The 112,967-nt window shown below is 40.5% G+C and overlaps 8 protein-coding genes across 12 annotated transcripts; 4 read left to right on the top strand and 4 right to left on the bottom strand.

Moving 5' to 3' along the window:
* Positions 1-6,998: 6,998 nt before the first annotated feature.
* Positions 6,999-20,183, top strand: xirp1 (xin actin binding repeat containing 1). The gene is made up of 7 exons (XM_029525579.1): positions 6,999-7,123; positions 7,225-7,279; positions 7,414-7,695; positions 8,169-8,247; positions 11,403-11,554; positions 11,762-11,803; positions 12,944-20,183. The coding sequence occupies exons 1-7, from the start codon at positions 6,999-7,001 to the stop codon at positions 19,913-19,915; spliced, it is 7,707 nt and encodes a 2,568-aa protein (XP_029381439.1). The 3' UTR covers positions 19,916-20,183.
* A 5,204-nt stretch (positions 20,184-25,387) lies between these two features.
* LOC115057541 (uncharacterized) lies at positions 25,388-35,461 on the bottom strand. Its single transcript, XM_029524693.1, has 20 exons — positions 35,087-35,461; positions 34,902-35,005; positions 34,668-34,822; positions 34,229-34,397; positions 33,966-34,086; positions 33,475-33,566; positions 33,183-33,397; positions 32,993-33,101; positions 32,716-32,922; positions 31,763-31,809; positions 29,240-29,697; positions 29,034-29,137; positions 28,770-28,924; positions 27,745-27,913; positions 27,547-27,667; positions 27,044-27,138; positions 26,755-26,969; positions 26,114-26,222; positions 25,747-25,953; positions 25,388-25,457 (listed from the first exon to the last, which is right to left on the bottom strand). Exons 1-20 carry the CDS (start codon positions 35,459-35,461, stop codon positions 25,388-25,390), a joined length of 3,297 nt encoding a protein of 1,098 aa, XP_029380553.1.
* A 204-nt stretch (positions 35,462-35,665) lies between these two features.
* On the bottom strand, positions 35,666-47,036 carry LOC115057818 (serine/threonine-protein kinase OSR1-like). The gene is made up of 17 exons (XM_029525033.1): positions 46,813-47,036; positions 46,082-46,194; positions 44,644-44,752; positions 43,509-43,650; positions 42,798-42,853; positions 42,482-42,591; positions 42,281-42,382; positions 41,988-42,121; positions 41,821-41,869; positions 41,669-41,734; positions 41,356-41,478; positions 40,782-40,817; positions 40,453-40,614; positions 40,255-40,360; positions 39,472-39,540; positions 39,124-39,188; positions 35,666-38,983 (listed from the first exon to the last, which is right to left on the bottom strand). Exons 1-17 carry the CDS (start codon positions 46,880-46,882, stop codon positions 38,909-38,911), a joined length of 1,587 nt encoding a protein of 528 aa, XP_029380893.1. The 5' UTR covers positions 46,883-47,036; the 3' UTR covers positions 35,666-38,908.
* Positions 47,037-49,244: 2,208 nt separating this feature from the next.
* On the top strand, positions 49,245-58,127 carry LOC115057172 (1-phosphatidylinositol 4,5-bisphosphate phosphodiesterase delta-1-like). 3 transcript variants are annotated; one of them, XM_029524071.1, is made up of 15 exons: positions 49,245-49,518; positions 50,873-51,031; positions 51,703-51,931; positions 52,083-52,212; positions 52,698-52,926; positions 53,895-54,096; positions 54,281-54,425; positions 55,000-55,152; positions 55,257-55,406; positions 55,509-55,668; positions 55,917-56,033; positions 56,143-56,321; positions 56,461-56,593; positions 57,061-57,210; positions 57,435-58,127. In XM_029524071.1, exons 1-15 carry the CDS (start codon positions 49,485-49,487, stop codon positions 57,521-57,523), a joined length of 2,259 nt encoding a protein of 752 aa, XP_029379931.1. In that variant the 5' UTR covers positions 49,245-49,484; the 3' UTR covers positions 57,524-58,127. The 3 variants fall into 3 exon arrangements, with proteins under 3 accessions (XP_029379931.1, XP_029379930.1, XP_029379929.1); XM_029524070.1 differs by lacking the exon at positions 49,245-49,518 and adding an exon at positions 50,238-50,579 and having other exon boundaries at positions 55,512-55,668; XM_029524069.1 differs by lacking the exon at positions 49,245-49,518 and adding an exon at positions 50,374-50,579.
* A 3,448-nt stretch (positions 58,128-61,575) lies between these two features.
* Positions 61,576-75,413, bottom strand: LOC115057170 (CTD small phosphatase-like protein). 2 transcript variants are annotated; one of them, XM_029524067.1, is made up of 8 exons: positions 74,679-75,413; positions 67,542-67,699; positions 67,272-67,304; positions 66,186-66,287; positions 65,535-65,591; positions 64,992-65,084; positions 62,981-63,166; positions 61,576-62,145 (listed from the first exon to the last, which is right to left on the bottom strand). In XM_029524067.1, the coding sequence occupies exons 1-8, from the start codon at positions 74,752-74,754 to the stop codon at positions 62,020-62,022; spliced, it is 831 nt and encodes a 276-aa protein (XP_029379927.1). In that variant the 5' UTR covers positions 74,755-75,413; the 3' UTR covers positions 61,576-62,019. The 2 variants fall into 2 exon arrangements, with proteins under 2 accessions (XP_029379927.1, XP_029379928.1); XM_029524068.1 differs by lacking the exon at positions 67,272-67,304.
* A 951-nt stretch (positions 75,414-76,364) lies between these two features.
* hhatla (hedgehog acyltransferase like, a) lies at positions 76,365-84,355 on the top strand. Of its 2 annotated transcripts, XM_029525140.1 has the most exons (13): positions 76,365-76,555; positions 77,611-77,747; positions 79,090-79,157; positions 79,281-79,394; positions 79,935-79,955; positions 80,186-80,380; positions 80,523-80,732; positions 81,205-81,376; positions 81,810-81,954; positions 82,077-82,112; positions 82,210-82,411; positions 82,526-82,667; positions 82,987-84,355. In XM_029525140.1, exons 2-13 carry the CDS (start codon positions 77,642-77,644, stop codon positions 83,124-83,126), a joined length of 1,551 nt encoding a protein of 516 aa, XP_029381000.1. In that variant the 5' UTR covers positions 76,365-76,555; positions 77,611-77,641; the 3' UTR covers positions 83,127-84,355. The 2 variants fall into 2 exon arrangements, with proteins under 2 accessions (XP_029381000.1, XP_029381001.1); XM_029525141.1 differs by lacking the exon at positions 79,935-79,955.
* A 3,290-nt stretch (positions 84,356-87,645) lies between these two features.
* Positions 87,646-91,250, top strand: LOC115057987 (kelch-like protein 40a). Its single transcript, XM_029525266.1, has 6 exons — positions 87,646-88,884; positions 89,010-89,170; positions 89,311-89,418; positions 89,732-89,917; positions 90,135-90,284; positions 90,943-91,250. Exons 1-6 carry the CDS (start codon positions 87,751-87,753, stop codon positions 91,052-91,054), a joined length of 1,851 nt encoding a protein of 616 aa, XP_029381126.1. The 5' UTR covers positions 87,646-87,750; the 3' UTR covers positions 91,055-91,250.
* A 299-nt stretch (positions 91,251-91,549) lies between these two features.
* Positions 91,550-108,415, bottom strand: LOC115057383 (vasoactive intestinal polypeptide receptor-like). The gene is made up of 13 exons (XM_029524469.1): positions 108,334-108,415; positions 106,622-106,715; positions 105,145-105,258; positions 101,182-101,288; positions 100,981-101,078; positions 99,693-99,822; positions 97,518-97,671; positions 96,517-96,577; positions 94,584-94,650; positions 94,408-94,499; positions 94,076-94,205; positions 93,436-93,477; positions 91,550-93,295 (listed from the first exon to the last, which is right to left on the bottom strand). Exons 1-13 carry the CDS (start codon positions 108,391-108,393, stop codon positions 93,104-93,106), a joined length of 1,341 nt encoding a protein of 446 aa, XP_029380329.1. The 5' UTR covers positions 108,394-108,415; the 3' UTR covers positions 91,550-93,103.
* Positions 108,416-112,967: the final 4,552 nt, after the last annotated feature.

Genomic DNA, 112,967 nt, shown 5'->3' with positions numbered 1-112,967 from the left:
AATAGATCACACGTAAACCTCCAGCCGGTGTTTATCGTCAGGAGGTAATCGGGCCATCTACAGCTCATGTGGCTACAGAGTTGGGAATGTTTGTTTGTTTTGTTGTTTCAGTAACATGCAGGGGTCATATCCTTTTTTAAAATCCTATTATTTCGACCAAATCATATAAAATATAGGAATATCCTTCAGTAAAATAAGATGGTATATCTCATTGGTATCTTGTGGAAATTGTCTACAAAGTTCATAAAATGGTGATCAAGCCTCCATTTCAGGTGGCACACCTTAGTATTTATCTTGCATTACTGTGAAGTGAGTAATTGGTGTTCCTCAGTAATTATAATTTTATTTTGACACTCCAGTAACTCCCTGAGGTGCAGATGAGCTGTCACTGGCCAGGAAAAATCCTCCCCCCTTGCTTCCACACCTTACTCCATTTCTTAAAAACAGATGTTGGCATGAATTGGAGTTTATTCACATCCGCATTCAATCTGAAATCTAGTTTTTACAGGGCAGGTACAGGGTGAGAAAAAGCAAAGTGACTGCATTAACATTCCAGTGTCTCCAGTGTCTGCTTTTAAAGATAACCAGAAGCCACTCTGTGTCCCCAACTGGGAGGAAAAATGAAGCTCTGAGAGCAGAGAGGCAGACAAACAGAGCATCAGATTAACAGATGGACAGACAGATGAACGGGAAGACAGACAAGTCCAAAATACTCTGGAGCTTAAGCTTTGACCTCTGCGGTGATACACATCAGTGTATCAGTGAGGAGTTAAACAAAAACAGCACTAACACCAAAATACCTGTCTGGACAAATGCTGTGGCCAGAGGTAGCGCTCCTTGTACTAAACCCAGCACTCAGTGGAAGTGTGTTGTGAAGACTGTGACCCACTTTGGCAGGGATCACTAAAGTGCATGTGTATTTTCTATTCTACTGACCTGGGTGGGCTGTACATACAAGGGAAAGTGTAACAGCAGGAAAGGAAACAATGACTACAGACCAAACAGTATAAATAACTATTTCTTTTTCCTTGAAGGTAAAACTGCTGACTTATTGTAAAAAGGTTTAACTAATCTGGGTTAAAAGGTTGAATTAATCTTTATTAACGTATTTAATAGAGGGCAGATTTTGCAGTTTAAGGGTGTATTGAATGTGTGTATCATCTGAAGTCTGAAAGAGACTTACTCATACCACATGATCCAAGTGCTACGTGAGGCTACTGGCTATTTATAGCTCTATCACACTGCATAGACAAAAATACAATTGTGCAATGCAGTTGGAGTTTCCTGTTCCTTTTGCTGACTGTTTCCACGCACAGGGTGATTTGTTGCGTATGTCCGGAGGTTGGTCCAGGCTGCCAGTTCACACTAACACAGTAGGAAATGAGTCCTTACATTTCAGCAGTACAATAGCCATTTATAGTTGAGCACACACCGCAAATACACACAAATTCTGTTTCAATTTGCTTCAATTTTTTTCTTTATCAGAGCCTGACTAACTCCTAACTTCACCAACTAAATTCTTCTCCATTTTTACACATTGAATTCTATTCACATGGAGAAATGATATACTGGACTAAAGAACTGGCTGATTACTGTGGAGCTGCTTTCCCCGACATTGTCACCCAGTGATATTTAGTGTCTGACAGATGATCCTGTTTCACATCTGCACGTACTGTCAGAGAACAGTGAGAGTAAACTATTGCTGAGCTTTCAGTCCAGAGTCCATGTTACACAACTTATGGTTAACCTACATTCTGGCAGCCTCTCAGGTTGCTGCCACTGGCTCTCGTTGCCCCGTTTTCTCAGTCAAGCTTTGCCAGCAATGGCCCACATACAGCAATACAGACAGAGTTTGACAAAGCTTCAGGCATGTGAAATTGTGCCCCAGTTTCTCCTTCCTTCCTGTGGATTCTATCTCAGGGATTTACCCCTTTTTACTGTAAAGACTCTCAGTTTTCCTGGCCATGGCAGGAAGCATCGGGTGGTGCTGTTGCTTTCTATCAGCTAATAATGTAAGGTGCCAACTGTAGCAGCATGTTACTTGGAGATTGTATTCTTTTGCTGTTGCATACTTCTTTGATTGATATGATAGACAGAAGTGAAGGAAGTAATACTCACCCGAAGCTTGTAAATAAATAGGGACCCAAGTAAATGTACTTACTTTACAGAATTAACCATTCAGAATGTATCATTGTTTTATTGCTGAAAAATAGATTAGTATCTTCACATATTATGTAAACGGATTTTAAAGCAGTGAAAGATAGACAGACAGATAGATAGCTCTAGTCATAGTTTACCAATCGTTACCATGGTTGCATGGGCAAATAAAGACCAGCCATTTCTATTTTTGGTGGGTGAAAAGTTTGTGAATCATTATGTTTGTCTTTATCCTCGCTGTCATTGTGTTTGTTTTATGCCAGTGGAGTCAGCTTTTTATAGTGAAGCAGTTATGTCAGGCTTAGAGTTTTGAAATGTGAGACAGAGGTTTTCAATAATTATTCAGGGTTTGACATTTGACTTTGGAGCCCCTCAAAACTTGGTTTCAGATCAATTCTCTAAAACATCAAATATTCCCCTTAGTTTGGATTCCCCCTTCTCTGTTGTATATTGAGATAAGATCTGATTAAAAAAAAAAAAAAAAAACAGTAGAAATTAATCTGTAGCAATAGGATACAGTGATTAGATACTGTATCCTATGAGTAAAATAAATAACTCAATTGCAATTGCAATTTTCTACTTCAAATAATAAATTGGAAATTCATGAGAAAATGAAGGGCCTCGCCACAAAAATAAGCCACATGGGCAGTGAAATACTGGATAACTTCTGAAGTTATCCAGCATTTCCAGAATGTCCAGTATGTTTCATTTGTTAATTACTTGAGTTCATTTGTCACAAAGTTAATATTTTTAAAGCTGCAGTATGAAGCATTTGTCACCCCCCTCTGGCAGTGAGATGGATTACATAGTTGGATGCAGATTTTCGAGACATTTTTCAGGTATAGAGTAAACGTCCTAATTAGTCTACTCCAAAGAAGTTCTGTGCCACTTCATTTTGTTCTGGAGTTCCTGGAACGCATGGACTTTTGTTGCTCCTCGTTCCACCTTTGACAAACTCATAATTGCTGTTCACTGTAAAATGCATTGCTGTTGGTGCACCAGCACGGAAATGTTGCCACAGGTACCTGATTTAAAACTCCGGTTCACTGCATATACAGAAATTTAAAGGGTACTTTAAAGTATTGTTTTCTATTATATAAACTTGTTTGGCAAAGGCTTTAATGAAACAGCCATTCATTTATGTAAAAGTCCTGTGGTCCCGCTCTAATGAGACTATATGGCCTACACGTAAATAAATATGTTAAGTTGCGGCTCTTGATGCCTTCATTGTCAATAGACATGTTTACTTTTTCCTGAGTACCAAGATTTGTTTTACTGGTGCTGTAATTTACGGTGCACTAGCATGTTTTGAAGTTTGTACTGATGATGAAACATTTCAGACGGTATTGTACTATTGTTCAACATTTCTTTTAGTATGGGACTGATGCCCATGGTTGAAGGAGGTATGTAAGCTAAAATTTAATTTGTACTTTTTTCCATAAAATTTCATGCTTTAGTAGTGTTTCAAAAAAAGTCAAATTCCCATCTCTGATGATGATTGAATATAAAAGAATTAATGATTGAATGATTCATGTGTACACAGCTACCCTTTTGCTATCTCCACATTTTAATTACACTGCACTGGATCCTGAGTTCAGATAAAACAGAGCAGGAAACTAGAGAAATAAACAAAATTGCTATATCATTTGCAAAAAAAAAAATGTTCAGGGAGGGCTCCATTGATGAAGAAGCTCTTCTCACTTTCTTCCCTGAAGTGGAAATGCAACACACAGTGTTTCACAACAGTGACACCTTAAATGATAATGCCAACCGCTTTCCTTTTGTGAGTGCAGTGGTATTAACTCAGAGGGTGACACCAGAGAACTTCCCATGACACCCTAATGGCAGCTCCTGGCCTCATGCCCACTGTACATTTGACTAATCTTGGGGCTCGTCCAGGGGAAATATCGTATCCTGTAGAGGAGCTTGCTCAAGGGGGCTGCTTTGTATAACTTGTAGGATGAAAAACTGACATGAAAGAGATCTATGCTATGATGGCACACGAGCGTGTACCGAGGTGAACTGCAATGTATAATTTATATGCTCTCACTTAACAGCCTTATCATGGCTAAGAACAGTAGGACTCAAAGCTGCTACACTTATATAATATCTAAAGGTGTATAATGTGGATATTGCTAACTGATATGATTTTATTTATGTGTATTTCTGTATTTTGTATCCTTGTCACACATCCTCTGTGTATGATCCTGTTTATTGTATTTTTGTAAAAGCAAATCAAGCTGCAGCCCAAGGAGCAAAGTAGGTTACACAACTACACTTTTCAACTGTAGTGATCTTATCTGTCTCTGCATGTGAGCAGCACAAGCTGTAACAGCAAAGCAGCTGTGTGATTGGCTTTGACATCTCCCCTTCAACAATGAGCCTGTTGTCAACATCAGCCAGAAAGCTCTGCTGACCTTTCTTACAAACTCTCAAACTGGTCTTTGTGATGCAGTGTGGACCCAAAAGATGTTTTCCATTGAAGGAACATAGTGAAATGTATGACTGAGCAGAGGCGTGCATGACTTCACGCCTGTGTTTTGGATGTTTTATCATGCATTCAGAATGGCAGACTAATAAAGCTGTGTGAGTGTTTTGTTCCTGTTGTTATTGTGCCACTGATTGTGTTTGGCTGTCAGCCCTGCAGCTGTAGCTCCCGTGCTACATTCTGCTGTCGATGCTGGCTGTCACATGTGGCTCCATGTGAGGCCTTCGCAGGGGTGCGCAGCAGCAGGAGGAGGAAGGAGACCTGCTCTGTTCTCAGCTGTTCAGGCCAGTACTGACTGTTCTCTGCAGTCCCCCCAGCCCCCCTCCACTCCCAAGCCCTTGCTGATTGTCTCTCTTCAATTGCAGCTGACAAAACACATGTAGGCTGACAAAACAACTGTTAGACACGGGATGGCGTTTCCTAACTAGTTCTGATTTTTTAGGTTGAAAGCAGAAATGTCTAAAAAAGTTGTATATGTATGAAGAAATGCAATCCAACAATGCTTTGGTGTTAAATATGGATACGATGCATATGTGCACATTCACCTGCTACTCTGATGCCATCTTCTGGCTCTTAAATGATATTAAAGAAGGCAATGCATTTTGCGTGTGCGTTTCTTTACAGGACAGAGTAACTGAATAATTCTCTTCAGCAGCACTTGACATAGCAAACATTCATGAGAAACAATGCGATGTTTCTCATGTCAGATGAAAGAAGTATTAAGCTAATTAAAAATAATTTTAAAGGGACTTAAAAAACACTAAACATCATCGGCCCGAGACAACTGGCTCTTTAGCTGCTAAATACTCCACCATTTTGTCATTAGAGAAACCTTTGACATATAATGATCCATTGTAACTTGCAAATATTGATACTAACAGCTTTAATGTGTACAAACGATAGACTACACGCATCAAAGCTTGTATGATAAACTTGCTCTGAGAATTGCGTTAGCTGAAGTGAGCTTAAAAAAATAAATAACCAGTTAAGCATAAGCTAGTTATTTTTTAGATTTAAATATGACTGAGTTTATTATTCACTATTCAATCAGAGATGATTTTGTAATATGTAAATAAAATAAATAAATAATAAATAATAAATAATAAAAAAAATAATATAATGAACTGTAAAATGTTGTACACTGGTAAATCTTAAAGACAGTTAATCGTTACCTCATGTTTCCCATGTCCAAGAAAAGTAAAAGGAAGTTGCCATTGATTTATTGGTGTGTAAACTTCAACTGGCAGCAGTCTGGCAGCATTGGAGCTTCACAGTTTTAGCCAGTGGTGAAAGGAATCAGCGTCCCATGTAGCATCAGCTTTTCCTTTACTTTGGCTGAGTCCTGTATCGGCAGAATAAGCAGCAACTTTACACATTATCATCTAAGCACATTAACTGATAATGGCATGAATGAATGTGACTCCTGCAGCAGAAATAAAAAGGCTGGTGACAAATGTGAGGTAAAGAAAAAATGCTGCTGCTGAGTTTTGGCATGAGACACAGTAACAGACTGACTATGGCAGGCATTTCAACACCGTCATCTGACTGGACCAGCTTTCATAGCACAAACAAGTCCGCTCTCTGGTTCCTCTGCAATTTTTAATGCCCCACACTGTCACGAGTACAACATCGCATGTATTTAGAAAGAGAGAGAGAGTATTTTACTGTGTGATCTTATGAATGTAATATAAATTATCATATTTAGTGTTGTGTTTTATTGGGCTAGAGAAATTTATCAGACTAAGTTAAGGTACCAAGTCCTCATGCCAGGAAGTAGCAAATCACAAGGTGTTAAAGGACTTTGGCCACTTGAAATGACTGTGTCTTGTGAGAGATGCTGCTAAACCACAAGTCAGCCAGAAAGACAGACATGCACAGGTGACTTCTTGTTCTTCTTCTCTTAAGGTATGAATTCTATTCAGATTTTTGTAAAAACAGCTCAGTATAAACCCATTTTCAACAAACATGTCATAATGATGTTTTGCTTAGTATCTTTTGGATTTTTTCACTTACCAAATTAATAGAATATGCAAATATAAAATCCTCTGTTCAGAATTTTTATATTATCAGATTTTTTTTCTTGGGGGTAAGTCAAATCTTTTATAAACTATATTATATGCCAATCATTCAGTAACACATAGACATCCTGAGGAGTGAATTTGGGTTTATTGACTGTGTTCTTAGTTCACAAACATTAACAGCATCATATGACTGTCAGTGTCACGATCTGTTATATAGTAACTCAAATGAAGTAGAAGCTCAACTGAATGCTGGAATTCTAAGTGAACAGAAACATGCCTGTGATGAAGTGATCGAGCTCTTCCTTATTTTAGCTGCTATTACAAGGACTACTATGGAGACGTTTGGCCTGAGGAGGACTCAGTCCCTGAAGAGTTTTTCCGGGGTTCAGGGGAGGTCATGGGTCATGCCAGCTCCAACAAACAGGGACAGGAAGTCTGTGTTTCAGCTGGTGCAACAGTAAGAGCTACGCAATATGTGCATTTATTCGTGGAATTCATACCGTACAGTGTTATTTACCGCTCTATCAAAGGCAACTCAGTGTCCACATTTTTCCACAGTTACCAAAGTTGTGCTGAACTAAGGAGTATTGAAAAGGTGGAGCACAAACTCCAGGTATAGTGCAGCTTTTCTTTTCTTCTTCTTTTCCCCCATGATGATTAATAACATATTAACTAAAATAAAACAACAATAATTAAAATAACAACTACATCCACATACTCACATGAAAATCTTTTCCTCCCTTCCAGGGGTCAGAAAGCTGTGTTGACGGTCAGTGGAGAATGGAGAGCGGGGATAATGTGGCACTCTGGGGATCAGGAAGGTGCTCGAGGTTGTCCAGGAGTCGCTCTATGGATTTCCTACCTCAGAGAGAGACCTCAGGAACCAGGGCTCTGTGTGCGCTGTTTGAATCCAAGTCCATCCTGCAGCAGAGCTTCCATAGCAGCCCCGGGTTGAACAGTAACACAAGAAGATACGGCCCCCTGCAGGACTGGAGATGTAACACTCCATTAAAGGATACGACTTTTCAGGTCTGTATGGGACCCACAGGAACATGTTTGATCCAGATTTCACTGATGGTTCCCAGTGAGCCTTGACGCTGAACAGCAGTTTTCCCAAGAAGACAAAAAAGATACAGATACAGCTTAGACACGTCATACAGTGCAGCATTCTTAAACGCAATCTTTGTAACAATTTAGTGACCTGGTAAACCAGGTCCTGGTAAACCATAGTTTACCAGTCAGGTCAGCGCAACAGTGGACCCGACAGCTCAGGTCCCAAACACAGTTTAACATGGGAAACAGTCAGTAACCACATTTCTGACAAAAAGCCATTTGTAAGTTTTAAGCAATTGATTATTAATATCTCTCCTGGGCCATTCTTGCAGGTGGTTGGCTTAGGCTAGTATAAATTTTGGAGGATTGGGAAACAGCCTGACTAACTCGCTAGAAACCATGGAAAAGTTAAACTGGATGTAACTGTTTATGTGTTTTTTGTTTAACAGGGAAGCTTCCAGGCAGAAAGTGGAAAGGCCCTGAATGGGCTCCAAGAGTCGTACGACAGAACATCCAGATACTCACATGGTGAGCAGTGGTGCTGAATTTCATGTTCGTAGTCACCGAGGTCTGATGCGGCCAATAGGATTAAAGCCAGGGTTCCCTTAAAGGCATGAAGTCACTGCTGTATTTTTTCGCCACATTTCATAATAAACACAATTGAAAGGTTGTGAAATCAAGCCCAAGCAGCCATTTAATCCCTGTATTATTACCAGCTCTTTGTTTCTGATGGCCTATTCAGTGGTTGCATAGATGTCAATATGCTGACTTAACCACCAGTCGTCAATTATTGTGTGGCAGAAAAAAATGCTTGAGGGTTCAATATTATATCCCATGAATGATACATAGTCAAAGTATAAACCCTGACAGAGCTGGGTAAACAGTGAACCCTGTGTTCTTTGGCCAAGAGTTGCGAGGAAACGGCTAAATAAAGACAAGGATGTGGCGGTCTAAATACATAACTATGTGTTTTGCACACATGCTTAACATAGGAGCGAGTCTGACCGTGACGCAGACCTTGGCCCTCTGAGCTGTGCCTGTCTGCGTCGTGTAACTGATATCACTCCAGCATGCTGAAGCTTTGAACCAGCGATGCCCCTGGTATGAGTAAGACACAGGCAGGAATGTGAACGGACATCTACAGTGTCCTCTAGAGAGTTTCTGAGGATTACAGACAAAATTTATGGAGTATTAATGCTCTTATGCTGTACCAGTAGAATTTATGACGATTGGGACAATACCAGTAGAGTCTTTTGTAGACTCAACATGGTACCATGTAACCAAAATAGGATGTTAAGTGTGTTGCTGTTTGTGTTTTACCCACTGACACAGATACTGTCCCACCCAGTGCCCATTATAGTGGGTGACAGTGTAGCAATGGGAATGGGAGGTGGAGGGGTGTCCCTGTCCCTCAGTGACTAACAGAGGTGATTGACTCAGCCAAGCAGCAGCAGCAGCAGCAGCAGCAGCCGCCAGCCCACCCTCCCAAAATAGCCAAAGTCTGACAGTGGGGCAGTGGGCTCTGATAAAAATCAGCTGTCGCAGAGGCCACAGGGCTAGAAAAGAGATCAGTCACAGAGAGAAGTGAAAGGCAGAGAGGAAGACGGGCTGTATCACACATTACAGAAGTCTTGAGAATCAGTTTTCCAGCACAGCGGAGATACACAGGGAAGGGAGTGACAGTGATGCTGGATGGTGTTTTAGTGAGTATCCCTCAGCAAGCAAGGCTGCTACATGACATTTTCTTGTATAATAGAAGTACGTTTTGCATGACCGCATGACCTATAAGCAGAAATATTGTGATGTGTAGCGGATCAAGATAAAATTTTACCATTCATTATTATCATGAAATTAAATAATCTTTTTCAACAGCTAAAAACTACTTTTATTCTGAATCAGTTATGTGAGCATATAAATTGTGTAAAAATATCCCACTTGAGAATGATAAAGAGGCAAATCCTGCCATCTAAGACACTGAAACCAGAGGCTATTTAAAAGATTTTAACATCTTTTATTTGCATGATGATTAACTGATTGTAGAAGTAGTTACTGAAGCTAAAAATAAATGATTGACTTTGTCAGAGATGATCTAGGTGTTTTATCATTCGGCCCTTATTTCCCCATGAGCGTTATAGTTATATTGCTGGCATCTTCATTGAGTCTTTAGGAGCTATCAGCTTTCCGCCACTTCCACAGACGCGTCTGAGAACAGTATTACTAAACCTTTTTATCATTGAAAAAAATGTAAGAAGCAGCATTAAGGCTACAAGAGCAAAATGGAAAAAAATTCTAACCTTTCTTGTGTTGTGCTACATGCTCTTGTTTGAGGCTGTCCAATGTGAGCTACCTTTTGGCATGCAGACTTTCATTACAGTCTGCGAATGCCACTGCAATCGGCAACAGCTGGTGGTGGCGAAGGTGGTGGCAGTGGTGGTGAAGAACAAATACCGTTTGCGTTTCCCCATCATTTGTCCAGCTGCCAGTACCCCAAAACACCCTCACAGTACTGTGCTGCTAATAGCTCCTGTTCATTCCTGGAGAATTAACGCAGATCAAAGAGATGTCAGAAAGACCAGGTCTAAATGCCCTGGATTCACACGCCCTCTGTTCATGCTGTTGTATGTGCATATATCTCCAATAATTGATGTAGATGACCTCTCTGTTTAGCAGGCCTCATTCTGTCTGCTCACCCATCTATGTAAAATACTTTAAGTCCGGCCTCGTGAGAGGCGCCAGCCTGATGGTCCATCCTTTTGTCCTGTGAGGGCTTAGTGCCTGAAAAGGGGAGGTGTGCTGAAATCTGGGCATTAGTTACAGCTCGGTGGCCTGTGCAACACACTGGGCTGTTGACCTTTACCCATATTATTCACTGTGCTGTTGTTGTTGAAACATTGTCTGAATTTGTGATATCTACCATACTCATTCCAATATCCACGTCACTCCAATCGCTTTCTACTTTGTTTCAGCGCTGGCTTCAAAAAGCCACTGACTATTTGACAGTAGCAGCGCTGAGGTCATTTTCATGTTTTTCACGGTTCAGTGAGTCACATTCCTTTAGTCAGGGGTTGATGGTTTGATGGCTCATGTAAACAATGTGAAAACAAACTGTGTCACTCCAGCTGAGCTGGCAGTTGTTTTTTCCTTCTCTTAGGTGTCATGATCAGTCCATAGCATGCATGTGGTGTGTGTCCCAAGCAGCAGGCAGGCTGTGTGGGCCTATTTGTTTTTTCAGCCCCCCTAAGTTCAAAGCCTTCATAGAATGCCTTGTTGGTTACTGTGTTTCGTCTTTAGAGCTATAAATCATATGTCCACGGAGCCGTCAGGAAGCCATATTGTGGAGCAGGACATTGTTTCCACAAGTTAACAGGGAGTTACAGCAGTGATAAGAAAGTTTCCATCATTACTATAAATACACACACTATTAACATCACTATAAATACACACCCACACACACAGTGTTATCATTAAACTTGTTGCTGACACTAGACACTCTGCTTTGCTTATTTTGGGCTACACTAATATCAGAGCCCACATTCTGAAGCGTTTCAATGAATCCACATGAGAAAAATGGAAACATCAAAATTTTACTGTCGACTGTAAGCAGTTGTTGTTTTCTCATTAAGCAAATTATTTGTGAATTTGTTGTATGAACCCAACCCTTCACATTTTCTTTTCTATTATAGGTGATAAAATTAGTCCATCACTGAAGAAGGGAGTCTCCCAACCAAGACTACCCAGAGACAGGATATCTACCACCTACTCAGTGAGAGACAGATCAGCTCTCTATCTGTCAAGAGCAGCAGCTACTGACACAACAGGAGGCTCAACACAACCAGTGAGTTCCTGAAATGCTTCTCATTCCTCCGTGGACGACGAGGTCAAGGGCTTCAGTGGGGAATGGCTACTGTGATCTGTCTGTTTGCCTAGGAGCAACGTAACATTTTACTCTCAATCTGTTGCACTTTTTAAATCAACACACAACACTTGTCGCGCGTTATTCCAAGTGATCTAAATCACATTTTATCTGTCTGTCGTTCACCAGGAGTTCATTGGTACCCCACCAGCAAGATTTAAACAGAGCAAGGTATTGTTTGTCCTGCTTTACTTTCATGTCTTGCAAAAGTGTGGTTGCTGTTAAGTGCGTGCTCAGTAGCTCTCTAGTTCACTTTGCTTGCATGAACAAAGTCAGTTAACCTTTGATACAAGCGACATGACTTAGACATAAGACATCACTTACATTCAGCTAAGAGGTTCGCAGCTTACTGCTTCATGTTTTCATATGAAGAGTTACTTATAAAATTCTGTGTATAAATCTCACAACAATTTCTCCATAAGCAGACATCTGGGTTTTTGAAATAGGACAGATAGTTCAGATAAACATGAAAGTTTTATGGCTCTTGCTTCCATTATCATAATGCTACTTTAGAGAATTACAGAAGAAAACACTTAGGGTTGATGTCTTAAAACCTGAAAATGTCTTAATCTTAATTTTCTGTCATCGACATGCAGTGCAGTCTGTAAGTGTTGTATTATTCATTGATTCATTTATGAAATTAAGGCCTACAACACTCAAATTTACCTTAAATTGCTATAATCTATGTTAACAACTATTCACATAACTGGCTGTAAGTGAAAATGGTTGATCACAGTGGTGGACCTATTGAGAATTATCATCTGATGGTGCACATTTTTAGTTAGTTAGATAGGTTTAGTTAAGTTTTAGCTCCACCAAACATTTTGTATGTTATCGGTTCAACAAGAAATACCAAATAGGCAGCAATCAATTACTGGATGAACAAAACAAAGCATTTAACAACTAAAGACCTAGTTAAGATGTTTCCTTGATAAAAAGAAACAAACAAACAAACAATAGTGTCATTGCTACGTTTGCTACAACCAAGAAGCCAAAAAAATAAATGAATGTAGGTTTAAATCAGCTATTCACAAGTCCTTGTTTTAATTTTTTTGGTGCCAAAAGAAAAGATTATGAAAGTTCCTACACTCCTCGTTGGGTGTCTGATGTCTGCCTACTAACAGCTATGAAGTGTTTTGTTAACCCCGGTGTGTCAGAGGATGGTTTGCGATGAAAAACATCAAGCGAGCACAGAGAAAGGTAAAGTATGGCTTGACTGGCCACATGCATGCCATTCAATTATTATGCAACGTAACTAATACTGTTTTTTATAAATCCTGACAACATTACTCCCATCTGTTTCACTTCAAGATGGCTGACGCAGCTAGAAAAATCACAGTTTCACAATCATCTCATGATGAAGATGACCTGCCTCCCCCTCCACCTCCTCCCATACCACCTAGACCCCTGGACTATGAAGCGCCCTCAGCATTAAGTAACCTACCTGTGCCCCCACCTAAGGAAACCTTCTCCACCTTCTACCAGCAACGGCAGAAGAGTGAACTGAAGAGGCTCTTTAAACACATCCACCCAGACCTCCGGGCTAATCTCGATGAAGCCGTGGATGATGACATATTGAAAGTAGTGCAGTCAGAAAACGCACTGGACGCAGCTTATCAGGGTGAAGTGCAGTCCATGAGATGGATTTTTGAGAACTGGAGTCTGGACAATATTGGAGATCCTCATGCTACCAAGAGGCTGCTGGATGATGAGGAGTTAAAAAGTGGCAATGTCAGAGGCACGTCCTCTTTCTTTGAGCAAACCGACAGCTCCCAACAAATGTCTGCTCAGAGGCAGATTTCAGTCAGAGGTGATGTGAGAACGTCAACATGGCTGTTTGAGACTCAGCCCTTAGATTCTTTAAATACATCTAAAACAGAAGAGGGGGAACTGGTGGAGGCGGTGCTTAAAGAACCCACCCAATCAGGAGATGTGAGAGGGACTCGGCTGCTCTTTGAGTCGAAAACACTGAGTGACTTGGGCCGCTGCAACTCTGTAGAAGACCATAGCTTTCTGAAACTGAGATCTGAGCTCCAGGAGCAGAAAGGAGAGGTCCAGAAGACTGTGAAACTCTTCCAGGCAGAGCCTTGTTGTGCCATCAGAGACAAGAGTGGAAACATCCATGAAATCAAATCCATCTGCAGGGAAGACATCAACGACAACAACATCAGCACAACCCGATGGCTTTTTGAAACCCAACCACTGGACCTGATTAATAAGGGAACCGACAGAGTGAAAATAATTCGGGGTATATCACTGGAAGAGGGCCACAGAGGAGGAGTTGACCAGAAGAGATGGATGTTTGAAACTCAGCCATTTGACATGATACAAGAGGCTGTGGGAGAGGACAAATTTGAGGCAACTTTGGCTGAATGTGGAGGAGAGGCTGATGTCATCAACAAAAGGAAGTTTTTTGAGATGCAACCCTTGGCAGCACAGAGAGAAGATTCAGCAGGGAAGGAGGAAATAATTGGTGGGGATGTCAAAACTTCTCTGTGGCTGTTTGAAACACAGCCTATGGACACTCTTAGTGATTCCTATGAAGTTGGGCATCTAAAGAAAATTACCCTTTCTGCGGATGAACAAGGAGAAGTAAAAGGCAGAAAGCAAATATTTGAGAGCTGCAGCATTAAAAAAGATTCCTCATTCAAAGAACAAGAAATTGAGAAGGGTGACGTTAAGGGATTCAAACATCTCTTTGAAACAATTCCTTTAAGCAAAATTGCTCCTTCAGATGATGATATTGTTGAGAAGGCAAATGAGATTCCAGCCAGAGACATAAAGGGTGACAAAGCAATGTTTGAGATGACCCCTTTATATGCCATAAAGGACAGCTCTGGAAACCTCCATAAGGTCACAACAGTTAGCCGAGAAGAATTCATCAAAGGCAAAGTCCAAAACTATAAGTGGATGTTTGAGACCAAGCCTTTAGATGAGCTTGCAGAGGGAAAAGAAAATGTTGAGGTAATCAAAGGCATCACCAGACAGGAGGATACAATGGGAGACGTCAAGATGGCAAAGTGGCTTTTTGAAACTCAGACCATAGACGGGATCCATTCCAAGTTCAATAAAACTGAGCAAAATGCTCCTCAAACAGAGGAACCCTGTAAAGGTGATGTCAAGACATGCAAATGGTTATTTGAGACACAACCAATGGACATTTTGTATGAGAAATCAGAAAAAATCAAGGACGAAGAAGCAATTGACAAAACCAACGTCAAGTCCATTACTTGGCTTTTTGAATCACAGCCTCTAGACAGCATCAAAGATGGTGAGGAGTACAATCTAAAGCTCTGCAGCACCATACAGGATTCTGTCAAATCGGAGGTTGGTGTTCAAACAGTCAAACATCTTTTTGAAACAGAAACCTTGGACAGAATTAGAAAAGATACAAATTCAGAACAAGACATGAGATGTGTTAGCCAGGTCAACTTTCAGTCAGGAGATGTCTCTCGAGTCAAAGAACTCTTTGAATCCCAGTCCCTTGATGAAATAGGATCCGAAATGGTGATGACATCCAACGAGCAGAGCCAAGCTGAACAGATTGAAAAAGGCTCTGTGCATAAATTTACTTGGATGTTTGAGAATCGCCCCATGAGCCTGATCAACAAGGAAAATGATGATGCAAACACTCAGACAGTGAGTGGTGCTGAGAGTGCTAGCACGCAGAACACAAAATTTATATTTGAAACCTCCTCTCTGGACAAAATCCAAACTGAACCCCTTGAGCAGAAGCTGGTCTCGGAGGAACAGCCTGTGAGCAATGTAGATGTGAAATCTAGCACCATGATGTTTGAGTCCCTGCCACTGTATGCCATCAAAGACAAAGAGGGCCAGTTTCATGAGGTGACAACTTTGAAAAAAGAGGAGGTGATGAGTGGTGATGTAAGAGGAGCGAGGTGGATGTTTGAAACAAAGCCACTCGATGCCATCAAAGCAGAGAATGAGGTCTATGTGATACGGGCTGTCACCCAAGAGGATGTGAAAAAAGGAGATGTCAAATCAGCACGATGGAAGTTTGAGACCCAACCTTTGGACTCCCTGACCAACCGAGATGAGCCCTCTGTCAAAGTCACTGAAGACTTTGGAAACAGTAATGTGCAGCTTAATAAGCAGATATTTGAATCTGAGCAGTCATCCAAGAAGTTTGTGCGAATGGTTAGTGTCACTGATGTCCAGCGAGGTGATGTGAGGACCTCCACCTGGCTCTTTGAGAATCAAACCATTGACAGTCTGAAAGGGGAAACCCAGGAGGAAAGTCCAGTAAAAGCAGTACACAGGGAAGACAGTCAGAAGGGAGATGTGAAACGCTGTACTTGGCTGTTTGAGTCTCAGCCACTGGACAAAATCAAGGAGCCCGAGGATGCTTCAAAGCAAGGTGCTGAGAAGGAGATACCAAAAGCTGACGTGAAGTGCACTACCTGGCTCTTTGAGACCACTCCCTTGGACAAAATCACTGCCAACAGTGTTGCTGACACCCTATCTTATCTATACCAAATGAGTTTTGTTCATTCAAGTGGCATCATAATAGAGGCAAATGAGAAAAGTAATGTTAACATGGCTAAGTATCTGCTGGAAAGTAACGAAGGTGTACAAATTCAGAAGGAGGAAGTTGTTGGGGGTAACATCAGGAACATCATGTTACAACTCTTACTAAAACCAACCCTAAAGCCCCAAGTTACTCTTCTCAGAGAGGTGGAGAAGGGTAAAGTCAACAAAACAGTAGTAGAAATGCCAGTCTACCAGTCAGACACAACGATCAACATTGAGAGAGATCAAAGAATACAGAACATCATCCAGATAATTGATGAACTACTTGTTCAAGAAAAGGATTTGAGGAAAGGAATCATAATGCAAGAGAGTGAAGGAGGACAAGCAGAGATGTCAGTTTATTCTCTCATCTGCAGCAGTGAAAGCAAAATTGTGAGTCACGTTATAATGAAGGGAGATGTAAAGTCAACCATTGGAAATCTGTTAGCCACTGCCAATAGTCAGAAGACAGCAGTGTCGTGCAGAGTGGATGAAAATGAAAAGGGAAATGTGAACTTGTACAAAAGCTGCATTGAGAAAGGAGATCTGGACTACCTGAAGAGTCTTCATACGGAATTTTCAGGAGATGAAGTGGATGACAGCTTTGCAAAAGAACAGACGGAAATAGTTCAGGGGGATGTGAAAGAAGCAAAGAGGAGCCTTTGCCAGCAGAAAGAACAGGTGGAGCGAACCATTTCCGATGTTTTGCCAGGGGATGTACAGAACACCAAAAAAGTTTTTTCATCAGAGTGCTCTTTCAGTGTTGAAAACTGCGTGCCAAAGGAAGAAATAATCCCTGGGGATGTCTCATCAGCAAAGCAACAACTTGCAGTAAAGCAACCTGTCATGGTGGAGAAGGAGGAGATTGTGTCTGGGGACATCAGGGCAACAATGCAATCATTAGAACGTGCAAAGCAACAGAGCATGTGTGTCGAGCGGGAGCTCATCACACCTGGAACCATCTATGACATGGACTTGTCCGCCCAGTGTCCTGAAACAGAAGGAAGCACAGCACAAAAAGAGGTCATTGTATCCGGAGATGTGAAGGCAGCTAAAAAGTCCCTTGAAATGGCCAAGCAGCAAAGCATGCATGTGGAGCGTGAAGTCGTTGTCCCCGGAAAAATATACAACCTCAACGTTTCTGCACAAGAGGGAAGCACATCAGCAGTGATGCAATCAACGTGTTCGTCTTCCTCCAGATGCCAGCAAAGCAAGACTTATCCAAAGGTCAGTGATGCAGTGAGAGATCAGGAAAACTGTGTTTCCTTTGAGGCTTGTCAACAAAGAGCAGTCAGAGTCAGTAATGGTGCACCAGAATCACTGCCGCCTTTTGTAAATCATGAGTGTAATGGCCAGACATCAGAGGATGAGACAGAAGAAGTTATCAGAGGAGATGTGAAGGCAGCTATTAGGTCTCTCCAGAGCGCAGCGACAGAACAAAAGCTCCTAGACAAAGAAGATATTGTGAGAGGTAATGTTCAATTGGCTTTGCAATCGCTTGAGAAATCTAGTGTAAATGTATCCAAAGGAGACTACAAAGCTGCAATGATATACAAAAACTCAGGCAGGACTTGTTCAGGGAGGAGCGAGGCTGTTCACAAGCAGTGTGTTGTGGTGTCTGTGCCCCAATCTGACACAACAATGTCTCCTTCAATTTCAGTAACCTGTGAAGGACAGCCACCCATTACAACACAGAATTCAACGCCCAACCCTGTAGCAAACGGAAACTCTAAATCCTTCAGCTCTGACATTGTAACGCCTCCACTCCTTCAAAAGACTAAAAGACAAAGACTACAGGAGCAGAAGCCAGCTTTACCACCAAAGCCGCAATGGATGAAATCAGTAGTTGTGGAAGAACCAAATATTCCACCTCCTCCTGCTCCTGAAGTTGCTTTCCCTGTTGAAGATGGTGGAAAGGGTGCAAATATTCTTCCCAAACAAAAGAAACAGATTCCCATGCTCTCTACAGACAAATTAGAAGAAAATAAAACCAGCAAACGAACCTCACAGGAAGCTCACTGCCAAAAGTTTGATGATAGAGTACAAGGTTCAGTTCAGTTTAATGAGCATCTCCTGACGGACTTAAAGACTCTGGAAACGAAGAAACATAAAACATCATCTACAGGGGAAAGACCAGACTGCCAAGGATTGAATAGCACTGTAGAAATGGAGAGAAATGTAATACAGAAAATTAATGCAGCCGAGGAGATTCAGATGTGTATGAAGAATTACGCAGACGATGATAAACGTGATATAAACATGAGTTTGCAGACTGTGCTGCAGAATTTTGAAAGAAAGGAAAGCGAGTCTTTGGACAGAAACATCCCTTCGTTATCCAGAGGGGTAAAAGTAACAAATGATTGTGACAGTAAATATACACACAAAACTGCTATTCAAAAGAACAAATCAAACCCCGAAACTCCCAGAAAAGAACTCAGCAAAACTGAAGTGCAAATGTCGAACACCAACAGTCTGATAGAAACATGTCAATTACAACAAAATGACCTCAATGAACAGCATCAAAAGACTGAGGAGAAAGTTGTTCTCAGACAGAAGAAAGTAAAAGAGACAGAAGATGAGCGGCGGCAGAGGCTTTCTGTCCACAAGGACGAGATCATGAAAGGAAACGTGAAGGCAGCCATGGAAATTTTTGAAAATTTGAGAAAACGAGAGGAACTCCAAGGAATTCTATCGCAGGTCCAAGAGATAGAGGGAGAAACCACCAGGGTTGATGTTGGCTCCTTGAAGACATTATATGAGAATGTCCCTGCTTGGATGGAAACACCCAGCAGAAATGCCAAGCTAAGTAAAACCCAGGAAAAGAAAGCTGAAGTGGAGGCACAGGATGACGATTTAGAAAGTATCTCCTCTGTCGAGACTGTGTTTGAAGATCTGGAAAAGGCAAGTAAAGAAATAATGAATCTGAAGAAAGAGACTTTAGCAAAACTTCTTGACATTGAGGAAGCAATTAAAAAGGCTTTGTACTCCGTCTCGAATCTAAAATCTGAGGCTGACATTGCAGGCTTATCAGGACTATTTGATGAATCTCTCAAGTCTGAGCGAAACCTTCAACCCTCCAACAACATCAGGAAAATAAGTATTGTTTCAAGCAAGGCCACATCTGGCCAAACCAAAGAGAGCACTGATGCGAATCTGCAAACAGTTACTGATTCAAGTTCTCCTGAGCAAGAAGTGGCCAGACAAGTTCCCAAGAGGCCACTCATCAGGCAGTCCTCTTCCCAGTCCTCCCCATCATTCATCTCCATTCACTCAGCAGCCAGAAAACCTGCTGAACAACCAAAGGCGGCCATGTCAACATTTAAACCAAAAACAGAGGCTAGCTCTCAAAGTTGCCACGATGGAAACATTGACCCGGGACGGGAGTTGGCTGCAGAGTATTCAAAAAATGGATACAGTCCTACACAACGCAAAGTCAGCGTCCTCGAGGTGAAAACCGTTCCAGAGGAACCTGCAGGAATAATTGGCACAAAGACTGTGAGTGAAACATACGAGGAGACTGATGGGCTTGGCAACATGTTTCTCTCCTCCATGACTTCAACATTTGTCACCAAACAATCTGACACCAAATCATCTGCTCTGTTTGAAGTGGTTGGGAATCCGACCAGATATGAAGTCATGACTTCTCCATTAATGCGTAGATCTGGTCGCCTTTTTGAAGATAAGGCGCTGAGCAACGCCAAAGAGGAAGGGACGGTGTTCGTAACATTTAGCCAACCAAAGGAAAAGCACTAAAGAAACCACCTAATGCGCTGCATTTCCCTGTCCTTTCATTTTGGAAGACCAATTATTCCATTTGTGTCTTTATCACACTGCTTTATTGACAGGCATTCGTTAGTCATAAAACCGATGATCTAAAATCCTGGAAAATGTTGACTTTTACTTGAATTGTGTCTTATTGATTTTATACTGTAACCAAATGATAAAGTGTTATCTTCTTTTATTCAAGCTTAGTATAGTTGACATTGTATGTTTTGTTGTGTAAATGGTGAAATAAATCCCAGTTTCAAAAAGTGATTTCTATTCTTTGCACTGGTGCCTAATTTTTCTCTATTTGTTGATGATCATGGATGAACCTCATCAACCACCACTGATGTGTGCATCAGGCAGGTTAGCTCGCAATTAGACAACTTACAAAATGTTCAGCTCTTCATATGTATTTTCATTAATTATATATGTTCATTAAATTTAACAAATTTTGTGCCCTTGCTTGGAAACAAAGTAACACTCCAGCCTATTGTCTTCCAGTAGGCAAAGACAACTGCATAAGTAAAAAGACAGAAAAGTTCTGTAATGCCAAACTGTTCAATACAAAATCCAATTTAACTGAATTTGTTTCACTGAAATAGTTCCAGCCACCTGCCAAGGAAATGTGCTCTGCCTGTTTGACACCAGTCTATCCAATGGAAAAAATGGTGGCCAATAAACTAATCTTGCACAACAACTGTTTCTGCTGCAAACACTGTCACAAGAAGCTCAGGTGAGGATTTTTACAGTACAGAACAGTAAAATGACTTAATGCATGCTTATCCTATTTAGTGCATTTGATTCTATGTTATATCGGCGATTGCTATTCACAAGATTGTTATCAAGGAAATGACACTGAAATCGCTCACTGCAGTTGATCCAGTATGAACAAACCAATCAAATAAGAAATTCAACAGCAGATTTAAATTTAGTTCAATGTCACAAACACTGTTGTTTTGTTCTGTTTCAGCATTCACAACTATTCATCTCTTTATGGGGAGTTCTACTGCATTTCTCACTACCAACAGCTTTTTAAAAGAAAAGGAAATTATGATGAGGGATTTGGGCACAAACAACATAAAGACCGCTGGATTCAGAAAGATAAGGGAACAGATGAGCCAGATGTCTCATCAGCTCGCAAAACTCCAAAAGCCAATGTCAGCACGGCTAATGGGGAGAGAGAGCTGTCTGTCGCTGTGTTTGTTACAAAGTCATCTGTAAGGGAGTTGGGATACAACAAAGGCACTGATGTTAAGGGTAAGCTGAAAATGAGCTGGCCGCCAGAGAAGAAGAATACCGGTGTTCATTCATTACAGAGAACGTACACACCGCTTCTGAAAAATAATCTCCCTTTCACTGATAAAGCAGTCACTAATAGCATGAGCTTCACAGAGTATCAGACAAGTGAGAAGAACCAGCTGAAGATCAAGCAGGCGGACAAAATGGAAGTGCAGGGAGCAAAAGATTTATCAAAAACAGTAGGACTTAACTCCAAGTGGGAACCAAAACCATTGAGCTTTCCAACCAAAGCTGGACTTGTCCCAGAGAGAACCTCTCCGAGAGAGCTCAGCTTTACCTCACCCTCCACAGAAAAGGCTTTTATTGGCAGAAACCAGAAAACAGAGCTAATAAAGGCGATGCCGACGTTAAAGACAAACTCTAATCCCACAGGAAACAGATTGGGCGTATATGCAAATAAAGGCAAGAAGTGTGTACGGTTTTCTCCCAGCATTGATGTGGCTCATTATGACAAGCCCTCCGAACTGATCTCAGAGCTCCCAGACTCACCTGAAAACAATCAAGTCAATAAATCCAAAGATCTAAAAGATGGAAGCAATAGCTCTGATCATTTGGCATGTGAAGTCAATAAAAAACAGATCGAGAGTGAGGTGAATCCTGAAATCTCTGAAAATAAATGCCTCGAAGAAACAGCTAACACACCGAACCAAGAGCCTGATGTTCAAGTGGAGAGCAGTCAAACAAGTCCTCAACCTGATATCCCAACAGCAAATGGAGTTGTAGAGATGGTTGAAGAATCTCCAAGCCACAAAGAAAATTTCAGTTCAACGCAAGATGTTATGACACATCAAAAGCCACCAGATCAGTTGGATGTTAGTCCAAGAAGCTCAGTTGATCCATGTGAACCACATGCTCAAAGTACCCTGCAAAGTCCTGAAGGACAGATGACCAATGTGGAGGCCAATCATGAAAACAATAAAAGTCAGTTTGAAAAGGCTGAGTCATTTGACGACTATGAAAACAGCAGTAGTCAGAAGAAGCCTGTTGAGAGAGCAAATTTTCTGAAGGGTTCCGCTAAACAGGCTGAAAAGACAAAGACCAGACTGGGTTCCTGGTCCAAAGGAAAGAGTCCATTGACGAAGCTCTTCACATCAGGTGGAAATGAAAGAACAAGCAAGGTTCAATCAAAAGAACCCAAGAAACCAGAAGTCAAACCTGGCGGTCGACTTTCAGGAAGACTCTTTCAGTCGTCTTCAGAGAAGCCTGAAGACATCGCCAAAATGCCTGCACAAGATGAAATACAGGCCAAAACACATGAGACTAACAACAAGACGGAGGAAGTGAAGGAAGCTATTACAGAAGAAATTCAAAAGGAAGATGAGATGTCTGAAGTCCCACTTCTGCAATATGAGTCTGACCCCAACGCACTGGAGACTAACAAACACGGGGACATAAGCGACACTAAAGAGCCATCCAACCTACCCAAAACATCAACTGGTGAAGCAGGAGGTGATCACACAGACCAAAAGCCAACCGCTGATCAGGATGTACAGAGCAGGGAGATGAAGGGCCTGTTGGTCTCTGATCCTGGAATGGCTGAGTCTAAAGCTCTCCCTGCTGCTGTGCAATCACTCAACCAATCATCTGAGGAGGCCATCAGACAAGTCACCGCTATGAAAAATGGTGAAGAGGTTTTGAGTGACGAGCTGAACACTGATGTTTTTGGAGACACACTCAGTTCTGTCCCTACAGACAAATTAGCCTGTCAGATAAGCACCGACCCATGTGCTCAAAAACCAAATGACTCAATTAATGCAGCAGACGAACGAGGAGGAAACCTTGAGGCAGGAGTGCTTTTCGATCTCACCCATGACGATTCCGCTGGCCTTTTTGATCCGAGTGAATCTCAAGAGGTTTTGGGGATGACACCAAATGATGTATTTTCATCTTCTGTCAGTGAAGTGCCTTTGTCTGAAGGTGCATCTGTGGAAGGTTTTAGCCTGCTCGACTCTCAGCCCATATCAGCTGAGACTGAAGTATTGCTCAGCATGACAGATCAGCTGATTGTCCCTGACCCAGCATTTCTCAACCAAGATAAGAGTCAAACCTCGGATCCCTTTGGTGCAAACAGCCAGGCTGCTGGCTTCGACATATTCAGCCTGAATGAGGATCTGTTCACTCTGCCTCTTACTGGTGATGTGACAGATCAGGGTGAAGGCAACGCTGCTTCATCCAAACTTTCCACCTTTGCTGATGACATCTTTGGTGCTAGTGACATCTCAAACGGTGCTGATGTGTTTGGAGGACTATCAAGTAGTCCAGCCACTTCTGATCCATTAAACCATTTACTTGGTTCAGACGCATTTTCTGCCGCTGCTCCTTCAGCTCAGATAGATATATTTAATAATGACGTCTTTGCTCCAGCTCCAGAGTTGCTGCCACTGTCAGAGAAGAGTGGTGCTGATTTGCTTATGGACAATCCTTTAGTGTCTCAGAGCAGTAATACTGAGCAAGTAGCGGAAAATAGTGTCACTGACAGCAGCTGGATGGATGATCTGCTCGGGTGATTTCATAGAGTCATACCGAAAGCTGGGATGTCTAAGAATCAAATGATTCATATTATTGTTCAAAAAAAATGTGACAAACTAAATCTATAACACTAATGTAAATGCAAATGTGTGCTGATTAGGTTTTTCTAATGCTGGTGTATTATATATTTGACATAAAATCAGGCAGAAAAGCAAATGCAAGATGTACATGTTGCAGAATAGCTGCACATTTAAAGTTCCACAAAATATAGATAATAATCAGGATGTAATCTGAGTGTGAAATGTCAAATGCCAAAAAACAAATCTAAATGTGCTTATTTGAAAACAGTTTGCTCAGATGTATTGATTTGTCATCAAGCTCCACCTTTGTAGGCCTGATCCATTTGAAATGTAGTGTTTGACCTTCACTGCGTTGGAGAGAGACACTAAAAATGATTTCCATGCCTGCCTTATATCTCAGATTGAAATGTGTACCAGACATGATATGTGATATCACAACTGGTTCAGAGGTCAATCCTGGTCCAACGTGCAACTCACACAAACCAGTAGGTAGTGTTATAGTTTGTCACCGTGACAAAATGTGTTTTTGGAGACACCCACTGTAGAAGGAAACTGCATAGAAGCCATTCTGAGTAATGTGGCAGCTAAACTGTTGTCTGAGTTGTCAGCGCAATCCCATCATAGCCGTTCAAGTATCATTACAGTTGTGTAGTAACTCTTCTTGTTTGTGTTTACAAAGATGAAAGGATCTAACTACTGTATACTGTTTCCCAGTCAGTACCTGCCAGGTCCACTGCGTGAGTGTCTCCAGTTGCTGATGCTGAGAATATGGCCAGTAAGACATTACAAAAGACCGGGAATGGAATTTGATTTGAAGTAATTTATGGATTAAAAAAAAAAATGACATTGAATAAATTTGTTTTTACTCGTGTGTTTTGTAGAAAGTACCAGTCAAAGATTAAAGTTTTTATTGCGAACTTTGGTAATCATACTTCAGTTGAAATTAGACCAGAATATAACAGTTAACAATAATAATCATAATAAAGCATGAAATAAAATCACAAATTTTACTATTTAGTTGCATGGTATGTTAGATGTTGTTAGATGCCGTATGAACAGTTTACACTATCATCTATGACTTTAATGTGCATTATGTATAAATAATGTGTATGCAACAAAAATCTCCTCTCTGTTACAAACCTACTAACGGTATTTATCTTCAGGTCAATGAGACAATGCGACGCTGAGCCAGATTTCAAGCTACCAGGATTCTGAAACAGCTAGAAGCAGCTAAATGGAATTCATTCTCATTACTTTTATTATGTAAAATGGATGGATGGATGGATGGATGGGTGGGTGGGTGGATGGATGGATGGATGGGTGGGTGGGTGGGTGGGTGGGTGGATGGATGGATGGATGAATGAATGAATGGATAGATGGATGGATGGATGAATGGATGGATGAATGAATGAATGGATGGATGGATGGATGGATGGATGGATGGGGTGGGGGAAGGAGGGATGGATTGATGCATCTTCAGTGCAAACGGAAATCGCTATCCACATTTTTAAAAATGAATATCAAAAGCAAATTACATACAAATGCAGTAAGTTCTGGACTGTTAGTAGAAGGAAAGACCACCGACATACAAGAACGTACATTAGTATTGAGACTACAGTTTGGTTGATTGGTATCGTGAGGGCATTTTTGAGTCCCTCTGAGTCTTCGGGCCTGATTTATTTCTGTGGAGAAAAAAAATATAGGGAAGGCTGTTTTAGTTCACTGGGATCATTGGGTGTCATTGTGGGCTGTGATGTCGTAACTTATTCCCTGCATCATTATTTGAAGCTTCTGATGTTTTCGAAATGGCCAACATTTCAAAATGACCTGTACCTATTGCGCAACAAAAGAGCAGAATTCAACTGGGTTCATGTGAGTGGAGTCCAGTGTTGCTGGATTGTCATCTGGAGATGCTCATGGACAGTTGCCCAAGCTGAACTAAGATTTTTTAATCCCCTGCATCTTGCTTACCTATTGGCCTCCGCCTCATTGGTTGAATCGGGAAGCTCTTTTCTTCTGGTTTCGGGAAGCAGGAAGCAAACCGCTCCACTGACCATCGTAATGCTGCTGTAAACAATGATGGGTATGGACCAGTGGTATACAGCCAACATGTTGAGCAATGGAGACATTAAGCCACCAGCTCTGCTTGCAATGGATCCCAAACCAGATGCTGTTTGTCTGAAACAGAAACAATGACGAAAGCTGTCACTGTTTTGACTGCTAAGCTGCATGTCTGTAAATGTGACAAACGACGCTGTAGGAGTTTGGCTTACCTGCAGCATCATGATCAAAACGCCACTGTTTGCTAAACTCATTCCAAGGACATCGTAAAACTCACCGGAATGATGTTGGGAACAGCTCCTGAATGTACACGCAACATATGGATCCTGCCCAGTTTGTGAAAAAACGGCCAGCGGTTGCTAATGCGGTAACAGCAATAGCATTACCTTAAACAGAGTGAGAGAGTAATGGGGAAGATTAGGACAAAAGACTAATGCTAAAAAAGGCATGCTAACATGCAGACACACACAGTGACAATATTACTAAGATGATACTTAGAATGAATATTTTTTATCTTATTTTAGCTTGTCTGGATGTTACCTATTAACTAATTACAAAATCACATTACCTAAGAACTATGAAAGTCTGATCCTCTATGTTGTTCAAGTTCGTGTAGATGTTAAGATTCTTCATATAATTGACTGAAAACTCTGACCTGATTGTCAGCTCATTGGTGGATGGCCAAAGTTATTGAGCCCCATCCAATGGGAATTTTGAAATTCTGTTCTACTGTAAATGTTATGAAAGTCCACCAATTAGTTGCAGGGACCCTGTCCCTTCCATTTCCCTGTCGACCAAAGAGGTTGGTTGATCAAACATCCAATCAGCATGAGCATTCCTAGACCCCTGCCATTTCCAGACCAACACCGTATAAACATCGCCTGAAACGGTACATTTAGTACATGCAGAGAGTTTTACTTTGAGGAACAGCCAGGATTAAGAAGCACAAGAATCCTCCAATCAGAAGTGTTGACATCAGTGACACTTTCCTTCCCACCACCTCCAACAGCCAGATGCAGAGGATATGGCCTGGTAGTTCAGTCAGACCGAACACGGTCTGTGTCAGGAAGATGTCCAAGCCAAAGTTTCTCATGTTGAATGAAAGGCAAAAGTAGGTAACATTCAGCGAGAACCTGAGGAAAAGAAGAATTTGTGTCAAAAAGAGAGAACAGAAAGGAGGAGTTGTTATTGTAAAAAGGTAACTCACCACGCCAATATTATGGCAAAGAAATACTTCCTTAGCACAGCTGATTGGATAAGAATCGTCACACCTCCCTTTTTCTCTTTTTCTTTGACAACAATCTGTAATGGACACAACATTATCAAATCATGTAATCCAGCAGGCTTGCACAAAAATATTGAGCATTTGTTCACACTGTCAGAGGAGCAATGAACACTGTCACTGCACGTGAAATGTGTAAAGCACTCTGCTCTGTTGTGGTGTACATAAGAAATGTCACGCTATGTCTAAATAACTTCATGCAGCACTTTCTGATAGACTGCAGTGTTTCCATGCGGTCCATTAGAAGACAATTTCTGAGAGGAGATGAATCGAGTTTCTTCCACTGGAGGTTTTTTCAAAACTGATGATGTATCATGTAAAAACCAGTGAAAATGTATTGTTTTTTTATTAAGCAGCACTGGTATTCAATATATGAACGCTGCATATTCATTGTTATCAGTGATATTAAACATGTGTGGAGTCAGCACCTTGTCCAGCAGAGAATCAGAAACAGTGCGTTTGTTGATAGCGGCCACTCTGGTAATCAGCTGTTTAGCCTCTTCTGTCCTTCCTCTGTCCAACAACCACCTGGCTGACTCTGGAATAAACCTGATAGGAACAAGAACGCTGACACTTAGAAATAAAATGTGATTTACTATTGAAACTATGCAGGAGTTAATACGCACCATATGTAAATAGTAATCAAAGCAAATGGAACTGCTGTAATATACTGAGCCAGCCTCCAGTCTCTGATGAAGTAGACCAAACCAGCGAGGAGGCACTGTCCCACTGCACCAAACAGCTGAGTCACACAGGCTCCCCAGGATCGTTTGGTCACCCCGATCCACTCAGTGGCTAGAAACAGGAAACGCATTCAAGGCAGGCCCATCCCCGCCCCCACCCCAAATATGTTTTCCTATGAATCCTGAAACTATCAAGAGGTCAAAAATGTTTTTGGAGTTTTTGCGAGAAAGTCCCCGTTTTAAGTGGCCTGTCCCCGGCTGAAGCTGGGCCCGGAAGTGTGCCTGTCTTTAAGACAAGGAAAAGACCCAGCAATCATTTTGCATAGTTTGTTTCAGTTAACATGAGATTTTTCCATAATATGTTGGCCACCAAACCAGAATGTCTCTGCTTTTCATTTAAGCAACCTCCAAATTGTCTCCTGAATTACTTCACTGATGAAGACAATGTACCGCAGCCTTAAAAATTAGGAATAGAATAACAGCACAAAGGAAAATATTACATACAAGAGCTGAGTTAAAAAGTATTTTATCACCCAATAAAAACGTAGAGTGCACCAAGGCAGTTACACAGCAGTTCCATAACAAAACCCAACCAACATGACGGTTCAGAACAGCTCAAAACCACCACATCCTGCAGCCTGCCAACATCACCACACAACTACACAACATTATAAAACAGTCTCAACAAAACTGAACACTAAGCTTCGATGGGCTGCATTAAGCTGCATTTTTATTTTCGGCATACCTTAGAAACTGCTAACTACATCTATTTTACATTATCTTCTATTCAATTGTAGTTTTGGCCGGTCTATTAACATTTGTCAGCCTTAGGGCTGCATACAAAGTAACCCTGTTGAAAGTATAAAAGTATAAAAGACAACAGGTTTTAATTTTAAATTTAAAATGAAAAATTAAATATCTGAGCAAATCATTCTCTTTTCAAATGTAAGCTTATGAGTATACTGTACCCAAAATAACGCCGTTAAGTCTGTAGCCTCCGTAGCCGACTCCTGCCATGAACTGAGACACCAGATATAAGTAGAAGTTGGGAGATAGCCCAGTTGTTACAGTAAATATGAGCATGACAACAACTGGAATCTGAGCTGCTCTTTTACGACCAAACCTGCAAAAGACAAAAGAAAATACGTGATACAACTTTATCTGTTGTGTCGCAGGCTTTCACTTCACACAAAATGCAGCTATGTATTTTGCCCAATTTCATGGACACTTACGATTCAGCAAATGGTCCAAATAAGAGACAACCAACAAGAATGCCAGCCATCAGCACTGCTTGTGCCACCTCCAACAAAGAAGCCTGGTCACACACTAGATCAAACTTTGACAAAATTAAAGCAAGTGAAGAACGTGGTCAAGATGATATTTGTGTTTACAAATACAGCGAGTCTATTTCATAGATTGTTCATCTCAGTGAACTCACATCAGTAACAATAGTGGACTCATACAGAGTGCTGTGGTAAACCCATCCACTCTGACACCCTGTGGTGTCATTGAGTCCGTACTCCCTGATGGCACCAATGTCCCAGTCCACAGGGACAAACATCCGACACCTGCTGAAGGTCCCATCCTCCTCCCGGGGTAGAGTCAGGTTCAGCTGCTCCTCTGAGGTCAGGTTAGGATCAGCTGTGAGGATCCAGTCTGTGTTACAGTGCCGCTCTGGATCCGACTGGATGAAATATACACTGGCAAAATGAAAGGGAATAATAAAATTTGGGAAGCATAGAGCAAAAAGGATGACCTTCTGAAATAATCCAAACTCTCCAATATTCTGCAGGATCTCTCCGAAGTCCGCCATGTTCAGAGAGCTGGCTTTTAGTTTACAGAGATTCTGCTTGGTGATGACCTTTAAACAATGTCCATTAATGTTTAAGCCCTGGACTGTGTAGTTTAGAGAGGATGAAAAAACATTTAAAATGTAATTGTGTTTCATTCAAAGAGTTTCATTATTATTTAACCAGAAAATACAATGTTGTACTTTAATCCAAATAACAACTTCATAACCTCTGAGCTTTGGCTGGCCAAGAGTAGAATTTATTTCAGCAATGAATACCAACCACTTTCAAAATGGGTCATATTACACATATTTTCTCTTTTAAATTTAAAAACTAAGCTAAACAAATTCAAGGTTGTTCTAACTTAAATACATTTAAATTCCAGGACAATAAAAGACTGCACTGTATAACTAATTTTCAGCAGCTAATGTACCGTACTGTACTGTGCTGTGTCTTATCTTTCACAGACAGTGCTGTTGATATTTTACCAATTTTAACAACATGCTTTGTCAGTTTGGACTCAGTACATGAGCATGTATAACGGTCATATAAAATACAGCCAACTAAGAGATTCTAACCCTTCTGCTTGTATCTTTCATAATCATTATTTCACTCTTCCATTGCTGCTATGCATGATCAGCCATTCCAGCATGGTTCCCTCATTCCCTACAACAAGATGCTGTTTCAGGGTTTCGCTGTTATTGTTTGCTCCTATCGTCCATTGAGTCCAGTTTCACAGGGTGTAGAGTGACTGATACACCCTGATATAATCACGCCTCATGTCATCCTCGAGAACAGTAATATGGTGTGGGTGCTTGAAAGAAAGTCCAGCCATTGAAATGTGTCTCAGCAAACACACCAGGTAAGCGTAAGGTAGAAAACAGTCTAAATAAAAATAGTCAGCTGAACAAAGCTTGTATCTTATTGAGTTGTTAATGAAATGTGGTTTTTAATGTCTAATATGTCTAAACTAAAATAATGAGACACAGTCAGCAACAGAAAGATGAGACATACAAAAAATAATCACGATGAGGGACATTTTAGCACACTGGAAAAATAAAATGTTGACTCCATTGTCCATGCTTTGCACTTGTAGTTGAAATTACTATGTTTTCTGCAAATTGATGCCAAATTGAGATACGAGCTTTGACACTGAAAATGGTCAGGTCCCCTGTCATATCAGTCAATGGAGTCAATGGAGCTGTACAGCAAACCGTACAGCTGAAGTTTCTCGGCTCCAAGCAATGCAAACACATTAAAGATGTCAAGCTCTTGGCCTCAAAACAGCATTTTATTTTCAGTGGCTGATGTTGTATTTATTCCTACTTTAAATGGTTTTTCTAGCATTTGGCGAGCATGGGCTGAGGACGATTTACACTCAATTTCAGCAAAATCTGACAACACAGTCAGGGATGATTTGATGTGTAATAGAAGGTAAAAGTCTTTGTTATATCAAGCATGACCTTGAGACCATTTGAGCCGAGGCTTTCTACAAGCCCTCACCAGTTCTCATCATAATCCTCCACATCATTTTTCCTGTCATAAAACACTCACAGTGGGTTAGGGTTAGGGTTAACCCTAACCCTAACCCTGGATTGACTGCTAGCAGCTACGTTGAGTGAAAAGTTAAACATTTTTTTTTTCTAAATTACTATTTCACAGAACAAAAAGCAAACATTTTCTCAGAATTTATCACTAATAGTGTGCTTTCTAATGGTTTGTATGAAACACCAACAGATAGATAAAAAAAAAAAAATACAACAACAATAATAGAATGGACGTGAAACTGACATGATATTTTAATTTTTATGAAAAATATTGGTTGGCTTGTTAAAACTGTCATTTTTCTTTTTTAATGATTTGAGATCACCAGGGTGTTGGTCTTGGTCAAGGTCAAGCAGTTTTGATTTGGTTCTAAGGGAAATTTGCTACATTTTACACTTTTAGAGCCCAAGACCAGTTCAGACAAGGTTTACATAAAGACATAAAGAAAGAATTTTAACTCTGACTGGCAATGATTTACAACAGTGTTACTGGGTACAGTACCTTTCGTTTTGATACTGAGTAATGGAGAGTTCAGAGTAGTAATGAAGTTTCATTGTTGTATAATCTTATGACTAATAAAATAAGCAATGTTCAATGTACAAACTACAGATGTGTGCATTTTCTACAGTTGTCCATGTTGGAGCTCGGTCCACTCCTCTTGGTGGTAAAGTCCCTGTAATGATCAAGGCAGGGCTTTTAGATTACAACATTTGCAGCATTGCCATTTTGACTGTCAAAAGTTAATCTCTATCTTAATTACTTACAACTGTCATTTGGGGAAAATTTACAGAATCAATATACATTATTTTGACTACTACGAAAATAGTAAGGTTATGGCTACTGTTTCCAGACATGCCCAATGACTAACTTGACTTCTTTACTATTACAATAGATTCAGTGAATGACTCTAACACAAATAATAGATTTAGGTCCAGATTGTCAGAATGTGCTTTTCATGCATTTTTCATGACTGAAAAGTAAGAATAAACAAAAATCTGTTTTGTTATATCCTCTGCATGGAATCACAGGGATAAATAAAGTTACATTGAATTGGACTGATCTCAATAAAAGATTAATTATGATCAATTATAGATTTATGGTGGGTATTTAGCCAAAGAGATCTCAATATTGAATTTGGAAAACACCACACGCATGAAAATCACATTCACTCATTGTGAACTGATATCCTGCAAAATCACTTGAGATTAGTTTTGCTTGCATTTTGAATCACACAAATTAAATGAAAATAAGTCAATATTGACCTCATATCTCATTCTCATCTCTCAGTTTTAGATGTGATGTTATATGTATGTATTAGTTGGACTGTTGACAACTGCTTCCTTGGCCTTGCACTCCAATTATAACCTCCCTCTTGATTAACAGGGCTCTCCACAGTGTAAACCCAGAAGTGTGTAGGTGTTAGGTGAAGATGGCCCTGCTCTGTCTGTAACTGTCAGTCAACTACACAACCACATGCTTTATTCATGCAGGGAGGATAGACAATGGCTGACCTATAAATGCCCAAAATGAAAGTAAAAAAATTCTGTAAATCACTCCAGTATTTTGGTCCAGTTTTTACCTGTTGCCCTCGGCCTCATTGGTTGAGTCAGGAAGCTCTTTTCTGGTGGTCTCAGGAAGGAGGAGGACAAGAGCTCCACTGACCAGCGCAAGGCTGCTGAAGACTACGATGGGTATGGAGCGGTGATATACGGCCAACATGTTGATCAACGGAGACAGCAACCCTGCTACTCTAAATGCTATGGAGCCCAAGCCAACAGCTGTTTGCCTGAAGGGGGACAATTCATTTTCATTATATCTTTCATTTATAGGCATCCTGTATCTGTGACGTGGCATACCTGACAGGAGTGGGAAATAGCTCCTGAATGTACACCATACACACCGAGCCAGCCCAGTTCAAAAAGAACTTTCCTGTGGTTACGAGGGCTGTGATAACAACAGCACTGCCTGAAATGGAAAACATATTAAACTACTGACAAGCAAATGAATGTATTCTTGTTAACTGAGCGTAAAGAACAGGAAACTCACCTTGAGAGAAAATCAGGGTTAAGAGGCAAACCAGACCCCCTATTAGAAGGGTTGATAGGAGGGACTTCTTCCTACCTATCAGCTCCAGAGCCCAGATACAGAGGAGATGTGCTGGAATCTCAGAGATCCCGAAGAGAAACTGAACCAGGAAGATACTCAGACCAAACTTACCCACATTCAGAACAAGGCAAAAGTAGCCTAGATTTAATGAAAACCTTAATAGCACAGAATAAAACAAAGGGTAAATGAAAGATTCTAATTAAAAATAAATGATGAAATGTACCTAACATACCAGGCAAAAGAAATGATGAATAAATGTTTCATCAGGACTGCTGACGTTGAAATAATTTTGATTCCTCCTCTCATTTCTTGTTTCTCAGTTACCTGAAGGGGAATGGATTATCAATAAACAGGGCAATACTTAAAATATGTAATTGCAAGTCTACTACCCAGCTGGCCCCCTTCATTGCCTAATGCTCATTGACAAATGTCAGCATGCTGAAAGGATGCAGATAATGAACACAGTAAACATTTGGACCTACAAAAAACGTGTGTAAGATGATGTTAGCATTTAGTTCAAGGATGATTTGCTTTTGGAAAGTGACAGAGTGGGACTAAGTAGGTGTCATACCAACTTCAGTTAAGAAAAGACAAGAGACAAAAGGCAGCATAAGACAGCAATGAAGACAGAATAGAATAGAATGTCTTCTATTGCTGTTAACGGTAACACTGCATACAGCAAAACTTACAAAATGATTATATGTGATTAAAATTCGAACTTGCCTTGTCAAGCAGATTCTCTGGGATGTTCTTTTTATTGATTGCTGCAGCTTTACGAATCAATTTAATTGCCTCTTGGTTTCTTCCATTTCCCAGCAGCCATCTTGCAGATTCAGGAATCCACCTTAAAACATGTGGGTTAACTGGTTTGACATTATCTGATGTAACTGAAGCAGTGAAGCCAGATACGTGTGGATAAAGTGGATTTGTGTGAATGTATGAAAAGGATAGAAAGAATATAAGTGAAAAGTATATACAACACATACCATATGTACAGTAGCACAATGGCCTGTGCTCCTGACATCACATACTGCGCTGTTCTCCAGTTCCGAATAGCGTAGACCAGATAAGCCATGGCACACTGTCCAAGAGCTCCAAACATCTGGTTCATACAGGATGCAAAGGACCTTTTCTTGACCCCAATCCATTCAGTAGCTACACACAGAATTTAAACACGAGAATCACTCTACAGATAATACGCCTTCTAATATCCGGCCAACAATTGAATCGAACGCAACTGGACTTAGAAGCCCCTGGGATAAGGAGGCGATACGTCTTTGACAACTCTAAATCCTATGTCCAGTTGTCTTCGATTCAATTGCTGGCCAGATATGACTATGACCTGGATGAATGAGAATATGCACAGACACACGCCTTCTAATAGAAATCCAGAAAATAAATATCTATATAGCAAATAAGGCTTACCTAGTACAGTAGAGTTTATTCTGTATCCTCCTAGTGCAGTTCCAATTATGAACTGTGACACTAGGTAAATGTAGAAATTTGGAGAGACTCCAGCAATGAAGGTGAATATTGACAGCAGGACAGCTGGTATCTGGGTGGTTCTCCTGCGTCCGTACCTGAAGTTCAGAGAGAGCGTCATGTTAAATTTGGTGGCTTTAAAGGTTTATGTTTCTCATCTGCTTTCAAGTCACTTACGATTCAGCTGTAGGCCCAAATATGAATGACCCAACAAGTAAACCAGTCATCATGACTGTTTGTACCACTGAAGTCATGCTGGACTTTTCACAGACGAGATCAAACTGGAAAAAAAAGTGAGCAGGGCAGTAAGCACAGATAATAACAAAGGAGAAATCACAGATTGTTCATCTCAGTGAACTCACATCAGTAACAATAGTGGACTCATACAGAGTGCTGTGGTAAACCCATCCACTCTGACACCCTGTGGTGTCATTGAGTCCGTACTCCCTGATGGCACCAATGTCCCAGTCCACAGGGACAAACATCCGACACCTGCTGAAGGTCCCATCCTCCTCCCGGGGTAGAGTCAGGTTCAGCTGCTCCTCTGAGGTCAGGTTAGGATCAGCTGTGAGGATCCAGTCTGTGTTACAGTGCCGCTCTGGATCCGACTGGATGAATAGAAAACTACAAAAGAAAACTGGTAGTAAGAAATGTGGGAGGGCCAGTCCAAGAAGAATAACCTTCTGGAACAAACCAAAATCTCCGATGGCCTGCAGAATCTCCCCAAAATCTGCCATTTTCACCCTGTAGACAATGTGTGAGACAAACCGGTTGAGTTTGGTTTTATTCAGAGATGAGGGTCATAGTCAAAATAAATCTTTAACTACTGACTTCAGACAGTAACTAAATGTCAGAACACACATCTCAGTGTGAACTGTTCATGGTTGACTTGGGTAAAAATTAAATGTTTAAGACATCACAAAAAACACTGTCCACCCGTATTGTATTCCATCATGTGACTTTATTCAGCTTGCAAAAATCATTTTCAGGTTTTTTTCCTCAATTTCATTCAATTTTTCAACAGTGTATCTAATTTTTCAAGGAATGGTTCATCAGAAAAATTTCATTTTAAATTATGCATTTGTAGATGTATACATTTTGTGATTAAACATATTTAAAAAATATACGTATGATCTGTAAATAAAAAAAAGTCACAAAACTTTAAGAATAATGTTCTTGCCAATGATCTGATTATATTTAATTAACCATTCAGTGCTACCACTAAGAGGCAAAATGATGCTTAAATGATGAAAGGGAAATAAATTGAGAAAATCTAGGCGACTTTCAAGTGTTTGATGATAATTTCTTTCAACAAAAACCACACACATACATACACTGAAAGAGAAAATCATAACCTGTGACATCTTTCTTTTTAAAGCAATATTTTATCCAGTAGCTTCACACAGGTTTCTGTGAGCTAAATCAAATATCCTGACATCACTGCACAGTATGTGTGATCTCAAGCTCATGTACTTAAAAAAATAGGCATGTTAACATATCAACAAGGTGCCAATTCAAGAAATAATCTGTGCATGTCTAGTGATGCTTTAACAAAAGGCCAACAGTGGAAAACACTACAAAACAAACTAAACTGTGTTGAAAATGATGAATCTCACTCCGTTTGCCTTATTCCATATTTACAAGTTAAATGTTCCTCTTATCTGACATGTACATTTAAACAGTCAATGAATCTACATTGTTACATCCAAACCTGTTTGTGTGACAGTGCATGGAGCTGCTATCAAACGTACATTTACAACTTCTTTACATACACCATTTACACCAGTACCTGAACCAGGAGCAATTTAACAGCTCTTGGTATGTGGTACTAAACAGCCATACAGCTACGCTGGGAGTGATGACATTGATGTGTGATTGAGTGTTTAGAAAGCAAAGGGAGTCCAGTTCTGTAAAAACAACTTGCTTATAGTGAGGGGAAAAACAATTACTGGCTTCTGGAAAAGGTTATTTCACCCAGATAATGAAAAAGTTGCCTCTAGCAGTATCCAGACATGCAATTAGGTTTGAGATCGTTTGCTGATATTCCTGCTGCCCCTCATGACAGGAGATGAAGCTAGTTTTGTTTGTGTTGTTCGTGGACTGAAAATGTACGTTTAAAAAAGACTAAGCGTCTTCAGCCCTACCAGCTGACATGCTAATATTTAGTAGGTGTAAAAATATTTGTTGGTTTAGACTCTCAGCATGCTAACACTTGCCCATTAGCAATAAACACAAAATTTAGCTAGAGTTAAGAATCAGGGGAGGACCAGAGTCTTTATGACTCACCCTGAGGGATAAATAGAGATCTGATCATGCCGTAAGACATTTCACTTAAAACATAGCAGAGTTGTTAATGCTCGTACTAAAATTCCTTTACGAACAGTGTCTGGGGTTTTTTTTTTTTTTGGATAATCACCTGATCATCATTCTTCTTTGGGAATTACACTGCAAACTGCTCACAGTCGATTCCATGACCAACTAGATTAATGAGAATTGTTCATGGAAACAAATGTTGCTTATTTGATTTCTTCCAGTGATGTGAGCACCAACATTATTATGAGTCTATTCAAGCATTTAATTTTTTTTTAGCATGCACTAATTAGCACTAGACAGCTGAGGCTGATAGGAATGGCATTAGATGTGCAAGATTTTGGTCACAAACCAAAGAAGTGAATATGCTCATAATGAAAAGAAATGATGAAAAGTCCAAATTAGGAAGAGTTGTCCTTACAGACATAATGACATGTAGTAAATTTCACTAATGCCAGTCCAATAGTTTCATCATCTCTGTGAGAGCCACAAAGAATGCTATGGCATGAGCGAGGCTGAAAAAGATTAATTTATCTCTATTGTTTTGGCTTAGAGGAAGAAATCTCAGAGACAAATATCTCAAAATCTGAAACGCTAACCTGCATAAATTCCAGTGAGGCAAGTGGCAACAGCTATTTTTGTATTTAGGGTGAACTGTCTCCTTAAACTTTAGTTCTTTTTTTGTGGTAGATTTGCACTTTCTGAGCAGGCGCGCCTCCACAGCAGTTTATTAGCAGTTGGTCTGTAGCACAAGGTGCCGTCAGCTCAACCCTCATCACCAGCATTCAGGATTCAAGCCAGCCGTTTTATCAATAACTGTAAACACTGTTGATTACATCTCACAAGGGGATGTAGAAAAAATCCTGTCTGTATGTTGGTGAATTAAGTTCTCACTTTATCAACATGCTTGTAAAAATAAAATTAATCCTCAACCTAGGTTCTTAAAGCTGATCATTTTGCTGGTTAACTCTTAATGGACTCCTTTTGAGGTACAAGCACAAAAAGTGGTTTTATTCAAGCCAGAAGAAATGTTATTTGCAACTACTGGTCACATACGGTGAAACTAAAACAACTATTGCATAGTATAAGAATATTAAGAAGGTCTCAGTCTGTAAAAATAAGCCATTAATATCTCAAGGAAACTGCATCTGAGCAGGTCTAGCAACTACAGTGAGGAGACAGCTGTTCAAGCTGATTTGTGAATATTTGAATGATTTTTGTAGTCAGAGCACAAACACTGGTTATGTTTTAACTGATATTGTGGAGGAGAAATGTGTTATGCTGCCTTAAACTGCCTGGTCTTAAAAACGTTATTTATGCTACGGTGTAATAATATTCGTATCTGTATTTGTGGGGAATTTTTTTTCATGTACTAGACATGCATACTAGAAAATCTATAGTTTGATGAACTAAGGCTAAATTTACACTTTTTCAAATTTTAGTGTAGCATAAAGTGCCATATAAACATGGCACAACCCCTTTGTCAGTTTTGTGGCACAGTTGATTCATAAAACAAAAAGAGAAAAAAAAAGGCAATCACTTCCAGTCCTGGCAGGGGATGGTTTGGATTGTGCTTATGTATGAAGGAAAAAAAAGAAATTAGGAGTTCATAAAGTTGATTGCATCTGTTCTTCCATTTTACTGTATAAGCGCACTGTAAACGTTTCAAGTGTGATTCCTGTGATGAACTTTGCCTCTTCTCAATGTGGTCCTCATGCATCCTGCAGTAGTGTCACACTCCTGCCAGTTCCATGTCTCATTATCATCATCATTTTTTCCCCCCTTTCTTTGGCAGTAGTGGTTTCTTGGAAATGACTACAATGCAGCTGTGCAATACCATTAGTTTCTGTCCTCTGTCGCTGGCTCCACTTGACTTAACTGATGCTGAGCTGAGCAAATCCAATGAGTTTAACGTCATCTGGGATTTCACACTCCTCCACACCAGATGCCTGGGAGACAGATTGTCAAACTTTATTATTATTACTTTTTAAACTATAACAACAAAATTTCATAGTAAACTAAACTTTAAAGAACAATGAACAGCCTGTATCTACTGTATGAACATTAATGGTTGTGTCTATGCACTCACCAGTTTAAAGGTCAAGTTTTTGTTACTGTGAGGATCATCAACAATCTTCTGCAAATTCGCAGCAACTAGACAGAAGGAGGGCAGAAGACAATGTCAGATAATAAAACAAAAGTGAAGTAATTATAAGACTTTTCCCTCATCAGCAGTGGTAATGCAGTGACCTGAAAATTGAAAATCACAGCTAATATCTTTATGCAAGAAACTCAGAGGACAAAATATCTCAAACACATTTCAAATCTCAGATTTTAAAATGTTAAAATTTTAAATATATATATATATATATATATATATATATAACATATATTTACTGCAACAATATTTATCCCACCTTGGATTTCTCTAACTTACCAATGACTAAGTCCCTCCCGTCCACTAGGCCGGCTGAAACCAACTCCTGAGAAACTCCATCAGCAGAGTCTAGGGAAATATGTGGAGAGTGCATAAAACTGGCCTGAGCCTGTAGTATATCAACTAAACACTGATGTCCACAATGATGGCAGAGCACACAGAAGCAGCAGCTGGAACAATGAACCACATCTCTCACAGTCTGCTGAAGACTTTTTATCACTGCGCTATACAGAGCATACTGACTAACTCCACCCTGGCAGGGATTGGGAACTGCTTTGAGGGAGACAGGACAGCTCTCCAGAGGATAGTGAACTCAGCACAGAAAATCATTGGACCCCCCCTACAACCTCTCCGAAAGTCATCTATAGGTCATGCTGCTAAAGCAAGGCCTGTAGAATCATCAAAGACACCACCCACCCCTTCCATCAAGTCTTCTCACTCCTCCCCTCTGGAGGGCACTACAGCACCCTCAAGTGCTGTACATAGAGAATGAGGAACAGTTTTTTCCCCCTCAGCGGTTCAGGAACTGAACTCTTGCCCAACCCCGATCCCACTGGCCCCCTCCTCCACCATCCAAATAGCCTCACGAACTGTCACCAGTACATACACTTTTAAGGACAGTTATTTTTGTATATTCGCATGTACTATTTATTAATATTTATTTTTACTGAATGAGAGCATGTCTATAAAATATGATGATTGCTGTATTGCATGCAATGTAAATAAAGTCAATTTGGTCAGTAACAGTACATGTGGAAAAAGAAAAAGGGTGATCACTTCTACCTCTTCCAGGCATGAACTCAAATCGGATGTCATTGAGTTCCTTCTTGGGATTCCTCAGTCTCAGGACAAGGCTAATGGGAACACTGGCATTGGCTGCAGCTGGATCCTGTAGCAGCAGAGTAATTACTATGCAGAAGTTGTAGTTTGCAAAGAACATACTCGCCATTGGTTGAGGTAAGTAAACATGCTTGTTTTTACCTGAGGAGTGGGTACATGTAAAGGGCTTGCTGCGTGAGTGGGAGCCTGTGGTGGAGCGTCCTCTCCTGCCAGGCCCACACTTGGGGGGCCCTCCTGCGCTGTATTTGGTGCTGCACTAGGTGCCTGCAAATGTCCTGAGGAGCCATCTGCTGGCGGGAAAAGCTGAGAGAGGCATTTGAAAAGAAATCAGCAGGTGTTTTCAGTTTCACAGGAATGAATAAAACAAACAAACAAAAAAATGGACACACATGACAGTCATGCAGATCGCTCTGACAAGGTATTACCATGAATCAAGATTCTCAGGTCATGTCCACCACAAATGGACTCACCTCTATATTTTGGGACCCGTCCTTCACCCTGGGTGACTGCAGAATGGACATGACAGATTGTCAGGATTAAAAACATGCTATTCTCCTTTTATCCCCCAAATATATGGACTGATGGAGCATTGGTGGATTGAAGGGATTTGACACAAAGTAGGTGACAGTAACAAACGGCTTAACTGAAATCACAGAGAAGATGACAGATAAAACCCCACAGCCAATCAATTAAATGTGAACACAGGAGAATTCATTGAACAGGAAACCAGCAGGTTGACAGCTTTTTTTCTTAGGATTGAGTTCTAATAATTTGCACAGCTGAAGCCTCACCCACTTATCAAGTGGTTGTGTTATGTTAAACACATACATTTACTTTGTTTTTAATAACGTTAACAATTACAAAAATATATGTATTTGAGCACAGCAACAAAAGAAGTACTTAAAATCTTTTGTCCCAACTGTCACTTATTTGCTACAAGAACGCAACAATATGAAAATACCATAGAACAAAAGCCGGTCATTTCTCTCTCGATCGGGTCAGGTTATGAGTGGATTCTCTGAAGACAGAGGCATGCAGTCTTACCCGCAGAGCTGCTACGGCAGCTTTGCCCTCCTCGCTCTCTTCATCCAGCTCATCATCGCTCCACTCCCAGCCACCATCCTCCGTCTTGTGGAGACGGCCACTTGAGCCGGGCACACGACGCACCTACATCATATACATTTTTTTAAAGACACAAAAAACTCATTGAAAGACATTTAACAATTTTTAAGGACTTGTTCATGTGTTTTCCTGGTAAATGTTTTTTCAGAGCTGCACAGGTGTCTCCCAGCCTGCATTAGGCAGAAACTGGGACACGCCCTTGACAGGCAACAGGCTAGGGTTGTTAAAGGCAAACCTTCTTTGATCGCTCTGTTATTGTTGGACCTTTCTGTAGCAGTCTCTCTTGCAAGTACTCATTGTTCTGTGGAAGATGAAAAATTAATTGCTTTCACTGAAACATGCTTAAATATTTTCAGTTTGACTTTGTAACAGTGACGCTGGGCTCACCTTGGCTTTTGTAAAGAATTTGTGCTTCAGCAACTCAGCAGCAGTTGGCCTAAGTGGGAAGCAAACACAGGGCTCATCATAGTCATTATACAAATGAGGAATCTTACAAAACAAGAAACAGTACTAATCTCAAATAAGGCAAAAAAGGGGTTAAGGGACTAACTAACCTTTTTTCAGGATCTTTTTGTAAACACAGTGAGAGCATCTTCCTGAAGGATTTGCCGTACTTTTTCACCATTTCCTTATCTGTGATGCCAGTCTCCAAACAGGGAGGGTCATTCTGCAGAGTCAACATCAGCACCTACCAACATGATCCGCTTTGGTCAGTCAATAATAGTTTATTTAAACATGTTCCACTAACCACACTGGACAAGATGGTCTCAACTTGTTTCTTTTGAATGATGTCAAGTGTTTTTATCTCGTGCAGTAAAGAAAATAGATACAGTAAGTTATGTGTTACCTTCATTGGTGGATATTTATGATATGGTGCTGCCCCGGTGGCAAGTTCAATGGCTGTTATCCCAAAACTCCAGATGTCTGCTTTGAAGTCATAGCCACGAACCTGGGGAATAAACCTAGTGTGAGCAAAGCTCTTCAATCATATATGAGGTATAATAATATGGAAACAGGGTAGGACAAACCATTGACAAAACAAATCTACCTGCTCCATGACTTCTGGGGCCATCCAGCACGGTGTCCCCACAAATGTCTTTCGAACTTTATTCCTGGTCATGTCACCTCCTGCTGCTAAAAAGGCACTCACACCAAAATCTATAGTGTGTGTGTGTAATTGTGAGAGCATGAAACAGAGAAATTAAAGAAAATTTGTTTTAGAATTAGCAGACAAATTATTGCCTTTTGTTAATATTATTTTGTGCATGAGGGGAACCTTTAAATACTTTATTAAAACAGAAAATAGATGACAACAGCTGCAAAGTGTAAGTATACAACTAGGAGCTGTAACGAAAGCACTTCACCAGCAATTTGCACAGAGCCATCTTCCCCTAGAAGAATATTTCCAGCCTTCAGATCCCTGTGCATGGGGAGAGAGAAGTGTGTGTACAATTCAGACAGAACAAGTCAGTGGGTGCACCTACAAAGGAGTGGCTAGGCTTCACACACAAATTTTCCAAATGAAAAAACACTATTATTGCATAAAAACGGTACCTTTGATCTGCCTCATCTTACGCCTTTGACTTCTGTTTGCATACATTCAGTGCAAGCTACTAAAATAGAGCCAGAGTGGATTAACCAGCTCCCAACCCTCCCTTTCTGATTAACAATAAGTAACAGCACCTGATCTCAATCAGCAGCTGGTGTCTGTCTACATTTCATTTTTCATTCTCTATTACAATGTAATAATGCATTTATCAATATAAATTGAACCGAAATCACAATAGTGACACTAAATTCACATCACCCACTGGGCGTCAATAAACTGTTAGCTGGGAACATACATTACATGCAAGACACAGATGTCCTTCTTCCCAGCTGTAGTTCGTTGTGTTCCTTGGAGGAACTTCTATGTAAAACTAACCTCCTCAATTATGCATTTTCAGTTAATTAAATATTGAAGGAGTGAGGCACAAACGAAAAGGCCCAATATCAATGTGAGCTGACAACAACTCTATGGTGAAACATAGAAACAGCCACGAGTTAAAGTATGATAATATATCATCATAACGCACCGATGAATCTGCCCATTTTTGTGGAGGTACTCCAACCCCTCCAAGACTTCTTTCAGGATAGTGGCGATGCTGGCCTCATCCAGCACTCCAGTCTTGTGCTCACCACGAGAGATGATATGTTTGATGATGTCCAGCACAGAGCCTGAGAGACAGGTGGACACTTGTCACACTAAAATTCTGACAGCACATGGAGGGAATCACCACTTTGGCAGGCAGCTAAAGGCACACTGAGTCCTACTAATCTGAAAGTGGTTTAGATTACACACCGAACCAGCAGGGTCAAACCCTGCTTTTGCCAACACAAAACAAAGCTTCTTTAAACTCTGCTCCTGCCCCAACGGCAACACCTGAGCATCTAAGGTTCTAGAGGAATTAACTGAAATGGCCTTACAGATGACCTGCTACTATGGCATTGCTTTTATGTTACCTCTATGTACGTGCCATAGTCTGGCATACACAGAACAGTCCTGCAAGGATAAGTGCCAACTTTCCATTCTGTTTTTGTAAAGATTAAAGAAATATGTGTGAACTTGTGTACACAAGAAGCAAAAGAGTATAAATGCTTATTTTGTTAAATTAAAGATTATCTAATTTTCCCTTTATACTTATCCATAAGTAAACATTTCAAACAGCAATGCTTAAAAGAAATGTGATCACCTGCTATATTTCCTTTCTGATTGAATCATGTCTGTTTATTACAACAGACTTTGGATTACGTTTAATACTGTGGTTCAACGCCTGCTTTTAGACCCAATTTATGGCCCAAAGTACAGAATTTCTAAATGACTGAAGTTGTGTTCTTGCAGCATGATTTCCCACTCTATTTAATAGTCATTTCCCTCCCACTTTGGACTCATCAGTTAGCACATCCAGCCTTACGGTTGCTTTTAGACTTAAAAAGATACGGTGCAGAGAAAAGAACACTAAAAAACTCTGACCACAAAATGTGAGGTAACATTACAAACATGGCCAGTATATGCAAATTGCTCACTGGTTAGCCCAAACATTTAGTTCATGTTTATCTTCAAGCCAGAGCTTGAGATAAAGTAAAGTCAGACCAAAGTCAAGGTAAAAATACAAGTTAACCAAGTGTAGGTCAAGCCAGGGGAAAATTTCTCTTTGTGTTTGGACTTACCACCACTGAGCAGCTTCATCACCAGCCACAGTTCATCCTTCACTACAAAGGAGGTGTAGTAAGACACAATGTTTGGATGGTGGCATTGACTCATAGCCTGGATCTCTTTCTGCAATGACAGGGATGAAAGCTTATTTAAGGGTTTTAACTTTTTAAACACATTTTTATTTTAAGTAAAATGCCATTACAAATGTGGCTTTAATGAAACAACCCATGACTTTGGCTTTTACTCATTTCTCACTGACAAATACTTCTTGTAAAATGGCCAAACCCTAAATTGGGAGTACACAGGCCTTCTGACTAAAGGCAGTGGAGTAACCTGGGTTACATCACCATTGGGTCACCAAGCCAAGATATTTTTAACCTAATGACAGACAAAGGTGAATTCTGGGCCTTAATATATTATGCAACCACTTAGTAGCTGCAAGTCATGGAAGATAGGACAATGGAATCAAAAATTCACATCAAATACAATGAACTGCAACTTATAATCAACAGTTATAGAAAACTGGCCTGAAATGAAACAGAAAGGACTGCAGCAGACCAAAGTCGGCCCACAGATGTTCTGCGTTCATTATTTGTGACCTTTATTCTCACTGCAAAAGATGTAAATAAGGATTAAAAAACAACTAAAAAGTTGTTTTTTGGTAGTTCTATGGTGATTGTACAAGAGCAGCCAACTTTTTAATATTTCTTTTATTTTAGATCCTGTGTGTGCTGCAATAAACAAATATTAATTTTCCCACCTAATATAGTTTGTTTATAAAAAAAACTTTTTCATACTATTTATTCACCGTTTTATGTAAAAGCCACGAGTTACTGCTGTTGCAACAGTGCTTTGAACTGTGTAGGAAACTGACTTTGTTCCAATTCCGTTCTGTGTTTGCAGCTGTGCCCCTTTCAAACATTAATATTCAAAAATAAAAATATGTAAAGAAAACAATAACTGAGCATACTGACATTTCACATCAACAAAGATTTATTTCCTTAATGATTTTGCCCACAGCACATTGGTGTATTGATTAGCGCTGTGGCCTCACAGCAAGAAGGTTCTGGATTGCACAATTTTTGCTCTTCATGCGTGTATGTGGGTTTCCTCCAGATACTCCATTCCCACAGTTAAAAGACACACACATTAGGTCAATTAACAATTCTAAACGTTCCATTGGTGTGAATGGATGTTCGACTATATCTTGTCTATATTATTAATCCACCCCCACGGCCCTTTACGGATAAGCAGTGTGGATAATGGATGGATGTTACAGCTAATGGATGGATGGATGATTGTGCCTAGCTCTCTTACTTCATGGTGGTAGCAGTATCAAGCTTTTATCTGTCGCCAGCTGAACTGACCCTAACAGCACGCACATCAGACAGAAAACACATATCAACATATGGGTTGCAGACATGGGCCGACATTTTGTTCAACGTTTATTACCAGCAGCTCATCCATGCTGGTCTGACACTTTTCCAGGTTGATGCGTTTGATGGCCACCTTCTCCTTTCTTGGCTTGCAGTATGCTGCCTGGACAACAGCAGTGGCTCCACTCCCTGAGGAAATCAGCATCAAGAGTGAGTCCATTACACTGCAACACAGCCTTTGACTTCACAACGTTGGCACCTTGACAGCTCACATAAATATGTTGTGTACAATGGGAGAAGGAAGACAATTTGAATAGAAACTTGTCTATGACTGCTTTACACTTACTAACATGGTGCTGTAATTTGCAAACCCCTGATGAACTCAGTAAGAGAAAACTGCAGTTAGTTACCCATTAGTTCAGCTGTCTCAGTCTGAGTGTTTGGTCGTGTTATCTAGACTAGTGCATGGGTTGTTCAACATAAGTCGTATCATACCTTCAGTAAACGACCACCTCCCACTGACTGACTTATCTTCACGCACTGTCGGCTAACTTGCATTAGCTAGTCATTTAGCTTCGTGCTGACTTACTAAGAAGATATCTGACTTCAACTGGCCTTCAACTATCAGAGCTAATTCATGTGGCCTAGCTTAAAGGAAACCCTGTTCGCCTGTTGGCCGCCTTCAATGTAGCAATGGGTGTCAACTGGCCTCGTTAGCTACAGACATGCGATGCTGGCTGGCTAGTGGCAGTGGGAAGCCAGCGCCGACAGGCTAGGGTGCTAACGTTAGCAGGCTAAGCTACCCACCTATCACCTCATTGAGCTCGTAGTCATCCCTGTCGATTGACCAGGATTGAGAGGACTGGTCGTCTGCCATTGCGTCGCTGTTTAAACGGCGTGAAAGTCTGCTTCTAAATAAGACGCTGTCTGTAGCAATACGTCCGGGATTACTCCATTCGGCTCCGCTTCTGCTAGTGCCTGCTGCTGCTGCTCCGCTGACTCCGACCGCTCCTGTCAACACAACTTTACGCGCGACTGACGCATTCATTTACGTACGAGCCCAGGAAGGAGAACGCCGCCTCCGCCATCTTGAGTGTGGCACAGTCTGTAAGGTACCTGTGAGGTCCGAGAACACCAACTGCAGACGTTTGCATGCAATTGTTGGAGAATGACAGAACTAGCCGTAAATACGTTAATATTTACAACAGACGTATGCATTATATTCTTATCCATTATGTTTTAGATTCACAGGAGTAACATGATGTCCAGTGCACCCTGCAGGGGGCGCTCAAACTAGTTGGAAACTAAGGTTGAACTTGATTTTCTTTTTTTCCCCCATTCTTAGCGATTGAAAAGTGAAATTTGAGAAGCCCACGAAGCGCATACCACAATTTAATATAGCAATGCTGCACAATAAGACGACTCCATTACAAGCGAAATTCTGTATCCACCATTTTCTCCAAAAACGTAGGAAGCCATCACATTAAATGGTCCCTTGGTGTCGCATTGCTTGGAGTTTTGGACCATTGTAACTGATGCTTTAAGATTTGGGGCAGTGCATGTTTTAGTTGGCGGAAACTATACAATTTTAACTGATTCGTGCAATGCAGTGTGATATCTATGAGCTTTTTGGATTTATGTGTAAATTCTTATAGCATAATAAGCGAATCAATAAACCTAGGGGAGTAAAATAAACAGGAGATGAAATGAAGCAATAGTTTAAGAACAAGTCCCCCTGTACAGTACATGTTGACAGTTTGTTTCAGTGCTAATGGTAATGTCTGGTCAAGTAATATCCAGGTCACTCCTGGATATTACCTCTTTCGTGAAAAGGGATTAATTGCACTGTGCTAATGCTCTACGCACTGTAAAATGTGTGCCATTTTAAGAGATATATATATTTTACAAATGTACACCAAGCATTGGGTTATATTGATTTGATATTCTTATTATACCTCTAAATGAATCTATGGGACATATCCTTTGGTAGTAATAGGAATTTGAATTATTGGTGGTGTCCTGAGACATGAGGATGTTTTGGGGAAAACCTGCAAAACTATGGCTGGTATCAGTGGTATGTAAGGAAACAGCAGGGCTTGTTCCTGCCTGTTCCAAGAGCGCAGACACTGAGCAAAGACATAGATTTCTTCAGCAGGAGAAATTATCACAATGTGTATTTACAGTGTTTAGAAGTGAGGAGAAGTCACTCTTAATTGGCTGGTTGCATGATTCCTTAAGTGCACCTTGCTCTTTATACCTTAAATAAATATTTTCCAGACAAAATTGTTCTTCATGTGTTTTTTCCAGTTGACACGTGTGCTACAATACAAAAGGCGAAGTTCAGATGGAGATTCCGTCTCTTAGTATAGATAGTTAATTACTTACAAGTCCGCAGTGACACCATGGGCATTTAGGAATATCATTTGTCTTGTATTACCAAATTGTAGCTATACAAACCTAAAGATCAGACGGTACTATGTTTTCCTGTCTGTTTCCCTGAACGCCATGGACTTTGGACGTGGTTGACCCTTGCCATGGAGCCCCTACCCCTGCTGCTGCATTAAAGCTCACTCATCCTGATGCTGACAGTGCGCTGAGGGTAAGCTAGGCCTGAAAGGGAAGTGCTGAGAGTCACAGGAGTGCCAGTGCCCAGTGATTGCAGTGCTATTATAAGCTGCTCTGAAAAGAAAAATGAAAACACTTTAGCCTCTCCATTCATTGTGGCCAATATTCTCAAACACTGTCAACAGGGACTGGCAGCCAGCCAACTCTGCTACTCATTATGATGTTTACATTTTGATCATATGAAAAATAGGTGTACTCATGAAAATGCAGTCACCAAGAGTTTTAACAGAAGTTGACTATGATATGATAGAAAATTGCAACACGGCGTATTACTTATGAAACCTACTGTATCCTGAGGCTCAAGTGTGCTTCTCAGGTGATTGTCTCCTCCCTGTTTCTTTCACTTCTCAAGTTTCCTCTAGTTGCGGAAAAGTCCTGTGTACAGACAACAGGATTAAGAAGGGCTTGGATTAGAGATGCACTTTTCATTTGGGCTGGCAGGAGCCTTGGTGATCAGTGAGTGGCATGGCATGTAAAATACTGAACAGAGAGCCAAAAGGTATATTAGACCCATGCTTAATGGCAAAAGCTGTTGTTATGGTGTAACCTGCCCACCCTGTTGTGACATCAGCAGTGCAGCCTGCATGGCAGACTTGTCAAACCGGTGTTGGAGTCTGCAGAAGTGCTGACACCAATCACTCTGCTAGGAGAAACCAGCTTGTGTTGCTGCTTCTTCTGTGTCGTCCTTGCAGTCGCTTCAACAGACCTAATCACAATTTTTCCTCTTGGGCTGATGAAAAGACGAAACAACTAGGTGAAACTGTGCAACAAGCGAATCGAGGAAAAACAAAACCTAACTACTACTACTACTACTACAAAAAAGAAAAAAGTGAGAAGACCACACATTAGAAAAGATGGAAACGAATGGAGTGGAGAAAAAGAAAAACGGTAGGCCACCATTTGGATTTTCAGTTTCATTAATTTTCATGGAATAATTCTGGGGCTACAATAACAGGCAAATCGTCTTGATTGGAGCAGAGTGGCTTTTACTCGTTTTTCAGAGTTTTAAATTCATACCCCAAAACCTTTTCTTTTCTAAACGTGAATATCTATTTCATCAAGTGAAGTGGGTCTGTAAAGTAAGTTTTGTTTATAGTCTACCAAAAGGTGTGGTCCTGCCATCCAGTACAGTTTCACCTTGCGAAGAGCAGAAACAGGTATTGCCAAACTAAAGCACCTCGAAGCCGCCAGTCAACCAGCGAAGAAAAACAAACTCCAAGCATTTGATCCTTTACTTTTCTCAGTATTCAATATTCAGTGCATCTTTTGAGATGTTTTTCAGTATATATATATATATATATATATATATATATATATATATATATATATATATATGCTGTGTGTAATTGTGACAGCAAGATACAGAAAATTACGGAAAGTACAATCAATTTTAAAATTGTCAGACAAATCATTGTCCGTTACTACTATAACATATAAAACCCGAGCAGGGTGACTTATATAAATTAGTTTGTTGCTCGGGTTTATTTAAATCACTGCATCGGTCACTCTCGCGATATCTCCACGAGATGGAGCCCGTAAATCACAAATTTAATGACTGAACTTCAGCTTACCAGCTGACTAGCAGCTAAACTAAGTTAAAACGTGTATGTTATTTAACTGCTTATCTTAAGCCAAATTATATTAGTATTTTCGAAATGGTGTGACTGCCTTCGGAAGTGCCGAGCGGCCCCTCACAGCTGTGCACACATGTGGAGAAACGGCCTGACGCTCAGGACGTCAGCTGACCGCCCTGAGGAAGTGCTCCACTAAGTGAACTTCGACAGTTACACATCGGTCAGTCCCCCGCGTCTTCAGATCAGCCTTGCAGCTCCCGGATCCTGAGGGCACCATGAACTGCCCGAGGAGACAACCGAAGCTCGGCAGAGCTGAGGCGTTACTGCGCAATAAAAGAAGCCAGAAGGCGATACAATTGAGCTCAAAACTCATAGGTAGGCTGCACTACAGGGACTCCAACGGGTCCTCCTCGGGGATGGGACCGAAAGGTTACACAGGGACACACCACTGACACACTTGTTTGTTGTCACAGCAGATCTCACCTTGTGTACAATGAGTAAACCTTGGAGACTTTACATGGTAAAAGGCCTTTAATCCCCTTGCATGGATTGCTGGTTTGCACATTTACAGACAGAGGCAGGAAAGCTGAGTGAGAAGAGGTGGATTCCGCTCAGCAGGTCTGACGACACTAAGCTTGGATAACATTTGAATTACTCTTGTTTCGTAGGTATGGAGGGTGATCCGGACCTACAGTTCCTCCTGCAGGGGGGAGACCTCCTCAAGGTCCGCTCCCCTTCCTGGAAGAAGACTCGCTACTTCAAACTCCAAGAGGACTGCAAAACTGTGTGGCATGAATCCAAAAAAACCTTTAGGCGAAAGCAGACCTGTGAGTGCTGTCCCAGCAACCCTCCTTCATGTGTGTGAGACCAAGAATAACTCTTGCACACATGTCGGGTGTTGTTTTGGGCACTTGTGTCACACTTTAGCTTCTTTTTTTTTATATAATTAGTACCTGATAACTTTGAAAACGTGCAAATGGTTTGAAACATCTGTCTGGAAGACCTTCATATTATCATGCACAACTGGGTTGCTAGTGATAACGTTTTGTGGGTGTGTTAGGGGATAGGGAGAGATAGGGATTTTTTTATATAGTGTGTCAGGGAGTGGTATGGAATAGCTTGAGTGATATTGTCCACTTAAATTGCACCATAAACTGCTCTTCTGCATTCACAGGCTGATAACTAGTGATGTCTTTATTGGTGTCAATATCAGTGATAACATGCAACCTTTAAAGCTGTATCCAAAAGCTTTGCACATTAGCACCTTCAGACATCAGCAAAGCTAAGTTATGTTCCTAGAAACTTGTAATTTGATGTCACTAAACTGCAAACAGGAGGTTCATGTTTACTAAGCAGGCTGGCCAGTAATGCCTGAAGATACCAAAAGTACAAAGGAGCGGCTTTTTAGCAGAAACAATCACACTATCAAGCCTCTGGCAAGGAATCCAACATCCAACACTGTAAGTGTTCTAACATGAGACTGTTCTCTTGTCTCTAGTCTCGCTTGATGATATTGCGGCAGTGAGAATGGGCCGTCAGTCTGAAGGGCTGAGGAAGTACACGGAGGAACAGGTGGAGATCCGCTGCTTCTCCATCATGTTCAAGGGACGCCGCAAGAACCTGGACCTCATTGCCAGCTCGGAAGAGGAGGCCAAGCAGTGGGTCAGCAGCCTGGAGAAGATGGTCTCCAGATTAAAAAACCTCAGCTGCCAGCAGAAAACAGAGCAGTATCCTTGATAATATCACTTACACTGTGAAGATGGCTGCTGACTGCTTCAACTGCAACACACCCTGATGTATTTGGTATCAGTCCACAGCTACCACAAGAGCCCATGTCAAAAGGCCAATATCGAATTCCTTACATTGACAAATTTTCAGCTGGATCCTAAGCTGCTTGAGAAAAGCAGACAAGAACAAAGATGATAAGCTGAGTCCCTCAGAGGTCAAGAACTTCTTCCGCCTGATCAACATTGATGTGGAAGATGAGTACGCTGAAATGCTCTTCAAGGTGATGCTTTTTAATGCTTTCAAATGTTGAAAATCACTGGCTGAGGCCATAACAAGCTACAAATACAGCTGATAACCAAAATCAAATCTCCAAATCATGGTTTAGGGCGTCTCATGTAAACTGACGTCATCCATTGAAGGTTGGCAGATGGAGTTGTCTATCTTCTTTTTTTTAACAATTATTGTTTGGGGATTGTTCTGTAAAGTTTGAATTCAGTTTCCTTCCGTAATGATTTTATCAGATTTTGAATTTAACAGCGGGTTGAAATGTCTGTTGATCTATTTTAATCAGATTTAGATAGATCAGATAAACTGCATAGATATGAATCCATTTGAATGAAAGTAAAGTTAAGATTGCATAGAATTTCACTTTACCAATGCGATCTACATTTGAAGAATAACAGTATCAGTATCATTGTATATCATATTACTTGTGGTTGAATGCAAATTTTGGACAAGCCATCTTGTTACATTTACACCATTTAGAAATGTGACAAATCAAATTCCGGATACCTGACTGGAGAGGAGATCCAACATCTGTATGAGCTCTTAACGCAGCGGGAGGAAATTGACGTTATCTACGGAGAGTACGCTAGAACCACGGGCTTCATGAATTCTGAAAACATCGTGGACTTCCTGATGAAAGAGCAGAGAGAGAAAGCTACGTTGGAAGATGCACGCAGGATCATTGAGAAGTATGAGCCAGATGAAAATGGTCAGTACTTGCTCTTTAATAACATGTTTCTGGTTTCAGGTTGTTGCTCTGTAATCTGGTTAGCAACGCTGGTGTTTAAGGATCACAGGCTGGCTGGTTTTCTTTAAACAGGGCCTGAAACACTGCTCATGTGAATACACCACAGGAACTGGTAGAACTGGAAATTAGTCTCAGTTGTGTTTTGGTTTAAGAACTCAATAAGGTTTATCATGATGTTGCGTTTTGTCCAATTTTTTACATTTTCATTTTTATTTTTAATTTTTTTGGCAGGTGGGGGTGGGTTATAATTAAATGGCTCTTCAGAATCAAATTCTGATACTTTGATAATTACTGAGCTTTAGGCTTTGGATTTGCTTTCTGCACTAAAATGACATGTGATCCAAACCACGTAATAACTTGTCTTCCTCTAATATGTATTTAAAGCTTTTCAGCATCAGCAATTTTCCCAAACTCCAAAAGTAGGAGGAATTGGGTGTTAGCTCATTTGATAAGGACTGAGTCACTCTGAGTGTGACCTGCATTAATGCCAGAGCGCTGATTTGGTGACTGACTGCAGATTAAATAAGCATGAATTTTCATTTTAGACAAAACAAAAATTGATAATGTGTTATTTTCAGGGCTGATACTATAATATGAACTCATGATGACAGAAAATACCATACTAGCAAGCCAGCTAAGTAGTGAGACAAGCCTTTCAGACAGAAGCTAGAGCCTATTAATATTAACCTACAAATCTAAATGTGTGCAGTTTGCAATGATAGCCATGTACTGAGCTGTCTCTCATGGGGAGAAGGGTTTTGCGTGCGCATACCACAGCTGTGCAACAACATTTTAAGTCAGGGTTTACTGATTCTGCTGGGCTGTTTATCAACCTGTAGCCCTTTCAAAATAAGAACAATACCCAGGTTGTTGTTGTTGCCTCGATGCATCACTGTCACATCAGCTGCTTTGCTCTTGTGTCCTTTCAGTCAAGGAGAAGAAGCTGCTTTCCAAAGACGGCTTTCTCATGTACATGCAGCATCCAGAGGCCTTGATCTTAAATTCAGATCACACAGAAGTATACCAGGACATGAGCCAGCCCCTTAATCATTACTTCATCTCCTCCTCACACAACACCTACCTCATGGAGGATCAGCTCAAAGGGCCCAGCAGCACAGAGGCTTATATCAGGTAATGTTCTTCTAACCTGCAAGAATCTGTCCCCGAAATCCCCCCAATAATTATCGCTGCTTTAGCTATGATACAGGGGCAGACTCCGCATATCTACATATATAAATACTAAAAAAGCAAATCATTGGGGCGCAAAAAAACTTTGCTCGTGTATTCAGTCATTAACAGGCTTTGATTCACTCAGGGCTCTGCTGAAGGGCTGCCGCTGTGTAGAGCTGGACTGCTGGGATGGGTCAGATGACGAGCCAGTGATCTATCACGGCTACACACTCACTTCGAAGATCCTCTTCAAAGATGCGATCAAAGCCATTAAGGAGTATGCTTTCAAGGTCTGTGTAATGTGGTGATATCAAGTTGTATTCAGACTGTATATAAAAACTGACGTAGACTCTGGGACTGTGAAGTTGATGCTGAAGATCTTTGAATCTGCATTCTATCTAATGACAGTCAGGGGGCAACTCCCACTAGTTGTTCAAATGATTCAGATTATATTGACGTTTACAGAAAAACAGCTCTACTTCTCTCTTCACTTTTTGTCTCAGTAAATGTTTTACTCAAGAGTTTATGGTCTCAGTATGTAGTTTCAAGTCATCTTCAATACAACATGATATTAATTTTTAAAATTATGGTCCCATTTAGAGGAAAATAGAACACAAATCAGGGGATGTGTTGGGGCATGAGTACAGAGAAGCTCAGATCCATCCCTCACCACTCCTCGGCTCCACCATCTTGTGCATTCTTCTCATTTTTTTCTGGTGACAAAAAACGGCATGCTCAATTGTCAAATAGAAACTGAAAGCTTCAAAACTGCAGTACAGAAATCAACTGATAGTGTCGCAATGGTTGTCTCCAGCTCATCAATGTACAGTTTCCTTTAAAACTCCCCTGTCTGGTGATACCTAGACATCCGATTACCCGGTGATCCTCTCCCTGGAGAACCACTGCAGTGTGGAGCAGCAGAAAGTCATGGCCCACCACATGAACTCCATCCTGGGGAGCGCACTCATCACTGCTCCCCTGGGCCAAGGCATGCCGACAGAATTTCCATCTCCTGAGGTTGGTATTCACACTTATCCACTGGTGGATTAAGTTTTGGTCTTTAATGAAAGATGGCATTAATGCCAGTCACTTCCACTGTTTTCTGTATTTTGTACTTACAGGAATTAAAAGGGAAGTTCCTGATCAAAGGGAAGCGGTTAAACAAACTGGAAGCCATCTATGCATCAGAGGAAGCAGCTGATAACACTGATGTGACAGAGGAGGATGAGTCAAATGATGAGGATGAAGAGAAGGAGGGGGAGCAAGCCAAGGTGGGAGTTAGCTCGGGGGAGAGCGATGAATGGGTTCATTAAAATGAATGCATTAGCAGATATGTCATTTTTGCTCACCTTTATATTTGATTTAACATGTAGAAGAAAAAGAAGCTGAAACTTGCAAAAGAGCTGTCGGACATGGTGATCTACTGCAAGAGTGTCCACTTCCACGGCTTTGAAGACGCCGCTCAAAACCTCAGCTTCTACGAGATGTCCTCTTTCAAGGAAGGAAAGGCTGTGGGGCTGGCAGAGGAGTCAGGTTGGGAACAGACTGGTTCACCTGTGTTTTTGTGCCGTGTTTAATCTTGTCTGATTTTCTTTCTTAAGAGGAGTTGGTGAAATCAGCTCTCATGTTTCTACATCAACTCCTCTTGTCACATCCAAATATACTAAAACAGGGGACAGTGATGAAGCACTCATTTAGCACTCTCGCTAAATGATGCACACTCCTGTGCTTTGGCAGTGAAGGTCTCATTTTTTTTTTTGCTCTGATCTGCTTTGTTACAGCTAATGCCTTCATCCGTCATAATGTGGACAAACTGAGCCGCATCTACCCAGCAGGTACCAGGACCGACTCATCCAACTATGACCCAGTGCCCCTGTGGAACGCCGGCTGCCAAATTGGTACTCAAATGGGAAATTAGACCCATGTACAGTGCACTCTGAAGGTTTGAAACGCTTGCTGAGTTTTTGAGATTGCTGTCCTCAGTCATCTTGAATAATTCTTTTCCAGTGGCCCTAAACTTCCAGACAAACTGCACAGACATGGATGTTAATCAGGGCAGATTCCTGGTTAATGGGAAGAGCGGCTACATCCTGAAACCAGCATACATGAGAGACTTAGCAACAGACTTTGACCCCATCACGCTGACTAGGGGAGACTGGCTGAAGCACAAGACGCTCCATGTCATGGTGAGGATCCGTGTGAACACACACACACACGGATTGTTTCAATGTCTTTGTTGTAGTGCCTGTTCAAAGTTCTGTTTATGCTGTGAATTATTATTATACATTTTTTTATTTAACACAATGCATCTCCACCTGCCACCAGATTATATCAGCCCAGCAGCTGCCCAAAGTGAACAAGAAGAAATCCTCCATAGTGGACCCTTTGGTCAAAGTGGAGGTGTTTGGAGTGCCAGCTGACGTTGCTGAAAAAGAAACCAATGCCATTGAAAACAATGGTACCTTTACTTTCCTTACATAATACTTTTATGTATCAAGTCTGTTTAAAAAAAAAAAAATGCAGTTAATTTTTATATTTCATTTAACATTTTTCAATGATCTAAAATGTAAACATTTGGGGTGTCTTTCAAGATTATATGGAACCTTAATAGAAATTGCCTCTATCAATAGATGCCAGATATCATCCAGAATACATTGCTGCCACAACATTTTAAGCCAGTTGTAAGACTGTGGCATTTTATTGACTCAGACAAACTGCTGCTTGACTTTGATCAGCATATAAAACGACAGCTTCACACAGCTAATGTATTCGTTCCCTCCGGGAGGTTTCAAAATGCATTGTGGGAAACCAGGTTAAACGATCACAGAATAACTCTTGGAATGCACTGAGCGCTGGATATTAGTGATGCAAAACAGACCAAGAAATATCAAGTCATGAGGGTCATTTCTTCTTGTTTTATTTCAGGGTTCAACCCTGCTTGGAATGAAAACTTCCAGTTCGACGTTTACGTGCCAGATCTGGCGCTAGTGCGCTTCTTGGTGGAAGACCACGACTCCACATCTGATAATGAATTTGTCGGACAGTACACTCTTCCATTCAACAGCTTAAAAATGGGTGAGTTCACCGACAGGTTGTGGGTATGTCAGGTCCTTTATCCCCTTACTCTGACACGGTCTCATAAAACCGCCGATAGTTCATTGTTGTCACACTCCACAAATGAACAGGAACAGGAACTCTCTCTTCCCTCTGGCTTGTGTATAGAGAACTCAACAGGCATGTTGCACAAACAGCTCGTCATTCTTTCATCCCTCACTGCAAACCGCTTTGTGCCCCAACAGGATACAGACATGTGCCCCTGCTCAATAAGAACGGAGACCTTCTGCCCTCAGCTGGACTCTTTGTACACATCATGGTCGTTGATGCTTAGTGAGACGCCACCATCTGACATGTGACTCTGCAGAACACTAGGACATATGCAGCCATGTCTTGGCTGCTTTTAATTCAGTTTTACATATTTTTTCGTGCCCTGTTGTTTTAGTAGATGATTAACTTATTGGCTTCGTTCCAGAAGTTTGAACAGCTATTGTAAAAATTAGACAACATTCATCTTCATGGACAGCAGCCGCAGTTGTAAAGAAGACTGCAACTGGAGCTGGGCATAAACATGCCAATACCACAGAAAGAAAATGTGTTTGCCATAGTTTACTCCACATGAGTGACAAACTGTTTTAAGTGGTTTGTATGCACCAATGTTTTTACTGGTGTTTTGCCATGTTGTTTGCAAGGGCATATATTTTTTTTTTCTCCCCCAGACAGCTTGTATCCTTCAATTTTGGTCAGTCAGTTTTTTGTCTATCTAAATCCTCATGTTAAAATGTCCATTTTATGATTTCTGGAGAAACAAAAGCCAACATAGAAACTATGTGCTGTCTTCATCAATAATTATAGTCACCAAGTATGATTCATTTTCATGTAACATCATCATAGCTGCTTATCTTTTTATAATCAAGATGAGGATAAAATATTTCAAACAAGCACCAGTCTTCCTCCTTTTCTTCACTGAATATAACCACATTTCCACTTGGATAATCTCTGTACCTTTATTCTTGTAGCACTGTTACCTTGTGAACTTTGAATGGGCACGCCCTTGGTACGCAGATTGTCAGCCATGAGGTCAGCAAGGTGTTGCATAAAGATCCAGAGGTCATGAGTTAGCATAGCATTGAATAGTACGAAATTAAATATTAAATTATATTTAAAAAATAATAATTTTAAGGATCACGTGATTATTTGTATTTAGAGAGTTCCTACTCGCCTTGTCATTAGCTGGACAAGCCCTCCAGTCTGTGTGATCATTTGACCATTGGTGAGCAAAAAGACACATGACTGAGTTTAAAGATTTCCCAATGCAAAATGACTTGGTGTAAATAGTCTGTGGTGCTGCCAACTGATCTGAGACCACCCAACAGGGTGTGCTTCAAGTAAAAACCTCAGAAGTAACTGCTGGTTAATTTGTGGTTTTAGGATACTGTATATGTGAGCAGAGTAGAGAAATTGACAGATGCTCAATGAAACCAGCAGACACTGGACAGAATACCATCCTTTCTTTGTTTACAGTTCATGTAAATGGCCAAAATGATTTAAAATCCAAGTTTAACTTTATAACTGCCATTTTGTGCAAAACTAAATATGTTTGTCCGAGTAAAAAAGGGCCCTTAGCTGACAGAAGACAAGTAAAATTCTTCTAAAAAAATGTGCTTTATTGTGACATATTGGTGAAGAAATTAAAGGCAAAATAAGTAAGTTGACAGTGGCATTCTTCCTCCTAAATGTAGGGGTTCATTTTATGTCAGACACACAGTGGAAACCTTTATCACACCAGTCCATTGTGATGATCTTTGGTCTTAATGTACAATATCAGATATTTGGGGGGGGAGAAAAACAAAAGAACAAGACAAAATTGTTTCAATGAAGCTTTTTATTATGGAAAGAAAGAAAAGAAACTGATGCGCAGGATGACAACACACTGTCAACACTCAAAGTAGGGCAACAAGAACAAAAAGTGAAGAACCTGACACCCCCCCCCCCAAAAAAAAAAAACAAAAAAAAAAAAAACAAAAACACATGCACAGTGACTTAAACTCAAGTGTTGTAGAACTTTGGTGTTAAATCAATAGAAAATGATGAATGTGTGATTTCAAGTGAGGTGTAAAAAAAAAAAAAAAAAAACCCAAAACAAAAAACTACAAGGATACTCACACATGCGCACACAGCCTCCCCCCTGCCACCCACACCCACACCCACACACACACACACACACACACGTCCCCTGATAGGAAAGACCTGGCTGAGAATTCTTACCAAAAGGCAAGAGAGAGGGAAATTACAGATCTGAAAGAAAGATGAACAAAAAGCTAGATACAATGGACAATATGCATTTTTGCCAAACCAAATACTGACAAACGGTAGGTAGAAAAATATCACAATGATACAAACAACATTTTCAGAGGAAGATGATCATTGAGGGGTTGACAAGAGTGGACCAAACAATTTTTAGAAAAACAACATTGCACTGAAACCATGAGTGGAGCACTCATCACCTACAAAATGCTTATGTGGAAGAGCAAAAATGTTTAATGCGCCTTTCAACTAGGACAATGGAGGAAGTGATAAAGTACTGTAGGATTTTTTTCACCGTAACATGACCCAAAACCAATCAATGAAGCAAATAAGGTTTGTTAGGGGGGTGCAATCCCTTGATGGCACAACAGAGCTTTTCCAATCTTCATTGTAGCATTTTATAGTTGTACAACGCAAATACATCTGACCATATATGGCTGAGTTGTTCTCTCACACCATAAGAAAACACTAATGAGATGATGCTGCACTGTGTGGACGTGTTCTAGACATTTATGAAGAAACATTGCTTTGTGCCTCCACAGGCAGTAAGGCATCAATGCCACGGTGAGGTTCTTCAGTCCTTTTGCGGTCACCCAGTGGTTTTTTTCTCTTCCAACACTGGAGGGCTGTCTGGATGGGCAAGGACTGAGCACATATTTGTTTGGAAGCTGTCCTTTTTTAAATAGATGTTGAAAGCTATGGCAATGCAGTTCACTATACAAGGTTGTTTGGGTGCTGTTGCTGAAATACACCAGGCAACATTGAAGTTTTTTCCCCCAAAAAAAAAAAAAACAAAACAAACCAAAACCTTGTGACATATTTAAATTTGTCATTTTCTTTAATGACTAAGCAAGTATAGATAATGTGTGAGTTCAGTTATTGGATCAAAATGAAATGTACGGTGAAATTCACTGTGATGACCTGGCCCACATTACTCTTATGAACCCATCCTTACTGGCCTTGTCAAGTGCTCTAGACACACAAACCAAACACTCTGGTTGAATTACACCCAAAAAAGGTTTATTGCCATAGTAGCTAATGTTGCAGCATTCGGTTTGCGTGGCTCCTCTCAAGGGTAGGCACTGAGGTGAAGAGCAGTTAAAAAGTCTAGGAGGGGAAACAACACACACCATCTCCACTGGTTTTACATCAGGGCTGGACGCGGCCAGGTCTCTGCCATGTTTAAATCAGGAGGAAATGGTGCAGTTTCCACACTGTCCAGACTCCATCTGATACTATCTGATATTCCTTAAAAGACACTAACCTAATGACAAACATAAAAACGTGGCACTCGACCCATTTACTGTGAGATCCCAGACCATTTAAAACAACAAGAGGAACACCTCTGAAAATGTGTAAAATACTGGAGAAAGATGATTCCCCTAAATGTGGAGCTGTGCCACTTAACTGTGTGCCAAAAAAAAGGGCTAAAAGCTAGCCATCTGACAGGTATAACAACAACAAAGAGCTTCATGGCATTAAAAATACACAAATGAATTTGACAACTATTTGTCATAAGAATAAAACCTATGATTCTATACTAATGGATTACACCTGAACCCCTGTTAAAGATATGAATCCTGTTAAAAATAATTTCCTTATTTGGCAAATAATAAGATGAGATAGGGGGATGTAGGAAACAGAAAAACAAATGGCACAATTTTATCTGAGGTTTCAGATCAAAACCATCAAACACAAATTGCAAAGTACTCCATTGTCTAAAATAAAGTAACTAATTCTACATGTAATCAAAGCAAAAAGAAACAAAATCACATCTATGTAATGGCACAAGCATACTGGGAAAAAAAGAATAGTATGGAGACATTTACCCAGCCTTTGACGATCAAAGAACTTAAGTCAAACTTTTGTATAAAGATACTTCTGTGTCCACTTTAAAGCATATTGTGTGTGAAAAGACTGAAATACTCTTGAAATATGCCATGTACAAAATATCTCCCCATATAAACAACATTCACACAAGGCACTTTATTCGGTAAGAAAAGAGAATCACAGTCCTTTCGACTACCAGAAACTGCCTGCATAGCAACAATACGAGGACAAAATATTTTCAGACTTCTGTGTGGTACCACAAAAGATGGTTCAGACAAAAGATGTTTTGTTTTTTTTTTGGTTTTTAAAATAAGCACTTATCCGAATAGTAAAACTTTGTTGTTGTGAAAATAAAGACCAGAGTTCATATCTCTTAGCATTTTTGTCCCCCATATTACCAACTTAGGACGCTCTGTACACTTTCTGGTGTGGTATTTGTGAGACACAGTGCTCCTGGGTTATTAAGTGGGGTTTTTTTCTGATGGCACGCAGAAGGCAGCCAGACTCCAGGAGATGAGAGCACAGACAGGATTAAAGTTTCCACAGTGAGACTCCAAGGCGTCCCCTTGGGGCAGAGACAAGAGGGGCGCATGTGGGAAGATCTGCCTGAGTCTGAGAGATGTGGTTGCTGAAAGGGGCAGAGATTGACAGAGAGGAGCATGGAGAGCACAGAGGGTGCTGTGTTGTGTCCTGCTACCTGCTTCTTAGATTCTGTAGCACTCCATAAACCTCCTCTTCTTTGCTGAGTCCCTCAAAGAAAGGCAGCAGGTCCAGCAGCTCTGTGTCATTCATGTCATCAAACCAGGACTGGACTGGGACCTGATCAGAAGAGGAAATCATACCCTAGTCATCTTCTGTTCTGCCAAAACAACCATGACATTAAGTAACTTTTATGTTTTTGGTGCTCTGTAAATGAGATTTTAAACAATAATATAGCACAAAACCACCGAGTGACATCCTGAGCAGAGAAAAAAGTGACACCCTCTGTGTGTGTTGTAACCCGAGTCTCACTCTTCTGGTTGTCAGCCTGGGATCATCTGCATGTTCATGCATGTATGTGTGTTTTTGTGCATTTGAGTCCCTCTCCACTTTCATGAACAGACTGTCCAAAGACATAACCCAAACAGGTAAAATAGTGAAGTTAGCAGCTTTCACATGAAAGCAACAGATCTCAAGTGAAAATGAAGAAACCACTTTATGCTAAGACTACTGAATCAAATCCCATTGAGCCAGTGAACCGTTAAAACCATCTAGTGGATTTTTTGTGCTTTTACCAGCTCCGAGGGTCATTTGTATGACCCTTGTCTGAACACTAAATATGGGGTTTTGTGGCCTAACAGAAATTAAGAGGTGTGGCTGTTGGGACATTTCTTTAGGCTTGAGATACTGCTGGTCTAGTGTGACATCTAGTGGCAGTACCAATAATCTACAGATCTATTTTTAATACCATTAAGTTTTATAAGTTACACCTTGCATCATATTTTCTTATTTTCAGAATTGATATTCTTTCAGAACTGTAGCTTATATAAGATCAGAGTATAAAAAAGGAAACAAAAGCAAAAATATGGAGACTGAGTCTCCTTGATGGGAAGCAAAGCATACACACATCATTATTATTGGCTTGTAAAGGCTCTGTATGTGCTTTTAGACTCACGGCGTTCTCGGGATGGAAGATGTAAGAGGCAGGTGAATTGTCAACAATGATGACATTGTTGAGCTCTCGTCCCAGCCTGCTGAGGTCTTTGACGTAGTTTCCTCTGTGAAAAACACAGGATTCTCTGAAGAGTCTTGCTCGAAACACACCCCATTGGTCCAACAGGTCTGCCACAGGGTCTGCGTACTGCAGAACAAATATTAGACATATTCAGAATTTTACAGCCAAATTAACCAACAAAGTGTGCAGCACAGCAGTATATTGTCTAGTACTGTTGCCCCACAACAATAAGGTCGTGGTTTCAGTTCCGGCCTGGGGCCTTTCTGTGTGGAGTTGTTCTCCCTGTGTCTGTGCAGGTTTCCTCCCACCGTCCAGACATCATGTTTAGGCTGATTGGTGACTCTAAATTGACTGTAGGTCTGAGTGTGAGTGGTTGTTGGCCCTATGATGTACAGGAGACCTGTTGAGGGTGTACCTCGCCCTCACCCAGTGTGAGCTGGGATTGACTCCAGCACCCTCGCGACCCGAAAATGGATAAGCCGTAGAAGGTGAATAAATGAATGAATGAAACAACAAAGCAATTTCTACATAGACGCAATGTATACATGACAAACTAGAGCCTCTTCTGTTGTATTGTATGCCATTCACCAATCTACGCTCAATAATGACATTGTGATTTATTTTTTTTGTTAATACTCGCAAGTGTATTTAAATGGAAACAGTGACGTAATTGCAATTTAGCTCGGATGTCTCACACTTCTCTTGATAATCTTTGAGATTTCCACTCTGTGACCATCTAAGATGATTTGTAACCACCTCTTGATACACATTTTCACAAAAGACCATCAGAACAAAAACCAAACCATGGCGATTAAGTATTTGCCTACAGAACTCAAAGACATCATTATTACCAAGCAAAGATCTGGCGAAGGCTACAGAAACACTGCAATGAAGAGTCCCTTCAGCACAATGCACTTCATAATTTTTTTTAAACAAAAGTACTTTTGGAATTCTTCCCAGACCTGGCTGCCTGACCATACTGAGCCTTCAGGAGAGAAGGACCTTGCTAAAAGAAGTTGTTATGCTGGCTGAGCTCTAGCTCATGTGTGCAGATGGAGAAATACCATAGGGACCATCACAGCAGGGTGGTCAGACAGAGGCCTCTCCACAGGGAAAACAGCATGAAACAAAAAACCTGACGGACACAGGAACTAAATTCTCTGGTCTGATGAAACTTATCTTGAACCTTTTGGCCTTAATTCTGTCTCATGTCCACCCATCTACTACTCAATACCATGTAAAAGGGGAAGCATGAAATACATGTCATGGAGATGTTATTCAGTAACAGCAGCAAGAATACTGAGCAGAGTTGAGGAAATTCCCAGCAGAGACACATTTTCCTTTAATTAAGTTTTAAAACTGTGTTCTTTTTTACATCTCTATCATTGTGCAGCATTGAGTGTGAATAGATGAGGGAAAACATTCAATAATACTGTAATACCAAAAAATGTGGAAAGATGAAGGATTATCACTGATTTCTGAATACACCATCATTGTGTTCGATGCTTACGAAATGGGAAAAAGTAGAAGAAAAAAAAAGACAAATCTATATACTATACTATTATTCCAAAAGGAAGCAGAGCAGGTCAACTGAGTTCACCAGACAGGGAAGATGCCTCAGGAAATACTACTCTACTCTGGACAAAAAGCTCTAAAACCTAACTCTGCCGCTTAACTCAGCACGAGGAACATTTGACATCCCGGAAATCTCTCTGCATGTTACTGATTCTACATTTTTAAACTTACCCATGCTGTATTGGCTAAGATGCAAAAGATGCAGATGGACAGCAAATTAGGGACAGTGTGAAAATTCAGACATTACAAAAAGAGATTGAAAAAAGTACACATCAGAAAAAGGAAATAGGAGGCATTCAATTTCCCATCAATGATACTGAGTTTTTAATCTGAACAAAAGTCAGAAGAGAAAAAATATCCAGGCCTAAAACACTACCTTGGCAAGACTGGCTGTAAACAGCACACATTCAAATAGCTCTCCCATCTTTCGAAGAAACTCGTCCACATGGGGTCGTTTCAGCACATACACCTAAAGGAAACACCAAAGATTTTAATGCTGATTAGAAAATAACATTTTTATATGAGGTCCACATTTCACTCCTGTTTTCATTAATGTGATTTATAGCACTATGAAGACAATGCACTGTTATGTGCAACAACAGCTTTACAAAAAAAAAAAAAAAAAATCATAAATAAATAAAATAAAAAAAAATACACACACATTGGCCTATTAACTGTCACCTTTAAAAGACTTAGATGTCATTCATAGTTTGTCATCCACTCATGTCTGTTCGCCAGTCCAGTAGCTGCCACCAAGGGCAAGTAATCAAGAATAGGCCAACCATGATACACACAGCCTATCCTGGATTACTTGAACTGGATCACAGCCAATCTCTCTTCGAGATCTTCATATAGGAACAAAATGGTGTTTGTGCAACTAACTTTCATTAATAATGTTTTATTGTTGTGGTTAGAGTACCTGATGAACGGTACCATCAATCTCCACTGGAACAATAAAATCAGCGTTGCTGATGGGCTGTAAGAAGCAACAACATAATCAAGTGTTACTCATTGTCAATTTAGTACCTCTACTCACCAGCAGAGGTCGAACCATTTACACTTAGAAAACTGCAATTCACATTTTAACAGAAGGTAATTGGTCTCTGTTTTACCAAAACAAATCCCCTAAGGATACTGACTGTAACCTCTGCACTAATCTCACACTCTAGACAACAGGAGTCATCCTTAGCCAGATGCACTGAGAAGGATTTGAGGGGGGGAAAGGAGGAGGGGGGTGTAAGCAGGAAAGGGAGCATAGTGGCTTCTACACTCAATTCAAGTGTTGCCCCCTGTGACTTTTCATCATCAGCTGTCCTTCAGTCTTTTAGTCATCATGCTGGTTTTATGCTAAAGCAGATGATATTGACCCTGTGCTCACTGAAGTACACACTTTTCTCTTGCACTTGCGTCTCTTGCTGGCTTTGTTGATATAATGACCATGTGAATGACCACAACTTTAACTTCCTGAATGTTACCTGATTGAGCCCCGACAAAAATTATGGCAATGTAGGTAAGCAGTCAAATAATAATGAACTTCAAAACAGAACAGACCATCAAAAATAAATCCTACCTTGAATGAGCTATGGACTAGCGTTTCATCCAAATCAATCACCACACACTTTTTGCCATAGTCGGATATCTTCATCTCTGGTAGGAGGTATTTGGCTGGTGGCTGTGGGGAGGAAAGGCAGATTATGTCAAATACATGGACAGAGAAAATGTGTCAGAGAGAAAAAGACAGAAAAGAGCTTGTTACAAACATATAACTGGATAAATTAATATGTAAAGCTGAGCAGAAAAGCTGACACCACGTTAGGAAGAGCATCTCCATGGGTAACAATGTAGCTGAGATAAGCCACATCCTAAATGATGTGTTTAATGAGCCTTCATAATCGCACCATATTGGATTCTTCATCACCAGACATTCTCCTGCTAAAATACCTTACCCTCCATTCAAATATTTTATCTATTGAGTTAAATCAAGTTTCTTCATGCAAAGTTGTTGCACTCAATCAGTTCAATTTCACTGAAATCACTCAAACTGGTTCAGGTGTGATGTGCCAGGTCATGTGGGTACTATTCCTCAATATAGGAAGCGTGATGTATTAAAAATCCATTTACATTGGAAGGATCTAAGAAATCGCACTTCATATTGTCAGGAGTGGATGATTTCACTAGTATTTTGGCCCGACTGCTAGATTACCAGATCAGATCTAATGTTTTTTCTTACAGGATCAATTAGTTTGTTTTTTAGAAAAGGGTGAAACCTGTGTAGGAGCTTCACTGGGAGTTTTTGCTATTCAATTGCATGGATAAGTAGAATAATAATGGATTTACTCATTGTGTGTAAACTGCTGCAGTACTTATTACAAACAGTTTTAGACTTGGCTTGTTAGACAGTTAGTGTCACAGTATTTCTGAAAGCATACAAACCACCAAGTGTCACTCATGCAGATCAGGCACTGAAGCACCACTTAAACCCATAGGTGCATAAACACCTTCCACACAGCCAGTGCTACGATGGGCTGAAAATGATCTGCAGTATGGTAGCAGAGCTAAAGCCCTCTGAGGAGCACTGGAGCCCACACAGACAGGATGTGCCAGCACCAGCCCACTCAGCCTGCATGCAAAGGAAAAGAAAAAAGGCAATACATACACTAGGGACAGGGATGACCTCGACCTGGTCACACTACAACACATGAGAGATAGACACAAACATACAAAACAGGGTGAGGGGTAGGAACAATAAAAACAAAGAAAACAAAAAAATAAATAAAATAGAAAGTTTCATGGATATAAAGGAGATAAAGAGAAAACAATTGACAGAGACAATTTAAGAGAGATTAAAAAAAAATGTTTAAATCACAGGAATATTCTAACATCTACACATTTTGGACAGTAAGTATATAGTGGTGCAGCAGCTCACCTTAGGAGGCGATCCGTTTTCCTCAACAGGTGGAGGCAGTGAGCTGGTGTTAGTGTTGGTGGCTGGTGGCTCCACATTGTAGTTGCGGAAGCAGCAGAAGAATGTGCTGAAGATGCTCCGGCTCCTCTGTTTCTTGAGGCTGCTGTTTGACTGCGATGCTATCAAAGTGACAAAGTGGGGGGGGGGGGGGGGGGGGGGATAAGTTGACATGCAAATCAGTGTTCTGTTGTATTAATGGACCAGGCAGAAACTGGTGGGTATTTACATGGTAAATTGTGGGTAGTGCTAAATTTTTGAGAAAACACTCATGAGTTCATCACAACTCTCTTTGTGACCACTATGGTGTGAGCTACACTGTATCACAACAAAAGGTGAGACCTTGACAGTGTGATTAAGTGGTATTAATTCTGGATTTGTTGACCAGTCCGGGCAGAACCGATCAGAAAATAACTTTGCTGGCCTTGTGACTTGATCAGTCATACATAGCGACAGTTCAGAGCGTACTCTGCTCTGATTGCAAATCGCTTCTCATTCCAGGACTATGGAGCAGCGCCTAAATCAGACACTGAGATTTTATTAATAGCGACAACTTGGAAGCTGCACACTCCTCCCCTCTTTTTGCCCCGATGTGGCTCCCTTCATCCTGATTGGCTGACAAGTCTCCATTTTGAACGCTTCCTTTCGTTTCCCTCCCATGTTTCAGCTGTCAGGTGAGTGACTGAAGCAGCCTGGACATGCACAAGAAACGAGGGGAGGGAGGAGGTGGGAGGCCCTCAGACCCCAAAGAGCCTATACAAGGCTGCATTCCTCTCCACCCACTAGCCCCTCCTGCTTACCCCCTTAGCTCAAACAACTAGAATGCTGAAGAGCAAATAGCATTATGTCATGTGTTTTGGCACTGCCATATTACGCCACTCTGTTCTCCTGGACTTAAACAAATATCCACAAGGAAACACTGCATGAAGAAATACATTCATAAATTTGGCTTAAAAATTACATTAAAAACTAAGTTACTTTGAACAAGAGACTTTGAAAAGCCAATATAAATTCCAGAAGTATCTCGAACTTTGCAAAGCATTTTCCCAAGAAAATAATTATTTATATCGCAGAATGTTTCAATTCAGTATTCCACAGGTCTAAGTATATATATATATATATATATATATATAGGTATATATATATAGTATATAGTCATAGGTATCAAACACAGACAGAATCGCAACAGAATCATAGCTGTGTGAAACATTGTCTACCCTCTATCATCTCTCCATCACTCCCATTAATTCCTATTTATGAGTGTAGGCATACTGTGCTGGTCACATCTTCTCAATGACAGGAAAACCCTGTCCTAGACAAGTGAAGTACAATATGCAGCCATGAACAAGAAAAACATCAAAACATTCAGTGAGTAAGTAAACCTGAACACATGAAATTGCTCAGCAATGTAGTCGCATGCTGTTATTATATAATGCTTTATGATACAGTAAATTTAATTGCCATCTTTAACAATCATACCTTGCATTGAAGATGTGTTGAGCATTCTTTTTATCTCCCAGAACATTGTTTCACAGACACAATGTTCTGACCGTTTGGATATAAAATATAATTTTATACATAAAATGCACTTGTGTAAAATTTTCCCAGCTTTACCATGTAAACTTTGCCAAATATGTAATTGGTAAGACTACGGTGATCTTCACTGTTATCCAGCAGTGTTTAATAAGTTCATCTTTAGGTCCAACCATTTTGCCATACAATGGCATAAAAGATTAAAGAACTGGCATGTTTTATAAAAGAACAGATTAAAAATGACTTTGCACTTTCCATAATTTTTGTAAATTAAAAATCGGTCACTGTTTTTGATATTTTTGGTGTAATTCATATGAAATCCCTCAGGAAAGCTCCTTGTGATCTTATCAAGTGTCCAAAACAAAAAAGGGGCATTGGCATTTTTGCAGGTGCTAACTGGGAAGAGGAATAAAACTGGATGATCCTTAAAAAGTTATTCCAGAATCAGAAAGCAGCCTTGAGCACTTTTTATAATACTGCAATGATCAACTCACTGCAAAGTAATAAACTTACATTAGGTTTGGTTTAACTCGTTAAAAAATTCTACAGAACTTTGCAACTGGATTTAATCTTGTCAATTCATCACTGTATTACAGTAAACTGGAACACTAAGCAGTTTGTGAGCTTCCTGTGACTCATCACTACAACTGGCTTCTGTGTTTATTTCCTGCACAAAGACCCTCAGAGAACTCCCAGGACTAGAGTCATGAACAGAGGGGAACTGGGCCTCAAACACAACACTCATCTCAAATAGATGGCGGGTAGTAATTTTCTAATGAGAGGGTTAACCGAAAGAAGCTACAAGTCAAATTCCAGTACTTTTATTCATACCTTCCCAACAGCATATTTCAACTCCTAAGTTTTAACCAATATATGTGTGTGTGTGTGTGTGTGTGTATGTGTGTGTGTATGTATATATATATATATATATATATATATATATATATATGCTGTGTGACTGTGTATGTTCAATGATTGAGGATGAAGCTGGAGTCAGTTATGGAACCATTGTAAAAAACTGACAGCATGTCTTTGTACTTGCCTTCTGCATTATATCAGCCAGATTCAACCATTTAACTTCTTTAACTTGTGAACATGTTTTTCTATTTCTGTTGTCAGAAAACAGGAGAAGGTATGAAATAATGTATGAAATGCAGCCTATTAAGACCATGTCAAGATTTGACAAGTATCATCTAAAAATAAATAAATAGATCAATAAAATCAGCACACAAAAGTTAAAACACCAGTGTAATGATTTCAGCTATATTGGCCATTATTTGTAAAATGACCACTCAGAGAAAACTAGAACCAACAGAATATTTCTAATTCCATCTTTCAGGAAGTACAGCCCCTCTGCAAGGAAATAAAGTACTGCTCTGCAAGACTCTGTACAGTGTAGACACATGGAGATGCATCTCTCACTTGCCAAGCAGCACTGGCAACTGTCCTCTAAGGTAATAAGCTATGGGTTATCCAGGATGTTGCTGGATGTGTCATATTTTTTTCTTTTCTTTTTTTTTTTTTTTTTTTTTTTTTTGGGGGGGGGGGGGGGGGGGGGCACTAAGGTTTCTGAAAAGTAAGATGGTTACAAATCAGACAATTCCATCAAATTAAACCACTATTTAAATGAACAAATTTTAAAGGGCAAATGGTCAAGAATGTAAATCCCAAAACTCACTTAGCTGACCAACGGTCCAACCTAATGATCATGGTCATACTGCATTCAGCTTGATGACTCGGTAAATCAGATATTTACGTTTGAATGGTTGACCCTGCTGTTGTGGTTCAGTCCAATCGTCCAAAACTGACGATTTAGTGGGAACAAAATACTTCCTGTGCTGTTCCTCTTAGTCTTATTCCTTTGAAGCACTGTATATCCAGAACTAGGCTGTCCACATATAAAGATATTATCAAATATTAAGCTGTAGGCTTTACAACATTCTTCAGCAGGGGTCACACGATGTAAAGTACCCAAAAGCTCAGTCATTTTCTCTCTAGCTCAGAAGTGCACATCATGTCCTTGACACGTGGTTAGCTTTGTGGTTGTTGACACAACACACAATTTTGGATTTTGGGTTAGTCCTGTATACCAGCAAGTTTACTCACTCCCACACTCCTTGATCTAAGCCGAACAGTGTATCTTAAAATACTCCTGGCTGAAGCACCAAGCATATTTCTCAGTGAACTTACGTTACAAAAAGTATAAATAAATAGTAAATATGATCATCCAGAAGACTTTAGTGTCTATTCTTTTAATCTACAGACAAATGCAGCTCCATAAGAGAAATTACACCACCCCCCCCATTAAAAAGTATCTGTATTCTCAGTAAAGGTGAATGACAAAAGGAAGATGAACATAGAGGGTCTAATGACTGAGTACTTGCTCTAACCAAGTGGTTTCTCAATAGATGAGCAATGGAGACACTACAAGCATCTCAGTCTATAGATAATGTTGGATTAGGACAAAATGAATTTACCTGCATGTGTGATAAAATGAAGATATGAACTCCACATAGAAAGATGGGAAAATGAGGCAGCCAAACCTCTAAAATATAAAATGAATAACAGTGTTCCAGCAATTTTTTTTTATGTAATTTTCTCGATAATAGGTTTAACACAATTTTCTTGGTAGTTGTTGAAAATCTACAGCAGAAGCAACAACAACAACAAAAAAAAAAAACTAGACACGTTTGTTAGGCAAAAAATAAATACTGAAAAAAACTATATGGTTTAAATATTGTGACCATCATTGAACAACTGCAATGCTCAATACATACCACCATACATAAATCAATCTTAAGGAACGTCTCAGATTATGACTGTAGCTTTATCAAAAGGGTAAATGGATCATGTAAGAGGCACCCATTCATTTCACAGATGCATTAAAGTCTCGGTTCAACAGTCTCAGAGTTTTGACTTTAAATAGTTGAGACCCCACTTCGTCAACACCAATGAAAACCTAAATAAGAGAAGAGACCCACGAAGCCCACAGCCTCAACATTCCAAGTTTGAAAATGAAGTCCCCAAACTAAGCTACATAAAAATTGCTAGAATGAAGAACATTATCATTGTCATCTTTGCAAGTAGTTATACTTGGCCTCGAGGTCAGTGGTGCCCTGGCCAACAGGGCAGCAATTCTATATTTAGGCTGCTGCTTGGCAGCCAAACCAGTGTGAAAGGCAGGCACATGTCATAAGACAGCCAGTAAAGGAACATTGAGAGCAAAGGTGGTCAATTTTTGTCCAGACAGTTTGGAGCCTGTTCAAGCAGTTGAAGACTATCTGTTAAATTCCTTCAAGACAGCTGCTGGGATGGGATATATTTTATTTAATTTACAAAAGACATTTTACTGTCTATGTATTAAAATGACTGAATTGTGTACAATTAAGTCTTTTAAACTCTTAAATATAAATTAAATACAGTAACTTTTTGAATTTTGGCATAACAGCTCATGAATATGCCCAACAAATTCAATCATTAATGTTTATAAAATGTTACCCATAATATCATAGCGATTACACGGCCAAACAATTTCTAAAATGATGACAATATATGACCATGGGATGATTTTGTTGTGTCTCACCCTTGAGTGAAAAACTGAGAAGTGAATCAATCAGCAGTTTTACTGCTCTACTTTATTTCGCATTACAGATAACAAGCATTAGGTGTGATTTTCATAGAGGTACGACTGATAAATTGACCCGCTGTCTCTGATTAAGATGCTTACTTGCTAACTTGTCAATATTAGAATAAATGATTCAATAATGACAAAAATAATTTTCTGGAAAAGTGGCTTACACATCAGAGCACTCAAACTCAGACTCATAAATCAATGCAAGCATTAACATATACCCATAATTACTAAATTAAACTTAGAAAACCATCATTTTCTCAATCTTTTAATTCACCAATTTATAAACAGTCTATATACACGTATCACATGTTCAACATGGTGCCTCACATTTGCCGATTTACACTTACTACTGGTTACAAGGGGGGAAGAATTTTCAAAGACACACACACACACACACACACACACACAATAAAAGAACCCCACAACAAATTTGCTTTCATGAAGTAAGAGTCTGTATGGTCTGGCATTTGTACAGGAAAGTTACTTAAATCATTAGCAGGGGAATTTTCCTGTGAACCTACCACTCAATTGGCTAAACATTTCAACTACTTATACCAACTAACCCCAAATTACTTCACTTTTTCCTAACACAATAACACAAACACCAAGGGCTAAATTATGATTTATAAAACAACAGCAAGCCTTTGAAAACACCCTGTCATATGTTGCAAAAATAACTGCACTGAAAATATTCTTACTGAAACATAAAAACTTGTTTGTAATGTGTGTACGTTTGCTGTTGGAGCTGCATATTTTTTACAGCCATGCACTGCAAATAGTGTCCCATAACTTCTACATACCTGCAATGGTTATCTCTTATAACACCCACATATGTTCATGACAGAATCCAAGGTACTTTCTGGGGGATACTTTTGTACCCTCAGAGGAGAATGCATTGTTAAGCTTGAAAGACTTAAGTTCTCACATTACTAATGGAATGACAAATGAAGTTTGAGATGTGATACTGATCCACATCCCATGGGCTTGGGTGACCCAGAAAGCATCAGAGCAGTTCAAAGAATGGGAATGAATGAAGTACATTAGCTGGTATGGTCTTAAAGGAGAGATTTAACCTCCACTCAGGATCATTCCTAAGAAGAGACACAGATCTGAGACCCCCTGTTAATATTAATGATTATGGAGTGAAAATTCCCACTCAAAGTAACGATTGTACCAGCGGTAGAAATTATACTAACCATTTTAGGCTGTCAGTGTCATTGGATAATACACTACACAGATAATCAGCACACGATCTTCGTCTGACACATTCAATGTTTACAACACAGTCAGTGCCTGACTTCTATGTAAATCTCTCAGTCCCACAAAACGACCACAGACATGCTGGCCTCTGCTACATTCACGATTCACATCTGAGGAGAAATGCTGCGTCGATTCGCTCGACATTTTATGTTCCACATCTCTCAAAGCTGACAGCCCTCCTCTGTCCCAACGAGCACTTGGCTGTCCCTCAGACCCAACCACGGCCAACTTCTCAGCCTCTTGTGATCGTGATTCATGAAATCAATCACCTGTACAATCATTTACGCCACTTACGTATCCAAACAACAAGTCGAGATATTTAGAAGCGAAAGCTCGGAATAAAATGCTTTACTGGCAACATTTGCAATTGGACAACATATATGTTTATACTATTAACTGGACCCACACATTTCTTGACTGGAGCGCTCTTCATACTGAAGGCGCAACAAACAAATGTTAAGCTTGCTAGACAACTTATTCAGGCCTCTGATAAACTTGTTGCTTACTACGAGTTTAGCTAACGCGTGTTGTTTTTCCAGGTTTTTGTCCAACAGGCAACTGGTGTTTTCAATAAATAGAGTAGCTAGCAAGCGCGAGCTAAACGCTAACGTCAGTTGAGAAAAGTAGTTAGCTAGCTAGCATTAGTTATTCGTCCACAACTGGCTCCTTCTTACCTTTTTCCTGGTTAAAAGATATTATTTCCTCCTCCTTCGGGTTGGAGACCTGGGTTATTATGGACATGTGGTCCATTTAGACGGGTGGTTATTCCTGCTGTTTCCCACAACGTTGTTCGTACTAGCGCGCTTGCTTCGCCTGCTAGCTCCTCTCCGCTAGCTGTTCAGGTCGAGGGTGAGCAGCTAGCCCGCAGAGCCGTGAGACCGTCCGTGGCCGAGGAATGGGGCAGCGGGGATAGCCAGCCAGCAAGCACGGTGGTGAAGGGAAGCCAGTAAATGGCTGTCATTTATGGCTCGCCCAAAAATATCATCGCTACAAACAAATATTTTATGGGCAAAACCGACAGCGTGTGTGGCTTAAAAAAAACACACACACACACACACACAACAAACAAACAAAAAACAAAAACAACCGACGTTAAATCGCTAACTAGCTTAAGTTAGCAAGTAGCTTGTATTAGCGAGTTAGCTGAAAAGCTCCGATCATCCAAATGGTGAGGCCGTGTGCGGAACAGCGCCGAAAACCCCGGGAAGCCTGTCGGAGACTCCTTCTTGTCCGAAAAAAAAAAAAAAAAAAAACACGCACCAAACGCGAAGTTCTTCAAAGTTCGCCGACACTTCTAGGCACACAGTTCATTTCTACTGGCCCTACGGTCCCCGTGCAACATGGAGGCTTTATGTATTTGGAGTTGCCTCTGAAGCGGGGGCTCTCGGAGAGGGAGGGGGCGGTTTGTTTCTGTGATGGGTGCTCTCAGGCAGCAGCTCCGGCTCGCCGCACTACATTGCTCAGATGATGCAGCTGGGCGGCTCAAGCTGCCTCTGCTCTGTAATTACTGCTGGCCGCACCAAACAAATCATAGCTCTTTGTTATCGGCATCGAAGGAAGCAGTCACACGTAATATGGTTAAAGCAACTGTACACGCTGGACCCGATCTACGGCTTTGAAACAATCTAGGGGGCAAATGACAGCTTATTCAAGGACCAAAACAAATACTTAATATGATCCCCAAAACCTCAGTGCGTGTTGTTGCCCAGCGGGTTTGAGAGCTGATGGTTTGGAAGGCCGGGCGCGCCCCCTGGTGGAGGAATGATGAAAACGCCTCTGTTAACGGAGACAACATACTGAGCAACACCTGCACTTGGACGCAGCCACATCAATTGCATTCAGTTTTTGAGTAGGTGATTTCTAGTTCCGCTCTATTTTATCCCCGCTCTGCTTCCAATAAATCCACATAATTTTGGGAGTCAATGAATGAAAACACTCAAATCATCCAATCCCTGATGCCTGCATATCATGCCAGCATTGTGATGCAGAGGTTTGGAGAGAACATGTTATCCCATATAGTTACTGTCAGCTGGTTAAAAACCCGTCTTGATACAGTGAATATAAGGTTGTGTTTAATTTAGTGTACTCTGTAATGTTTGCATGCCAAATCCGTTTTATGTAATCCCATTACAGTTTTGACTGGAGGATCATCAGAGGTGGGCTCTGGTATTTCCCTCTCAACAGACACTGCATTTGCTCTGCTCATCGCTTTTAACCATTGTCCCAGGCTTGGTTTGCGCTCCAGGAGGGTCTGATGGGCTCGGTGCGGACCACCCCTCACTGCGGTGCTCTGGTGAAGGATAAATATATCCCCCCCCCCTCCTCCTCCTCCTCCTCCACCACCTCCGCCTTTCGTTGAGTCCGCAACATCCCGAGTGGCCGAGGCTGGTGATCGCAGGCAGCGGCAGCGTCAAGCCCCCAACAGGACGGATGAATTAGAGAAACCTGCTGTAACCACCGTCACCCCGTTTTCTATGATTTACGGTCTGAATTGAGGATTCGGGGTGTAGATACAGCTGCCCTCTTCTTGTCAGTGTGAAGCGGAGACCAGGTTAGTGGGGGAAAAAAGTGTCTTTAATGTCTGCATAGGGTTAAATATAAGAGTAACCACAAAAATCGATTCGACTCAATGTGCATAGAAGCAGTGGAGGAGTGGAGCCGGATTTGTATGCAGAGGGCTTTGCTGGGTTCCTGTCAAGCCATGGTTACATCCTGGCATGGGAAGGACTTTACAGACCAACTCTTTTAACTTCAGCTGAGAGTGCGCGACACGAACCTGACACGCACGCACGCACACACACAGACATACATACATACATACACACGCACACGGGCGCACGCACGTTATCAAGGCCCGGGTGCGTTACTCTCCGCCAGAAAGTAACAGTGGATGTGTTTTGCTACTCCGCTGCACCATTCTTGGTGTTTCCAGTCAGTGCTAATTATTGTGTGAGGTGAGTCCCCGGCCTGTGTCAGATCACATAGCACTGCAGCTGCCCCGCTGCAGGAGCTATAATAGGAAGGAGAGGTAGGGTTGCGCAGCTGACGGTGCTGATTCCGAGGAGCCAGAGCTCTGCAGTCCTATTTAAGTCACTGGCCTGTCGAACTTTACGGCTTATTAGTAAAATGTCACCTCGTCAAAACACCCTGGTTTGTATCTGACATGGAATGCATTTGTTGATGATGTTGATACAAGGTCCTTCACATGGGGTTACCTGTTAAATAAAGTCATAGGCTGTTTTCCCTCGGCAAAGGTAAAAATTGTCGTGGGGAGGAATGTATGACTGAGTACTGAATAGTAACCAGTAACAGAGTGTAGGAATTTGAAAACATATTTATGTTTTGACTTATTATTGAACGCAGGTTTAAGTGTTGAGCCCGGGTCTCTTAGACAAGCCTGTCAAAATTGATGTTTTATATAGATTCCCTAGGTCTCACTGAAACTCCAGATTCCCCCAGAATGCAAAGAATAATCAGTGACATCAGAAAAAAATAGCCAATTTGCTCATAAATGCTCTGTTACCTCTTTGAACCTATCAACATTAATTTTATCAATGTAGTTTGCCCTCAGTCAGGTCTAATATTGTGTGGCTGGTTGCTTTTCAGACTGTTAGGCAGTACTGTGTGCAGTTTCACCATGGGGATCAAAGCCGCCCTGCCCAGATATGAGCTGTATCTATACACAGCTGTACTTGCGGGGGCCATGATATGGGCAGGCAGTTGGATATTTGAAGCTTCAAGTGGTGAGTATTTGATATGCCAGGAGATGTCCAACACACATACAGTATAACTTAGAAAGATGTTTGTATTCAATACTTATTTGAAGGTAGAACAAATTGAAACACTGAAAGCAGAAAAACAAACTCCAATCAATACTTTTAGGTCAAATAACTAAGTCACTGAAATAGAAAATCAGTTACATTTAAAATGTGAATTCACTGTTAAAATCTTAACTACATCCATTCTCTGCTCTAGTTAAGATAAAGCTCTGTAGAAGTCCATTCACCAGAATAAAAGGGACCCTCTCCCCTGAGGAATCCCTGCAAGTGCCTATTAATATGAAGACAATTTTAAGATGTCTAATTGCCCTCTATTTTTGTGATGGAGACGTTTCAAATGAAGAATCGGTAAAGTTGAGCCAACTAATCCTTCATCCTGTTATTCTGAAATAATACCAAACATTTACATGTATCCAGACTCTAAAATGCTAAAAGTAGCCTCCTCGCACACAGATCTGAAAGGACTCAGTGTAATCTGGTGAATGGTACTGTCTGCCACAGTCTGTGCTGTCAGACTGGTCAGGGCAGACCCATGCAATCAATCACCATTTGGCCATGAGTCTTTTTCTTTAGTATTTACTTTCTGGGTTTATAGCAGCTTCGTCTGTGGGATTTCATACTGCACAGGTCTGCAGGCTACAGTAGCAGTGTATACTGGCAATATGAGCCTGGCTGTGGTCCCAGACATAAGAAGCTTTCCCTGACTTGACCCTTACATTTTTGATATCCTTTATCGTGGCCATTAGTGTAATCAGGCAAAGCCGACAGAGCTGCTGTGGGGGTGTTTGCCAATCACATTTGATGCTATCTCAACACTATTGCCACAATTCTGACCATTATCATACTAGTTTTTCTTCTTTTTATAATATCTGTGTTAGTGCTACGTTGAGGTTGTACAGTAAATGAATCTGCTTCAGCCAAATTACATCAGTGAGTGAAGATGTCAGATTCAAAAATAGAAAGATTCACAACGTGGGCATTATGTAAGATTTGAGTATTATCGAATACAAACTGTACTCTGACACCTTAAATTCACTCTAAATAATCCAATAATTATTCCTAAATAGTTCAAATGTTGAAATTTACACAAGTATTTGATCTGAAATGTTGTTTATAAATGTTCAGTCTTCTTATAGATCCCCAAAATAAAGTAAACTATTGTCTGGATTTAGTACCTACTTAGTGCTCCTCATTCTCAGCTTCGCCATGCTAAGAAATCTTTCTGGTTTATTTATGAAATGCTACTTTCCGCCCACCTTCTTATATATGATTTGCAGATTATCTTTTAATTTTTGTGTCTGTTCAGAGAATGTTGGAAGAAAGGCCTTTAAAGAAAGTGTGAAACCAGGATGGCATTACTTTGGCAGGAAAATGGTAAGATATGTTTTCATATCATTTCATATATTATATTTATTTATTATATAAGTTGGTCACATTGTATTCTATAATTGGACTTACTCATGTAAATGGGGGACCTAGTAACTTCCTTTTCTACAGGATGTTGCCGACTTCGAATGGATAATGTGGTTCTCTACATTCCGCAATCATATCCTTTTTGCGCTTACTGGTCACGTGATCTTTGCCAAGATTTTCACCCTCATAGCCCCAAAGGTGCGTGCATGTGTGTGCTGTAGGGATAGAAAGGGAGAGCGTGAATGTCTATGAGGCAGTATTGTGTTCTGACTGTAAAACAGGTGTAACTGCATGTTTCTTTTGTGTGTTTATTGTATAGATTTGTTTATGTATATGGTTGAATGTGAATGCTTTGCACCAATCAAGACTAAACACTTGATTTCATTTGATATGTGCTATAAACATTAAATGTAAAGTTACTTCTGATGTGAATATATGTGCCCGACTAATTCAGTTCAGTTGAATTCACAGAAACTGTTATATTCAACGACCTGATTTTTCATATATATATATATATATATATATTTTTTTTTTTTTTTTTTTTTTTTTTTTTATCTCAAGGTCGAACAAATCATTGTCTTGATGCATGAGCACGAGTTGCATTATGTCCGATATTAGATTTGAGTGATGTATGTTGACTATACCAATTATTGTTTCATGTGAAATTTTCTGACATATTTAAAACAGTTCCTTGTGTTTTAAACATGTTTTTTATCTTGTTTCATGCTTACACCGAAGATTGGTATAGATGGATGTAAGGTAACATAAATAAACGTGGATTTTCTAATATTTGTCTTGTGTTTCATCTAAACCATTGATGCCTGGACAACGTATTTGTTCATTCTTTTCATCCTGGGGTATATCGCATATTGCTCATACAGCAGTGTTACTGTACTAATGCCACTCATCATGTGTGTTGCATTCAGTTATGATTATTATAAAGCTCATGGCATTGCTTCCCACTGATGCTGGCCCCTCTTTACCCACAGCACAGATCCCTGATCTTTGGTGTGTACGGTGGTTTGGCGGTCCTGGTCACGATGGGCTGGACCTTCATGGCTCTGATTCTATCTCACTGCATCATACTCTACAGCGTTGCTCTGGTCAAATGGAAGTCATTGTGCTTTGCAGCTGGCCTTGCCACACTGGCCTCCATCAAGTTGGAACCATATAACTCCTGGCAGGTGAGTGGACAGTTTGACTGCTCCGTGCTTCATGAGCAAATACCCTGAATGCATACAGTCCATACTGCTTCTGAGTTTTTATTGTCCTTATTCATAAAAAGGCGATATTTGAAGTTCAGAATGGGTCTTCCTCCTCCTTCAGGAGACCTTGGTGACTGGCTCCTTCGACCTACAAGACATCCTGTTCTATGGAGGCTGCGGCTTCACCATCATGCGCTGCATGAGCTTTGCGTTAGAGAACTGTGAAAAGAAGGACAGCAGCTACACATTCTCTGACCTGCTGAAATACAATTTCTACCTCCCTTTCTTCTTCTTTGGACCTATCATGACTTTTGACAGGTATCATGCCCAGGTGAGGATTTTAACTTGAAAATAAATGCCACAAGGACCAATTGCAAACTGGTTTGACAGTTGTTAAGGCTATCTCACTGTATCTGAAAGCTGCTGAAAACTCACGCAGAATCTTTTTAGGGCAGCTGATGCAAATAATGTAAGATTATGATGGGCTTATAAGAATCAATTTGAAAGCAGTGGATAGATAATGAAGGCAATTATTATCTCTCTGGGTTTGAAATTAAACAAAGAAAAGAAGAGAATTTTTACACTATTAAACTGATATAAGATCATTTTAGGTAATTTTAAATATTATAACATGGTGTTATAGCATTAGTTACAAAATGGTCAAAAACATGTTTTACCATTGTCAGTACTGTTAATACTTAATTAATATGTTTCTGCTAATGTCATAGGCAATATTAGTACAGTCAAAATGTATAAGATGCAGCCCCATAGTTTTAGTAAACACCAAAATTTTTCATTCACAGGCGAACAACACCAAGCTGACGCGCAAAGAGAGGGAGATGTGGAACATCACCACCAAGGCTTTGTTACACCTGGGAATCATTCTTGTGGTCGACGTCTTCTTCCACTATCTTTACATTTTGACAATCCCCAGTGACATGAACCTGGTCACCAAACTGTCTGACTGGTGTCTAGGTGGGTCTTATGTAATGATAGTGGATATGGTACAGCTGTTACTGATGCCTGTATCTTTTCTTTCTTTTTTTTATACTCATTGGTTACACCGGTCTGTATGTATCGGTGTCAGCTGTTCAATCTTTAGACAATCCCTGTAATCATCACCTTTAAACTGAAATCCTAAATAGAATATAAATAGGCATGAATGTAAATGCAAAGAAAACTGAACTTTAAAGGTGTTCCACATTGTTTTCATGGGGCTGTACTCAGTACTGTTACTATCTGCTGCTACCATCTAATATTTACTCCATGCACCACTTTTACTATTGTTTTTATCAGTCCTAGCATTGTGGGATTTATACGTTTACAACTATTAGAACTTCATATACTGATGTTCTGCGACAACAGCCAGTCGTGGAGCTTCAGGTAAACCGGCCTTGTGCTTTTACAGCTGGGCTGGCTTATTCAAACCTGGTGTATGACTGGGTGAAGGCAGCCGTGATGTTTGGTGTCATCAACACCGTGGCTACACTGGACCATCTGGACCCTCCTCAACCCCCCAAGTGTATCACCATGCTCTATGTCTTCGCTGAGACGTAAGTGGAATCTGCACTAATTTACAATCTTGATAAAATGATGTATAGTTTAATTGCCCACCGTGCTAAACTTTCACATTGTGTCAAATAACATCAGATGGGAAATTTCTGTCTCTTTTCAGACACTTTGACAGAGGAATCAATGACTGGCTGTGCAAGTGAGTTTTTGGATTTTTAGTTTTGGTTTAAATGGCACAACCTCACATATAAAATATATTGATTCTTTGTTGCACTAAATTGGGTGTAATATTGCAGGTATGTTTATGACTATATTGGCGGGGATCATGATAAAATCTTCAAGGAACTCTTAGCAACCATTTGCACCTTCGCTATCACCACCTTGTGGCTGGGCCCATGTGAGCTGGTTTACATCTGGTCCTTCTTCAACTGCTTTGGCCTCAACTTCGAGCTGTGGGTGGCCAAGTTATTCTCCTTTCCACCATTTTCCACCATTGAGGTAAAGAAAATCTTTTTCAAATGTATTGTCAAGTAGGAAACAAGATGCAACTTGAATTAGATTTAATGTTATATCAGACCGTCCTGAGTGTTCTCCTGCGTCTCCTGTTCCCAGGGTGTTATGGGTGAAGCCATGTCATGCAGGATCCACAGTGTGTTCAATGCTGCCAACTTCTGGGCCATCGTCCTCTACAACGTGCTCTCCCTGAACAGTTTGGAGTTTGCCAAGCTAGTGGGCAGAAGGCTTATTTTCAAAGGTAGGGAATGTCCAGGGTGTATTACATTAATGAAACTAAGGCTTTCCTTTCAGTTCCAGTTCCCAAAGTGAGAACAGCACTGACATCAAAATCAGCAGGGTCTCGAGGGGCCTTTAGCGTCCTTTTTGTTGCTTTCGCTCAAATAGAATGAAAGGATCTGAACAACTGAGCTCTGGGAATCAGAGAGGTTGTTCACAGGATTATCTACAGTTGAACATCTACTCAGGGCACAGCACAAAGGACGGTTCAGCAGCTTTCGGTTCTCACTTCTTCTCGTTTTCCCTGTCTGCTTCCTCCCTCTCTTTCTTTTATCTTTCAGGCTTCCCTCTGTCCACTCTCTCAGTGTTATGTGTGACCTACTGTGGTGTGCAGCTGGTGAAGGAGAGGGAGCGACAACAAGCCCTGCTCGATGACCTGGAGCCAGTGAAGCCGGTCGATGGCAAAGAAAAAGCAGAATAAACGGACAGAAAAACAGAGTTTCAAAGACTTCACAGTCAACAGCCTCCTTCACATGTTTTTCTTTGGCCCTGCGAACTGTCACTGAAACAGACCCCAACAGCCAGTCAGCCCAGCCTGTGTGTTTTTTTTTTTTTTTTGCTTTTGTTTATCAGAAGCCAGGCAATGTTTTGAACTGTGAAATATCCTCAAGTGCACTTGCTGTAGATAATCACCATGTCCTCTGGCACAAGCCCACCGATGGTACCTTTTGGTATTTGTATTTTATGTGAACAAGAGATTGTTGAGCAAGTTATAAGCCTGCCAAATATTTTATGACGATGATGATTATGAGTATATACAAGGACATATAGTATTATAGGTAATTTTTAGTCAAATGGTGTCGCAATTCTACATTAGATGCCTTAGACACCTATCATCCTAATACTTAACTACAATGAAGGGGGTCAAAAACTTGAGAAAACTTGAAATCAGGGTGCCGCAAATGTGCAATAAAGACAATTAACGAAGAGTGCTGTGGAGATCCTCCATATTTCTCGCAGCTGAACATAAAGTGTATTTGCTCTACTGTCAAATACAAGTCAGGGCGTAATGGTTCACATACATTTTAATGTTGTTCCAGAACGAACGAAGAAAAACTGAATGTAACTCAGCTATTCTGAGAGCGACAGCTTACTCCAGTATCGCAGCAGATAACAGTGGGTGTGACACTTTGGCATATCATTCTCCTCCTTGTTCTCACATGATTCGGCTCCTCACTTTGCTATGAATGTCAACAGGACAAGCAGGGAAAATGAACTAGCCTTATCCTGCCTGTCACAAAAATCCGCTGTGTGTCTTCGGTGCAGCAGATAATTGGGAATAAGTTTATGCAGATTGTAACACCTTTTCTTATTACAGGAGTTATATTCAAGTATTTCAATTTGAATTTGAATTTGAATTTGAAATAAAGTTTGGTTTAATCCACCTGTGACACCTCTGCTATGACTTTTTGGTTGTCACTGTATATGGAGGAAATTGAAATATTTGTTTTGCTTCGATGTGTAACAAAATTCTCAATTAAAATAAATTTCATTTAATTTGTTGTTTGTTGGATGCAGTTAATCACGATTATGTTGAAATGCCTTATAGCTAGACAGTATCATCATGTCGTTCCTGTCATGCTCAGTTTGACCAAGATTTGTTCAATGACCGTTATCAATACACAAATCACAAGATTATAATGGAAAAAGAAGAGCTTTTTGATCAGAAAATTATAAAAAAAAAATTTATGTTGTTGATAATTTGATTGACCAGGAAACATTTAAAATAAATTCTAAATCTAAACTAACATATCACTTTTAAAAGTGTCTGCATCAATAAAATCAGAAGATTTAACCTTTTTTTTTAGTTTGCTTTCTTTTGTTCTTCAATGTCAGTTTTAATTTTAGCTCTCATTTTTAGTTCAGTTCAGATAAGGGACATTTAACATAGGCCGTGACATTCATTTCCAGCCAGTAGGTGCCAGTGTTTGTTTTTCTGTGAGGGAACAGAGACTGTTCTATGCAAAGCTTTTGATTTTTGGTGTTTGTAATGTGTGACAGCCTTATTGCCATAATCACAAATCAATCACAAATCAACATATTGATTTGATATAAAGGTGGGTCTAAAGTCTGAGACAACACTCATTCTGAATGTGAATATTTATACACATACTTATTTTACAACTATTTCATATATTATAAAACAACATCATCTATCCACAAGTTCATATGTGATAATACTACATATTATATATATGTATATTATTGTCTATATACCCCTCAGTAATCAAATAGAGGAGGCTGGCTCCCTGGTATAATTCCCAAATCCGTTCCTTAAAGCAGACATCAAGGAAATTAGAAAGAAATTGGTGTTCCATTAAGTCGGAAGAGTCTCACAGAGCCTGGAAAGATAGTTTAAAAACATATAAAAGAGCTCTCCGCAGTACTAGAAGTTCATATTACTCAGCACTAATAGAAGAAAACAAGAACAAGCCCAGGTTTCTCTTCAGCACTGTAGCCAGGCTGACAGAGAGCCATAGCTCAGTTGACCCAGTGATCCCCTTAGCTCTAAGCAGCGATGACTTTATGGACTTTTTTTTACAAATAAAGTTCTGAGAAAGAACTCATCAGCTCTTACCTACATGAGACAATAATCTTCTACTGAACACAGCAACTCCTGAATCAAGACCGCGGTCATCAAACCCCAGCTTAAAAAGCCTAATCTTGATCCAGATGTTTTGGCAAACTATAGACCCATATCGAACCTTCCATTTATTTCTACAATCATTGAGAAAGCCGTAGCAAGACAATTACAGGGCCACCTGGATGGGAACAGTTTGTTTGAAGAGCTTCAGTCAGGATTTAGAGCCCATCATAGCACAGAAACAGCACTGGTTAAAGTCTCCAATGACATTCTAATGGCCTCAGACAATGGATCAGCCTCCATACTTCTCCTTTTAGATCTCAGTGCTGCATTCGACACCATATATCATAATATTTTACTACAGAGACTGGGAAATTGTGATTAAAGGAACTGCACTAAGGTGGTTCAAATCCTATTTATCAGATAGACATCCATTTGTTAATGTTAACAACAGCTCCTCCTCATGCACTGTAGTCAGTTATGGAGTCCCACAGGGTTTGGTACTTGGACCAATCGTCTTTACGCTTTATCTGCTTCCTCTAGGCAACATTATTAGGAAACACAGCATCAACTTCCACTGTTACGCAGACAACATGCAGCTGTACCTATCAATGAAGCCAAATGAAGTCACTCAGATAGTCAGACTGCAGACATGTCTTGAACACATAAAATGGATGACCGAAAATGTTTTACTTCTCAACTCTGACAAATTTGAAGCTGTTGTACTTGGCCCTAAGCACCTCAGAGGACGCTGTCTAATCATCTAATCAGTCTGGATAGCATTACTTTGGCTTCCAGCTCCACTGTAAGAAATCTTGGAGTAACCTTTGACCAGGACATTTCCTTTGTCCCTCACATAAAACAAGTCAGTAGGGCAGCTTTCTTCCACCTGAGAAACATTAGGAAAATCAGAAACATCTACTCTCAGGATGATGCAGAAAAACTAGCACATGCATTTGTAACTTCTAGGCTGGACTACTGTAACTCATTTCTATCTGGATGTCCAAACAAATCTCTGAAACGCCTTCAGTTTATTCAGAACGCTGCTGCACGAATATTAACAGGAACTAGGAAAAGAGATCATATCTCTCCTGTGTTAGCTGCTCTTCATTGGCTGCCAGTAAAATATAGAGTAGAATTCAAAAATCCTTCCGTTAACATATAAAGCTCTGCGCCAAGCTCCATCATATCTCAGAGAGCTCATAGTTCCTTACTGTCCTAGCAGGCCACTCTCCGCTCTCTAGATGGAGGTTTACTTGTGGTTCCTAGAGTCTCCAAGAGTAAATCTGGAGGCAGATCGTTCAGTTATCAGACTCCTCTTCTATGGAACCAACTTCCAGCATCGGTCTGGGGGGCGGACTCTTTAGTAATTTTCAAGGCTTAAAACTTTCCTGTATGACAGAGCTTATAGTTAAAAAGTTAAAGTCCTCTACTCTTTAGCTATGCTGCTGTAGGCCTAGGCTGCTGGGGGAAGTACAGAGCATCTCTCTCTCTCTCTCTCCCTCTCCCTCTCTCTCCCCCTCCCCCTCCCTTCCTCCCTCCCTCTCTCTCCCTCCCTCCCCAAGAACCATGCTTCTTAAAAATCACTGTTTCTCCCAGTTCTAAGCATTTGTACTGCATTTATTAACCATGTTCTGCCAAAGTCTCTGTCTCTCCCAGTTCCTCTCCTCTCACATGGCGCCCCCCCCCCCCCCCGAGCCTGATTCTGCTCGAGGTTTCTGCCTCTTAAAGGAAGTTTTTCCTTGCCAATGTTGCCAAGTGCTTGCTCATCGGGGGATCTGTTGGGTCTCTTTAAATAATTTTATAAAGTTTTTGGTCAAGACCTGCTTTATATGAAAAGTGCCTTGATGTAACTTTGTTATGATTTGGCGCTATACAAATAAATCTGATCATTTTTTTTATTTGATTAGAGTTAACATATCAGGGCACCTTACTCTTGATGCTGATGAAAACATGAAGTGGGAGGTTTATTGTGTAATGTGCTCATCTTTCTAGAACCACTGTTGCCTATGCATTGGGTAACATGTTGTCCCATTACACCAGTGGACATACTGGTCAACCTGGTATTAAACAGAAAAAAGTACTTGGTAAAGTGAGTCAAAATATAAAAGTAATCAGATCAAGTCAGGCTGTCTGGTGAGTTGTTCTCCTGGCTTTAACATGCCGTCACCCCTACGCTTAGTCATTCAGCTGTTTGTGGGGATCTATGTGGTGCAGGAGGGGATATGTCCACCAAAATGGATTCCTCAGCTTTGTCAGAGTCCTGACTATAAATACCCGAGACTTACAGCGTGACTGACATCCACAAACAGCTGCAGCCAGCCAGCCACCAACCACCCAACCAACTAGAGACTATTCCCAGCAATCTGAGCAACCCTGTGAGAGGCTGACAGTCCTGCTCCGTAGTGGGGAGTAAGTAGGGTGCCCACCATACCCAACCAGGACCTGGTGACAGAAGAAAATGGCTGCCGTGACTATAGACCCTGTGCAGCAGCCACGGATGTACCAACAGACGCTCCTTCAGGATGGACTGTGTGATCTGTTGGAGAATGACAAGTTTGTGGACTGTGTTCTCAAAATCCAAGACAAGGATTTTCCATGCCACCGCTTGGTTTTGGCAGCCAGCAGTCCCTTCTTCAAGGCCATGTTCCTGTCTGACCTAGAAGAGGGCAAGAGACGTGAAATTGTCCTTAAAGATGTGGATCCAAAAGTTATGGGGATGATCCTGCGCTATTTATACACGTCTGACATTAATCTGACAGAGGAGAATGTCCAGGATATCTTCATGGTTGCTAACATGTACCAGATCCCCTCTATCTTCTCTGTATGTGTGTCCTACCTTCAAGAGAAGCTTGTGCTGGGAAACTGCTTGGCTATCTTCAGACTGGGGTTGCTGCTGGATTGTCCCAGGCTCGCCCTGGGTGCCAGAGAGTTCATCTGTGAACGTTACCAGGTTGTTGTCAGGGACCAGGAGTTTCTGCAGCTGGCCCCAAGTGAGCTGGCCATTATCATCACATCAGATGCCCTCAACGTTGAGCGGGAGGAGTTGGTGTTTGAATCTCTGATGGACTGGGTCAAACACGATGAGACAAACCGGATAAAAGACCTGCCAGAACTGTTGCACTGCATCCGTTTTAGGCTGATACCTTTGGATTACTTTAAAGAAAAAGTGGAGCGTCACCAGTACATACGGTTCAGCCAGGAGATCAAGAAGGAACTGGACCTAGTTAAAGATGCTCATAGAGGGCGTCTCCCGAAGCCCAGGAAGCACAAAAGAGACAGGGCAAAGGGAGAAGAAGGAAGTGAAAATGAGGAGGAGGAGGATGATGAGGATGAGGAAGGGTACCTGCCGGGTATACTCAACAACAACCCACGCTTTGGGATGTTTGAGATGGACCTGATACTTATGATCAATGCCTCGGGGACTGTGGCCTATGATCCAGTAGGAAATGAATGCTTCGTGGTGTCAGAATCCACAGAAATTCCCAAAAACCACTGCAGTCTGGTCACTGAGCAGAATCAGGTGTTTGTTGTTGGAGGACTGCTCTACGATGAGGAGGATAAAGACGAGCCATTCAGTTCTTACTTCCTACAGGTAATGCACTGATCATCAGAACCACCAGCAGCCTTGTGACATTTGAAAGCAAACCGCTAATCTTGCAATTACTTCTTGAAAGTCCTACAAAACATCTAATGACTTAATAATTTCTACCTACCCAGTTTGACCCAGTGAGCTCAGAGTGGTTAGGGATGCCCTCCCAGCCCAACCCTCGCTGTCTGTTTGGGCTGGCAGACATCGAGAACTCCATCTATGTCGTGGGAGGGAAGGAACTCAAGGAAGGCGAGCACGTCCTGGATTCAGTCATGATCTATGACAGACAGTAAGTACTGTCATTCATCTTAAAATAGTTGGTAATGTTCATTAAAAAGCATTTGATTTTTAGTTATTATTTATAGATGCACTACTCATGATATTATACCTGTATTTTATGATTTACTATGTAAATGTCTTTGTACACAGGTCTTTCAAATGGGGTGAATCCGACCCTCTGCCTTATCCAGTATATGGCCATGGAACTGTATCACACAAAGGTCTTGTCTATGTCATTGGAGGAAAGTCTGAAAGCAAGTAAGCGTCACACCACATGGTCTATAACTTTTGCGTCATTACCCATCAGGGGTGTATCCATTTGGGAAAATTACCTTGTTGGAAATTCCTTATTCAAGACTTATCATGAAAAATATGCTGTTTATGTGAGTGATATGATATTGCCAAATGAAACCCCAGTTTGTTCTTGCCTACTGTATGCAAACTAAACCCACCAGCATCGCTTTTCTGCAGAGTTGGTGTACTCACAACAGGCAGATAAACAAAGAAAACAGTCCTGACACTATCATTAAAAAACAGTATTTCATGCAAAGTGCCCATGTTTTTCATGCAGGAAATGCATGAGAAGAGTCTGTGTCTACAATCCTACTAAGTTTGAGTGGAAGGACCTGGCTCCTCTCAAGACAGCTCGCTCCCTGTTCGGTGTCACCGTCCACAGAGACCAGATTTATGTGGTGACGGGGGTCACTGACGCAGGGCTCACCAGCTCTGTAGAGGTCTATGACATCGCCACCAACAAGTGAGACAACATTTTTATATGATCCACAGTATGAAATTGTAATCAGGTGAAGCATCTGTCCACACACGGGAAATGACTCACCAAGCGTGAAAAGAAGATCATTAGGTCATAAAAGAGCACTCATTTTGCTGATGTGGTGTCACACACAGTAATATAGCTGCTTATTTAACGTCATCATCACTTCCCCATCTGTAGTTATTGTCCTGTTTTTCTCCAGGTGGTCTGAGTTCACCGAGTTCCCTCAGGAGCGCAGCTCCCTGAATGTTATCTCTTTGGGAGACTTCCTGTATGCTGTGGGGGGCTTTGCCATGATGCCCAGTGAGACCAGTGAAGAACCTGTTCCAACAGAGATGACTGACATCTGGAGGTAACGTTCCACTGAATTGCCACTGTCAATTCAACCTTCAATTTAACACTTAGAATCAGTACACAGACATTTAATAAAAAAGACTTCTTAACATAGATGACGTACATCAGCAAACACGTGCATGTGCTTACAACTACATCACGTGCTAAATTCACTCATGTTGAAATGGAACTCATAAATGCTAAATTGGAGGGCTTTAGTCTCACCATTAGCTCCAAATGTTGAAGGTCATTTAGTCTTCACTTGAACAGATTTACTTTTTTCTCATCAAATCCCATCAAAATACTGACCATAATAATATAATATTGTCTGTATTATCAAAGCTTTTAAGATCTTTCTCCTCCGGGCCACAGAGATCCTGATATGCTCCTCTGACCACCAAATGCGTCTTAATCTGCTGCTGACAATAGTTCCCCAAAATACGATGAAATGACGCGCACTAAAAGAAAGGAGAAGAAAAGAAAAAAGAGAAATTCTAAAAACAAATTAAGCAAATTATTCTCGTTTCTATAGATTTACAAAGCATGATTTCTTACACATCAATAACACTGTTTCTATTCATAAACCTTCACACAAATAATAAATTGAAAACATTATTGATTCAGAAAAATTTTCACTGTAAAATGACACTTAACATTAACATGTCTCTTTCTCACAGGTATGATGAGGCAGAAAAATGCTGGAACGGGATTTTGCGAGAGATCATCTATGCTGAGGGATCCACTGTTCTTCCAGTGCATCTCAACACTCTGCGTCTCACTAAATTATAACTGGTTAATGATCTACCATTACCATTAGAGTAAATGGGCACACTTATTACGGACACAATGTTTTGGCAAGTTGAATTTGGCTTTTGTGTTTCAAATTCAGAATCATATTGTTTTATTTTGTTTTTCTTGCATATACAGCAGGTGGAGACAGATACATACTAAAACTAAACAGGGCTGGAAATGGCCAAATTTATAATTTCTCATTAAATGTCTTTTATAAAAAGCTATATAATTTATTTGTACATCTGTTTTTATCATATTATTTCATGAATTTTCTTTATTATATTTGCTTTATTTCAACACGAATAAAGATAAAGGCTTATTAGGGACAACATAAAAGGCCTCTTCACAGTGCAAATGCTTTTATTCATCTTATTTGGACAGTTTACAATAACATATTTACTGCTGATTCCACATCATTTGCGGTGCACAATATTTAAACAGCAACAAGTAACTGTATCACCATTACTGACATTATGCAAATAGCATGAGGCATGTAAACATCGATCTCCACTTGACACCTGAGCACAATAAGTCATCACCATAAAAAACATAAACTGTTTAATATACAACTTCATTAGCCATATTTACAACTTCCCATTATATACAATACATATGTGTGACATTTAGTCTGAGGTACTCTTATTTTCACTTCACTTTAGTTTTACACGCTGACAATGCTCGCACAGTGCATCTTGGCATGTTTGCTTTCTAGCAGTTTTCTGATCAGCACTAAATCCAAAGTGGAGCTGAGCCTGATGGGAAAGTCATCCCTTTTGAAATCTTAAGCCAAAAGTTCCTGGACATTTTTATCCGATGACTATTACAATTCACCCAGGAATAAAAGTACATTTCAATTAAATCTCATTTGGGTGGCAATCGACCCAACAGATGGTGATACTTTTCACAGACCGAAAAAACTGAATCACTACAGCGGGATTCAACAGTTAGGAATCATAAATGTCTGCACAGATTATCTGAATGTTTTGTACAAGATTTGCTATGATATTTCAGTCTGGACCAGAGTGATGGAAATGTCAACGTCATCCAAAAGGTAACACCACCCCCCCAAAAAAAACAAAAAACAAAAAAACCATGCAACAAATATGAAATCTGTCAGTATAGATATTGAGACTTTATCTAATGAGAGGAATTCTTCCATGCAGTCCATTTGGTGTAAGCTAACAGTTGTTACCACATTTTAATTCAGATTGACAAATAACAAAATACATCTGGTCCATTAGTTTCAGAAACAGAAAAAAATAAATGTCTGATAAACGACTGTGCACTCAGACGAAACTAAAAGCCTTTCGTAATCTGAGATAAATTTCACAAGCGGGAGTTTTAGTCTCTCCTCTGGAATGTTACCGGCAGTGATTCGGCAGAGTGTGTCCCGTATAAAACTGTCATACACCGGATACAAACACCCAGACACTGGTTATCTCATAGGTTCCTCCACTGTGACTTCTGTTCATGGCAGCCTGACACTGATGCTCATTTATTGGTACCTCGAGCCACATGGCTATCAGTTCAAGTGTTTGCTGGCCTCTTATGTAACATACCCTTTTCCCGAACATCTTGTGTCTAATAGGATGCAGCTCATCTCATATTATGATTGTTACAATTTCTTTCCCTGCTGCATTCAGAGACTTGATTGGTTTTTAAATCAAGCTGACTCATGTATAGACCAAAGCAATGCTTTACTAAGTCAGTGTGACACTGGATATGAGATTATTTGCTAGTTAGTCAGTCAACCAAAAACAACAGTATCTCCCTGATCATAGCTATGACAGTGTTCCCTTTAAGTGTATTGTTTGATTATTATTTCTTAATGCAAAGAACACATTTTAACTCCTTAACTGAAAAAGAGGAGTGTTTCTATCGTGAATTTTGATGCCTGGTAAAAATGTAAATTTTCTGACAGGCAATGGATTAAATAACGATTAACTAAATCTCCGTCAGAAACAGAAAATGAATGTGATCTGCACTGTGACAGTGCATGTGAGCCACCCATGAATGTAAAAACAGAAAAGGGAGGAAACTGTGGTGTCAGTTGGCAGAGAGGTGCTCCTGACACTCAGATGCCCGGCTTGTAGTAGGGCTGCACTTAGTCAACATGGTGATCTGGGTGCTGAAGTTGTTGCCATTGCTGCCTAAGGAGGGCTGTTGGTACTTAGTGTCAGCACCCAGGAACCTCTGCAGCATCCATCTGCGCCACTTACGTTTAATCTCTGACTGCACCTGTACGAGAGATAATGAGGTAGACCAACAGGATGAAGAGGAGGAGTTAAGAGGGTCTGACATGCCACTTAATTCAGATTTAGTGACGTAAACAGGAAAGCAAACATTTTCAAAAACAGTTTCTGTTTGATTCCACTTACCTCTCCATTCAAAAAGCAGTACAAAACTGCAACAACAAAACCCTGTCGAAGAGAGAATGAGATAAACAGCACCGTCTGATAAGAGCTCTGGAAAGAAATACCAGTCTGATAGTACAGCTGGGGAAACACTCATGTTTGTGTCAAATGTTTGTGTATGAATAATGATGGTAACATTATGACCAACTTCAGGCTTAGAAAGGGATGTTAATCATTTAAATCTCCGGGAATTTTCCCCAGGAGATATCAGTCCGAGCAGCAATGGCTATAAATTAAGAATACTTTCCATTGCTAGGTTTGCATCATTTCACTTGGCAAGCAACATATACATTCACTTTATTGCCCAGTAGGTCAGTGACTTCATCATTCTGCCATGCAAAATTAAGCATCTTATGTACACAGACCAACAACCTGATTTCATACCACCAAGCAGTTTCATGTAACCTCGCTGAACAAAGGACTTTCACTTTAGCCGTCTATTTGCTGACACACTTGTATAACTAGTTTTACCTGAGACATGAGATGTCAATCCTGAAGTGGTCAAAAGAAACATTCATCAGTAAGCAGTACTAAAGCAGCTCTCTAGAATTTAGAAAGTACAGACAGGCTGCCGAAGACTTTGTATGCTGTCAGCAAGTGTTACCTGAAATGACCCCAGAATAAGATCGAACACCATCCTGACTTGTGGGTGGATGTGGTCAGGAATAAAGGCAAAAATGATGTAGTTGATTCCAAAGAGAGGTATCAACAATAGCGTGGATTTAGCCAGTCTCCTAGGAAAGTAGGGAAGTGAGAAAATGAAGAGAAGTCCTGTGTTAATACATCTGAAATGCCACAAAGTCTATAATCACTAGGCAAAAGATATTGTTTATTACCAACAACACCATGGTGGTAATTTATTACAAAGCAGCTGATGTGAAATGTCTGTAATATATACTACGACAGAGATGCTGACAATATGCAGTGGAAACCTACAAACACTGATTGGATTCCTTTCTTCCGATATCTGGGCAATTCATCTTCTGTCGCAAAATCCGAATTATAAAAATGAAAAGGAAGAAGTTCACCTGTAGAGAGAGTAACAGTGACTACTGTGATTGAATTATATGGAGCTGTACAGATGGTATCCATGAGGAGGCTTTATGACTCACAAGTATGGTGCCTAAAATAGGTATTTTTATGATCCACCACGGATTGTCATTGATTGTCTCCCAGCATCTGCCAGAAGAGAGAGTTAAAACAATAAGTGAAAGGTAAAACAATAATGAAATACTGAACTATAAATGAAATACAGTTGAATAAAGCAGAGTTCAGTTACTAAATAACAAAAATGAAAAACAAGTTTTGAAAGTTTTGAGGCTCAAACTAAATTATTTTCATTCTGCTGATTTTGGGATTTTACATTTCAACAAATTTGTATTACAACACTAACTGTAATAATGTCACCAAAAGAAAAACACAAATTTAAATAAACTTTTAAAGCGCCATATCAAATTATATGAAACAAAGACAAGCTGTAATATTGTGTTTTGATATTATAGCTAGCTTTAAGCCCCAGTTCAATAAGTGAAACTTGCTGTTCAAATAACTTTATTTGATTCGGTACTCAATGATTATGTGAAGTCAATATTATTGGTGCCTTTTATTTTCATAGGAACATGCTGTGTATTTAGGTCAGTGAACGCCCCAGGCTGTGGTGCACGCGCATTAGAGGTTATCTCTGCATTTGGAGGTCGGAGAAGCAGGTACGTTGTTGTCAAAAAGTTGCGGCAGAGCTTCAGACACAATATTGTAAGCCTATTTCAAAAGAGGTATGTCAGATATATGTAATGCATAAAGCACAAGTCTGTACTGTAAGGTTACCTAAGAGGTTAGCGTTGCGTCGTTTTCCATTTTGAAGTGCCACTGCTCTTTTGAAGTCGCACTTTGCGACGCAAAGCATTATGGGAAAGGTTGTTTTTGTGGGATTTGCATAAAATGAGTGTAAATAGTATTTTTCCTCATCTAAGGCCATTCAAGAGTGTGTGTGTGAGTATACACAAGGTTAATGTGTTTATACTGTGAGGAATTAACCATGTGAGACAAGGCAAACTTATCTAAATTTTGTGATTTGTTTTATTTTATTATTTTGTGCATCCTTTACAGTATTCGGAGAGGAGGATGTGAACTGATGCCGTCCCTGTCACATGTTATATCATCACAGGCAGCCCATGAGGGAAAAGGAAATATATAACCACGATACGATCATTTGAATTCATGTTATTTTTTATAGAAATTGTATAAATATGTTGCTGTACTGCCTTTGGAGCTGAAACAGATAGTGTTCAGAGAAGGCGATGTGAACTGATGTTATATCATTCCAGACTCAAATCAGTAAAACAGGTCCAAAGAGGGCTGCGGTGTCGTGGTGACTTTGTGGTGTCTCAAACTTGCTACAAAGCTGAGGTGCAAACCTGTTCACCTTAGGTCGAATGTGTCCTCTTTTTTTTTGTTACTTTGTGTTGTTTTGCTGGCTGTGCAACAAATTGCTCCCCAGGGGAAAAATAAAGTCATCTTAACTTAATGAATGTGACTGGTGTAATGCAGGATGTCATACAGATGCTGATGTGGATGAGGTGTGCACTCTAAGCTGGGCTGTGGCTATCTCACCACTTATCTCAAACACACATCATCGCACTTTTTTCACTTTCAAGCAAGTTTTAAACATTACAAATGCATGCAGTCCTCATTTATACAAAGTAAAACAGGCTTTAAAAAAATCCACCCAAATTATGGAATTTGGCACTGCAGAGTAATAAGCACATGAAGCACTCAGCTGTTGTTTAAAGAGATTGTTTTTTTTGTTTTTTTTGGCTTTTGCCTTTTGCTGATAAATAGTTGACCACAGACCTCCACTTAGGCTAGCAATTAATCATCACAGAAACACCATATTATTCCCTCCATTGCATAAATGTACATTAGCTCATGTGTCTTCCTGCCAGGGGAAAGCCCTGAACTTAACCCATTCTAATCTAAATCAAAGCAAGGAGGTAAGTTCACTTCACCTAACATCAAGATTAAAACAAAGACCAATTATTAACTCACCCAGGATGATTTAAATAAAGTTTTGTAAACACCCAGGCTGAGATAAAGATGGTCGGAGCTCCTGCAAGCAACACAGAAACAGAATTTGTATTTGTTATTTCAACATTAAAATAATCTTTATCTCACAGAGAGAATGAAGGATGTCCACTCTGTTCACACAAACGCAACAATGTTAATCTTTTGGATGATTTTATAGCTAAAGTCATATTATCATTTGGCTACGCTTATCATTTTTAACAGGAATCACTGATATAGTTGTTCAATGCCAATATTGGCTTATCCAGGGTGTCTGCAGTAAAGTCACATGATTGATTGCATATTTTTCTGCTGACAGACACAACATTTCAAGTCTATCTATAGAGTTACTGGAAAAAAGAACATCAGGCATTCATGGATTTTAGATGCATTTGTTGTTGGGTCAAATAATCTGAAAAAAAAAAAACACATTAAATGGTTTGCCCAATTCTTCATAAGATATATGTACATATATTTTTGGTTGGTGAACACTTACAAACCTACAACAGCATGCAGTACCTAGGTGTATAATAGATCACCTCTTAGTTTCAGAAGGAATTCATTTTATTCATATAACATGTCTGCCATAGATGCAGGATTTTGGTCAATGAGCTTTTTTCCTATAAAAAAGAATGAAAACACATGGTAGGAATCTGAGGCTTGAAAAACATGGGCAGAGTGGTAGCTGCCTGCTTCTAATCTAAACCTGGCAGCGAGGGCTCTCATTTATATGCAGATGGAAAATGCTCAGTGTTTTCCCATAGCTACTGCACGTCTAAAACATCACTTAGAAATTCATTAACCCAAGACCATGTATGTTGTGATTGTCATAGTAAAGACAAAACAAACATCCAGGCGGTCCCATGATTGCACTGGATCATTTCAGGCTGCCACTTCAGTGAAATGGATGCATCAAATGTCCTTGAAAATTTGATTGAATGCGTTATCTATATTCGTCAACATATGGCACAGTAGCTAGCACGTACCCCAGCCAATCAGGATGTACCACCAGAAGTACTTCTTCTCAGAGAAGAAGGAGACGGCGAGCAGAGTGTGCAGATAAAGCCCCTCCACCAGCAGCCAGAAGTAACTGGCCATGATCCCATACTGGAAGAAGACCACCACAGCTTTGCAGCCCACCTGCAATACAGCCGGGACATTAAGAGATTATTGCAGTGCCAGTGAATGTAGATAAATGCAGTTCCATTACACGTTGAATGATGAAAACAAATCTAGGATGAGAGAATTTTTTTTTTTTTTTTTTTGTAAATTACTCTGAAATTAATATTAATGACCGAGCTATCAGAAAACAGTTCTATTAAACTTGGCAATTCACTCATCAGAAGAAGCAGTGAGGAGAGTCATTAGCAAAATTATAATCAGAGAAAACCATACATGGCTTATGATCGTACTGACTAACACTGATTGGCCTCTCTATTGATTAAGTCTGTAACTCAGTGTATTTGAGGTTCACACTCCCCACAGCACCATGGGTAGAAAGTGCCGTTGGTGGCTTCCTTGTTGTAACATTACAAACAGATCATGCGAGACAGGTGGAAACCTTACTCAATTAAAAAATGAGTTCACATTATCTGGCACTATTTAACATTTGCTAAACAATCAATGCGCTGTTCTTCTTCTAGTTAATATTAGTACTGTGCTACCATGAATATGAGGTTGTATAAGGGAGGCTCTAATTAAAACAGCAGCTGGGATTTGTCCCGACTAAGTTCAGAAAACACTGGGTAATACCTTCCCAAATATGACTCACCAATATATTTCTTAAAACACTGGGTAGGGTTTGACATTTGGGAAATATGCTTATTTGCATTCTTGCCCCTTAGCCAAGCTAATCCTCTCCTGGATATAGCTTTTCTGTTATTTTAATTTTGGGGGCTTCTTTGTGCTCTTATGCTCCGATAGGACACTTTTGTGCTGTTACAGGGTCAGATGTGGGCCCGCAACATTTCTGAGATTTGCAACAGGAGCCAGTAAAAGGTTGAAAATCATTGTGGTAGAGCATTTATTACTGGACGCCAAAACTTTGTGATTGTAAAAAAACAAAAAAAACAAAAAACAACTTCACAACAAAATCTGAGTAACTTGACTTCCTCAATATCAACCAAAACTGCGGTCTCCCTGCAATTTAAACATTTCTTCAATCTGGTCCTTTGTAAGTGGAGCTAATGGCCTTATGGGCTTATGGGGCATGGCATTTAATAAAGGCAGCTACAAACTGAGAAATCAAAAACACTATTTCCTGCACAGAGGAAAAGTTCTCTAAGTAAACTAATAATTTCATAGACTACACAACATAAGCTTTTGCACCGTGCTGGAGTTTCAGTCATTTGCATTTTTACTTATTAAGCTTTCAGGTTTCAGTTCAGCTCTCTGTAGTACTGTTAGTCAGTAATATGTTTCTTTCTTTGCTTTTCGTTTAAGTGGAGTTTAGAGGCAGTTGAGTGATGCAGCAGCTGTGTTTGGACCATGACAATCTGTGGACCCTGAAGAGGAAACCATTACCGAACAGCACTTAGAGCTAGTACAGGCAATTTACAATCTTCTGATCTAATCCTCTCTGGTAATAAAGTATGGAACTTAGCTGGAGTATGTTCTGAGAAAACTCTTCAGACTCCAATGACTCGATCAGTTCAATAAAACCAAAATAGCCTCATGATGTGAAAACGTTAAAGTTAACTCCTTACCTTACGTTAGCTCTAAAGATTTTGTCACTACAATCATGTTGTCGAAACAAAGCAATTATTAAATCTCAAAATGGGACTTATTGATAAAGCTGTCTGTAATTCAGCTTTACGTTCAGCAAACAGGATCTCTTATAACATCCTGCTGGACAGGTGAAAGGGCTAATGTCTTCATAGGAGTGGTCGGTACCTGGCAAACATTGCCACACCCAGAGGCGCTTGAGTGTGTGCACACTGAGCAAACTCTGAGACAGACCTAAAAGTCACTACAGTCTGTGAGTAAAGAGACAGATGCTGCCTGTGCGTAAAATAGACAAGTTGACTTGATCTATGATGCAGGATTTGGGATTATGTGGGAGGAGAAATCAATAAATTGTACAGCTTTGCACATAAAATGGGCATATTGGTGGGTGAGCTGGCAGCACAGAGAGGGGAGAGTGGAGGCTGCGGCACACTCACCGATGACTGGCAGTTTTCTGTCTCCCCAACATCATACAGGACTACGTCCTTGATTAAAACAGCCACAGCTTTTAGTATGAAAGACACAAAGAGGTGCATGTGGATGTAATTTCTTGTACAGTGCAACTTCCTGTGAAAACAGACACATAACATTTAAGTCAAAGGGGAAAACATTGCATAAATCACGTTTATGAATTCCTTTTGATTAAAGACCTTAACTTTTACACAACCTATTCTGAAAACCATTCGATCTAGTGTGTATGTGTTGCACCCAACAATGGAATATGAATAAATATCAGGGAAACATTCCCCACAAACTTTACTGGCTTCATTTATAAGAGCAAAGAGTCACAGGAAGAATGTGTGTCTGAGGATGGTGATTTTCTGCCTTGCAATGCACGCCTACTGTGCTGCGCTATTGTGCTATCTAAATGCCAGGCTCTCTGCATCTGTCATACTTTATATGGCTGCAGTGTGTTTGTAGTGTGTAGTGTGTTTCAGTGAAACATATATTTATCCGCCAGAAACAAAAAAAAAAGAAACTGCACAGAATTAAACAAGAGCAACCCAGCAGGGTTCACAGAGAAAATGTCACTAATGTAAATTCTCTCTTCTGGGTGTTTTCAAGCAAATGCCTTCTCAGTGAGGTTATAATCAGGCGTGAATTGTGTAAGGCCATGAGCCGATGTGTCCCAAAAGGATGCGTGAGACGACACACAACATCAACCAGCTGCCTGAACAACATTTCTACAACTGAACATAAACAACAAGTGCTGTTCACATCCTGTGTCTCTGCTGTATGGGCCGAAATATTGGCATTCATAAGCCAAGGCGCACATCCCTGGTTGTTCAGGTCAAAACACACAAACACTCCAAAGCGCACACGGACAACTGAATAGGGATGGCGTTTGGACGCCGCACGCATACCAGCGACTTACACTAACGGCCACTGATGTGTCATGATACTCATACAAAACACACACTTTCTGCACTCTCGGACAAAGGTCAAACGTGAACATGCTGCGAATGACAGCAGCATGTTTTGAATGGTTCGACTTTACAGCAGCTTGCCGTTTACTGCAGTAGCAGGTTATGTCAAATCGGTATGTTCCAAGAAAGCTGGCAGAGCCACATTACTGTGTGAAAAACATTGTAAAATATCTATAAAATGCCGTAAGTATGGTGTGAAATGGGAGGCCATTTGGGTTTTATCGTTCTAAATTATGGGAAGGGTGCTTGGTTATCTTTACGCAGGGACAATAAGTGGTGTCCTGATGGATCTCCTTACCGAAACAGACACAATATGATGATGGCAATCGTCAGAGAAATGAGCGACATGCTGTGTCCAATGGTGTAACCCACTTTTATAGCGCTGAAGAATGTTCCCTGCGAAAACATATTCCGTTACACTGACAGTTAACAGTTGACCTGGACCTGGTTTGATACAGCCGCAGCAACACTGGGCTCTGGAAATGATTAACGTACTAACCGTATCGTCATCCACAGTGCTGTTGGGATTGTATCCACAGTCCATTATGTAGGAGTCGATGCTGATCGGAGTCCAGCCGTTCTCAGTGCACATCTTTGACAGATTCCCTGATGAACAGAGGAGTGGAGGAAATAATTAACATTGTCACAGTGTAAAATTCATTGCTGTGACAAATTTAATGTGTTTTCACAATGTGTATATGTGGGGCAGGAGAAAAGTCGCACGAGCTACAAGACAAAACTTCCTCTTCATTTAATTGCATTTAATTATATCACACTGAGATGAATGTGTCTCAGTGGAATAATCCCAAATACTAAAAGGAAATGGTAGCAATGACTGAAGGGGATCAGTCGTCCCACCAGCTCAGAGATGTTCCCAAGTGTATCCGCCTCCATCTGTTTCTTAATTACTGTGGGGCTGCACACAAACATCAGGAGGGCAACAGTTGAGCAGAGAGATATTTTTACTTTGGGCTGCCCATGGGAGCAGAGGTTAATGGTCCAAGTTCATTAGACCAACTGAGAGGAGATACTGGGAGCAGAGTGGAGCTCTTTAGAGGATAATGCAGTAGACCTGACCTGGAGAGCTTTGTACAGTTCTGGAGAGGAGACTAGACAGTACAAGAGCTGAGTTAAACACAGCAGGCTGTAGTTTAGAAGAGTTAAGAAGAGAAAAGCTGCTCTACTCCAGAGAGAAGTGGTTAGTATATGACAGTTTGGACGTGGTGCAGTAGAGTAAAGTAGAGCCCAGCAGAAAGTATTTTTGAAATCTAATCCTTTGAAAAAGTAGGTCACGTTCACGTCACAGTTGCTTACTAACTTATTGGAGAGTTCGTGTACACAAATGTTAGGCAAAATTTTGACTTCCAGAGCGAGTGAGTTCTTCCTAAGTGAAGTGAAGCTTATCTTACCTTAAGTGCTATTTCAGTCGCTCATTGCCTTTATGTACTTATTTGTAGCACTTTCTTATCTCCATTTATGTCAGTTGAAGAAAAGATACTGCATGTTTGTGATAAAATAAACTGCGTGCTGTACACTGCTGTAGAAATCTAAATGTAGGACATTCCTCACATTTTCCAACCGTATCGCTCCACATCACGAGCACATCAAAACTGTATTTGGAAAGGACCAACAATCCAAAGTCTTAGACTGTGTTTGGTATTAAAATATGGTCTGCAAATACCTGAGTGGCATATTGCAGAGGAGACGGAGGCTTAGTCTCCTCAAACAACATAACAAGACACAAAGGCGTTGTTAAGCCGCTGCTGTTTCAGTCCATGCCACCACTGGATTTGGCTTGTTTGAGGGATTGCCAGAAGAATGCTTTCATCATCCCCCAAAACATGACTACAAGGATTCCCAGTGTCATGCACGACAACAGGGAGAGCTCAAATGAGTTAATCACCCCATCATTGTTTTGATTTCCAGGGCTTGTTTTGATTACTTTTTTATTTTTATCTTGGCTCTTCTGTCAGTTTTGTACAGTGAAACGCTTTATCCTTCCTAATTATATCTAATTGGAAGATTCATATCAGAATAAAATGAATGTGAACTGAAAATTGTGGCGTGTTGTTTAAACCATTCACAAGCAGGTACTACAGTATGAGCTTGCAGAGAGGGTGAGCCGCCTGAGTTATTAAAGAAGATGAATGACCTACTAGGTAAAGAGTTCATGAGAATGGCAAACTCTATCTCAACTTAATTTATGGCTTGACCCTGGATCTCTGCCCTGAGTGGCGCCATGTTTCGTAACACTTGCTTTTTTTTGTGCGGAGATCATAAAACAAAAAGCTAAAGCTGTCAATAAATTGAGTCTTTTTTTGCGTCTGTTACTGACAGTGAGGACATTTTAGAGGAAGCTAAAATTTTATCTTAAACTTTTAGGAGAGCCAAAATTCTTCTTCAAAAAAAAAAACACGTCATATATTTCACAAAACCCTTACATGACCTGAGAGCACAGCAGCTTTCACCAGCAGAGACCTGCACTGATTTGCTGATTTACTGCATAATTGATATCATGCACACGAGTGCAGCAGATTATTTATAATCCCCCTCCTTCTTCTCAGCCTTTCTTTACTTTATGTTGTTCCATGAACTCATGGGGCACATGATTTTTCGACCCTCTGACGTGACAGTGATGTACATAGGTTTTTGCCTTCAGATGAACAAATTCTTCATCTGCACCTCTTTATTTTCTCAGGAGTCCTTTCTGCTCTCTCGGGTCACACTAGCTCCTCTCTGGCTTACATCATATCTTCCAGGAAACTCCTTTTCTCCTTTTCTATACAGGGGGCTTTCACATACTGATGATAAATCAGTGGTTAGAGTTCCTTTCACAGCCGAGAAATGAGGGGGAAAACACTGGCTACATTACAGAATCTGCACTGTTTTTATTTTGCGTCAAGCCCACCAGGTGCTATTGAAGTTGTCTGAAAAGACAAGGCATGGAATGTTTGTTGTAAATGTATTCGTTGCTGATTTGTCACCTCATTCACATTTCACATTTCTCAGTTTTTCTATTGCTGATATTCTCGGGATAGAGCATGTGTGGAGGCAGTGGAGTTGATAGGGAGTGATAAGACACTGTTCTTTTTGGTGTTCGTTTACAGGACATGCCCAGAATTACTTCCTCGGTACAATCCGTAAAGGAAATCAATCAAAATGAGGTATTGATAATGTGATCAAATGAATCTAATAGTTCCAGAGTGTTCAATGTCAGTCGATGTCGTCATGTTTTTGTTGATTATGCAGAGCAACTTCATCCAGGTTTCTGAATTCCTTTCAGCTTATATTTTAAGAATTTGACCCTACATGACACAGATTTTCTTACAGTGTCCTTTTTAGCTACTTAATACTAGTTATGCTAACTTTGTGTTAAAGACTGTGTAAAAGACTGTCCCATACACACCAGTATGATCTGAAGACGAGTTCGACAAATCAAATTGTTTCCTTTGAATGGAAAGCAAGGAAGACTGGCAAACATTTAATGTAATTTCAGGACAAAGTAGCTGGGACAGCGTGACATTTGATTTTCAATCTGTTATTCTCCCTCCTCTGGGCAACTGCCTGAGGACCAGTCTTTGAATTTTTCTGCAGCAGCTGCCTATATGTAAGGTTTTGTCATGTTCATATTATAATATCATGAACTGCACAGGCTGCACGACAGAATTTCCTCGAATGTTTATACAGAGAGATGGCAATGCGCCCGCATTTTATCACCATTAATAACTGAATATAACATGGGAAAAAACAAAGCCAAAAATGGAAATAACAGGAGGTATTACTCCTCCTTTGGCATAGAGATATGCTGTCTTTGAGTATGGCAAGTGCTGATTTAAAGAATCACTTCCAAACGGATTTCAGTCTGCTTCAGGTCCTGGAAAAGACATTTAACTTGAGTTGTTTCTCAAGGCTCCAAGTTAATATCGATGTCTCTCTGCCAGCTGACCACAAATAAATAACTCCAACAGCACGATTACACTGAGTGGACTCAGTGTGGTAATTAATGGCAAATGGAGGTATACAGGAAAGCCAGAGGGGTATAATCACAGGAGGGACTGTACAAACATGTGGCAGTCTAACCAGTGAATTCTCAAGAGTGTTTTCCGTTGTACATAATTAGTGTAACCTCCCTGGGAGGCTCCTTCTCGTAGATTAAAGGAGAACAAGTGAACAGAAGGTGTCTCTGATGGGTGGATGGTGTTGGGCTGGTTCTGAGTTCACCATATCCTTTGTAAATTATGAACTGGGTTGAATTTTTCCGTTTATGCACATATGCAAGTGTAACCTTTTCAATATACCTCACTAAGAGGTGGTCATTCGACTTCCCTTCTTTTCTTTCACATACACACAGTTGCCCAGAAAGGTAATTATAGCATACACTCTATGGAAGTTCCATATGTGTTCGCATTTAACATTAATGTATGGGCTCATGCATGACCTACTCAGTAACCTTGATTCTTACGTGTAAGTATGTCGCTGGAGGAGTCGGTGAGATATTTGGGGCAAGGGATGATAACCACCTCTCCAATGTCAGCGCTGGGCCAGCAGGTGATCTTGTCCCACGTCCCACTGCAACCTAATGGGGACAAAGAGAGAGCATAAAATCAAAGAAAACAAGTGTTGTAGCACAGATTAGCTCCAGTGACATAAGCATCCTGGAGGATGAAGGTGGAGCAGTGATGTTCCCATAGCAGCCAACATGTTTGAGCTCAGCTCAGCTGCTGTTTAAGCCCTGGGTTCGTAGCAGCAGATGACCTGAGTTAACACCCCGCCAACATGACTAATAAAATAGCTCCCTGCCCCTCGCTACATGCTGTTATTTGAATTCAACAGATCACTGTGACTTTCCACAGTGTGTTTTGGTCTCAGGATGCTGAAACAGGTCACAGCACCTGCTCAACATGTTCACCAGGAAATGTTCTGCCATATCGTCCTGTGGATCTAACAGCAATGGCATTTAATAGAATGAACGGCAAGCAAAGTGAAATGTGAATTGAAAAGATAACAATTCTTTTATGACTTCTAAAATTTGTGGAAGTAAACAGTCTCACGGCACCTGTAGTTATGATGAAGGTTTCAGATCCACACACAGGTAGTAGAAGCTAATTGAAGCACAATTATCTCTAATAGAATAATATTATTGGCAGCCTGCTATGAGTAGCTACATATAACATGTAATGGGGGGCATCTGCCTCAACCAGTTGGGGTGAGAGAGGGAGCAAAAGAGAGAGGGAGAGAGAGAGGGAGAGAGAGAAAGAGAAAGACACATGGAGGGGAAGGCAAAGTTGGGTAGAGTATGTCTGCAAATCCATCTCCTTCTGTCAATAACACCTCGACAGAGCTTTTCCATACTTTGGCATAAGCATTCATGAACGCTCAAGGATAAACAAATAAGACTTTTCAATGTCAAAGGCCAAACGGCAAGGTCAAGTGGCCTGTTGAATATTACATCAAGACAATATGGAGTGAATTTGTTCAGATTTCTCAACAAACTATCAGGGATCAAGGAACTGATTACATTTCAAAGGCCAAGGTCACTGTGACCTCAAAAAAAAAAAAAAAAAAACTTTTTTTGCCATTAATGACAGATTCATGCACAAATTCATAACTCAAATGGCCAAAATTTCTGCAACTTTGCTGGTTGTTGAAGACCGAAGTAATTCTATGTCTTTCCAGGACTTAGTGTGAAAACCAAGGATAAATTGTGATCTATCTGAATGTTTACTTCAAACAGATAGTGAAAGTGAAAAGGAGCACATTTGACAAGGGGCTGGACTTACAAAGTGAAAAGTGTTTAGCCTTGAAAGGTGTTAAGTAAATGCAGAGGGAAGAAGGCTTGAGCAGTTCATGCTGTGTTTAGAGTTTGTTGTGTCATTTTGGCCAGACCCTTTTTGTGAACTAAGCAAAAAGAGCTGGAAGAAACTGAAAAGAAGAAATACCTGTTGTTCTGTTCTCAGTCTGAGCTTCACATATGCCCCTCTCCTTCTCTATTTCTGTCAACATGTCACATATCTGGTTCTGCATTGAAAACACCTGTGAAGAGAAGATTTCAGACATTTCCTGTGAGTCTCTGAGGTCACAGTGACATTTTAAACAGTGTCAGTCCCAGGTGATTGGTCTGTAAATTGGACATACAAAAGTTGTGCTGCCTTGGGGCTGAACAGTGTGCCGCATATTGAGGTATGCACTTGTACAGTCTCTAAGATGATCTGGGCTTCCGTTAATCTCTCCACCAAACACATGCGGCAGATGTATCAATCTGGCAGATGTGTTAATCTTGGCAGTGATTCAAGCGTCATATCTCTTGGATTTGCATGTTTTGAAATTGTGAGGAACCTCCAGGCTTTGAGTTTTTTCCACATGAGGCTGAATCTGTGAGGGTTTACCACCAGAGAACATGCACACCGTCTGCAAGACCAGAAGATTTATTGCTACTACTTAGGCGGATGACTCTTCTCTGTGTGAGCATTAATCAGAATGGTAGTACGTGTCTATTGTTAGCTATACAGTGGCCCATATGACTCCAGTCTCCCCTACACAAGCTGACTCCCCTGTTAAGATTATGATTTATCTCACTCCTCGGGCTACCCAGCATGTCCTGACACTTCAGCCATGGTGCTGCTGGACTGCAGTTGCAGCACATGTCAGAGATGGATCGCTGCTGCCTTTTGTGGTGTAAGTTGAAGTATCAGGAGACAACTTGCGGCACCCCATCATGATGGTATTGGTGATGATGATGATCCTCGTCCCTCTTACCTTACTCACCACCAGAACACCTTCCATCCTTTAACTAACCAGATTCGTGTCACTGAGGGAGTCGATCAGTCTGTGAGAGCACATTCAAATGTAAAAGCCACTGTGCTATTCTGAGGGGTTTGACCTCCAACTGGATTCCAGTGTGAATCATACATGCTTGTCAAGAGGAGACAGTTATGGAAAAAGAATCTGTAGACCAGACAGTACAAAGGAGGCCGTTGCCATGGTGTCTGGGTGGGAGACAATTGAGCATCTCACAGCTTCTGGCTGATAATTCGCCTTAACCTGGTAATGAAAGAAGAACAGCCAGGACATAAAACACATGACTGTCACTGAAAAAACAATCAGAGTATGGCCTCATGTTTTGTTTGGTGCCAAATGAGATTTAAAAAGCTGCAAGATTTGCCTGAGGAACTGACAAAAGGCAAGGTCTGAGCATTGAGAGTACACTGCATCTGAGGACACATGTTGTGATGGTGCTGGGGAAACTGTAAGGGCTCGTCACTTAAAAAAAAAAAAAATCAATCAAATTTGTGGTAGATGATAATAAAAAGCATAAATTAACGAACTGTTTGTTTTAAACTGCCTTCCATAACGAGTGAACACCCCATGAAGCTAAAGCCAGGCATTTGCTTCAATGTTAAACCATCCAAATCTCTCTCTCTGATCACCGCTCATCCACACACTGATCAGGCTGAGCTCCACGTTGGTGCGCTCTGCATCCAAAATTGCTCCTGCCAGCAACCAGCGTGCGCATCCACTAAAGCGCAACTCAGCACCGCAATGAGCGACACTACATGGACAACCTGGGCCAAAACCGCTGCGCAGCCGAGAGCCAGCCGGGGGGCAAGTGGTGAGAAAAGTCAAAAGTGTTCAAATATATATATATACTCACTGGTTTTAGCAGCATGCAGGAAAGAAGAAGCAAGATTCCCTTTGAAAGTTCCACCAACATGTCCGGGAAAGTGTTTGGTTTGTTAAAGGGGTGGGGGGGTGGGGGAGTAATTGATCAAACCAACAACAATCTTAAGTTAAAGGGCTGAAGATGTGGGTCCCCTCACTGAGTCGGTGTGGTCTTGCGCTCGGAGTGAAGTGAATTGCTCCGCTCCTGAAATCCTTCTCCTCCTCCCGCTCCTTCCCCTCCTCCCACTGGGACTTTACCTTCAACAACTAAGCAAATAACCAATGAAACCTCCTGTGTGGACGCCAGTGGATGAGGGCGTGAACAGTACCCACAGAGAGCAAGACACTAGCGCAAGATGCCATAGCTGGCTCTTTGTGCCACTCTCTACTGCCTACATTATTAATCACAAGCAATCTTTTATCATGTCATCCATTACAACACAGATGTCTGGAGGTAAGACAAGCACATTAATACAATGCACCGTTAAATATGAAACCGGCCCTTCCACATCTCAGGTGCTTTTATTGAAAAAACCTCAGTGTTCAGTGTTCAAACAGGTAAAAAATGTAAAAAGCTAAAAATGAAAAAATTCTAACTGTCTCTAAATTGTCTGTAGCTGTGAGTGTGAGAGTAGATGTTTGTTTGTCTCTTTGTATCAGTCTGGTGGTAGACTGGTGGGCTGCCCAGGGTGAACCCACATCCACTCAGTGTCAGCAGGTAGTGGCTCCAAGGCCCCTGATGGATAAGTGGTGTGTGTAACGGATAGATGAAGGAATGGATAGATGCATGTAACTTGTCTGTATAGTATGTGATATTGTAAACCAGGCCTAACAGATAAATATTTGGTAAATCATATAATTTAATCCTATACACACACACACACACAGTCTCAACTTAAAATTCTGTATCTTTATTTTAGAGCATTGGCTTTACTTCACATTGACTTCCATCCACAGTCCAACAAACTACACACACAAAAACCAGTGAGATGTTTATTTAATTTATGGCTTTACACCATATAGCCGTTCATATAGACATTAGGATACGCTGTCAAGTTACGTACCATAAAAATCTGGCACCTTAGTTCCCAGAGCGGACCCGCAGATAAGATAATGCCACTGTGTATACTCTGAGAGTGCATGTATGGAGGAGCATGGTGTGGAAAAAGCTGTGAAGAACAGAGGAGTAAAAGCTCGTCATCCATCAAAAAAATGTGGAGCAACTGTGAAACGTTCCTGGTAGTGGAAGTGAAAAACAAGCAGCATGTGTCTGTGTGTCTGGTTGGACGGCTGCTCCGTCATCATGCTCCAGTGTGCAGACTGCAAAGAGTTGAGAATTGTGTCGCTTACTTTTAACTCGATAAGTATACACTGATAAGGTGTTTGTTTCATACAGGCACACCTTGTTTTCTCACCAGCTGTAATGGCCTGGTTTTGCTGTCAGTGGGTGACTCACCAAGGCTTATTAAAGCTTAAGTGGACGTCAGAACAACCGTCCTCTGGATGAGAGTCAGTTCTTTGGTCTTTTCACTTCTGCTGAATAAATCTCATGGAATTACAGGAGTGACAGAAGGCCTCTTTTCATTTGGATTTTCTCAAGCTCTTCCAGTAGCTCATCTTCAGCCTTCTGAGGCTTCTAATGGCAATGTTTAAAGTCTCCCCACTCTGTATACAGACTGCCTTACATTTAAATCTAATCATAACCTTCTATAATGGGCAGCTACATAATCATTTAGAAGGAAGTCATTTAACATGTTCAAGATTAATTGGACTGTTTTTGTGGTCAGTGTTATTACGGCAAACATTTGGCACCACTGATGACACCTATTCCCTCATTCATGTTGGCAGAGATGTTTTATTGCCACTATATTTTTTAAAATTAAAACAATTTCCCATAAGCCTTGGTCATAAAGATGACTCTTTGCATCTGTAGGAGATAAATATGTTGACATTATTTTTATTTACCATCTTTCTTTGATTCCTCTAATAAAGCAATCACAAAAAAACCTATTTTTATTCTACTCAGAATGAAAAATAGTGTGAAATATGGGTCTCATCAGAAGCTACAGGGGGCCCTGTTACTGACTGATGCACTGATTGCTCAAAATGAATGTGGGAATTATTTATCGTCAGCGATTGCTATGTAAACGCAGGCCTGTTGTGCGTAGCCTGAAATGAGAATCTGCATCTTGATGAGCAACCTGTGGGGTTTCCTGTCATTATGATGGTGATCTAAGAGTCTGAGTTGAACTACAAGCTTTCGGTCAACAACCTAGATATTTTAATAGAGGCAATGATGGTGATTACGAAGATGCATCAAACTCATCAAAACAAAATGAAAATCTGAGACTGAAATTAACTTCCCAGCAGGGATGCCAAAAGCAATGTATACCTGTTTGCGTACCCAGCGTCTGTGGGTCTGCTTTAATACTCTAACGAAACTGTCCATGAATCCCAATGAAACAATGAGATGAGGAATACTATTTCATTTTGTCAACCATGAAGTCACAAAAATGCCGTCTTATCAGGAACTACAAAAAAAATGGCTCTGATTTTGCCTCCAGCACCACCTCCCCAAATAAAGATGTTTTTATTGCCTTCAGGGTATCCATAGACCATTGGAGGATTTTCTCATCCATGACAGCTGGATGAAACATTGCACCAATACCCGTGGTCTCCAGCGGATGCGCCAGAATGACTTTGACATCGACTTTGTCATTCCCTGGCTTTTCTTCTAGCGCCTTTCTCTGAAAGGCCGACCACATCTATATTCACATAAATAGGGGCACTTTACAGCAGCTGAAGTTACTTTCAATGTATTTAGATCCAGATTCAATGGATTTCACTGTGACTGTGCTTCACCTTTTCCACCATGGGTGTACAGCCACCATCATATGTTTGTTTCTTTCCATATATTAAAGCAAAACTCTGTATAATCTTAGGAAGAATATGATACAATCTTACTCTTCAAAAGAAAAATAGTGTTACCATGGTAACATGCAATACGTCTTTGTTTTATAACTCAAATTCCCAACTTCACATTTTCAAGGTTGCAAAGCCTCTAAATGTCCACACACGGCTCTCTCAAACAGCAGGGAATCATCTTGTTGTTAACACCTTGACTTGCTGCTCTGACACAGTGTGTCTTTTATCCTCACACACTTATCTGCAAGAAGAGGGATCAAGGAGTGTGGGCAAATTTTAGAGCAAATATGAATGAATCGAGAGCAACCAAAGATGGAAAATAGGAATTCTGAGACATTTTTTGCTGCTTAAATAAGAATTACAACTAGACCCTGGGTCTAGTTGTAATTCCTAGAGACCCCAGACTAAACCCTGGGTTTTCTAGTGTTAATTTGCCAAATAGTAGCTTCAACCTAGTCTGATTTTTCATTTTTTTCCTAATTTATTGCTCAGTTTTGGATCCATCCTCTTTCAAGCCACTGCATTCCCACACAGAGAAATCAGATCTGGTCCACAGCTGTTTTTGGGCCAGATGAGAAGGACCACGTTAACTGTTTCCAAGCTGCTTTACTGACACATGAGACTTAGTGCTGTCAGTGTCAGAGGTTTTTGTTCCATGCAGGTTGAAACGTGCACTCAGTTTTTATTGTCAGCCAGAAGTCAAGGAACGACATGAATAAAGCTGAACCGCCTGACTCGGGACAACCATTATAAGTATAATAAGGGGACAAAAGCAACTCTAAGGCTTTTTTCTCTATTGAATTTTCTTCTTGTCTCGTCTCCTCTCCTCTCTTCTCTTATCTCTCACTTACTGTTTTCTGTGTAGGAGACACAAATCAATTCACAAGCTGAAGAAAACTATGGTAGCACCCAAATGACAGGGAAATGTATGGCCACGTTTAAAACATGCGTCACAGTCAAATACTGTTTGCAGGAGTGTAGTCTGCTATTCGGTGTAGGCAGAGAAAAAAGGGAAGCTGGAGAAGTCTGATGCTTTATTTTATCATTCATATGTATATTATTTCTCTGTAGTTGAAAAAAATATGTAAGAAGTTTTTATGGCTTTTCTGTTACCTTGTACATTGACCTTTTGAAACCATTAGAAGTATTTGTAATGAGAGGAGCCATGATGAATTCAAGGGAATATTGTCTCAGGAGTAATTGCTCACATGTCATGGACACATGCCAACTGTTTAACGCCAGTCGTTCTTATTATAGTAAATACAAAGAAAGTATTCCATTTTGGAAATCAATCTAAAAAAAAAAAAAAAAAATGCAAGTTGCAACTTAAGACGTAGTTGAAAATGTATTTATAACTTCTACGCAGTTTTGAATTTCTCCACTTAATTTATTTGTTTTGTTTATTTTACTACATTATACTGGTTTCTTACATTCTGCATTTTACCACTGCATCCAATCAACAGCAAATACTTATCATTTCCTACGTATGACATTTGATCTGTTTATGATCTATTTAATCTGTTTAAAGTAGGAGGCTTTGTTGCCAAATTAGCTGCAGCGAATTCAACTAATCCTACTTATACCTTTCATAATGGCTTGTATATATCTATATATATATATATATATAATTCCATTAGGTAATCTTAATGGCATCAAGAAAAGGAAGATGCAAGAGAAGCAGAATGCCTGAAAAACTAATTT

This window comes from Echeneis naucrates, chromosome 17 (genome assembly GCF_900963305.1).
Source record: "Echeneis naucrates chromosome 17, fEcheNa1.1, whole genome shotgun sequence".
Classification (NCBI taxonomy): Eukaryota; Metazoa; Chordata; class Actinopteri; order Carangiformes; family Echeneidae; genus Echeneis; species Echeneis naucrates.
The sequence above is the reverse complement of the archived record's forward strand: the minus strand, read 5'-3'. Positions and strand labels throughout refer to the sequence as shown.

What these genes read in the sequence shown, in the direction of transcription:
- LOC115057170 (XM_029524067.1), bottom strand. Translation starts at nt 74,754, where the DNA reads ATGGACCACATGTCCATAATAACCCAGGTCTCCAACCCGAAGGAGGAG. An exon ending in AGGTCATCCCTGTCCCTAGT is followed by an intron (nt 66,288 to 67,271) that starts GTATGTATTGCC and finishes TCCTCCCCACAG; the next exon opens with CCACCAGCCAAATACCTCCT. An exon ending in TAGTCCATAGCTCATTCAAG is followed by an intron (nt 65,592 to 66,185) that starts GTAGGATTTATT and finishes TGCTTCTTACAG; the next exon opens with CCCATCAGCAACGCTGATTT.
- LOC115057818 (XM_029525033.1), bottom strand. Translation starts at nt 46,882, where the DNA reads ATGGCAGACGACCAGTCCTCTCAATCCTGGTCAATCGACAGGGATGAC. An exon ending in CGAGCTCAATGAGGTGATAG is followed by an intron (nt 46,195 to 46,812) that starts GTGGGTAGCTTA and finishes TGATTTCCTCAG; the next exon opens with GGAGTGGAGCCACTGCTGTT. An exon ending in CAAAAAGATCCTGAAAAAAG is followed by an intron (nt 41,870 to 41,987) that starts GTTAGTTAGTCC and finishes CTTCCCACTTAG; the next exon opens with GCCAACTGCTGCTGAGTTGC.
- hhatla (XM_029525140.1), top strand. Translation starts at nt 77,642, where the DNA reads ATGGGGATCAAAGCCGCCCTGCCCAGATATGAGCTGTATCTATACACA. An exon ending in TCACCCTCATAGCCCCAAAG is followed by an intron (nt 79,395 to 79,934) that starts GTGCGTGCATGT and finishes CTTACACCGAAG; the next exon opens with ATTGGTATAGATGGATGTAA. An exon ending in TTGGTATAGATGGATGTAAG is followed by an intron (nt 79,956 to 80,185) that starts GTAACATAAATA and finishes CTTTACCCACAG; the next exon opens with CACAGATCCCTGATCTTTGG.
- xirp1 (XM_029525579.1), top strand. Translation starts at nt 6,999, where the DNA reads ATGGAGACGTTTGGCCTGAGGAGGACTCAGTCCCTGAAGAGTTTTTCC. An exon ending in GTGTTTCAGCTGGTGCAACA is followed by an intron (nt 7,124 to 7,224) that starts GTAAGAGCTACG and finishes ATTTTTCCACAG; the next exon opens with TTACCAAAGTTGTGCTGAAC. An exon ending in AACATCCAGATACTCACATG is followed by an intron (nt 8,248 to 11,402) that starts GTGAGCAGTGGT and finishes TTTCTATTATAG; the next exon opens with GTGATAAAATTAGTCCATCA.
- LOC115057987 (XM_029525266.1), top strand. Translation starts at nt 87,751, where the DNA reads ATGGCTGCCGTGACTATAGACCCTGTGCAGCAGCCACGGATGTACCAA. An exon ending in GTCATGATCTATGACAGACA is followed by an intron (nt 89,171 to 89,310) that starts GTAAGTACTGTC and finishes CTTTGTACACAG; the next exon opens with GTCTTTCAAATGGGGTGAAT. An exon ending in GGAGGAAAGTCTGAAAGCAA is followed by an intron (nt 89,419 to 89,731) that starts GTAAGCGTCACA and finishes TTTTTCATGCAG; the next exon opens with GAAATGCATGAGAAGAGTCT.
- LOC115057172 (XM_029524069.1), top strand. Translation starts at nt 50,480, where the DNA reads ATGAACTGCCCGAGGAGACAACCGAAGCTCGGCAGAGCTGAGGCGTTA. An exon ending in ATTGAGCTCAAAACTCATAG is followed by an intron (nt 50,580 to 50,872) that starts GTAGGCTGCACT and finishes CTTGTTTCGTAG; the next exon opens with GTATGGAGGGTGATCCGGAC. An exon ending in ACGCTGAAATGCTCTTCAAG is followed by an intron (nt 52,213 to 52,697) that starts GTGATGCTTTTT and finishes TACACCATTTAG; the next exon opens with AAATGTGACAAATCAAATTC.
- LOC115057541 (XM_029524693.1), bottom strand. Translation starts at nt 35,461, where the DNA reads ATGGCAGATTTTGGGGAGATTCTGCAGGCCATCGGAGATTTTGGTTTG. An exon ending in AGTCCACTATTGTTACTGAT is followed by an intron (nt 35,006 to 35,086) that starts GTGAGTTCACTG and finishes TTTTTTTTCCAG; the next exon opens with TTTGATCTCGTCTGTGAAAA. An exon ending in ACTTAACGGCGTTATTTTGG is followed by an intron (nt 27,914 to 28,769) that starts GTACAGTATACT and finishes TCCTGTTTCTAG; the next exon opens with CCACTGAGTGGATCGGGGTG.
- LOC115057383 (XM_029524469.1), bottom strand. Translation starts at nt 108,393, where the DNA reads ATGTTGGTGGAACTTTCAAAGGGAATCTTGCTTCTTCTTTCCTGCATG. An exon ending in GACTGAGAACAGAACAACAG is followed by an intron (nt 105,259 to 106,621) that starts GTATTTCTTCTT and finishes TGTCCCCATTAG; the next exon opens with GTTGCAGTGGGACGTGGGAC. An exon ending in CTCCAGCGACATACTTACAC is followed by an intron (nt 101,289 to 105,144) that starts GTAAGAATCAAG and finishes TCTGTTCATCAG; the next exon opens with GGAATCTGTCAAAGATGTGC.